The sequence below is a fragment of the Lissotriton helveticus genome, chromosome 3_1, assembly GCF_964261635.1.
Source record: "Lissotriton helveticus chromosome 3_1, aLisHel1.1, whole genome shotgun sequence".
NCBI lineage: Eukaryota > Metazoa > Chordata > Amphibia > Caudata > Salamandridae > Lissotriton > Lissotriton helveticus.
Window position 1 is genome coordinate 1,553,699,581 of NC_136061.1, and position 144,179 is coordinate 1,553,843,759.

Here is a 144,179-nt window from a genome sequence, read left to right on the forward strand (position 1 = left end):
TATTGCACAGAAATGGGGTGCAGTGGAAGTACCTTCACTGGCGAGTTGGTGCAGAGATATGGATCTGATTATGGTGACGGAACGAACAGTGTATACCAATCGGAAGAGCCCCCGTAAATGGACTAAAATCTGGTCCGCCTGGAATACATATAGAGGGACATCTGTGATCCAATACCAGATTCGGTCAAAGATAGTTCAGATGAGGAGTGAGGAGAAGGGAGGGGGGACAAGGCAGGGACTGTGTTACCGATGGAGAGAGTGCAAAGACTACGAATTGCTGTTGAGGTCAAAATGGCAAAGAATTTGAATATTTGTAACCTACCCAAGCTATATGATTTACTCTATGCTGTCACTATGATTAATATGTTGAATAACTACAATAAAAATATATTTGAGGAAAAAAAATAAAGAAAATACATTTAAAAAAAGAATTTGTTTTGAAAATTTCACGAAGATTCGTCAATCGGTGCCAAAGTTATTGGGAATAGCATGTTGCGATTTTACGATGGTAACTAGGTCCTAACTATAACTTTAACTACCTACTGGCGACCGTCAGTAGGTAATATATATGTATATATATGTATATTACCTACTGGCGGTCGCCAGTAGGTAGTTATAGTTAGGACCTAGTTTCCATAGGAAATCCGCAACATTCTATTGGGAATAACTTTGGCGTCGGTGGACGAATGTTTGCGAATTTCTCAAATTAGGTGGCCAGCTCCGTTCCGCTCCTTCCCCGAAAGTTTGGGGGGGATTCGTCAAGCGGGGGCTGAGATAAAAGGGGGGTCCCAAAACGTGTTTTCTACATGTTAATTTCCATAGGGCGGTTGGACTCACTTTTAGTCCGAACGGCTGAATGGATTCCCACCAAACTTAGCAAAATTGTAGGGACTGGTAGCCCGATGTGCCTTTGCTATGTCTCAAGATATGTGCTCCAGAGGAGCGCACCCGGCACGTAACGCGAGTGCGCGAGCGGAAAGCTGATTGGCTCTCGGGTGTCTGTCAACATTCCAAACAGTCCGGAGCAGCCGCCATCTTGTGTCTCGGTAGGATCGAGACACAAGAGGTGGCAAAAACAAAGGGGGAAATGACCAAAAGTGGGCAGGGTAGACCCCCCTGACCCCCTAGGTTTGATGTGGGGGCCATAAAAGGGCCTCGGGCAACAAAAAACATTTTTTTTTTCGATTTTTGCACGGGGAGCGCCTGGTACGCGCACCGGGGAGCGTACCATGGGGAAAACCCAGTGAAACAGTAAAATAATAATTTAAGCCACTGCTCTTTTCTTACCCTTCCACACCCCCGTTCCTTTACTACATTTTCTTCGCATATCCCCATGTTCACTCTCCTTCTCCTCACTCTCCTCCCCCACACTCACCTTCTTTGAGTCCCCCTAGTTCACTTCCATTCTCCTCTCGTCCCTTTCTGTGCTTTTCTCACTCATTTTCTTCTAGTTTATCAATGCACTCCACTTCACTTACTCTTTTTCATTTTTTTAAGAACACAGCTCTTTGATGAGAATTGGAGGTAGTTCTGAAAAGAACCTTTTTTTGCTTCTTTTTTTCTTTTTTTAGAACAAAAACAAAAACAGTGAATGGGAAACTGCTCAATAGGAGCAAAAAAACAAAACAAAATTAGGGCTGGGAATGGCAGCGATGGTTATCCAATGCTCGAACCATGAGCAGAACACTTTGTTCCCCATAGCAAAGTAACTTATCGCAATATCTGCATTTAATAACGCCTTTATTAAAAGCAGGCTGGATGTTGGGAATCTGTTCTTGTGATTGCTCCCTCCCTGATGCAGTTTGTCCTCCGGTTGAAGTAGAGGCCCCATCACTGGGAGCCTCTCGTGCCAGAGCCCTGACACTCTCCCGGGCAAAGTTCTAGGGGTGCCTCCTCTCGACATGTCGAATCATCATCGAGTTTCCAAATGAATATTTCTTTTTGGGGTCACCCCGTGACAGGACAGTTTTACAAATCCTGCACTCCACCTTTGGAGCATTTACTTTTTTCTGCTCAGGTGGAATGGAAAAAAACTTCCATATGAAGTGTTCTTTTATTTTCGGATGAGGAACCTCTTCATCCAGAAATTCCTCTAACTCATCTTCACTGCTGGATACTCTGGCAGCCATGGTAATGCAAGATATTAATTTAGCAAAGAGCCGACAGCAAAAAGAGAGGTCTTGCAGTCACAAAAGTGAAAGAAGAAGTGAAGGAAATGGGTGGGGATTTCATTCTTTCTAAAAAAAAATGTTAGCAACCAATGAAAAGTGTTATTTTCAGGTCACATGACCCGACGCGCTTACGCTACGCGCCCCGGGGCGCGCCCGGAGGCGCTTAGCGTAAGCGCGTTAGGACGCACCTGGCGGCGCTTACGTTGCACGACGGTATGCGTTCGGGCGCTTCCGGGTGCGCTTACGCCGTGCGTCATAAGACGCATCACGCGGCTACACGATACGTCACGATAATGTTTTCGTTCGCGCCAATAGCGCTAACGGGACGCTCACCGGTATGCGCACCGGGGCGCGCCGTAACACTGCGCTTACCCGTGCGTTCACCGGTACGCGCACCGGGAGCGCACCAAGGCAAAAAAATTAAAAAATTGTATTACATAAATATACAATATAGGATTCATTATAAAAAATATTATATTTCATAGCTATAGAAATTAGCTATTAAAAAACCTATGAAATTCACTGAAAAAAACATAGGTTTGAGGCCCTATATATAGTTAGGAATTAGCATTTACAAAACCTATGAAATTCAATGAAAAAACCATAGGTTTCACACCAGTTATAGTTAGGAATTAGCATTTAAAAAACCTATGAAATTCATTGAAAAAACTATAGGTTTCACACCAGTTATAGTTAGGAATTAGAATTTAAAAAACCTATTAAATTCACTGAAAAAACCATAGGTTTGACACCAGTTATAGTTAGCTGGAAATTTTACTCGCATAAAACCATTAAAATTCCCACGTTATAGTTAGTTGGACTCACTATAACTTGGGCGTGCAATGCACTGCTGATGACGTCACATATTACATCACTCATGACATGGTCAGTGACATCACTCATGACGTCACTGATGACACCGTCCTTGTGACAGAGTGACAGACCTCCTTTCACTGTAATGTAATCCTTGAAACACATATTCAAAAATAGAAACTAAAATTTTCAAAAAAATGGAGATACCCATACCAGTTACAACAACCAATTCAATAATTCCACCATCTATATACACATCCACTCATTGACCAACAGTTCTATATAGTCACTCATACATATACTCACTCATCATATGTAGTGATACACCTATACATCCTGTTACACACCAACAGTCATCCAAAAGATACTCTCACACATACTCACACATGCAAATAAACTATTGAACCTCCATTTATTTGCATATACAGCTATACACACACTACCACCTTACTTCTAAGGAAACTTACACATACTTATTCTCTTAAACAATCACTTATAGAAACACATACTTATTTAAACAGGAACTCTTATAATCTCTTACTCTCACATATACTCACTAATATACATCAATATTCACATATATTAGATTAAAACATATGTAGTTACTGATAAAGACACTAGTGAGACAGTCATTCACTCACTAACACACACATATACACACTCATCCACCCACACAGTCCTGCACATATGCTGTCTTCAAAACACATACAAACAGAGAGTCAGTCACTCATGCATCTATGTTCTAAGTAATACCCCCACCAAACATATAGACACTCATACTGATATTAAAAAAAACATCTAATAACCCATATACATACACATATAGCTACTCACCAACCCATGCAGCCACTTATACACAAAGTGAAACACTAATCCATATATTTAAATATTTAAACATTACTCACTAATATATGTATTCACTAAGATACACTTAATAAGCCAGTTAACCAATCAATTTGTTTTAAAAAAAACATCCATGTAAACACGTATTTAAACATTTATTCTTCCATCAACTTTTACATATACATATATAACACACGTTTATTTTTTTTAATACACACATTCACTGGATGGTGTCATCAGTGATGTCATGAGTGATGTCACTGACCATGTCATGAGTGATGTAAAATGTGTCGTCATCAGCAGTGCATTGCACGCGCAAGTTATAGTGAGTCCAACTAACTATAACGTGGGAATTTCAATGGTTTTATGCAAGTAAAATTTCCAGCTAACTATAACTGGTGTCAAACCTATGGTTTTTTCAGTGAATTTAATAGGTTTTTTAAATTCTAATTCCTAACTGTAACTGGTGTGAAACCTATGTTTTTTTCAGTGAATATATAGATAGATAGATAGATAGATAGATAGATAGATAGATAGATCGATAGATAGATAGATAGATAGATAGATAGATAGATAGACAGATAAATAGATAGATAGATTTATTATCACAAATTCAAGTAATGGAGTTTTCAGCTACCTGCAGCCTGCTGACACAACAAAAATCAATAATAGACCAATCAAACATTAAAGGAGGCCACGTCCTTGCCTTATTCAATTATGTAATGTCAAGAGATGGAAACAGTTGAGATCAAACACTCTCTACGCTATAATTATAGCAGGCGGCTTCATCTGATACTGATCCTATGCTTGGCACACATATTATTATTGTTCAATTGGCTGACACATGAGACTCCTACGTCTGGAGCCAAATTACTGGTGGTGACGCAGCTCATTTGAGGGAACGTGGAGTTACTTATCAAGCCTGCGAAGCGGGCATACAAATGTCTCCTAGAAGGTAACTCTCGGGAGGGCAGGCTGATGCCATATTGGTATATATTATAGGTAGCTGCCTTATGGTATTACCATAAGTGGACACATGAGGTGCAAAATGCCAGACGCTACCTTAAATCTGCCTTGTTGCTAGGTAAATGTGAGTGTCCAAATAGGAGATTTTTATTTTGCTTGGGGCTGTGAAAATTCTTGCAGTTGGCCTAGCCCTGTGTTGTGGAGATTCCAGGCTCTGTTGGAGGGCCAGGAGATATTTGCTCAGGCCTAGCACCTTTGTGTCAGTCTGTACCACATTCTTGTATTTTTCCTAGCTTCTTATATGCTTCTGTACAAACTATTTAACATGGGTGTTGTAATAATTATCGGAGTGTGTTTTAAAAGACATTTTTCGTGAGGATTGCATTTTATGCTCAGTGATTAAGTATAGGTAAGGAGGACAATTAGCAATATCTGGGTTATTGATTGTTCCCAAACTTTCAACAAGTTAATACAGTATTTCTGGAGCTTCTACCCCCGTCTGTATCCCTTAGCTCTCTCCACTCCAGCTATTCCCCCTCTGCTCATTGCCAGCCCCTTTTATTGTAAGAGAGAGTACCACTAGTGCTGGTGGTGCCCCTGGCTAAATTGGGGCACCACCATGCAGCCAAATGAATGCAAATTAGCCCATGAAAGGCATTATGGGGCTCTCCTTGCCAGGAGCCGTGAATAATAAACAAGCAGCTTTGAACGCTCATTTATTCTTCTTCTTTTTCTATTTATTTTTTTTGCAGGTCCCCCGGTCCCACCCTGGAAACCCACAGTTTTTATTTTCGTAGTGGACCATGGGAGAGCCCTTGGTGCCCCACAATCCTGCCAGCTCCCTGCAAGCTGCCCCATAAAATGTCCTGGCAGCGAAAAACTCCTAAATTCATTTTTTACTACTGCAAGACTTGCCTCTCCCATAGCGTAACATTGGCATGACCTTATTACATTTAATGTAATTTCCAAATGGGAACAGGTAACAAGTTCACGTTTGGTGTTTTTCGAATTGTAATGAGAAATCCTCTTTTATGGTAAAGGTGGGTTTTAAATTACAAATTTGAAAATTCCACTTTTAGGAAGTTGGAAGTTTAGGAGTCCTAACTTCACTACTACTAAATGCCTTCTGTGAATACCAAAAGTAGCACGTTTAGGATTTTATCTCATATTAGTTCTGTGAATCGAATAACCCATTGTCACTAAAATGGGTTATCACCCTTCATATATGATCCTTAATATGTTTTCTAAAAGAGGCTCACTACATTGTATTTCAATGGGACTATGACCGCAGGGTCCTGTAAGGGTTGCCAAAAAATGTTGTCCAGGTTGGTGTCACCCAATCAAAGGGGTGTTCCCTTGTGACGCACCAAACGGTCTGGGGGGTCATGGTGTCCTCAATCTGCCCCATACATATTGTTATTTCATTTTCATGATTTAGGGACTATGTACCTGAGTCCACTAATGGCTGCCACAATATATTGTTTGTGTTGCGGCGAGCCAATCAGGATTAACTAGTCCTCTTTAAATTGGCAATTCGGAGCATATCTGGACACCAACCATCCACATATATCTAACTTTCTAACCTCTTCATGACCAACCCGTACCCTTATTTAAACACTATGGGGCTGATTACGATGCCGGTCGGAAAGCCTCCGACCACTAGTCGAAAGCTTTGCGACCATGGTCGGACACTTTCTGATCAACTCGGTGGGTTTGCAGTCCAACCGACCGATTACTATGTCAGCGGAGAGAACGTAAACCGGCGGGTGATTCTGACTCCGTTATGACCGAATCTCGGAGTATTCCTGTCAGTCCGAACCGCACCGTAATCACCTATGGACGGCGTTTCCGCCGTCGGGATTGCGATGTCGGTTTCCAACAGCCTTTCCGTGCCAGCCTTCCCGACATGGAAAGCCTGTCGGAGAGCAATTTTTGTGGCCCCCTTGCCTCCGCAGCCTACGGTTGGTGATCTAGGTGGTACCTATTGTACCTCCATGGAAAACACCATACTGTGTGGCAGGCACCATGGGGTGCCTGCCACAGGGTGCATGGATTTACACACACACCCATTTCTCCAGTTTACGGCCGTAACATAATCTTCCAAAGAGAAGAATAGGAATCTGACCAAACAGTGTTCAGTCGCATCATAACCAGGCGGTTAGAATCGCCGACCTCAGCTCAGTCGGTCCCGAGTCCAAGACGGTGTCGGTCGGAGGCAACTCCAACCGACATCGTAATAAGCCCCTAATTTCTTGAAACCCCCTGAACGGATTTACACCAAATTACAAAAAGCTAAATTTCTGTGTAAAATTTAATTTTTTTGCCAAATATGGTGTAATTCCGTTCAGATATTTGTTCTATGTCCAAGAGTAAAGTTTCCTAAGGGGATTAACAAGGGAAATCTGACTTTTGGAACCCACTTCCTTTGTCATGGGCCTGTCTTAACCGATCAGTGCAACATTTTCCTTGAAGAAGTCGAGATCAAAGAAGTGTTTTTTTGGAATGTTTTGTGCAGATTCGTCATACGTCACCAATGTTGTTAGCAAAACAAAAATGCTCTTCCTATGGAAACTCTGAGCTAACGATAGCTACACAGTAGTGACTGCCACTGCGTCTTAGTTATTTAAGTGAGGATGCACACTGTGGCCCAATACTTTTCTTTAGCGCCCACACCAGAATTGCCAAGTGAAGGGGTTGCCAAATACAAAGTCTGGGTAGTTTTAAATACACCTCATGCTTCTTTCTTCAACCACACTAGCCTACTTGTCCCTTCATCTCACTCTGGCAGGCTCTTTTTCTTACCTTCTCTCACTCTCTCTCTCTCTTTGTCACTATTTTCCTATTTATTCCTTCGTTCTCACTTTTCTTCCTTTCTCTCCTTTCCTCTGGGTCAAAGTCTCTTGATGAAAAAATTCCCCCAAAATAAGTGCCATTTCTCTTCACCTGCACCAGCGGGACAAATTAGGCAAATAGTGTATTTGTATTTTATATTTTCCTTTAGTTTAGTTCCTTGTCATTCAAACAACACAAAATCAACTCCAGGAAGTAGCTCCTTTTTTAGTCATTGCGGTTTCTTATCTTACCTAAACAGAAACTGCTACCAGGTAACACTGGATTGTTTTCATTCACTGTGGTTTCATTACACTAACAAATTCAAATGTAACTGCATTTTTATCATAGTAGGCCCAATTCACAAGCTCTTTTGAAACCCTAAATGCCACTTCGGAAGACAGAAACGACATTTGAAAGGCAAGCAGACGTCATCAAACACCCACAAACTGGTACATTTGAACCAGGAAATTTTCCACTCAATGAAGACAGGTAAATATACTCTTAAAGTCCACATACGAGCTTTACTCAACTATTCCAGGGCGCTGTGAAGTGACATGAAAATTAATATGCTAGCGCTTTACAAAGCTAATGAAATAAATATAATATAGCATAATGACGTCTAAAATGCCACAACTAACAAAAGTTGTCAAAAGGCACTTACAGAGGCCAAGGGTTCATGTCATATTAAGATCACTTTAGGCAGCTACCTTGTGTTATCAAAACATACGACCATACGATGGTGCCAGATAGAAGCACGTGGCCTAAAACGCCTTAATCCCGTGAGAGAGGGAGCACCCAAATGGGAAAATTTAATTTTACCTGCCGCTCGGCAAATCATTGCATCAGAGCTGCTGAGGCCCAACTAGTTTAGTTGTCGATAAGGACGCAGCACAGAAGCAGCCTCTCTCAATAGGTGCTGGGAGTGGCTGTTTACAGTTATTTCCTTATTTCTATGCACCCGTTGATACAGTGAGCAAGAGGCTCTCACTGATATCTTGAGGGACTGGAGGGATTTTTCTGGAAGATTCTTGGGCTGGTTTTCTTTCTTCTTGACAGGAATGTCCACTGTAGATCCGGGGTGGGGGGGTGGAGGGGGCTGGGGAGCCCCAGGGGAAATTGAGTTGGCCTTCACAAACCCTATACACAAAGAAACTAGATTGAACTCTTCCTAGTCGCTGGTTGTCCTGAAAATCTGATGTGAGTACAACCCTCTGGTCCTTGACCCTTGACAACAACTTTGGAAAAACCCAAATGAGACTGTCTAATTACTCATTGTGTGTTTTCCTCTCTGGTACTCGTGAAGTGTCAGATGAGGAAAAATAAGGGCAAGTCCCCGAAAATAAGTGCCGGTCTCCACGAGGCAACCCCCGGCTCAAATTAAACACCGGGTGTTGCAGAAAGTGGTGGACCATTGCACATCTCCCTTATGAGTTTGCAAATGACGACCAATGGTATCGCCTATTGGAAGCTTTTCAAGACATCTGGAATATGTGCCCCTTAGACTCGAGAGAGCAGGTGGTGCAAGGGAAAGTACTACTCAGTCCGACAAAGACAGAATTGTTGATAAGCCACAGGGAAACTTCATTAGGAGACCACAGCCCGGGTGGTGCAGTCTAAGAACTTAGGGCCTAACTAAGACTTTTGTGGTGTGGGAGCGGGCCGCCACACCAGAGCCCCGCACCCACACTGCCACCGCCCGCCAGATTACGAGTTTCCTCGTATCTGGTTGGCGGTGCTTAGGCGGTTCCACGGTGGTGCCCATTAAAAAGGCACCATAATGGGAGCGCCAAAAGCCATTCCTGTATGAACTGTGCAGTCCATGCCGTGCAGGAAAGGGGGTGAATGCACCCTGGGGGGCACAACATGTACCCTTTTGCAGGCACCCACGGACTTGCTGAAACAGGGGGCCTTTTAGATCCCCTTGGTTTCCTCACTGCCACAGTTTTCATGTCGACCTCACCACCATGAAAACTGTGGCGGTGAGTAAACTACTAATATGCTCGGAGATGCCACAGCGGTACCGCCAACATATTAGAGCCTCTCACTGATGCGCCACCGCCACAGGATCCATGATCTCCAGCGGTTGCGGTGGACCTAAGGTGGTCGCACTGCCATAATAGTAATACAATAAAGATGGCAACAAGGGAATTTTTTTACAAGATTAAATCACAGGTGATTGATTGCATAGACTTTCATACTTCTGATCATCTAAATTAAATTAATACCTGCTATTGTTGTAATTTGTCCCACTAATTTGGACACAGTAATCAAAATACTCAAGAAGAAGAAAAGCTACACGGGTATTATGTTTGTTAAACAATATCTCTTTATATATATTTGTTTTGGAAGGGTACTGTTACGAATTACGATAAATAAGAAAATTCATCAAAAACAAATGGATTAGAAATAAATGAATTGTTCTTCACATCCACTTGTGTTGTACTCCACTCTTAATCAATAAATAACAATGAAACTTGCACAACCTAAAACAATGATTCGATTGTCTGAATTGTTTTAACTTGAAAGATATGGACAAATAATTAGTCTATGCGATCAATCACCTGTGATTTAATCTTGTAAAAAAAATTCCCTTGTTGGCATCTTTATTGTATCAAACTTCAGCCCAAGCTCGCAAGGGTTTATTTGGTCACCCACCCCTTATAAAATTATAATAGTAATACAGCTGGTGGACCGCCAGTCTGGCGGTCCAGGGACTGCCGCCATGGGTTCGTCAGTCCACTGGACCGCCAAACTCATAATCAACCCCTAAAAGTCTTTAACCGGGACCCTGGAATGAAGTTAGAAGCATTATTAATCTTTTATTAATCAAATATCGCAGAGATGGGAGAAAGTAACCAACATTCTAAGTCATTCCTGTCCTAAATATTAATAATTTGTGTTTTATACAATGCTTGATGTCGCATTTCTGCTATTTCCAAGAGCAGTAAAGAACCTGTACAAAATGTTATGGTGTTCAGTTTAGAACCCTGGGAAAGACTGAATATTGAGTTGGCCTTCTCAGAATCTGAACTCGTAACTTGCAGAAAACAGCTAATTTAGCAGTGAGTTTAACTCGCTGAGCCTTCCTGGCGGCCTCAAAGGGCAAGAATGTTATATCAAGCACCCCCATGCATATGTGTACATTTTACGTTTTTGTGTGTTGAGCAGAGGAGCAGATGAGTGATGAGTGGTTAGGCGGGAGAAAGACGCATGCCACCATTCGAGCATAAGGAACTAACATGTAAATGATTCCCATTGGAATTAATTGTTCCTGATCCATGCAACTTTTTAAAGTCAGTATATCTGGAGAATTCAAGAGTCATACCGACCTTAAGAGTTAGACACAGCTACTCAGAAAAAAAAACATCCTGAATATATAAAGAATAAGGCAAGGCTACATTTGCATTTCGGTGAATTCATATTCTTTACTGTACATTGATTTCCTATTCTCCCAGTCGTTAGAAATGATTGCTCTATTTTTTCTTACTTCATGGATTTTATGTAGCTGACATTTCGCTGTGTATATTTGGGTTAGAAGGTCAAACTCGTAGGGTGCCCGTTTTGCCTACAAACCATTAATGCAATGCTAACACCCACCAACAGCCTTGTCTTCTAAAAAAAAACATTCACAGATACAGATGGGCAATTTAAGAATCTTAGTATGAAAATGTATCTTGCGTGGGTATATGACAAATCCGGCATGGGTAGGCCCTTCTGGGCCTAGTTTGGTCACCCTTGGTGTGAGGGCTGTGATTTTGCTGTGTGTGGGCATGCACACAGACACCCCGTCTACTTTGCACGCAATTTGTACAAAACTACTGACTAGCCTGGTAGCCCAAGAGAGGCGTGTGGTATCCGAGCCAAGAAGGACAGCGGCCAAGTTATGTTATGCTGGGGATTGTTTTTATAATAACACCGCGGTTGCTGGTCAGCACTGCCCCCGCTTTTTTTGTCAATCGTGAAGTAGCCGCGTACAGTTGTGTCCCCAGACGCCCAGCCCCGTGACACCCCCCGCCCAGAATCAATCTTTGCCGGTTGAATGAAACGAGACAGTGCCCGAGATAATGAAAACCCTGACCCCACAGTTCCAGAAGGTTCGGGCGGCGGGCGCGCGCCTATAAAAAGGCCCCGCCGTGTTTGCTCCGGCCACTTGTCATCTTTTCCTCTCTGGGCTGGTGGCACCTTTGAGTGACGGGCCATGGACATCTCCATCCAGCACCCTTGGGCCCGGCGCCCCTTCTACTCCTTCTATAGGCCCAGCCGGATCTTTGACCAGAGCTTCGGCGACCACCTGCCCGAGATGGACCTCCTGCCCTCCGCAGCGGTGGGCAGCCCCCTTTACTTCAAGTTCCCGGTCTTCAAGGCGCCGAGCTGGGTGGAAGGCGGACTCTCCGAGGTAACGGTCCTCAGTGTTTGTTTAGCTCAGCTGCTAGGAAGGCATGTACTGGAGTTTATTAAAGATCCGGCCTGGAACGGAAGCACAGTATAACCTGAGGGCCTTGTGAATATTCGAGAAAAAAAGGGGGCACTTTATAGTTCAGACCTTGGGCCGGGGAAGCCCTTATGTGCCTTATCAATGGTGCGACAGGTGAATTCAATTAAGTGATGAGCAACCAAGGCGCATAAAGTTATATGACATATATTATATACATATATTACATATGTATATTACATATATTATATTACATATATACAAATAAATATTTATATATACACACACACACACACATATATATTACATATATTACATATTGTTACTGGCACAATAGAGATTATAATACGCAGCTCAAGACTGCAAGGAAAGGCAGCCTAACCAGACCAGTGCTAGCAGTGTGTGGTTGTGTATGCTTCTTCAAAACGTGTCATGACATAGTGTACCATAGCATAACTAGGAGGCAATATTATGTTATCATTGTTCTGTCTAGTGCCCACTTCAAATTGAAATGCTTCCAAGCACTTGTGGGTATGTTATGGAACACACCGAACACCTGTGAAAGGTGCAGTATTGAGAGCAATAGAGAAGACGACCAGGCCAGTCAGAAGCTGTTTTGGGGTCCAGAATAAAAACTAGTTGTAGGGTCCTTGCCCAGAGAAGCAGGTTTCTGTCTCAGCTGGGCCATTACTTTCTTCACAGCGCCTCCTTTCCCACGATCACCTTATTTGAGAGCACCTTGAAGTATCTCAGTTCAGGATGCGCACTGTACACAAATCTCTCTCATATGTGGTTTAAAAGACCGTAATGTTTCACCATCTATAATAATAAATGCTCTATATAGGAGACATAGAAAACGGACTTGCCGCTTGGATCACTAAAAAAAATTGTCTCCAGGGTAGGTGGGAAAGATTACGAGACCCATCTTTCGCGTGATTTTGACAATGTTTACTTAGAAAACATGGTTCAAGCCGGACCCTCAGCAGGGGCATAGGGAACACCCCACCCCAACCCCCCGTTTAGCAGCTTAAGAATGGGCTTCCACTGGGCCTGATCAGTTGGGGAGCTGAGTTCTCATACACATTATTTAATTGTTTATGGGCCTCTTATGTCTGCAGACAAAATGCCATTAAATAGCACCGCAAATACAACGAGAGAGGGCTGTGAGCTATCAGATGGCATGCACATAAAGAAAAAAAGTTGAATAGTAGAAAATGCAGAGATGAACATATTGAAAAGCAATGAGCATGACAGAGAAAGATATGAAAGGAAAAGTGAGGATTAGAGAAAAAAGATTGGTAGATACAAAGGGAAAAAAGAACAGAAGGCGAAAGGAAGGGTGACAGGAAGGAAGCAAACGTGAAGGGAAATATGGAGGAAAGGTGAAAGGAAGGATGAAAGGGTAAATGAATGACTGGATAGAGTGAGAGGATTAACAGGCGAAAGTGTGCACGGATGAGAATGCACAGATGAAGAGTGAATGAATGGATGGTTAAAAGATAGGTGGATACATGAACATATTGATGAGTGGATGGGTGAAAAGCTGGATGGGCCAATGGGTGTGAATATGTAAAGGTGAAAGTATGGACAGATGATTGCATGAATAGATAGAAAGGTAAATGGATGGATAGATGGAAGGCGAGTAAAAGGAACTCTTCTTAGGAAGCTTGCATTGGCTCGCTTCGCACGCGACGTCTGATTTGAGATATGTTTCAAATGGGTTGGTACTTAAATTTTCTGGCTACTTCCTTGCTTTCCAGCTTCATTAAACTGTGTAATTCTAGACAATTCCTTTTCTTCACTGTTATTCCTTTGTCATTGTCATCACGTTTGAGAGCACCATTGAAGCATTTCTATTAGTGATGCACACTGTACAAGAATTCCTCTTGTATATGGTTATAAGGCCATAATGTTGCTCCAGCTATAAAAAAAATATAGGCCTGTGCAGGGTGCACAATGCAACTGACTTGCCTCTTGAGGTATTAATAAAATCGCCAGGGCAGAGGAGTGTGATTCACTAATTCTAATAAACGCCCATGAGTCCTGTAATATAATCTAATGCGCTAAAGTGAAACAATCCAAAATACATTTTTATTATCTTAAAAGTTCTCACCCAGCTGTAAGTATAGTGATAATCAGCAACACTTGTAGCAGGGTGGGATGCTATGACTGAGCTAACAGCTGTTCTCAGCCTACTGGCGCTTCTCTGACAGACAGGCTGGCTGCAACTCAGATGGAGCAGTGGAGAACTATGGGACCCGGCTGTCACCACTTCAGTAGCCCTGCCCCATTGGCACTAGTAGCCAGGCGGGAGACTTTTGGGTGCAGGGCGCACAGCATGTGCTCTCAAGACCTAGATGTGCCCGTCACTCACATCTAGTCAGCTGCAAGAGTGGCTTGTCAGTGTGGGTATGGCCTGTTTCATAGCATGGCCTAGGATTAAAAGAAATGCACTGTGAAACATGTAGTGCTTAATTTGTGCTGGTGTTTTCTGGTGCTCAGCACCAGCGCTTAATTGCCAACACCTGCACTTACGTCCGCTGCCAAATGGTGGCACGGTTTGTATAATTTACAGATAAACAGAACATCAGTTAGTTTATTAATTCAATATACATTAAAAACAACTAATACCTGTGTCCCAAGCCATTCTTATAACTTTGGGAGCCTCAAACAGTCTGAATTGTCACACTTGTCGCAGTGTGATGATTAACCCTGGGTGCCCGATTCGGCTACGCCCACGGAGTAGGCGTAGTGTTGCCTTCTACGCATTTTGCGTAGACAGCGTAGCCGGCAACACTACGCCCACTCCGTGTGCGTAGCCGAGTCGGCCGCCACTCGCCTCCCTCCCGCCCTCCCCTAGATACATTATTTGAGCAATTAGCCTTATTAAAACAATATTAAAGCACTTACCTTGTCCGGGGCTCGTCCGGGGCTCCCTCTTGAATAGCGTCCTTTTCCTGTATACCAATGCGCATGCGCGGCCGCCCGCGCATGCGCATTGGTATCCAGGAAAAGGACGCTATTCAAGAGGGAGCCCCGGACGAGCCCCGGACAAGGTAGGTGCTTTAATATTGTTTTAATAAGGCTAATTGCTTAAATAATGTATGCGGGGGAAAGCGGGAGGGAGGTGCGTAGTGGGGCTACGCGGAGTGCGGGAGTGGGCGTAGCTTCTCGCCCTCTCCGCGTAGCTCCGCGGAGCCCCACTACGCCCACTACGCCCACCCTTAGTGATGATTAGAAGCTATGTGAGTATTGTTATGGCTGTGCTGATAGGGGCAATAGGTGGTGCAAGCTTCGGTGGCTTCCTGACGAGGGGCATGGCACTTATTGTTTTACAAATTAAGTACTGGCCAAACATGCTGTGCATGCCTACAGCCTTGCCCATAGTGTGTAGCGAGGCATGAGGAAAATTGCCCCTCCTTCGAACGGTGTGAAGCAGGTGAGTACAGCACCACAATTACTCTACAGGATGTAGCCTTACAGCTAGAGTGGTCGACATCGAAGCTGGGGAACTGGGTTTGAGTCTCGGCAACGACGCTCAACATCCTGTGATTCTGGGCAAATCACTTAATCTCCCTGTGCCTAACAAAAATGAATGTGTCCTCACGTAACAAAACTGGTGCTATGTAAAGCGCTCTGATACCCGACATCTTCGGGTCTAGTTCGCGCTATATAAAACTCTAGACAAAGTTAAAAAAGTACAAAAATAGTTTAACCCAAGTGGCTTTATTGTGAGACTGTATAAATGGTGTAAACGGATGCAAAGTGACAGGCACACATAGAGATGTGAACACCTGGTTGCATGATTGGATAAGATTAACAAAGTAATAGGTGATGATAAACATATATCATTATCTATGTGCTACTTTGAACTAGTGATAGACAATGAACCAGTCTTCCAATCTCTTGCACCATTCAAACAACTTTGATTTCCTTATCTCTGCTATGTATACGTTTGATTTGAATTCGCTTGGATTTCAGCACATATACCATATAATAGAGCCATAATGCCATTGCTCCAGGACAGCCTATAACTACTAATATTTTTTAGACAGCAACTTACATAGATCCAGAGCAACATTTACCTTATGTCTCTACACTCTCAGTTTTAGCAGTTACTGGTATTATGCAATCGTGAATAAAGCGGTTCTTCCATCTTCACAGGCCTTTCAAATGCAGCAGGCCTTTTCCTTCTCGGCACCCAGAATCGGAACAACATCCATGTATCCATCAGGGCCCCCAGTGCTGCTCCAGTTTAGGAAAGAGTTGAAGATGCACCTCTTTAAAGAGCACTACACCATGATGCAGTAACAGTCCAATAACCAGCTACCACTCCTATTTCTCTTTGACTGTATGCTTGCCTTTGACCCGGTATAGTGCTTTGCTGCAGTAGGTTAAGTTTACCCTTTACCAGTTCCACATTCATACATCGTAGGAAAGTGTCCCTTTTTGTATGGTCACCGCCCACTTTTTTCTCCAAATGCTGATGGCTATGACTCTGATAAAGCACTGGTATCTGCTGCCCAGACCCCATTGCCTGTGCTCTCTCCCAAAACTGTTATGTTTGACTTGGAAAATTGGCAAAGACTTTACCCCGTTATAAATCCCTAGCGTATGGTACCAGAGGTACCCAGGGCCTAGATGGTAAAGGGGTCCCCAGGGCTGAAGCACTGTTTTGTGCCACCCTGGGTGACCCAAGCATGCTGCTGACAGCAGGCCTGCCATTTCTGATTGCAGGAGCAGTGCAAACTGCTCAAACTCGACGGTGCCCTCACTGTACTCCGACCTGGAACTTCCTTTTCAGATGTTCTTAATGGAACTTATGCTGTTTACACTATATCGAAGTTATTTCCGATACAATGACACCTGGTATCAACAGTTCGTGGGAACAGCCATGGGCAATTCTGCGGCACTGGCATATGCGAACATCTTTATGCAAGAGTACGAAGAGACCAATATCTTTGGTAAACCGGAATAGCAAGACAACCTAAAACTACTAATAAGATACATTGATGACATATTCATCATTTGGAAAAATTCCAAAGAAAATTTACATACCACACTCACCAGCTTTAACAATGTAGATGAACAAATACAACTGACCTGGGACATTTCAGAAATATCAGTTACGTTTTTAGATGTTAAAGTATCTATCACAGACAATGGATTTGAAACAGATCTATACACAAAAAGTACCGACAGAAACAATATGTTGCACTTTTCAAGTTTTCATGAACCCAGCCTGAAAAGACATCTCCCCACCTCACAGATGATTAGGGTGAAAAGAATAACTTCTATAAAAAATCAAATGACATTAAGAATGGAAGAGATGGCCACTAAGTTAAAAAAAGAGGTTACCCTGATCACATTATCAATGAAGCGAAGAACAAAGTCAATTCCATGGAAAGAAGTGAACTATTAAAAACCTCGAATAAGAAGGAACAAACCAGAATGGTAGTAGTTTCTAAGTTCTCTACATCAAGTGCAAAGTTTAGGAAAATCATCACAAAACATTGGACAATACTGAATCTGGAACCAGACCAGACTTTAATAAATCATTTGAGAATCTACCCCTGTTTGCCTACACAAGAGCACACAACATAGGAGAGATATTGAAACACAAACCACCCAAGACGGAGACATTCAAAGGTACCAGAGCCTGCTTGAACTGTGGCAATTGCAACAGCATAATCAAAGGAAACACAATCGATCATCCAATGAGAGGACATACAATTAAACTAAGGGTGAATGCCACATGTGATACAGCCAACGTAATATATGCATTGAAATGTCCCTGCGGGAAACTCTACATTGGTAAAACTGAAAGACGTATGAAAATAAGACTTACTGAACACAAATCAAACATACGGTTGAATAACATGAAATCATCAGTTTCCGTCCACTTCATGGAGAAGAAACATAACATATCACAGCTTAAATTCACGATACTCGAGACTGTTGATAAAGTGGAAGGGAGGGATAATACCAAATACCTCCTACAAAGAGAGAACGTTTGGATTCAAAAACTATCAACACAGAAGCCTCATGGTCTTAATGACCGAATTGAACTGTCATGTTACCTTTGAAGAATTATGATTGTTTCTTGACTGACATTTGTAGGACCTGAGGGTATTACCATTGTGATGTTCCATTTGCTAATATGATTTTATGATTTTATAATGTTATTATTTTCGATATATATTCACTTGGCACACCAGATATCACACTCATGTGTTAGTCACAGGGACCAGTACAGACTGACATTACATTTTTTCGTCATTTCATAAGTTCTAATCCAGGCTTTTACTTTATTTGAACCCACAAAAAAATATTTTTTGACGAACACAATCCATTTGCTTTCATTTCCCAATAGAGATTTTTTATACGAAATTGTTACCACGTTGAAACGAAGTAATGGATGGATACATAGTCTTTTTTCCAACTTCATTATACCACGTGATCGGAACTTTGTTTGAACTAAATGGCGGATATGAGAGCAAGGGTAGAGACGCGGTTTAGCCGTACTGAAGATCGGATATATGCCGAGGATCAGATTTAATAAGGTTAGTTCTGGAGCAACGGGTACAGACTAGCGTATAATTGTGGTATAGTTGGAGGTTTTGAACAGTTGGGATAGTAACGCGTGGTTACTTGTATTCTCATCCATAGCTTGCTGCATCGACCATAGATCGAGAATTGGTTTAACAGGCATGTAAGTGAGACGCCAACAACAATATGTTTTCTCCGTCACGGGGCATAAGGTTGAAAGAGGTGTCTCCTAACCCTCCACGTTTCTTGATCCGTTACTCCACCTTTGTCGTATATGTGGTATACACACTATCCCTGTCATCACGATCATTAGAAACAGTCAACACCTTGTATATAGCGATTCAAAACAACATAATGGAACCCACACATATATTCTCTTATTGTTTTTTCTATTATCGTTTTTAGTGTTATTCCCTGATGGGGGGCAGAAATTAAATGCCCGAAATGCATTGGATTCGACTATAATAATGCCTCATGTACAAAAATCATGAAAAAACTGATGAACTTACAATGAATAATAATTGTGGAAATTTCATGAAATAAAGATTCAAAGAACCAAGATCAGAAAACTGTGTGGAAACCCTCATTTTGCGCTGAGGGGAAATTGAGTGTCCACGGCGATGGGTCTAGTGACTCACAAGGAACACATTCATCGTCTCACCATGTGTGGCACAGTCAAATGCATTACAGTTACTATAGTTCAGCCCCCCTAAGGTAGATTGCCCCAACCCAGGAGGCAGGGTGCAGAATAATAAAAGTGAGGGCATATAAGTGCAAGCCTATATGTCCCTATGGTGGTGTTCCCCATTGGAATCTACTATAAGTGTCAGCGGTCCATAGGATAACATGGACTGCCAACCGGGCGCTCTTGAGATTGGCAGCTCTATTATGTTTCCACTAAAACATGCCATGTTTGGTATCAAACAGCGTCCCTTCTCACCCCTGACATGATTTGCATGCCCTGGGTGATGGGGCATGCACCCAGGTGGCACATTAGAGGCCGCCCACCTCGTTGTCCCAGCTTCTCTGTACACTGGCTGACCAGCCTGATCTTTCCCACATCTGATGCTGTCAAGACAGGATTGTGACCTCCTGTCAGGTAGTGTGATCACTTCCAGGAGCTGGGAACAAAGGCTTGGGCAAGAAGGAGACCATACCTCCCTCCTCCCAAGCAGGCTAGTGATGTAGCACATCAATGCGGTGACCATCAAAGGCTGCACACTTCTAATATGCATCAGGGCTGACTCCCAGTGCAGACTCCCAGTGCAGAAAAGATCCCTCTCCCGACCCCAAGTACATTTGCACCCGAGCGGGTGGGAAATTAACTATACAGGTAGGTGTATACCCCCAGAAGGCAAGCCATATCTCCAGGGTGGGCAACCTGGTATTTACACTACAATTTGATTGATGCCATCTTTATAAATGACAGACTAGACAGTTCTGGGTAGAAAAGGTGACCTACACCCTCAGATGTAGTCACCTCAGGGGCAGACTAGCTGCAGGGACTAGCTGCCCATTGGCTACTAGCTTCCAACCCCCTGCCTCCCCTAAGTCCAGGATTTAAGGCCTCCCCATGACACCAGAACCTCAGATCTGAACAACTTGCATCAAGGAAGGACCAAGAGGAGACCCATGTTGCCAACAACAGGGCTAGGCCCGCAGTACCAAAGCAAAAGAAGGATACTTTGTCTGTGTTACAACAGACCTGGAACTGAGAGAAGGACCCTCATCCTTGGCTAAAACTTGGCACTCCCAAAAAGATGAAACCTTGTGGAAGCCAGAATCACCCTCAACTCTCCTGGGCTATTGGCACTAGCTCCCTGCAAACTGAAGGTAAAACACTTGCCTGATCCAAAGAATCGCTGGGCATCAGGCGCTCAGTAGGATCTACCAAATACAGGTGGTCCAGGGCCTCATGGAAGTTGTAGTCTTGCCTGTCGTAAAGTTTCCGGCTGCTACCTCACTCACCTGGACCCAGTGAAGTTCCAGTACTTTTTCACTGTGCTTATGGCTGCCAAGGCTTGTTGGCCACCAATCTAGTAACCAACACTGCATCTACAGAGAACACAGTGCAACCATCATCCAATGTCAGCAGCTGTGTATCTGTTGTGTTTTTGCATTCTGTTTCTTGTAGTGCTGTGTAAGCGGTAAAATCAGCACCACTGCAGCTTCCATACAGCACCAAGCCAGGACAACTCTGCACCCGGACTCCACAGGTTAGGTGAAAATGATCTAACAGTTGTAGCCTGGTACTAGGGCCCGCATAGCCATATCCCTGTAAAGGTTCCACATAAATCAACCTGCAAGTGATCGATTGTCACTAGTGGTTTCTCCCATGGACCGCAATGTCATCTTTTCTATGTATTTTCCCAGCACTTATTTAATATTGCTTTAAAAATCTATAACTCCAGTTATATGTATGCTATTAAGTTTGTTTTGGTGTCTAAATCAAGATAAAAATACACTCCATTTTCATAAATTGGTGACAGATTTCTCTCAAGTCGTGCCAATCACTTATCATCCATGTTGTTACTCTGAAATGCTTAACACATGTTCTTCTAGTAAAGCCTGACTGCTCTTTGCCACTCTGCCAGGACTGAGCTAAGGATTTCTTTTTTTTATTTCAAATTTTTATTTGATTTGATGTATTTTTCCTCCCACCCTTCTTCCCCGCCCCCTACCCTAAAGTTGGATCCATAAAAAAAGAGAATACAATAAAAAAAGAAATACATTACATTACATATGTAGAGACAGGAAGAGATAGTGTATCCCGAGAAGCTGGCACAGGTCCAGTTGTTAGAGCATCCGATGTATCTGCAGTTACTATAACCTTACTCTGCCTGAGCTAAGGATTTCTTAGTGTTAATCCAAGGACCATCTATGGGGTATTGCGATAATATTACAGAGTAAGGCTACCCAGCCATACCACATAATGTTCCACTTTCCTACATCATGCATATATCCATCATACAATACCTCTAAATCTGTGAGGTTGAAATTAACATTCACATCTCCTGATTCCAAATTGACAACTTAAAACTTAGACCGCGCTCTTGTCCTCTACTTCCGTTCTGTATGAAACTAGTATAATCAAATGTGTGAGTGCGTCACTGACAACATTTTACAGTCATATCCCTCTTACCATCACTGACACATGGTGTTACTAAGAGCATGGAATTCTGCTGCGGCACAACTCAGTCTATTTGTCGGGAATTTGAAATTAAAAAGAAAAAAGTAAGAACTCTCACCAAATGCCAAAAATTGAGACTATGAGGAGCTTGGCTTGGAGTTCCAAGACATTCTTAAAGAAACAGCTCTTAGAACCAGTAATTATAGATTCTGAAAATCTCTTTTTGGTTTTGTTCCATATTAGTGGTTTGCAGGCAGTGGTAGCTCCTTCGCATTGGTGGAGGAGCATCGCCCCACTGCCTGGCACAGAACGAGCATACAAAAATAATTTTGTTTTCCGGCTCTGAGCCAATTTGGAGGAGAAGTGCTTGTGCACTCCATAAGTACGCATATATGTCAGGCCGGCTGTCTAAGGCCAACCAAAAAACGCATGGGCACTTTAGTTTCTCCAGCTCGGCTGCATTGAACAGCCAGGCAGGAGAAACCCCACAGACTCAAAGACCTGATCAGAGCGTCTTTCGTGCCCCTTCAGCCTATCCCCGCGCTGCTCTGCAGCACGGGGATTGGATGGAAGTCTGTGTCCCAGGGGCTGCTGGGACCAGGTAGAGGCCAGCAGGAGCGACGCGACGTGAGAGGCAGCCAGCGGCGTCAGGTACATTTAAAAAAAAATGTATTAGTAAGGCGCCCCCACACCCTGCACTACCCTCACTCGCCTCGCCAACCTTTATTATTGGCACATGCCACTTTTTGCAGGTGTGAGCTATTTGCTTAGTGCAACAATTTACCAATTCTTTTATGACAAGTGAGTTTGATTTGTAGGTCCACTTCGGCTATAAATTCTTATTTCTCATTCGAGAATGTTCTATATCTGAAAATAATTTTTGTGAAGATGCCTGATTTTGTTCATGTTCATAAGGCAAATTTTAATACTTGTGAAAAGGTGGCAGGTCTAAAGCTCTGAAAATTATAGTCTTCAGATTTATGAATAGCTTCTGCACAGGACAGGCAAGAAAAGTTCATTTAACACAATGGTACAACAATATTCAAGCCTGCAAACAGTAGATATCTCCAGGGCCGGCTTTAGGGCAGTGCGACCGGTGCGCCAGCACTGGGCGCTGACCTGTGGAGGAGGCGCTGACCTCGGGGAGGGGGGCTGTTTTTAGCAATAACTTATGGCTAGAGAGATGAGGAGCACTTTCGCCTGGTGGAAGTGAGAGAACCTGAGAAGGCGGTCACAGGGTGTGGGGACACCAAAAATTATTGTCATACCGGGTGCCACCAGCGCTAAAGCCGTCCAGGATATCTCAGTGGTTTGTGCGCAGTTGATTAATTTTATTGCACCCTTCCACCTCCAGTTTTGCCCGCCATTGTAGGAGTGACTGCTTAACATTCCCAGTCTTAGCAGCCCCATCTGTCTTAAAAATGGCTTACTTTAATTTGCTGTAAGATCCATATCAAAGTGTTTGGACCTCGTTGCACAAGTTCAGACACAACTCTGACATGCTTTTGTACACTTTCCAAATGAGAGAGAGGGTTGCATAGGTCTCTCGGTCCAGTCATTCTCTCATATCCAGTGTTTTTTTGTGAATGTATTCTTCTTCTGTACCCCAGGAACCCAACCGAGGTGCTCAGATGCACCCAAAGAGAATGACAGAGTGAGGAAACATTGAAACCTATAGCTTTAGCTATAGACTTCCATCTTCAACCTCCTGGATTCTGGAAGATCTACTCAAATCTGTTAATTTGACCAGCAGGCAATAAGACTATCTGCCATCTGTTTCGGCATCCTCAGAGTCATCAGAAAGATCCTCCCTCTACTCCCCTTCGAAGCAAGAAAGACCGTAGTTCTGGGCCTGATCCAATCACGGTTGGATTTCGGGAATGCTTTATACCTGGGAGCCCCTGACTACACTCTGCGCAAATTGCAGTTGATACAAAATTGCGCCGCACAGAATCTTTTACAAATCCCCCGCAGATCATCAGTAAAGTCTGGCCTAAGGAGACTGCACTGGCTCCCCGTTAGGGAAAGAGTCAACTTTAAATCCCTCTGTATTGCACATCAGGCCTTTTGGTCTTTAGGCCCAGTAATCAATCTACCTCTCATTACACCCTATCATCCTGCCAGACAGCTGCGCTCGACCGATGCCAACTCGGCCATTGTTCCTAAAATAAAGAAATCAAGATCGGGAGGCCGCTCTTTTTCCTATAATGTGGCTAAGTTGTGGAATGCTCTTCCCCAGCATCTAAGGTCCAACCCCGATCTCATCTCATTCCGCAAACAGCTGAAAACGCTCCTGTTCATCAATCAGTAGTTGGGTAGATATCCTTCTCTCAAGCAACCTACGCCTCAGTGGTAATCTTAGCGCCCTGGCGCCTCAGGGCAGCTATGTGCGCTCTGTAAAACTCATTTCATTCATTCATTCAATTCAGGTGGTGGGCACCAACATTCATTTTTGGCGACCAAGACTTATTTTCAGCTTGAGACTTTAACCCATCAGGAGAGAGCAAGGCAGAAAACGAAGGAAGGTGGAGTAAGACAAAGATACAAAAACAGTGGAAAAGGGAGATAGTGGAGATGACAAAGAAAGTGCATGGTGACAGGGGAGCCCTATCACATAAAGTGAGCATTAGAATTGCTAATATAAGGCATGGTCTCTAACATTGTTTTGGGTGAATGATGTCTTAAGAAGCTGAAGAGTTGGATCAGCAATATATTACCACATTGGAGAGTGGTAAATGCTGTGTCTCGGTAAAAATGGAAATTAATGTGTTTTTGCTTCAAATATAGAAGCATTTGTTGAAATAGCCAAATTAACATCAGATCATAGTGCAATGACATAGCACAGAGCAAAATACCACAACAAAAACAACACAACACAGCACAAAAAGCAACTAAAACAGAATGCAACCACAGTGCAATACAACAACACAATGGAATAATAAAACATAAAAACTCAACAGTAGGAAAAAATATATCACCACCTAATAAAATAGAGCACCAACAAAAACACACCACCACATAACGTTTAACAAATCACAACATGAACCAAAAATGCAACACAAAAGAACAAACATAATAAATGGTAATTATGCCACAGGACACGATTACAAGACCACAACAATATTCCACAAAGTAACACAACAAAACGAAACAAAACTACAATATTAACACAGCACCATAACACAATAACACCACACCACACTTACATAACACAAAAAGCGCAAAACGACCTATCCCAACACAATTGAAAATATGTGCTAGTGTGTTGTTGTGTATTGGTGTGTCATTGTGTTAGTGTTGTACAGTATGCTGCGTTGGATTAGTGTGTTGTCTTGTTACATTATGTTGTCATGTTATTATGTATTCTTGTTTTATTGCCTTTTTCTGGTTTTTGCAGTTTGGTGCTGTATTGTATATTGGTTGTTGGGTTATTGTTGCATTTTTTTGTTGTTTCTTTTTTAGTGTGTTGTTGCATTGCTTATTGGTGTGTATAATTATAATACATTGTTGTGGTGTTACTGCACATCAACTGTAGTCTGTCTTGAATATACATACATATTATTGTCACACATCACCACCTACATAACTACTCTTTCAAGGGCAGGCAGCAGCATCAGTCAAAATGGTTTGTGAACCAGTCCAGGAAGTGTAGGGTGGAGAGAGAGAAAGAATTGTGAAGTGGGATAAAAAATAGGCATACTTGGCATTTGGTAACGTCATCATTTGGCAGTACATTCTCCTAAGACATAACTTTGGGCCACTGCAATTCTTTTTTTTTAAGTTAGGCATTGTGGGCCAAGACCCAACAAAGGTGTGTAGAATCACCCCAAGAAAATTTAAGGCAAAGGACAAATTTAGACCTAAGTCTCTAAACTTGACTGCCTTCTTCAACCCCCTGGAACATGACAGGTCTAATCAAATACATATCTAAAGAAATGTTATTGATTTATTGGCTAAATCTGGCTTTTTTATTTTAAAAAGATTGCTTAATTTAATTTACTTCATTCTGGGCTTACATATGGTGCAGACTGATATGGAGTCCTTTACATTGGTCAGATATTTGCACACCGAGAGCTTGAGGTGACAGTTTGCAAGACAGAAGGATAATTACATAAGAAAGAACGCACATTTTACATAATTATGTTTAGAGTATCTACAATGGAGGGGACAGCTACAGGGGCCCAGCGGGTCAACCCTCGTATAGTCTAAGGGTCACTCAAGAGAGCATTCTAAGAGTATGATACTTGGAAGGCCTTATACGCTTGGAAATGAAATTGAACAAGTGCTACATGCTTGATAAGGATAAGCCTCTTAGAGACTCACAAACCACTCGCCAACCAACTCGATAAGGGACCTATGTGATATCTTAGTGTGATCAATTTTTCTTAATATTTTCATTCCATGCTCAACCCTAACCATTGGCCGTCAATGACACATTCATCTTGCCACGAAGCAAATTACTGTTTGGAAACCCTTGCTGTGAGGAGAGTGTAATCCTCGTTATTCTGTGCCTTAGACCGCACGCCTCCCGCCGCCAGACCCCAGCTCCATCACCGGGTCCGGCCGCCGAGCGGAGCGCGGCGCCGGTTGCTGCTTACAAACTACAACTCCCAGCATTCCCGGAGACGCTTCCCGCGTCAATCACGCGCCAGGCGGCGCTTAAAGCTGCTGTCACCCCGGTCGAGGGGGGGAATAGCCACGAAGCAAATTACTGTTTGGAAACCCTTGCTGTGAGGAGAGTGTAATCCTCGTTATTCTGTGCCTTAGACCGCCCGCCTCCCGCCGCCAGACCCCAGCTCCATCACCGGGTCCGGCCGCCGAGCGGAGCGCGGCGCCGGTTGCTGCTTACAAACTACAACTCCCAGCATTCCCGGAGACGCTTCCCGCGTCAATCACGCGCCAGGCGGCGCTTAAAGCTGCTGTCACCCCCGTCTCGCGGGACGCCGGGCGAAGCCCGGGCCAAGGGCGGGCCCGTTTCAGCCCGTTCCAGACCGAACCAGGCTGGGCTGGGCCACCCCCCTTGCCCCTTTTTCCGGGCTTTGCCTTAAAGGTACTGTTTTCCACCTATTGACTTTGGACATTTGATTATCCAACTGTGAGATCATAAACTGTTAAAATCATGACTAGGGGTTTAAGAAGTAAAACTGCTCTTAAAGCTGCCTCATTTACTGGTCCTATTGATTTATTTATCTCTAAAACAACTGAGGCCATTAATCAGAATATTGCTGTCTTAGAACGTAGGGTCACTCAGGACCTTGCGATTGCCCGGAGATCTTCTTTGGGCCCCATAGCAACTGCCTTAACCCCATTGCCATCAGTCACCCCAATTCCCATTCTAATACAATCTGGCACCACAGCACAAGTTCATTCCATCCCTAGTGCCGTGGATTTATCAGCCACTAATCTGTCACTGGAATTGGATTTAACGGAGAACCTTGAGACAACCCCTGACCTTGAGCATATTCAGATTTGACTGTCTGGAGATGGTCGACTGACACAGTGCCCCATTACCCTCTAGCCAGCCTGCCACCAAGCAGCTTGGGTCACCTTATGCTCGCAAGGTATCTGCCTATGATAGAGTTATGGCATCCCGTATGTCGGACTGTGTACCCACCGTTGATCTGGCGGGCAGACGATATGATACGGTAAAAGAGGGAAGCCCCACAGAACCTTCCCCATTTTATACTATTACCAGTATTAATCCAACTACCCATTCTTGTAAAGGTGCCCATTGTATCAGTTCTGATGTGAGTATATTCTTTGATGCCCCTAGACCAGGCTTAGTTGCGAGTACCCTGGAAGTCAGTTCAACCATATCTTGCGTTACCCAGCCGGTGACGGCCATTCTTGATACCATCAAGTCTGCCGGTCTTACCCTTATCTCCTGGAACATCGCTGGTATTGCAGGAAAATTAGACTCACCCTTTTGGTCCAGGTTTATTGGGGAAGGATTTGATTTAATCCTCCTCCAGGAAACCTGGTGCCAGGAACATATTAATATCGAAGGTTATTCATCGCATTGCCTTAAAGCTACCAAATCCAGTTCAGGTAGGGCTAAGGGGGGTCTTCTGTTGCTCCTGTCTAACAAGTTGAGTAACTGTGTAGTTAGAAGCAGTTCGACAGTGGGAACCCACAGCCAGGTAGTGAAAGTTGAGTGCAGAAAGGGAATCGATTTGGTTATAGTAAATTTCTATAACAATATCTTTGATGCCTCCAGAGGGAACATTTTATTCCCCCTTGAAAAAGAAATTGTAAGGGTTATGGGCATTTCGAACAGAAAGGCAGAGGTTATATGGGCAGGGGACTTTAACCTACAGCCATGCTATTTGTCCAATGGGAATCCCTGTGGTCTTGGAACAGTAATGTATAACCAATGGGGGGGACTGGGAGAGAGGGAGGATTTCCTCCACTTCCCACACTGTAATTATGGTTCAATACTTAACAAAATGTTAACTAAGCTAGATCTGTACCTGTTAAACTGTAACAAAAACATCCAGGCAGTTACGTGTCCTACCTTTACAGGAAGGGATGCTGGGTCATTTATAGATCATATCTTGCTGTCTAGTACCGGAGACTTCTCCAACCTATATATTAAAGAAGAAAGTCTCAGTGACCACAACAGTATTTGTATTACCCTCCTGGGTCATGGTACATCACCTGTCTCAGGAGAAAAGTGCTCTACTGACTTAGTACCCATCAGACCAAATGGTCTAAGGATCAGATGGTCTGGAACTAATTCCAAGGCCAAACAGAAGGAGGTTATAACTAGCTGTAAAACCCAAATCAGTTATTGTTTAAACAATGTAATTAACCCTGCTTCCCTACTGTCACATTTTATCACTATCAATACCACTATCGAAGGTATTTTTACTAGGGCTCTGACATCCAATAGAGGTATGAAGCAGGGTTGGTTTGACAAACCTTGCATGCTTGCCCTCCGGGAACTAAAGAAGGCATTAGGCACCAAACCACGTGACAGCGAGGGAATAAAACACCTTAGGGCCAACTATAAAATGGCAATCACCAACAGAAAAAAGCTTTTACAGAGCGAGGCATGGGATAAGCTAAAGGAAGCAGCAGAGACCAAAAACTGCAAACTATATTGGGAAACAATTAACAGCCCTTTTCTCAATAAAGACGGCATTCCGGAATTAACTTCTTATGTTGCATGTAATGATTGGATTACACACTTTACCAACATCTTCAACCCGGAAGGGATACCCCTTGAGGCATCGACTATTGAGGCTACATCTTGGATACCCCTACCCATGGGAGTAACACTGGAAGAAGGCTATGAAGGGCTTTCCAATAGTAAAGGAGGAAAAGCTCCAGGCCCGGATGGGGTTCCGCTTGACCTGCTAAAAGCCGAATCGCATTTGTGGGTCCCCATCTTGGTGAGGATCTTTAATTGCGCGGCAGAAGATAACTTCCCTCCTTCCTGGGGCCAATCAGTTATAATTCCCTTATACAAGAAAGGCGGTAAATCTGAGGCCACCAACTACCGCCCAATTTCTCTGCTGGATGCCTCAGTAAAGGTTATGAGTAGGATTCTGCTTAAAAGGTTAGAAACCTGGGCAACTGCTTCGAATATTTTAACTAAAGTCCAATATGGTTTACGGAAAGGTATGGGCACTCTGGAACAATGTGTAAATTTGGACCTTATAATTAACAAATATACTGTGGCCAAAAATGGCAACCTTTTTTTATGTTTTGCTGACTTGAGCAGCGCGTTTGATTTAGTTAATCATGTTATTCTTTGGGAGGTTTTGCTAGAGTCTGGGGCACCGAAGGAAATTGTCCACTTTTTAGCCAGGCTTTACGAAAAACTCTCCTGTAAGGTCCGTTATGGCACCCTAGACGAATGTACCCCATTTTTCAAAGTTTCACGGGGAATTCGCCAGGGATGTGTTTTGGCCCCTCTTTTATTTTCCCTTTTTATTAATGGCGTTGACCGTACCCTGGTTGATATTCCCGCGGATGCCCCTTTGATTGGAGGAAAACCTGTCCCACTTTTACTTTATGCGGACGACGCTGTTCTTTTATCCCGCACACAGATTGGCCTCCAGCGCCTAATTGATAGTTTCATGTTGTTCATCCAAAATAGGAGGCTCTGTGTGAACAAATCCAAGACGTATGTTATGTCATGCGGGCAGGCTGCAAACAAGATGAAGCATAGTTTCTTCCTGGACAAAGACAAAATGACACACGTTAAAACTTTTTGTTATTTGGGAATCACTTATAACAACAGTGGGTCTTGGACTTCTGAATTTGATAACATTAGACTGAAAATGCTGCGGACCACTAGCAGCATATTCCGATTTGCCACTAAACTTGGATCGAGAAGCATCCCAGATATGATCAACATATGTAATGTTCGCTGTGTCTCTTCTGCACTGTATGGGGCAGGTGTATGGGGCCATAGCGAAGGCCCATCCCTCCAAACTGACGAAAATAAGTTTTTAAAGAGACTGTTATGTGTTCCTTCTTCCGCCTCTGTTCAATTGATCCATGACGAGGTAGGGATCGAGTTTATATCTGACTTAGCAGCCGTTCGGCCACTCTTATTGTGGCGTTCTATTTGGGCTAAGCCAGAGACTCGATTCACTCAAGAAATAATTCTTGATTGTATAGGTTTGGACCACTCATCACGTATACAGTGGATGAGATACATTCATTTCTGGTATAACCTTTTATTTAATATCGATGTGTTTTTTGATCCAGAGCAGGCAGTCGCCATCCCCAAAAAAGAAATTAAGTCAACGTTCTTAAACTTTAAAAAGGCAGAGCGAGACAAAGTACACGGTAAGCTAGCCACCGTGAAGTTCTATAAGGACCTGAAATTAACTCCGGGGCTCCAATCTTACCTTGTGAACGTGACTCGTCCATCTCACCAATTTGTATTAACTCATGTCAGATTGGGTATCGTACACCACCTTGTTGCGTTCCCAAACCAGAAAGTCAGATCCGAGACACCCTGCCCGTGCGACAGTACTTCACGCCAGAGCTGTTGCCACTTTTTACTTTTTTGTAAATTTTTTCACTTCCTTAGGGTAAAATACCTTAAGCCCATTTTTATAAAGTATAACACCCGATCCACAAAGACCGCATTGATATTACTATCCTCATTGGAGAATGAGGATATTTGCTTTTTTGTGGCTACCTATATCCTGAAATGTACAGCTGCCAGGAAAAGTATAGTGCTGTAACCCCCTTATACTTACCTGTCTGTACCTGAGACGTACAGCTGCCAGGAAATGTATAGTGCTGCTATTATTTTATACATTCCTGTCTGTACATAAAAGTTTTATAACAGTTTTGTAAATATGGAATAATCATTCATGTTTGATGTCCACAGTATGTATTGTATGGTCCCTTTTTATACTCCAAATTTATCCTTTTATGCCCATTTGAGTGGTCCGGATTTTGTTTTGTTTCAACGTACAGCTGCCAGGAAACTCCACTTGTTGTGATAAATTTATTGATTTCTTGTCTGTACACATATGAACCTTTTGTATATACCTTCGTATTGCTTATATTTTATAAACTATTAACTGTTGCCCACTAGCTTTTGTACATGTCTCCTATTCCCCTTTTTCGTACTACTCTTGTGAATATTGTGTATTATTTTGTATATATAAGGCTTTGTATTTCAATGTGCTTGTATGATTTGTATTTTCAAATCGAATAAAAGCTTATGAATTGAATTGACACATTCATCTTCTGTTTCCAGTCTAGATCACAATAGTTTTGGATTTGGACAATTGATCACCATTTGAGCCTCCCGTACTCATCCAAAGAGAATGTTTCTAGAAATAGTGGGGAACCCAAGAATTTGGCATTTCACATTTTAATGCAGAATTTGCTGTTTCTTGTCTTTATTCAACAACTCACTTCGGGAAAATTAAGACAGGTCTCATGAGACCTTCTTGAATCCTCTCCTAGCACTGCATGTGTGTGACACCCATCCTTGAATGGTGCAGAAGTTCAGGGAGATACCTGACGTAAATACTGAATAATACCAGTGGCCAAAGCATTGGGACAAATGTGAGTTGTGAAAAATGTTTGAAACCTAGCTTGAAAAGAGTATTTGCATTTCTTGCTTGGTAAATTATCATAGGGTCTATGAACCAGAAATTTTTCATTTAGCCCCATATTCTGTTCAGAATTTTGTCTCCCTTTGGAGCTATCGTGATGTTAGCAGACATCATTACGGTGTACCTCAGAGCAGGATTCGCTTCCTTGAGAACCAGCAGTAAACATTAAGACAATTATAATTGCTGTCACCTAACATAACCCAATTCTGAGGTTTGTGATAAATATCAACAGGTCAAACCTGTCAATATTTATCTGGGGGAAAATTACTGTATTTTCCAGAATAGTAAGCATCAAAATCTTCAAGTTATTCCCCAAAAACTCGAATTGGGTAGTATTTATCACACCGGAAAAAAACAATCAAACTCAATAGAGTAGGATTTTGTCAGGTGCAATAAACACCATACCATTGCCGGACCATTCGTAATCAGTGCCTACAGTCTTCAGCAAGATTTGTGCTGCCCTGGATGTTAAGTCAGGGCTGTAATTATTATTGACTTAGATTTATTCCTCAATAGTTTGTGGGTTTTTTTACTATAAAACGAAGGCTACAGGGTTTGCATGTACTACATACCAAATATATCTCATATTTCTCACTTATAGTCATCAATGATAGTCTTGCTCATGATCATTTGGTATTTTTTTATGATCATTGAGTAGGCAGCTGCTACGAAATTATTCCACACTGGTGGTTACTGCTAGCTAAACTGGTTTCAAACAAAAGAACCAACTTTGAAAAAATGCAAAAAGCAAAAAGACTGTGAAAAAGTAAATGAAAACATGGGGGCAGAAGTAGGATCTAGTGAAGGTTAAAGCCACATCCTTTCTCTCCAAGATTTGCAAAATTCCATGGGAAAGTTATGAGTTGCATTTAAATTATATGATTGTTCTTTTACCAGGTGAAAGTTTTTGAAACCCTACTTATAGCAATATCCGGTCCTGGTGTTTGTGGTGTCTTAGAGAATGCAGGAGCAAATCAAACGAGTTGTGGTAATATTGCAAGCAGCTGGAAGAAAGGCACCAACCTTTCATAGGAGTCCACCTACAATTTCCATGTAAACATTCCAAAACATTGTGGGCATTGGTGGGAATTAGTAGGGTCTGGGGGGGTGAAAACTAAATAGGGGCTATTTAGCACAGCCAGCCACCCACCTCCCTTTTATACCTTTCAGAATAGACTCAAGACTCATGAAAGTTTGAAGGCAATTTCACTTTCCACATAATTATGAGTTTATTCCACTTACCAAACAATTCACCATCAGCTGCACAATTTGAAAGTTTAACTTAAAAAAAATGATGGTTGCTCAAATGGATCAAACATTACAAAAAAGAAGCACCACACTTAGGCCCTCATTTACAAGAGGCCTGCGCCACCGGAGCATCACTTTTTTGACATCAATGAGGTGTTCCATGGGCATTGCAGTGGAATTTGACACTGTCCCAAATTGACACCATCATGTAAACCTGATGTAAGTATAACGAGAAGAAATGTTTACATTTCTCATAGTTTTTTCCTCTTTCCACATGTGCTGCATTCTGAAGCACACATAGAACGAGGAAAATGCCCCAAGGATTGTTTTTGTGCAGGAAGGTGTTCCTTCCTGAACAAAAACAATCATGCCAACAACACGGACACCCTTGGACCATGAAGCAAGAGTACTAGCTTGGGTGCTCTGCTGCAAATTGTGTGCCAACTGAAAGGACAGGAATGACAGGAATGTTGTAAATACGGTGCATTCCTTACCTTTTTCAATTGGCGTAGGGCAACGCAGCAGAATAGCTTGCGGCGCTGCCCTTCACCAATAATTTGTAAATACGGCCCTTAGTGTAAAATAATTGCAGACCCATTGCGAAATATAACTAGTATTCGCTTTCAGTTGCTGATTGACGTTTGTGTGTCTTAAACTAGTACTTATGGGTTGAGACTTTTGCCTAAACATTATTCATTTGAATTAAAATGTCAAAATAGGAAAATAATGCACATGTGCGGGGTTCTGCCTCATAATTTACCTTTTATTGCTGTATAATTTAGTCAACCCTGCCGCATAATTTGGTTGTGATGTCCAAAGCCAATTTATGATTCCAAACCCTCCAGGTTTCAAAATTACAGGGTTTGCAGCTATGAAACAGCTTTTTATGTAGAAAAGACTTATGAGTTAGAAAATTTTGAAAGGCTTTTGCAATTATGTCCGAATTGCAGTTTGGCTAATTGAAGGAGGTTCAGCAGTGGGAATTAATCTGTGCATTTTTTTTATCTAAGTGAAGTTAATAAAACATGCCCCACCCCCTTTCTTTTCCTAAAACTTCGCTGAAGCAGTGTTTTGTGGAAAGGCAATACGCAAATGCGGGGCACTTTTTTTGGGGTGTTCCCAGGGCCGATTTTTTTTTTTTATTCAAATCTTTTTTATTGAAAAAAGAACAGAAGAAAAAGAAGAAAGAAAGAAAGAAAACGTAATAAAAGACATCAAATCTCCAATACATTAAGTAAATTGCATACAAAATCATGACAAAATCATAGCAAAATAAGGCAGGGTTATACACAGTTACATGACGTTACATAAAAGCTCATACCATGAGGTCCGAATGTAGAGTCCAACTTTAGACAAATGTCACAGAGACAATGCTGCATATACAATGTGCCACACCAATTTACATACAAACATATAATACGCAAATACCACTTTACTGCTAAATAATACACGTTACTGCTAAATATTACACGTTGCCATAACACATCACGGAGGATCAAATGAAAACGATGATTCATTAAGAGATTTCCAAAGCTTCCTATTGGATGCGCGCCATGGGGAAGAGTGCAGTGCTGGGTTACCGGCTCCTCTGAGAGAGGATAGCCATTCCAGCCATGTCTTGAAGGACACCTCCGAGGCGCTCTTCCATTTACATAAGACTACTTTACAGGCCAGAATGAGCAGTAAATCAAGCAGTTGGCGGTCACGTGAATTTACTAGGTTCGGGTCTAGAACACCCAGTAGGACATAAACGAATTCCGTTGCAGGTTTGAACCTGAAAATATGCAGTCAAAGATTTTCTACCAGTATGTTTCCAGGGATGGACAGTTAAAAAGCATATGGGCCAGATCTCCCACAGCCGAATCACAATTCCAGCACTTCTAGGTAGAGGAAGAAGAAGTTTATATGTTTTCGAGACAAAATGACCTGCCGCCATGATGCTTGTTATATGGGTCTTAAGCCATGGATCATAGGGTTTAAGAGAGCGTGTGGATAAGAGGGCTTTTAGTTTCAAAAAGTCATAAAAATCTATTGGTGCAAGGTTATGTATGGACTGGAGTGAGGAAAATGGTAAAGGTTGTATTCCATCATATAGGTCACTCACCAAATTGACTTCATCAATCTTGAGTGAAGGGTTCCGCCACAAGGCTATCAGAGTAGTTTTTTTTTAATTTTAAAGCCGTTTTTGTGAGTTTGATCAAGCCTCAAAAGAGCCCGTCTTATGTTTAATAAAATGTATTTAGAGTGTGGAAGGTGGGAGAGATCCATAGTGAGTAGGGCAGGAAGGGGAACATTATCAATGAGGGATTTCTCAACATCTACCCACAGCGTGGTATAGGCTGAGTCTTCAGTCAGCCATTGTGCGCCCTGTTTGCATAGGAATGCAGTTTGATAATTTCTGAAGCTGGGGAGACCCAGGCCGCCTTTTTCCTTAGATAGCTGCAGCTTTTTCATTGATATCCTGGGTTTCTTCCCCTGCCACAGGAAGATACGAAAGAGCTTGTCAACCCTGGTTAAAAAGTCATCTGAAAAAGTCATGGGCAACATACTTGCCAGATAATTTACCAGTGGAGTCACCATCATTATCAGGGTTTCGGCCTTACCCCACCATGATAGGTACTTAGGAGACCACCCATCTAGGAGTTTGGATATTTTCTTGAGGGTCAGGGTTTCGTTAATGCGTAAAGTAGAGATTAAGTCCTTATCAAAATCCAACCCCAAATACTTGAAGCAGCCTGGCTGCCAGGTTAGACCAGTCCCCCAGTATTTCTTTATTTCCCAGATTATTTAACAATTTAACCTCTGTTTTGTCTTTGTTTAATTTATATCCCGATACCTTCGAGAACTCGTTAATAGTAGACATGAGGGCCGGTATAGCCTCCTCCGCTTTTTGTGAGACAACCAGAACATCATCTGCATAGGCAGTTAGTTTTATTATACACTCTTTGAAGGGGATACCCGAGATTCTCTCACTATTCCGTATGTGGTGAAGGAAAGGTTTGATTGCCAATAAAAATAATGAAGGGGAGAGGGGACATCCCTGTCTGGTTCCTTGCTGTAATTGAAATGATGTGGAGAACGAGCCCCCCGCTCTAACTCTGACCGAGGGGCAGGAGTAAAGGGACATCACCATCCTTATGAAGGACGTTCCTAGATTAAATTTATTTAGCACTGCCTACAAATATTCCCAGACCACTTTGTCGAAAGCCATTTCGGCATCAAGCGTGATTGCTACAGTGGGGGTGGTAAGGAGCTTTGCCTTTTTGAGTACATGTGCTAATGTCCTGGTATTATCACTAGATAACCTATATTTCAAGAAACCTGCCTGAGCGGGGTGGATAAGTTTAGGAAGAACTTTCTGGAGGCGGTTGGCCAAGATCATGGCTAAGAGCTTACAGTCGAGGTTGATAAGAGAGATAGGTCTATAGTTTTTAGGAAGTGTTGGGTCCTTCCTATCTTTTGGTAAGACGGCAATGATAGCTTCAGACAGTGTACCTTTCACTTCCCCTGTAGTGTTGAGTTCCTGAAACAGGTGTAGGAGTGGATGTGATAAGAGAGGAGAAAAACACTTATAGAATCTAGCACTGAACCCATCTGGTCCGGGGGCCTTCCCGCATTTTAATGATTTGATGGCTTTTTCAATCTCCAGGATCGAGATTGGATTATTAAGGTCGATTTGGTCAGTAAGGGAGAGAGTTGGTAGGTCGCATTCCTTCAAATATTCCTGTATGTTGGTTTCCTCCACCTCCTTATTCTATGTATAAAGACGTTCATAAAAGTCTTTAAATATATCTGCGATCTTGACAGGGTATGAGTGGACCACTCCAGCTTGATCTTGGATGGAGTTGATCCTGTTTTTCTGTACCTTAAATTTGAGATAAGCAGCCAGGCTCTTCCCCGCCTTGTTTGATTCACACAGTTTAAATTGTTTTCTCCTATTCAACCAGACTCCTGCTCTTTCGCTTACTATTTTATTGTATTCATATTTCTTATTGGCCATCTTATTCAGTGTGTTCTCACTCCTTTCAAGTAGATGTCTATTCTCAAGGCAGATATGTCTCTTTCTAATTTTTCTAGGGCTTTGTTATGATCTTTATTCATGGCTGATCTAATTTTAATAATAACCCCTCTGACAGTGCTTTTTAGGGCTTCCCAACGGGTCAGGTCAGTGGTTTCCCCCCTTTTGTTATGCTCCAGGTATTCACTAATAGCCGATTCAATGGCAGACCGATGCTGTTCCTTTTCGAGTATCTTCTCATTGAGTCGCCACATAGATTGGCGGGTAGACGGTTTCACATTAGAGATGGAGAGTGATATACACGAATGATCAGATAGCACCCTTGGTTCTATTGTTGTCGCTTCTATTCTGGGAACACCATTTTTTGTGATAAATAGGTAATCAATTCGGGAAAACGAATCCAACCCTGTCCAAGAGACTCCCTCTCCTCACTTTTGTTTTCCCAAACACGTTTTTTTTGTTAGAAAAAAGCTTAACTGTCCCCTTTAATTGGCACGCACTGCTTTTAAAAAACAAGTTTTCTGTTTGAGCATACAAATGCAGCCAGTGTCGGCTGTCCCTTGAAGGCCTCCATCCCTACATTTGGAGCCAAACACAGGGGTCGCATAATGCGACTTGTTTAATCAATATTCATTAAGCTCATGGTGTTGTGACCCCCTGCAAATCTATAATTTGAGATTCGGCCTATTAGTTTCTAGGGCCCATCGCAAACTGCATTACCATTCGCAATACAGTTGGTGTGCAAATTGCACATCTCGGGTTTGCAAATGGAAATTGCACAGTAGGCCCGATTACGGACCCTGCATATAGGTGCAAACCCTATAAATATCCCAAGGGTTCCAGGAAGATATAACACTGTCCCCTCTCCTGCCAGCATATTGTGCTGCCAGGCCATCCACCACAAAGACAGATGAAGTGATGCCTTTACCTTGATTCCAGACACCCCAAAAATGGGTTGCATTAACCTCAGTCAATCTGGGGTGTGCACTGTCTCAATCAAGGGATCTGGATTCCCCTTTACATGTGGAAGTCTGCCTCTGAAATTTCCCACTTCATCCCATTTAATCGATAGCATCCTATTTTAGCTTGACCGCAAATACCGCTATATGTATCAAGCTATTTAGCATTCGCAAAGGCCGAAATTCTGCGAATTTCGGCCTTTGCGAATGCTAAATAGACAAATGGAATGTATCAAACAAGTTTGATGCAAAATAAGGATTAGCAAAATTTGCTAATCCTTATTTTGCGATTGCACTTAAGGAATTGCAAATTTAGCGATTCCTTAAATGCAATGTATCAAACAAATAAAATGCAAAAAATGCCATTAAGGAGTAGCAAATTACCACCAACTTCTAGTTGGTGGTAATTTGCGAATTCTTATCAAAAATCTTTTTTGATAAAAACCAAAGGTGCCATATGACGCCCATACATATGTGCGCCATATGCCCCCAAATGTCTTTTTCAGGGGTGCAGCAGGGTGTTCTTGAGACACCCCTGCACCCTTGGAAACATCCCTAATTTGCGATCAGCAAAGTGCTAATTGCAAATTGCACTTTCATTCCTATGGGCCTCCTGGCCCATGGAAATGAAGGGGTAATTTGCGATTGACAATTTGCTAATCTCAAATTAAGGAATGCTAAGGAATCGCTATTGGAAAGCGATTTTGTACATACATACCGTTTTGCATTTCCTAAATAGCGATTCCTTAAAATTCGCTATTTAGGAAATGCAAAATGGTTTGTTGATACATATAGCGGATAGTCCTTAAGGGGGTAAGATTGCGAATTGGAATAATGAATCTAACTCAGAGATCAGAGTGTACTTAAAAAACAAAGAACCTTTTAAGCCCATCATCATTTTAAGGTTGAATAAATGAGCACCCACCATGGGTTCGGCTAATTTGACCATTCAATCCATTAAGTGCACTAAAGTTTAAGTTACAATGTCGGAGGTTCCTCGCACGAAACTTGCTTGTCCAACAGTGCCATCTAGTGAGTAATTTTATAAATGCGAATGCATATCCTGCATCAGAATACTCTGTCACTTCTAAGTCTTGTGATGCTATAGGTGTGGGTCCAGACTCCAGATCGCATAAGGCCGCATAAAGCCATGTTTGACTGAAAAGAAAGACTGTAACAAGTGTGGTCTGGTCGGACAATTTGCACAGATGTGTAAGCCAGCAGAAAACATCCCAGGGAATGTTGTTTCGGATTAAAGTGATTTGAGAGTATGAGGGGTGTTGTGAAAATGACTAGGACGAATGAAATTCCGGAACATAAGGACCCTGACACCAGTTCTGAGGCGGATGGTGTGAGAATTCCTCTGTTGATATATTCCAGTTACATAATATCCATTATTGCTGGGGATACCCTTGAACAAAAGGTAAATTCATGAATAGAACAAAAGGTAAATTCATGAATATATTACCTCTGGATGTTATCCCCTGGTGTGTAGGGGGGAACTAAATAGAACTTTAGACTTCTGTGAAGGGCAGATTAACTTTAAAGAATGCCGTATTGAGGAAAGATCGAAGTTTTCAGGCTGGGCCCATACTTTCCAGGTTGGCATCATAAAGGCAGGCGCGTCCCACACAGGTAAGAGTGGTGGGAGGAGGGGGGATGGGCGGTAGTCGACAGACGACGGGATAGGTAAAATTAACTAAAAATTTAATAAAAACCACTTTGGCGATGTGGTGAGCGCAAGGTAAGTGGTTTCATTTATTTATTTAATTTTACCTATTCCGTCGTCTATCTATACCCCTCTCTGCCCGCTTCACCGCTCTTAACTGTCTTGCCATCTTGCTGAGACCCGGTGGTAAACATTAGATTTTCCTATTGTCTGAATGTGGAAACTTGGATGAAATTGTACGCATGCAAGAAATCACTTTCACACATGGGGAGAGTTTTGAAGAGAAGTTGGGAAAGTTGAGCAAGTTTGAATTGAAGATCAAGTGAAGTCTAATGTTTTACTGTGGAAGGATAAAGTGCCCTTAAGTGTTTGGGCATAACTGGCCACAATGCTTAATAAGCTGTGTGAGCAAGTGATTATCGAACCCAGTGACAGTTTATTGTGGTTGTCACCAATTGTTGTAGTTTTGTAGAATGCTGTTCGATCTTGCATCGACCACTGCAGTTTTTCTGAGGTTGATGGAAGAAATCCTCAAAGGAATCGAAGGAGTTCAGGTCCTCGAGGACCTGCGTATCTATGGGAAAGGTGAACAGTAGTCTGCAGAGAGAAGAATGAAAGATGAAGGTTTGCGTTTCAGAAAGAAAATGTGCCCTAAAGGTGAAGGAGGAAGAATACATTGAGTGCATAATTATGAGTGAGGGAGCTGCTTCAAGGCTGGGTTTGCTGAAGGTTTTTGAGGAAGTCGCAGGTCCAGTCAACAGATAGCACTTAATGTCATGCAAGTGGCCGGCAGAACTTTATGGCAAGTTTTTGCAGAGCTTTGCAAACTATTTGACCCTTTACTAAAGCTTTTAAGAAAGGAAGACAATATGTGTAGGTTCTTCAGCAACAAGTGGTGTATGAAAATGAAAGTGCCTCATTATTAGCACCAGTGTTCAGTCTTTTTGTGCCTAGGCATGGAGTGATAATCACGGTATATGCAAGTGAATGTTGACTAAGTGCATTTTTTGACACAAAAAGTGATTAAGAAGGAATGCACTATAGTGTTTTCTTTTTGCACTCTGTGACTTTCACAATCCTTGTCCTGTCGCTTAAGGGATAGCAAAGCAGTCCTACTTAAAAGTGGTCACGATCACTGTATCAGGATCCAGTGGGGCAGGGAACACCTGTTAGAACTTAGGGGAAGAAGCGGTACAGTCTGAGAGAGAGAGAGCGAGTGAGGTGAGATGGTAATACCCTTGTTACCAGCATGAAACAGGTGCGAAATGGGATGATTATTTATGAGAGCCCTCGTCACTTTTGCAGCACGTAAAGTGGTACATGAATGACGCAGGGCTCTCATAAAGATTTATGAAGCCACCCCGCATGGCTATGAGTGGCCTCGTAAATTATGGTCAAGGCGACAGCACAAATCGCTGGGTCGCCTTACCCAGCATCCGGCATTTTATGGGCATTGCGGTGGGTTTTCCCACACGAAACCCATGGAATGTGACGCAGCACCACATTTACAAAGTGATGTAAACCTGGGGAAGTGCCAGATCTGTACGCCTCTGGAGGTGATGCGTAACGAGGAAAAATATGTTTATTTCTCCTTATTTTTTCCTCTTTCCATGTGTGCTACATTCTGCAGCACACGCAGAAAGAGGTAAACTCCTCTTTGGATGTTTTGTGCAGGAAGGTGTCCCTTCCTGCACAAAAACAATCCTGCCGGCAACGGATGCACCCTAGCACCATGGCACAAGGGTGTCTACATTGGCGCTGGGCTGCCGAAATGGCACAGGCAAAAAGGACAGTAATACGCTGTATTGCTTAAATACTGTGCATTCCTGCCCTTTCACTTTGGCGTAGGTCAGTGGAGCAAGGTGTCTTGCTGCGCTGCCCTACGCCAAGATGCCATAAATTAGGCTCTAAATCGTCAAGTGTAAAGGTTGAAACAACCAATGTTGCTAGAGAGAGCTGTTAGCATCCATTGATTATTCAGAGAGCTCCGCCCTCTCTGACCTGAAAGTCAAGCCATGGGCTCAGTAGACGCGGCAGCGTGTATCGAACCCGACCTTGGAAGTTGTATTCCACGATTGCCGTCGCCACTGCAACATTCTCCATCTCCTCCTTGTGGGACATTTCCTGACCAACTGATGTGGCATCTCATGAAGTCTGACAGGGACCCATAGAAATGCCCTACTTGGTCATTAACAAGGAAATGGTTGCTTGCACCTTTGCCATGAATACGTTTCGGATGTATGTACAGAGAAAAGAGTTTCAGATTCAGACCAATCACAAGCCTGTGGTGCCAATAATTAACGGCCCAAGCATCAGTTCAATGAATTCTAAGGCCAGGTTGTTTAGACTAAAATCAAAGTTGTTGGAGTATCATTTTGAAGTGGAACACGGTCTAGGTGCCAAGAACAGATAATCGAATTGCTTGTCAAGGCTGCTAGTATGTGAGGATGAAGTACTGGACAAGGAAGACGTTGACGATTGTGATTGTCTTCTGGCGAGTGTAGTTTTGCCAGGGGGTAGCTGGGCTTTAAAGAAGAGTGAAGAGAAGCTATGGGGAAATGGGGAAGGATCCAGAACATTAGGAAGTGGTGTTATGTGTCAAAAAGAGTCAGTGAAGAGAGACTTGCTTCCCAGGCACATTATAGTCTTTCAGCATGGTGGAATGGGAACTTTCCATAAAAGCAGGGTTGCAGTTCTTTAAAAAAAATTGTTATGGTTGCTATTTAGGCAGGTCAAGTTAAGGCCTGTTGGAGAGGTTAAAAGCAGGCTACCAGATTTGATCACAAAGGGCACCTAGGCGTGGTACAAAACAAGAAATTCTTGAAGGGAGATATTTGCGATGATGGAGGATGGGTGTTGAGTTGTGTAGGAGTTCCCTAAAAGTGTACTTTCCCATACAAAATTCCATCTGGAGAATGCAAGCCAAAATATCTCCCCCCCCAAAAAAAAACACACATTTTGAGAATCCCCCCTCTCTGAAATATTTTACTATAAGATTCCCTAGCAAAGATTTTTTTTTTTACAAAAAATATTTTCCACAAGTGGTGTTGGGCAAAGTTATGGATGAGGCAAGAATGAATTATGCCAATCTCACCCAAATTCAAGGGTAAAGTTTGAACTGTGTTCCATCATAATTACCTATATGTTATCCATATATAAGTGCAAGTTAATGGAGGGTGAACTGAACGACATTGCTATGGGAGGGTAAGCATGAATATTACTCGTGAATTGAGGCATCAATGTATATGAGACTTGTATCACCGCAACGAGGAAGATATTGATATGATTCCCTGGTGCAATTGGTTTAGACCTCATTAAGGTGCCCCTCAACTGCTTGTTATGATATAAACATCAAATAAAAGTGGAGAAAAAAAGTAATAAAGACACTGAGCTAATTAGAGAAAAGGGTAATGTGTTCCTATATGTGAATGGCCCTATCATGCTTGCTGTTTTAGTCATTCATGACGCATACATAGTCTTACTGTCACCATCCCATGTTCTTTGTAATGCGCAAGCGTTGCATTACATGCATTTCAGTGTGCACGTCTCTTTTTTAGATGCGGTTTGACAAGGACAAGTTCTCCATTAACCTGGATGTGAAGCATTTCTCCCCCGAAGAGCTACAGGTGAAAGTGTTTGGCGACTTCATTGAGATTCATGGGAACCACGAAGAACGCCAGGTATGTAGGAACCTCTGTCGGTCACTAATTCGGTATTAGATAACAGACGGTGACAGCATCCACTTCACATTCCTCAGAGGTGGGAGCAAATCGCAGAACAGAGCCACAATTCTACGCGTCCAGGCCCTTACATATGACCTTCCTCAGGAGAACGGGAACATAGGGCCTGATTACAATGTTGGTTGAACAGCCACTGACAGGCCGTCTGTGGTTGCCCGACCAACCGACAGCCCTTCGGTCTGACCGCAATTATGGTGCAGTCGGACCCTATACAGTAGAAGTCCACACTGCCGCCACTACCAGTATCTCAGATCCCGACAGGGCGGCGGTTGGAGTCACAGCCCTTAATGGTGGTGGTGCCCAGCCAGGCACTGCAGTTGGGATTTGGATATCCCTTTCATGGTGGGAACACCACCGTGTACAGGCTGGTGGAAAGGGATATTGGGGGCCCCAAACAAGGCCCCTGTCCCTCGTGGGCCACTGAAAAGGGGCCCTGAGTGCACATGGATTGCCCCCACTCACCTCCATGCACCATGTGCCATGCACCATGTGGTGCATGGCACATGGTCCATGGATTTGCAAGAAGTGCTCCTTTTCACGGTGGCTTGTGCTGTGGCCCTTTTCCTGCTTATCAGGTGGTCTCCTGACCTCCTGACATCTGATCACCCGACATTGTACGGTATTATCAATCCAAACTATTAAACAATTGAAAGTCTATGATTTAAAAACAGGATGTTGTATAAAGCAAGACCATACATCAATGTGTCATCCAATATCCGACATCTTCGGTTATTTTGAATAGGTAATTGAATTCTCTGACATGTTTAATAACTTTATATTTTGGTTTTCTGTAATTCAGCTCATGGATATATGTCACTATCCTGAATATTCCGCAAACAAGTGAAAGGATTTTGAAACTTGGATGAAGTGACATATTTGTGTATATAGAATCATAGACAGGCAAAATGTACTTGTATTGAATAAATCATGTAATTAAATAACTACATTGCAGTAATTGAATATACTAGAAATTAAGAGACACATTTCTGCATATTGCTGTCTTCACCTCTTTCCTATTTTTTAGGTTAACTTACACACGAAGTGAGCTAACTTCTAATTTGTGAAACTGAGAAGCTATAACCTTCCTAAATTATATACTTAATCTAAAGCTATTTGGGGCTTTCGGCCTGAACTTAGAAAACTATCTGCGAAAATCTCTATAAAATGCCAAAATACTTTAACAAGACCAAAACAAGACAATAGACTTAATTCCACGCTATATTGCTCCAACAATCAGCCCACTGCTGCAGAAAGTATAGAATGCAATGACTTGCCTTCTCCACGACCTAACTAAAATAGATCACAGGTCAATTGCCAACAGATCCCTTCATAAGACTCAGGGCCAGATGTACAACCGTTTTTTGCAGCCGCAAAAGGGTATTCAACCCTTTTGCAACCGCAAAAAAACGGTGGTGGTATGTACCAATACTATTTTGTGAGTCACAGACTCACAAAATAGCGTTTGCGACTCGCTTTTAGGAAGGGGCGTGCCAAGGACGTCCCTTCCTAATAGCTAGTCCACATGGTAAGTGCCATTGTTTTGCAACCGCATTTGCGGTCGCAAAACACTTTCAGTTTACCACCTACTACAAGTAGGTGGTAAACCATTCGCAAATGGGAAGGGGTCCCCAGGTGAAGGAAGTGGCGCGATTCGGGTCACCTGGGTCACTAATGACCGCCTCTCAGCCTTCCATATCAAATGAAGAGTCGGTCAGACAGTAGAGAATACAAACCAATATCTGTTTATTCAGGTACACTCAGAGTGAAGCCAGTTTGCCCAGTCTCTAGGGGTGCTGCAAAGGGACTGAAATCGACAAGCATAAAGATACATTATTTACAGTTCGTAACTGGGCTAGGACACGCCCATAATGGAATTTTCCAGGCAGGTGCTGCAAAGCAATGGAATACGAGAGAAAAACAATCTCAGTGCTCATATCTTACAAAGTTACAAAGTCCAAGGTTACTCCAGTGTCCAGTCGGTCCCGTCACCAGACAAGTGGGAGGAGGCCTGTATCTAGTGAGAAAGGTATGCGCTAATAAGAACAGTCTATTCATTAGTGAAGCAAAACCCAACCTTGGAGAAAAGAAACCTAGCAGAAACCTTTTCTCAGAAATAGCAAAGAAATACTTTCGATCAGGATTCAAAATGGCATCTTAACAGAAAATGGTGCAGCGAATGCTAACCTACATAAGGTAATGCACAAGGAGAAACCTTTCTATTTTAACACAGGGGACCCCTTCCCCTTTGAAATGGGTGTGAACATATTTTCTAAGAGAAGACAGTGCTCCCAGGGACCGGTTCCTGCCCTTAAAACTTTAAACTGAAAAGTTTCATTTTTCTGTTTTAAATGCATCCCTTTTCCTTTATGGAAAATGGGCTACATCACAAAAAGAAAACTGCTTTATTGAAAAGCAGTAACAGACATGGTGGTCTACTGACTCCAGCAGGTGTCCTTCCCTGTGAGTGCTACCCATTACCAATGGGGTCACAAATTGCATTGATGAGACATGCAATCTGCGACCCCATTGGGAATCGCAAACAGTGTCTTAGACACCGTTGTACATTGCATTTTGCGAGTCACAAAGCAGCACAATTTGCGAGGCACAAAATGCACGCGTCGTACCTCTGGCCCTCGGTGAACAGAAGTGATACATTTCTATGGCCGATGCATTAGCCCACCACCTGAAATTTCCAACATATTTTGCGAATTAGTTACTCTGTACTCCAGGCAAGGCTCTTTTAGTTCCCTTCATGTAATTTTAATCTCGCACTCGTAGAGCGATGTCATAGGTATTCACTATCTGGTGCAGGATGTCCCAGGAATTAAGGTTGGACAAATATTCTTACAAGAAACTAAAATTGGGAATCTGCTGAAGTCCTCTGCATGTGGCATGGAATAAAATCCACAGAATAACAATCCTGGCAACCAGGTGCAGGAATTCCATACTAAGCCACCCTGCATGGAACATCATACGCAGGAAAGTTGGTCTAAGATGGCTGTGGGCCTTTCTGACCATTTTACTGCCTACACCTTCCCAGCCAGACAGAACCCCATTAGATAAAATGAAACAGTGTACGGTAGATAAGCTGCCCATCAATTCTGCTTCTTAGAAAAGTAGTTGGTCACTTTCTTAAAATAACCATTACTTAATTTGAGCCGGTGGTTGCCGGTGGAGGCCATTGATTTTTATGCATCAGACATTAACCGAAACATTCAAATCGGAAAACCAGAGGAACTGGAACAAAGGGAGAAAAGCTATTAGAGTGAGTTAAATGGGCTGGCAGTGTCTGGCAGAGGATAAAGGAGGCATGAGGTGGACTTAAGACTACCAGCCTTGGGATTCGACACACCGACGTTTAATTGCACTCCTCGCATGCTTCTGAGGAGAACTGTGGGCACCAGCCCTCACTCTTTTACAAATAAAGCACTGCAACTCCTTCAAACTCAAGAATAATGCATATCCTGGTCCTTCATGCAGATCTTTAAGATTTCCACTCTTTGGTGAAGACTCCTTCTTGGTTTCCCACTGGTGGAACCAGCACCATTTCATATGCTATCACTCAACGACTCATAAGTTTGCTTTTTCACTAAATATATACACATTATCAGTGGCGTAGCTAGGCCTTATGCCGCTAGTGGCGGTCCCAGCCTTTACCGCGGTGGTCATAAGAGCAGGGGGTTGCTGGCAAACAAATCCTGCATTTGTTGTCCCATGCGGCCGCCTGGGGCGGACATCCCCCCTTGCCATGCTACTGCACATTATGGAAATAGGGAAGAATTTGCTAAAGTGATCTGTTAATAATATTTTGCACCATGAAGCAAGAACAGTGTCTAAAAGGCGCAGCTTCAAAGTAACACCTATGTGACACAAAAACAGTATATGTTTTATGTATACACAAAGTGTCAATAGTCAAATACATGGCTCAAGGACCAAAACAAATCTCATTTCTTTGTAGACATCACAAGAGCCATGAGCCAACAAGATCTATGTAGTTTATGTCCTACTGCCTAGCAACTGGTTTGCTGGAGAAAGGCTAGGTTTGAAAGAGAGAGGCAGAGAAAGAGTGAGAGTGAGAGTGAGAGAAAGCAAAGGAGAGAAACAGAGGGAAAGAGAGAGAGAGAGAGAGACAAGGTGAGAGAGACACAGAAAAAGAAAGAGAGTGAGTGATAGGATTAGACCGAGTGAGAGAGAAAAAAAATGGGAGAGGGAAAATGAGAGTCAATCAATCAATCAATCAGGGGTTTGTTAAAGCGCGACTACTCACCCGTAAGGGTCTCAAGGCGCTAGGGGTCGGGGGGTGCAGGTTCCATTCCATCAAGGAGGGGGTCTGTCGAAGAGCCAGGTTTTGAGGTTTCTTGCGAAGATGGGGAGCGATGTTGTCTGTCTGAGGTGGAGCGGAAGGGCGTTCCATGCTTTGGCTGCGAGGAAGGAGAAGGAGCGGCCTCCCGATCTGGTCTTTCTGGTGTGGGGGCCCACGGCGTAGGAGAGCTGGGCTGATCATAGGGTTCTTTGGGGTGCGTGGAATTTGAGTCGGCTGTTCAGGTATGCTGGTCCGGTGCCGTGGAGGGCCTTGTGTGCGTGGGTGAGCATCTTAAAGGTGATTCTCACCTCGACAGGGAGCCAGTGGAGTGTGCGCAGGTGCTGGGAGATGTGGCAGTGTTTTGGCAGGTTGAGGACCAGTCTTGCAGCAGCGTTCTGGATGTTCTGTAGCTTGCGGATGAGGTTTTTGTTTATTCCGGCGTAGAGTGCGTTGCCGTAGTCGAGTCTGCTGGTGACCAGGGCGTGAGTGACTGTCTTTCGGTGTTCAAGGGGGATCCATTTGAAGGTCTTACGTAGGAGGCGGAGGGTGTGGAAGCAGGAAGATGAGACAGAGTTGATCTGGCGGTCCATTTTGAGCTCAGAGTCCAGGATGATTCCCAGGTTGCGTGCGTGATCTGTGGGGGTTGGCGGGTTTCCGAGGGCGGTGGGCCACCAGGTGTCGCTCCAGGCGTCGGGGTTTGGGCCCATGATGAGTACTTCTGTTTTGTTGGTTTTTAGTTGTAGGCAGCTGTTTTTCATCCATTTGGCAACGGCTTCCATGCCTTCTCGAAAGTTGCGTCTGGTGGTGTTGGGCTCATTGGATAGGGAGAGGATGAGCTGGGTGTCGTCTTCGTATGACACAATGTTGAGTCCGTAGGTTCTGACGATGGGGGTGAGTGGAGCCATGTAGACGTTGAAGAGCGTCGGGCTGAGGGAAGAGCCCTGGGGGACTCTGCAGGTGGTAGGTGTGGGGTCCGAGAGGAAAGGGGGGAGTCTGACCCGCTGCGTCCTGCCAGAGAGGAAGGAGCAGATCCAGTCGAGGGCCTTGTCCTGGGTTCCTACGTCGTAGAGTCTGCGTATTAGGGTGCGTGGGAGACTGTGCCGAACGCCGCTGATAGGTCGAGGAGGATCAGGGCTACTGTTTCTCCTTTGTCCAGTAGGGTGCGGATGTCGTCTGTTGCGGCGAGGAGGGCGGTTTCCGTACTGTGTTTTTTTCTGAAGCCGGATTGGGAGGAGTCGAGGATGTTGTGTTCTTCAATGAATGTGGCGAGTTGGCTGTTGATGGCTTTCTCGATGACTTTCGCTGGGAACGGGAGCAGGGAGATGGGTCTGTAGTTTTTGAGGTCGGTGGGGTCCGCTGAGGGTTTCTTTAGGAGGGGGTTCACCTCGGCGTGTTTCCAGTCGTCGGGGAACGAGGCGGTCGCCAGGGAGCGGTTGATGGTGTGGCGGAGCATGATCGCGATGGTGTCGGCGGCTCTGTTGAAGATGTGGTGGGGGCAGGGGTCCGTGGGGGGCCCTGAGTGGATTGACTTCATTGTCTTCAGTGCCTCTTCGGTGGTGAGGGCTGTCCAGTCATCAATCGCTGGTTTCCGGATGTCGGGAGTGGTTGGTGAGGGTTCAGTGTGTTGGTTATCTTCTTCGAAGTTGTCGTAGATGCTCTTGATTTTGTGGTGGAAAAAGGTGCTGAGTTTGTCGCAGAGGTCTTGTGAGGGAGGGATGTCGGTAGACTCGCTGGTGGGTTGGGCGAACTCCTTGATGATGCTGAAGAGTTCCTTGCTGTTGTGTGCGTGGGTGGAGATTCTGTCTTCAATCGCTTTTTTCCTCGTTTCACTGATGAGTTGATGGTGGGCGTTGGTGGCGGCTCTGAAGTTGTTGTGGGCTTCTGTGGATTTGGTGTTTCTCCAGGCCTTTTCGAGGCGGCGGCATGTGCGCCTGGATTCTCGAAGTTCGGTGGTAAACCATCTGGCTTTCTTGGCACGGGTATTGTTGTTTTTCTTGAGGGGGGGCATGGTGTTGGTGCTGTCCGAGATCCATCTATGCAGGGTTCGGGCTGCGGTGTTGGGGTCGTCGTTTTCCGCGATGGTTGGGGTGGAGTTGTTGAGTGAGGAGGTAAGCTGGTCGTCGGTGATTTTGGTCCAGTTTCTTTGTGGAAGCAGGTGCTGGTGTCTGTGGATGGTGGGTGTTCTGAAGATGAAGTGGACGCAACGATGGTCGGTGGTGTGGCTGAAGGTGATGGAGTTTCCTGTAGTGAAGAGGGGGTCGAGCGTGTGTCCTGCTGAGTGCGTGGGCTCGGTCACGATCTGGCGGAGTCCAATGTTGTGGAGGTTGTCCAGGAGGCATGTGGTGTTGGGGTCCAGTTGATTGTCGAGGTGGAATTTGAGGTCTCCCAGCAGGGTGTAGTTGGTGGATGCGATGGCCTGCGGGGAGATAATGTCCGTGATGGAGTTGGCGAAGGGTCCGCGGGGTCCAGGGGGTCGGTAGATGAGGGTTCCTCGGAGGGCAGCGGTGGGGCTGGCCAGTATCTTGAAGTGAAGGTGTTCCATCAGTTCTGTGGACTCGTCAGGGAGTGTGCTCAGGCGGAGGCTGGATTTGTGGACGATGGCGATTCCTCCTCCTGGGTGGGTGGGGCGGTCTTTCCTGGAGATCTTGTATCCTTGGGGGATGGCGATGGCGATGTCCCGTCCCGAGGTGGTGTTGGTCCAGGTTTCGGTGAAGAATGCTACGTCCGGGGTGGTGCTGTCGAGGAGGTCCCAGATTTCTGTGGCGTGTTTGTGGAGGGATCAGACGTTGAGGAGGATGCATTGCAGGGTCTTCGGTTCGGTTGTGTTCTAGTGGGCGGGTTGTGCTGGATCCGTGTTATTGGCGGTGCTGCAGGTGTGCAAGCAGCGGTGACAGCTGAAGGGTCCATGGGTGTTGGCTGGTGATGCTAGCTTGCAGTTGTTGCAGCCTGGGTTGAGTGCGTGGAGTGCTGTTGGGTCGTAGCGTTGGTGGGGCGGAGGTCCAGGGTTCCTGGTGCTGGTCGCGGACGGGTCGCAGACGGGCGCAGACTTTGACGCGCCTTCGGTGCACCAGCGGCGCGGCCGTGCAGTGGACAGCTGGGAGGCGGGAGCGGGGAGGGGAGCTGGATTGGGCCGGTCGCGCTGGGGGGGAGGGGCCGCGGGGTCAGCAGCGGCGGGGAAAGGTAAAGGGAGGAAAGAAGGGATAAAGAAAAAAGGGAAAATAAGCAGAAATAAGGCACAAAAGGGCAGAGATGCAGAAAAGAGCAGAAAGGTGAAAGATAGAAAGGGTAGAAAAACGAGTGAAAACGAGTGAAGGAGCAGAGGGAGAGAAAGGGAAAATGGGCAGAAATAAGGCACATAAGAGCAGAGGTGCAGAAAGGTGAAAGATAGAAAGCGTAGAAAAACGAATGAAAACGAGTGAAGGAGCAGAGGGAGAGAAAGGGAAAATGGGCAGAAATAAGGCACAAAAGAGCAGAGATGCAGAACGGTGCAGAAAGGTGAAAGATAGAAAGGGTAGAAAAACGAGTGAAGGAGCAGAGTAAGAGAAAGGAGACAGAGGTCCACTGGACCACCAGGGATGAGGCGCAGGGAAACCTGCGGGTGGAGGAGGGCCTCGATCACCAACACTCAAGAGTGCTGGGGCAGGGGCACCTCACTTAATGGTGGAGCTGCGAGGGTGGGAGAACAATTTCACTGACAATGAGTCAGTGGTCTTGCTCGCCTGTCCCCGCAGTGGCCGCCATTAAGTAGGGGTCGGGGAGGGCTGGACAGCTGGGAGGCGGGAGCGGGGAGGGGAGCTGGATTGGGCCGGTCGCGCTGGGGGGGAGGGGCCGCGGGGGCAGCAGCGGCGGGGAAAGGTAAAGGGAGGAAAGAAGGGATAAAGAAAAAAGGGAAAATAAGCAGAAATAAGGCACAAAAGAGCAGAGATGCAGAAAAGAGCAGAAAGGTGAAAGATAGAAAGGGTAGAAAAACGAGTGAAAACGAGTGAAGGAGCAGAGGGAGAGAAAGGGAAAATGGGCAGAAATAAGGCACATAAGAGCAGAGGTGCAGAAAGGTGAAAGATAGAAAGGGTAGAAAAACGAATGAAAACGAGTGAAGAAGCAGAGGGAGAGAAAGGGAAAATGGGCAGAAATAAGGCACAAAAGAGCAGAGATGCAGAAAGGTGCAGAAAGGTGAAAGATAGAAAGGGTAGAAAAACGAGTGAAGGAGCAGAGTGAGAGAAAGGAGACAGAGGTCCACTGGACCACCAGGGATGAGGCGCAGGGAAACCTGCGGGTGGAGGAGGGCCTCGATCACCAACACTCATGAGTGCTGGGGCAGGGGCACCTCACTTAATGGTGGAGCTGCGAGGGTGGGAGAACAATTTCACTGACAATGAGTCAGTGGTCTTGCTCGCCTGTCCACGCAGTGGCCGCCATTAAGTAGGGGTCGGGGAGGGCTGGACAGCTGGGAGGCGGGAGCGGGGAGGGGAGCTGGATTGGGCCGGTCGCGCTGGTGGGGGAGGGGCCGCAGGGGCAGCAGCGGCGGGGAAAGGTAAAGGGAGGAAAGAAGGGATAAAGAAAAAAGGGAAAATAAGCAGAAATAAGGCACAAAAGAGCAGAGATGCAGAAAAGAGCAGAAAGGTGAAAGATAGAAAGGGTAGAAAAACGAGTGAAAAAACGAGTGAAGGAGCAGAGGGAGAGAAAGGGAAAATGGGCAGAAATAAGGCACAAAAGAGCAGAGGTGCAGAAAGGTGAAAGATAGAAAGGGTAGAAAAACGAGTGAAAACGAGTGAAGGAACAGAGGGAGAGAAAGGGAAAATGGGCAGAAATAAGGCACAAAAGAGCAGAGATGCAGAAAGGTGCAGAAAGGTGAAAGATAGAAAGGGTAGAAAAACGAGTGAAGGAGCAGAGTGAGAGAAAGGAGACAGATGTCCACTGGACCACCAGGGATGAGGCGCAGGGAAACCTGCGGGTGGAGGAGGGCCTCGATCACCAACACTCAAGAGTGCTGGGGCAGGGGCACCTCACTTAATGGTGGAGCTGCGAGGGTGGGAGATCAGTTTCACTGACAATGAGCAAATAGAAAGTAAGAGACATAGGGCCTGATTTAGAGTTTGGCAGATGGGTTACTCCATCACAAATGTGACAGATACCCCATCTGACCTATTACAAACACATTACATATAATAGTAGTTCCAAGAAGGTGTCTTTATAGTCTTTATCTGGGCCTGCCCACTTTTTTGACTCAGAGGCTGCAGATTGTGCAGCATTCTGCAACAATATTGATTCTGAGAATACCGCCTAGTTAATCAATCTTGACTCACTTGAAACGCCACCATTGGCTGTCAACAGCCAATCGTATCAAACTCAAGGCGCTTACTTTTGTATTCAGAGCCTTGACTGGTCAGGGCTCCCTGAACATAAGGGCAAGGCTCCGGCCTTACCAGCAGCTTAGACCCCTATGAACGAATAATTTCATACATTTGCAAGTCCCCAGGATCCTTAATATTTCTTACTGGCATACTCTGTAATTCACTTTCCATCAACTTACACGTGAATCCTTCTGAGCCCATCTTTGAAAGAGGTTAAGAAACTCTACTTTTTGAGGAGGCCTAAGATCATCCTGCTCTTAACCTTCGCAGTTCATCTTCGCTGCTAGCGCCGGTGCGCTTACTCTGAAGCAGCTATGCACTGTAGAAATGCAATTGAATGATTGAAGCAGGTGGACAGGATATCCGTCACATTTGTGATGGAGTACTTTTCCCCCAAACTGTAAATCAGGCCCAGAGTGAGGACAGCAAGAGAAACTGCGATGGATCACTATCCGTCACATTTGTGATGGAGTACTTGTCCCCCAAACTGTAAATTAGGCCCAGAGTGAGGACAGAAAGAGAAACTGCGATGGATCAAATATTGGGGGAGATTGAAAGAAATAGGAAGCAAGAAAGACAGGGAGAAGAAAGAAAGAGGGATTGAAATAAGATAGAAAAAGACAGTCAGATAGACTGCCAAGTTTCCAGTATGCTTGTGTGTGACACTTGCATGTTGCAGTGGGATTATGTGTGACACTTTGAGTGACACTTAGAAACAAATGTAAGCATTGACCCAAGCAGAAACATTTCATCCACCAGTAGCAAAAATGTCCCCAAGAGGTAAAGTCAGTCCCCTGTAACATGGGTCTTTCCCTAACAGAATCAGGAATTATCTATCACAGCACACAAAATAACTGCACTGCTGCCTCTCATAGCATCAGGAGCAATCACTGCCAGAAATATATCCCTGAAGGCCACCAGCCACCATCATCTGACTTGTAAAACGGAAGGCACAGCTTTCCAAAGGCTCCTAGACCTCGAATTGCTCTACGGTCATTAGCGACCTCCTTAGGGGTCCTTCCTACACAGAAAGGGAATATGTGATGTTACATCGCAAGCGCTACAACGCATGCGATTACAATGACTGTGTTGTTACAACGCAAGCCATTACATTGCAAGTTGATTCTGCGAATTGCTGTAGGGGGCTCACTGGACTTAGGAATAGTATAATTTACTATTCCAACTCCAGTGTGTGCAACAATAGGGAAGGTGTTGGAATAATAAATTATACTATTCCTTAGTTTAACGCGCCCCCTACAGCAAGTCGTAGAAATGACTTGCTATGTAATGGCTTGCGTTGTAACAACGCTGTTGTTGTAATGACCGCGTTGTAATCGCATGCGTTGTAGCGCATGCAATGTAAACTCCGTTCCCCTATGAGGCCATACAAAGCCATGCATAGTGGCTTTATGTGGCCGCATAGATATGACTTTGTGATTAGTGCCACTGGAGTGTCACAAAAAGTAACTCTCTAGCGGCCCAAGGGGCTCGTAAATATGGCCCCCAATGTGCAAAGTGATGTTGACTAGAAGCCATGTTTGGTGCTGGCTGAATGTGCAAAACATGCTCAACCTCACTCACTTGATACTATTGAGAAGTTTGCTGACCTCCTTACCATCACCTGCTGTTAAGGTGCTTCTACACTGCGCAGTCACCCATGGCCTTCCTGTTCGATCAGCTGAGTTTCACATCTCAGGACTCTGGCTATCTTTCCATTATAGAGTGCTGGCTTGGTGAGAGAGGGGGTCAGACAGAGGCATCTTCAAGCAGCAAAGTAGGCATTCTGCAGTTTTGCCTGAGCACAGAGTAGGTCTATGTCATGGAAAAGCTATCAGAAAGGGACTTTGGGGCCCGAGCAGGGCCCCTGTCCCCTGAGAGCCTCCACTATGTGGTATGGGGAGCACCCCCCAAACATCCATGCACCGTGTGCCATTCATCACATGGTGCCAAGCCCACGGTGCATTGATGTTTGCAAACTTGCCTTTTACTACTGCAACTTGTGCTGTGGCCCTTTTCCAGGCCACAGTACAAGCTGCAATAGTAAAAGGCATGTTTCCAACCGCATACACATTGGTCTAATCATGATATGGAACCACCGACTACTTGTCGGCCAGTCTCCATCCTGCTACAATGACGGTCGGACTCGCGTCCTACCGCCATTGTAATGAAGCCCTTTATGTGACACTTGGATTTTCACAATCCCAATGACTTTGGTGATGGTAGCAGCATTCCCACTCTGAAAATTGTTCAACTGCATTGTGCAGTTGAGGCTCTAAGGCACCAAACACAACTAGTGGAGTAACAAAACTTGATGGGTCCCCCTGCAAAGTACACGGAGGGGGCCCCCCATGCTCCAGACCCTGTCAGGAGCTCTGAGACAAAGGACCTGCCATCCATGCACAGTGCTGGAGGGGGGCCCTGGAGCTAGGGACAACATTTGCACAGCAGGGGCTAACGTTACGCGACTGCACACAACCCAGTGTGAGCAGTCGCTCTACTATTGCACAGAGGAGGCTCATTAAAAGATCAACCCGCAAATCAGTGCCAGGAGGAATTCGGAAGCTAAGGAGAAAAGACATGTGCCAAGAAACAGAAAGTGGCTAGAATTTTGTTTACAGCAGCAGAGGGTGGGGACATTATTCCAAGTGAAAGAGAGATTAAAAAGAACAGCTGTGATGTGGGTTCAAAATTTACATCCAGTCCTTTTCACTCTGGCAGCGGGGCAGTAGAGTAGCAGCCCTTCTTGCAGAGCTGCACAGCTGCCCTTTTGAGTCTCCCACAGGTCCAGAGGTGTACTGAAGAGTTGGGTCTGAGGGTCCATTATTTAAACGTTGTGCCCACGTTGAAGTAGGAGAAGGTTCTGGCGGTTTACACCCTAGAGGTGCCTGGAAATTCATGCCTCACTGCCCTAGCCCCATCTTTTCTGGAGTCACAAAAGACTAGCGCCAAACCCTTTGTGAGTGTGCCCAGGCAGTTCCTTTGTGATGTGCAAGTGTGGTAGGTGGCAGCTCCTTCACCTCTTCAAGTCAGATATGGCCCATCTTGCCAACACCTATTTTCCTTTGGTTCGCTGTTAAGGAGCAACACACGAAGACCAACTGCCAGCTACATCTAGTCATGTGACTCAGAATACAGGCTGTAGGCACCAAATGGTTAGGTCAAAAAAATGCCAACTTTCTAAAAGTAGATAAACAGGGGGGGATAGGCCCAATAGACCGGAACCAGGTAGGGCCTTCTTAAACAGTATCAACAGTAATAACCTGGTATCCTTGTCACTTATATTTCAATTATTTGAGAAAAAACCACGCTATATTCTGTTCGTGATTGGGTTATTTAATCACCCAGTTTTTTAAAAAAATGAATTTTTTTTAAAGATAAAAGGAATCTGATCTCCCCAGAACTACACATACAGTTTACACACATTTATCACATACATTAATACTTTGCAATACTCACATTCATATATGCAAACAACTGAATTCATATCAATTAATGAGATTTTAACAATACTATACACAGTACATTTTAACAATACTATGCACAGTACAACCACATTAAGGAACAAAAACCAATGTGGAGCAAAGATTATGCTCTTTATAATTCAATCCAATTGAGCAACAAGTTCATTTTAAATTTTTCAGTGTTACGTCTTTCTAAAGTGTCATTCATATATTATTTATATAGGCGCTTTAGTTTGACTCAGCGGAACTCTCGCTGTACCGACGCGTTTCAAGCCGCACTGTTGCCTTTGTGGGCTCTCATCAGGGCATCTTAATTTCCAACATTGTGCTTATCTGCCAATGCGGTAAAGCTTTTTTTAGGATATTAGGGCTCCTTGACAGCTTTCTCAACTTGTTTGAAGGTGGACCTGCACTTCCGATTGTTGTGCGACTTATTGGCTTCCTCTCGTTGTTACCAGGACATTCTTTCGGCGTGTTGCTAGATCACCGCCTACTTGCGTGTACCGGCCGGTCTTAACTGTCACGTTTCCTTACAGTGTTTCCTGGCCCCCTTCACTGTTTGCTCGCTCGACACGTTTCCTCAATGTGCAAGTAGGCGGTGATCTAGCAACACGCCGAAAGAATGTCCTGGTAACAACGAGAGGAAGCCAATGAGTCGCACAACAATCGGAAGTGCAGGTCCACCTTCAAACAAGTTGAGAAAGCTGTCATGGAGCCCTAATATCCAAAAAAAAGCTTTACCGCATTGGCATATAAGCACAATGTTGGAAAGAAGGGAAATAGGCCGGAGGTTGTCCAGCCTGTCCCAACTGAGGTTAGGTTTTTTTTTGAGCGGGAGCACAATCGCTTGCTTCCACTTTTTGGGTACGGTACCGGTCCTGAAAGAAAGATCCAGAACATCTCTGATGAAAGGCTCAAGAATTTCCATACTCCCTCCAAGAAGTTTCGGTGAGGCCGGATCACGGGGGGACCCTGACTTGATAGAGCGGCAGATCTGCTGAAGCTCATTAGAGGGTGGAGTGATAAAGTTGCCTAACCTATTTGCGCCCTCATCAAATGGTGAGTTTTCACTAAACTCTGTTGCCTTCTCCTTTCCCCCTGTGAAGGCGGAATAGATAGTGGCCACTTTGTCAGAGAAGTAGGTGGCAATGCGGTTACAGGACTCCACTGAAGCCAAGGAAGGATCAACAGATGAGCTGCATAGAGAAATTTCTTTATAGATTTTAAATAGCTCCTTAGTGGAGTTATGAGCTTCTCCAATCCTATCGGATAAATAGTTAGTTTTGGCGCGCCTGATTAGATTATGATATTCCCTGCGTTTGCCCATATATCTCAATTTAGCTTGATCAAGATAGACCACCCTCCATTGCCTTTCTAATTGCTTACATTCAGTTTTAGCTAGGCGAAGTTCTGCACTAAACCAAGGGGCAGATTTGTGAGGTCTGCTCCAAGGTTTCTTATGGCAGAGAGGGGTTATGTTGTCCAAGGCATTAGTAATGCGATCATCAAGTCTATCGGATGCTGTGACAGCATCCTCCCCTCCTGGTCTGCCACCGTTGGTGAGGGCAGAGTCGAACTTAGCTTTGGAGAACGCAGTCCATTTGCTACTCAGGTATTTAGTGTTGGAAGACTTTTGGGCAGTATTGGCAGGGATAGCTATTATAAAAGGTACTAAAAAGTGGTCTGACCAGGGGACAGGAACTGGAGACTGAACTTCTACACCTGCCCAGTTGGAAAAAATGGGATCCAACAAGTGGCCCTTAAGCTGGGTAGGGGCTTTTGATCCAATGGATAATTGGAAGGATTGAAGTTGCTGGTAGAAGTCAGTAATTCCTTCGTCTGCTAGATTGTCCAAATGGATGTTAAGATCACCCAAAAGCAGAAACTTATCCCTACGCAGGGCCGTCTCCGTAATGCCTTCAGTCAAGCTGGTGATGAACTGGGTAGAGGGGCCAGGTGGGCAATATATCAATAGGCCATTCACCGTATTCCCCCTATTAACCTTAATGGAGAAAGCTCCTATCTCGCTGTCAGCGATAGCTAGAGGTTCGAGTTGGCAGCTCAATGGCTGTTTAGATATTATCCCTATCCCCCCACCTCTACCTACAGATCTGTTCAGATGAACCAGAGTGTAGTCAGCAGGAAGAGAGGCAACTATGTCCGGCTCTGAATTGGAATCAAGCCAGGTCTCCGTGAGAAACAGTGGATCGAGTTTCATGTCTGAAAGCAGGTCATAAATATCAAGACTATGTTTCCTCATGGATCTGGTATTGAGTAGCCCACACGTAAGCCTAGTATGCTCAGCCCTGGCAGGAGGTCTAATCTTCCAGTTGTACTGACACACCTTACAGCTGATGGTGTCTTCCACGTTCAAACTGTGGAGACAGGCTTTGGCATAATCGGGACATAGGTCATGGAGTTGTTGAGCACTCCAGCATATCATAGTCCCATTTTGGCCAGGGGTCGTAGCCCCTGTCCCCGGCCGGCCGCGGACGGGCGCAGACGGACTTCCCTTTGGCGCGCCCGCTGCGCCCGTCCGCTGCGCCCCTGGTGTAAAAGCTCCATTTTGTACTGGCGAGGGCGTGAGGTGGGGAGGGCTTAGAACTAATCTGCTATCCCTCACCTTGCTCCTCACCCAAGATGGCGGGACCCTATCCAGCGCTTACTCGGCTGCAAGGGGGAGGTCCTGGCAAGACTCACGAGCAAAGTGGGCGGACCTGAGTCTGCAGCAAGGGAGGAGACACGCTGTGTCTAGCGATAGGCAACAAGTGAGTTTAAAAGGTTTAAAAGCAATTTCGGCGCTACCTAAAGATACAATTTTCGTAAGGTTTAAAAAAAAAATACACAGTTCCAACAAAAGGTCTCGCACAGCAAGTCCCGGCTTTTCGCCTCAGGACGTGAACAATCACATACCTCTCACAATAGTACTCATTGGGGGGGCATGGGCTGTGGGGCTTTTGTACTGGCAGGGCGTGAGGTGGGGAGGGGCTTAGCACTAATCTGCTATCCCTCACCTTGCTCCTCACCCAAGATGGCGGGACCCTATCCAGCGCTTACTCGGCTGCAAGGGGGAGGTCCTGGCAAGACTCACGAGCAAAGTGGGCCGACCTGAGTCTGCAGCAAGGGAGGAGACACGCTGTGTCTAGCGATAGGCAACAAGTGAGTTTAATAGGTTTAAATACAATTTCGGCGCTACATAAAGATACAATTTTCGTAAGGTTTAAATCAAAAATACACAGTTCCAACAAAAGGTCTCGCACAGCAAGTCCCGGCTTTTCGCCTCAGGACGTGAACAATCACAATAGTACTCATTGGGGGGGCATGGGCTGTGGGGCTTTTGTACTGGCCAGGGCGTGAGGTGGGGAGGGGCTTAGCACTAATCTGCTATCCCTCACCTTGCTCCTCACCCAAGATGGCGGGACCCTATCCAGCGCTTACTCGGCTGCAAGGGGGAGGTCCTGGCAAGACTCACGAGCAAAGTTGGCGGACCTGAGTCTGCAGCAAGGGAGGAGACACGCTGTGTCTAGCGATAGGCAACAAGTCAGTTTAAAAGGCTTAAAAGCAATTTCGGCGCTACATAAAGATACAATTTTCGTAAGGTTTAAATCAAAATACACAGTTCCAACCAAAGGTCTCGCACAGCAAGTCCTGGCTTTTCGCCTCAGGACGTGAACAATCACATACCTCTCACAATAGTACTCTAAAACTACGTGTACTTCCTGAAAGGAGGAGAGAAGAAACAAAGAGAACAAACTCTACAATATAATTGTTGGACTCTTTTATGTGTTTTTTCTGTTTTAATCTTTTTTGACAAGTGTTGCATTGAGTGTGCATTATTTTTAGTAGAGCCTTTTAAATGCTCTGTGTTGTATTTCTCATGAGAGTTTTACTGTCTGTAAATAATGTAGTACCGAGTAAACTCTCTCCACAGAGTAAACACTGTTTACAATACCCACTTTCCTTCTTATATCAACTTCATTTCTAAATTTCTCAGTGACTGTGAGAGGGGTTTGATACAGATAAAAGCTGTCCATAGTATGGCATTCATTATGGAACAGACATTGAGTATCTTCAGGAACTTGGCTTTCTCAGAACAATTTTATTCAGATTTAACACCATGTGCAATACAGGAATTCCATATATGTATGGTTGATTGTTACTGTGAACTAGGCTACCTATGAAGTGTATGGCATAGTGTCAATGTTGCACGTAACACATGCTTTCTACACGCAAGGGAGTTGTATCTGTGATGGCATTAATGATGCTTCATATTTTTCTGAGCTATTTTGTACTTTCTTTCAGCCCTCTAATGCCATACAAGTTTATAAAGCAATATGTGCAAAAGAAGCTTGGAGGATATCATCAAGGATGTCATTTGAGATGTCATGAGTGATATCACAAATTATGTCATAGAACATGTCATAAGTGATGTAATATGTGATGTCATAAGCAGTGCATGGCGAGAGTGCTAGTTATAGATAGCTCTGCTAACTATAACTTATGAATTTGTGTTGGTTTTTTTCATTCAAGATTTTAATGTCGCCCCATATTGAAAGCAGCACTGGGAGTGGGTTCCCCAGGGTCTATAATGGCTTAGGGAGGGGGGCTTCTCACTCTCTCCCCTTAAATAAACAATACTGTCCGGGGGGAGCTCTGAGGATTAAGGCCCTGGTTGCTTTTTTCTTTTGTGTGCCAGCAGGAATCCTGCTGGATTTCTGCAAAAATTACAGATTTGTTTTAACTTTGGCCCCAGGGGGTGTCTCTATGCCCTCCCCCCACAGGGCCTATGCGGGGCAGCATATCCTTACCCTGGCCCTTTTTATAATTTTTTTATTTACATTAGGATTGGGGACTAAGACCCTGAGTCCTGTCGGCAGCATTTTTCTCATGTTGCTGGCAGCCAATCACAGCGCTCGCACCCGCAGCAGCAAGATGGCACAAGGGGAAAAAGGCTCCCTGGGTCAATCAGAGTGCTCTATTTTTTAAATGGTTCTCCGGCAAAACTTCTTTGAGCCACTTGCGAACCCAACCATCCAGAAACCTATTTATTTTTTTAACCATAATTTCTCAAAAATTACTTTACGGATTTACACAAAATCACAAAAAGCACAATCTGAGTACCAAGATCTAGCTTCCAGCTAAATTTGGTGTAATTCCGTTCAGCAGTTTTTGCTGTAGCCCTGTCTAAAGAAGTCTTTGGAAAATGTATGGGGGGTTTGTGTTTTAGAACTCCCCTTTTTTCTGGCCCCACTTGACGAATGTCCCCAAAACTTACCATGTACAAACAAGTCAGAAAGTAACATCTTTTTGGAAAGTATCATGGGGATTTGTCTAACAGTGCCAAAGTTATTAGCAACACAAATAAGGCTTTTCCTATGGAAGAGCTGACCAAACTATACATAATAGACAGATAGACAGATAGATAGACAGACAGACAGACAGACAGACAGACAGACAGACAGACAGACAGACAGACAGACCGACAGACAGACAGACAGACAGATAGATAGATAGATAGATAGATAGATAGATAGATAGATAGATAGATAGATAGATAGATAGATAGATAGATAGATAGATAGATAGATAGATAGATAGATAGATAGATAGATAGATAGATAGATAGATAGATAGATAGATAGATAGATAGATAGATAGATAGATAGATAGATAGATAGATAGATAGATAGATAGATGGCAGGTTTGATATAGAAGTAAGGCTAAAGGTTTTAGTCATGCCTTTATGTCTGACCTGTTCCGATTTTTGCTTCTCAAAATCTGGTCATCCTACTATCAGGACAATTTAAAGTTTAAAGTACATGTCCAAAATTTGAATACACTGCACCCTGCCCTGTGGGCTGTTAAGGGCCTACCCTTGGGGTGTCTTATATGTATTAAAAAGGAAGGTTTAGCCATGGCAAAAGCTTATTTTGCCAGATCAAAATGGCCGCTTAAAAATGCACACAAAGGCTGCACTGGCAGGCCAGAGACATGTTTAAAAAGGCTACTTAAGTGGGTGACACAATAAGTGCTGCAGGCTCACAAGTAGCATTTAATTTGTCAGGCCCTGGGAACATGTAGTATCACTTTACTAGGGACTTTAAAGTAAAGTAAATATGCCAATTGGCAGAAGCAGTTTCACCATAGTTAAAAGAGAGAGCACAAGCACTTTAGAACTGACTGGCTGTGGTAAAGAGCACTGAGTCCTAAAGCCAGCAAACACGAATTCGGATAAAACAAGGGGGTGGAAGACAAAAACTGGGGGGAACCACACCAAGGATGTCAGGTCCAACATTTCCTTTTGATAAAATGAACGCTACATGACTTCCAGGTGATGCTGGTTAATATGCTCTAAATTTTGACTCACTAGAGTTCTTTGATGAAAGATACACTCTGTGCTGTAAATACAAACCCACTATTTTAGTTAATTTAGTATGGGTTGATGATGTTAATCTTTCTCTGAATACTAAACTTGATAGATCTCAATTGCCTGATACACAGTCCTGTGGAGTGACGCACACCTTAATGCAAATGACAGATATGTTGGATCTTGTGGACATGTGGAGGATCCATATTGAAACGCAGAGGACCTATGTATTCTATTTAGCAGCACATGATCTTTACTCCTGTATCAACTATTGGCTTTTCAGTGGCCCAGTAGCATTCCTGACTACTAGTGTTGATTATTTTTAGAGAACCCTTTCTCATCACTTCCCTATGTCTTTGAACCTCGACATCCCAACTCGAAGTTCTCCTCCAGGACTATCCCTGATGCAGTGTTTAGGGAAGATCTACATTTCAAATTGAACAATACTTCAAAATAAACAGTGATTTGGTCCCAAGTCTACTCACGGTCTGTAAGGCCTTTAAATCCTACATAAGAGGTATGACCATATCTAATCACTCAGGGGTCCTCATATCCTTCAGAACTACACTGCAACAGCTAGATGCTAAGATATCATCCCTAGCGGGCATGCATGTTGACACAATTAACACCAGTACATTGGCTGAAATCAACAAACTATTAATGGCTCATGAATATTTGCAGACAAGAGCAAATACACACTAGCCAAGTGCTATGGTGAGGGAGAAAGACCTGATTGGTCAAGTCATCCCCCTCAAGAAAGAGCTATATACATCCCCACTACCTGCTCACCCTTAGACACTAAATCACACAAATATGGGGAAATCCTAGCAACCTTTGTAATGATCTATTCTGAATGATATGTCTCTAAATTATCCATACCATTAAACTCATTGAATATTACTTAGATGAGGTGGCCCTGGCCTGGGTTGATGAGGACATTAGACTCCTTATAGTAGAGGGATTGACAATAAATCAACGATGGACATTATTTTCTGTGGTAAAGCCTCGGGGGCTGCAGGCCCAACAGCCGAGTTTTACAAGGCTTAGAAAAGGCAATTTTGCTCTACAACTGCTAGATATGTGCCCCAAAGCTCTTGAGGGAGGATTCTCCCCCACTGATGTTATGCTAAAGCCTCAGAAAGATGAGGAACAATGTTAACCTTAACATCCACTCTCTCTTCTTAATTTGGATGATAAAATACCAGCTAAAATAACAGTAAACAGGTTGATGGGACTGATGAATAAACTAGTCTTGTCGGACCAGTCTGGATTGGCACACAGCATGTCTATACCCAAAATCTTAATGTTTTCTTCTCACTGATCATCTAGAAACACCCAGATGTCCACGCCACTTCTGTGTCTCTTGCTGCCAAAAAGGCCAGTGATTCACTCAAATGGCCTTTCCTGTTAATGATACTAGCAGTCAGTGTATCAGAAGATGCCTAACTTCCATTATCAAACTTTTTTTATGTCAATTTGACTTGTCGGATCTAAGTTAATGGATACCTTTCTCGTCCTGTCCCGATCTACTGGTGAACCAGACAGGGATGAGCTCTTTCACTTATACTTATCGCTTTACGGGAGAAACATTGCGATAGCATTCGCCATATTGGGCATGTATGTGGCCATATGTGCACACATGCACATTTCATGGGTGCAACAGGGTGTCCTTTTGACACCCTCGCACCCTTGAAATTGCATTCTCAATTTGCAATTCTCTAATTGAGAATCGCAAATTGAGAAAAGTCTTCCCATTCATTCCTATGGGCCGCTAGGCCCATAGGAATGAATGGGGAGGTATTCCTTAATTGCAATTCGCAATTTGCAATTCGCAATTAAGGAATATGTAGGATTTGCAAAATTATTTGCAAATCCTACATACATAGAGTTTTGCGATTCTCAAATAACGATTCACAAAAAAATGCAATTTGAGAATCGCAAAATAAGAGTTTGATACATATGGCCAAATTTACTTCTTGTGCCTAACAAAAAAAATGATCGTGTCCATCTGTAACAAAACTGGTGCTCACTATTGTGGTGATTCCTAAATCTCAGCCCCCCTCTGCTCACTGCTCTGATTACCGCCCTATTCCCTTATCAACCTGGGGCTCAAAATATTTGCTTTAGTTTTAGCACAGCGCATACGCCCTCACCTGAGTACATTGGTCCAGATGGATCAATGCAGCTTTACTCCCGCCAGGCTCTACCTTGCTCTAGCACACCGACAACGACTGACTCCCTATCTCTCTTTGCTCCTTGTGGATTTCGAGAAAGCATTTGATTCCGTGGACTGGCGGAATCTGGAGTCAATGTTGTCAGAGATGGGCTTTAGGGCCCCCTTTCGTAATCTGGTCAAGGCTCTTGACTGTAAGCCGCGGGCCCAGGTGATGGTTAATTGAGCCCTCTCACGCCCCTTCCCCATTGGGAGAGGCATGAGGCAAGGTTGCCCCCTCTCGCCCCTCCTTTTCGCGTTAGCGATGGAGCCCTTTGCCTCTCTCATTCGCGCGGACCCGCTACTCACGGGGTGGCAATGGCCTGGTATGGCGGAAGACAAGATTGCTCTCTACGCCGATGATGTCCTGATTTTTCTATCGGACCCAGCCCGCTAGTGGCCTCGATGTCTCTGAGCCCTACAACTCTTTGAGCGTGTTTCTGGTCTCAGATTGAACGCGGCCAAGTTTGTCCTGGTCCCCCTTCATCTGTCAAGAGAGGGTTTTGACTGGCAGTCCTCGATCCCTCGTCGGCAGCAGTCATTCAAGTACTTGGGGATCTGGGTGACGCTCCTTCCTGATCTCGCCTGGTCTCTCAACGTCAGCCCTTTGGTGAAACGTGTTCGCGCTGATCTCCTTTGACGGCAAACATTGCCACTGAATCTTATGGGCAGGATCGCTCTTTTTGAGTAGATGGTCCTGCCCCGTTTCCTCTATATGCTCCAAAACACGCCCTTGCCTTCTCACGGTCCTAGTTCCGAGAAATAGATGGCTTGGCCACCAAATTCCTGTGGGGGGGTCGGAGGCCGAGACTGGCCCTCAATCAGTGCAGGATTCTGCCCTTTGAAGGGGGGCTGGGAATAACAAACCTACATCTCTATTATCTGGCGACCAGGCTTCTTACGGTTCATGATTGGTTCAATGGTGGCTGGGCGGATCCGGCCTACCATCTGGAGTTGCACGCCCTGGGTTTCTCCGGTATTCAAGGAATGCTCTACGGGACTGCTATCTCCTGCACTCTGCCGGAAGGGGTGTTTTTGGCCTGGTGTGACGCCCTGCGCCACACCTACTAGTCAGGCAGATTAACCCAATAGACCCCCCTGTGGTGCAGAACACAGCTCAAAGACGTTGCCACTTTCTCTGGCTTTAGAGCCTGGGACCTCATTGGAATTTCTCAGCAGGTGGATGTCTGGAGCGGGAGTCACATTCGCGAATTCTCAGACCTGCAGACCCAGTTCTCCCTCCACGCCTCTCAGTTCTACCGCTTTCTTCAGCTGCGCCATGGACTCCACATGCACATCTCAGAGCGGACCTCCGTGCCCAAATATAGCCCACCCGAAGCACAGGTTATGACTGGCAATTTGGGGAAAGGGGGGATTTCCCGCATTTATCGTTCCCTCACAAATAACACCCCCAATTCCCTCTCCTCTGTCCAGGATAAGTGGGAGGGTTGGATTGGTCCTTTAGATGACGCTGATTGGAGGGATGCGCTGATGGCCCCTAAAATAGTTACAGCTTCAGCGCGGCTCCGATTAGTTCAAATATACTATTTACACGCGGCCTACCTCACGCCATTGCGGCTTCATCGCTCTGGGCTCTGACCTGATGCTTCTTTTCCCCGCTGTCACTGCCCCCAAGCAGATTTTTATCACATGGTATGGCTCTGTCCCGCTATTACGCATTACTGGGAGCTAGTGACTGCGGAACTTACTGAGGTCCTGGGCTGGGACGTCCCGCTGAACCCGATGACCATACTGTTGGGTGTTACTGATGGTTTGGACGGGAACAGGGCAGAGAAGTTTTGTCTCACCATGGCTCTGATGGTATCTAAACGAGGTATCGCAGCCCTTTGGTTGGATCCGTTGGCCCCTGCCATAACAAGGTGGCGCAGAGGGGTGGACCGGTGCGCAGTGCAGGAGCACCCAATGTATGCTGTCTGCGGCTGCCCTAAAATTTTTAGATTGTGGGGTAAATGGGTTGGGGTGTTAGAAGACTGAACATCCGTAGCTTCCCTATGGACATGGTATGGACATTGTCGCTTGATATTACTAGTCGGACACATGTCTGTGGGGGCATTACTCCCCCCGGTTTTATCTGTCACTGTTTTGTACTGCTCACTGTGCGAAAAGCTGGCTGTGTGTTATTGCTGCATATGTGTTCATTTAAAATCAATAAAAATTGATTATCAAAAAAACAAAACTGGTGCTCATGTAAAGCACCCTGATATCTTCGGGTCTAGTTCGCATTATATAAAACTCTATTTATATATTTTTTTAAAGTGAAATACAGAGCAGTTTTGAAGCAGCAACTCTGTATTTCACTGTGCGAGCATCAACCTGCCTGCAATTTTAAGAGGGGTGAGAGATCCTCTTGCGGGCAGGTGCAGTGAGTGACTTCCCCTGCTTGCAATGAGATATCTAGGCGATCCAAAGGACCCCCTTCATCTCCTCCATAGGGCTGCCATCAGGGGGCGCGCTCAAAGTGCACCACCTTTTAGGTGGCGCACTGTCAGCGTGGGTCATGACAGCTTCTTTACGTTTGCACCGTCTTTAAGACAACATACAGGCGCAGACGCAAAGAGACTCCCTCTTTTGCGTGAGCCACGCCCCCATGCAAATGAGAGAATGCCCTCTGATGATAGCTCTGGCGATATATATGCGCCAGCGCTATTTGTATTACAGAAGGGGCTGCACAAGCGTCTGCCTCCCCTTCTGTAATACCAATGTGCTCCAGGGGCGCACAATACAGGCCAACGCCCATTGCGCTCCCGGGGCAATTTGTATTATGCAGCCCCTGGTATGGACCTGGTATTCCTGGCACTATACTAGGCCCATCTGACATTAACAAATAGAAGACAATACAAATATCAAAAGTTGACATTTACTGAACAAGGGATCTATTGGCATTTGAAGACACAGTGGCTTCTTGTCAGATATGTATCCACTATTTGGGGCAATGCAACATTCCAAGAGATTTGATTAGACAATTTTTCCCTATGTTATCAATTGTGTACTAATAAGTTTACTGTTCTTTATTATTACAGTGCTTATAAGAAATAATAAGCTATACATGTGCACAAATGTACCTACAGTAATGCTAATAATCATGTTTTTCTGTTCAAGGACGAACATGGCTATGTTTCCAGACACTTTCACCGGAAGTACAAGGTTCCATTGGACGTGGATTCGCTGTTGATCACCTCTGCGCTGTCGTCAGATGGCGTGCTGACCGTGACGGGACCAAGGAAACTAGCCGATGTGCCTGAGCGCGTCATCCCAGTAACCCGCGAAGAGAAGCCGGCAGTGACTGGCTTCCCAAAGAAGTAGGGCAACGTTTCCATTCCGAGTCTTTTCAAGCTGGGGAGCACCTATCTGTGGAAAGGAGTGCTTGCACCACTAATGCCAGGCTGCATGTGTTCATGCACCATGTGCCCCTGCACAGGTTTTGAGTCCTGTTTACTAAACTCAATAAAGTATCAAATAAAACATTATCGTTTCTGACTGTGATTGTCTTACATTTGATGATGTACAGGCACTTGTAAAGCCCTCAATAAAACGACAACAGTCCAGAAAAGGAAATCATTTTTTTAAAAACAAATCATTTCAAAAGCGATTAAAAACCCGTGAGGAAATGCCACAATAGAGATATGTGTCCTAAAAAACCTGTGGAAATACTGGGGCATATTATCAAGGGGGTTTATCTCCGCTTTTTTGGCTTTAAAAGCCAAGAAAGCGGAGATAAAATTATCTCCCTATTACCTAGCTGTCGCTAACACCAGTTAGCGACAGCTAGTAGGAGATAGCGACCATCTTGGGCCCCGCTTTGCATGTCAGTGAAATTTATCAATGATTACATGCAAAGTGGGCGTGCCAAGATGCTAGCGACTGGAAACAGTCGCTAACATCGCTATCTCCTATTACCAACTTTTGGAGATATTCGCGCTAAATATCTCCAAAAGCTAACACCTGCCCCTGAGCAGTTCTTAGCCATGTTATCCAATGGTAGGTGGATAACATGGCTAAGAGCATTAGCTCAGTTATGCATGAATATCGCTGACTTTTCAGCGATATTAATGCATTTCGGCCGATTTTTATCGCTTAGGAGATAAACCTTGATAATAGCAAGGTTCCTAAGCAATAAAAATCGCCGCAGCTCGTCGATAAAAATATTGCCGCTAAGTCAACATAGCGATAATTATTGCTAGTTGTTGGTAATATGCCCCACTGTCTTTATGTGACTGAGGCAGATAGGTAAAACAGTGCCTTTGAAAAGACAGCAGACTTTTATATAAGGTGGGCTTCAAATTATCATATTGTAGTGTGTAATGGGCAAACATTTTCCATAGAGTATGGGGCTTATTTATGAGTGCCCTGCGTCACTTTTGCGCCACGTTACGCGGTGTATGCGTGACCCAGGGCTCTTATAAAGAATTATGAAGCCTCGCAAAGTGACCCTACTTGGTTTGAATGGCCTCATAAATCATGAGTAGGGCGACACAGTGCAAATTGCTACATCATCTTACTCTGCGCCCAAGAGGCGTTCCATGGGTGTCCCCACACATCACCCATGGAATTTGTAACCGCCCCAGATTTACAAAGTGATGTTAACTTGGGGAAGCGCCAAATCCCTATGCCCGAGGTGAGGTGTAACGAGAACAAATCATTGCATTTCTCCTCGTTTTAACATCTTTCCATGAGTGCTTTCATTCTGCTGCCCACACAGAAAGAGGTAAGCTCCTCTTTGGATTGTTTTTGTCCAGGAAGGCGCCCCTTTCTGCACAAAATCAATCCTGCCTGCAATCGAGGCATCCTTGCACTATTGTGTAAGGGTGCCTACATTGGCTCTTGGCTGCCGAAACAGCGCCAGTGCAGGCGGAAAGGACAGGAATGCACTGTATTGCTTAAATACGGTGCATTCCTGCCCTTTCACTATGGAGTTGGGCAGTGCAATAAGGTGCCTTGTTTAGCTGCCCTACGCCAAAATGCCATAAATGAGGCCTTAAATGTCTAATTTGGTGTTTTTTGGTGTTAGCTGGATGCAGCAGTTCAATAGCATGTTGTATATGTTTTGAAGGTTGTAAAGCACACAATCCATTTATCAATATGCCTTGAGTGGGCAAGCTCCATATTATTAAAAGACGTGGGGCATATTATCAAGACAGGCGATAATGGGCTTGATAATATGCTCTATGGAATTCCAATTGAAGCCCATGTTAGATATCCTTCACATTTAACATGGGCTTCAATTGGAATTCCATAGAGAATATATTCAAGGCCATTATCGCCGCTTTAGCAGCAGTTTTCTGCCGCTAAAGCGGCGATAATTGTATCGCCTGTCTTGATAATATGCCCCATGCTTTCTATGTTGATTGATTAGTCTAGTTTAAAATTACACACAAGACATATTATTTGAGGGAGAGCATGGCAGCCATTTTATGATTTTTTTGCTGCGAGGGCATTCCTTCTGTTAATCACCCTTTCCTGACTGGTGTAAAGTACGTCTAGGAAAAAAACATTCCAGGCACTGGTTTTCAGGTGTAGTGTTGAACCTGTCATGTGACTTTTGAAGGCTTCTTATTCTACCTGGGTGGAATTTTACTCAGTGCACAGTTCCTCTCTGTGGGAAGGGCAGTTGAATAGGCAAAAGTAAATGTTTTCTTTTTTGCTCTGCATTGAAAACATTTTACATTTTTATCTGGAAAAAACCTTGCATCTACACTCACTCTGAATCTGGGCGTGCTCTGTACCCTCCTCCAGCCCAAAGCTGGAGTAAATATCCAACAATTGTGAACATTCACTATCTTACATGTCTAACCACATTTTGGGGCTTATTTATAAGCTCCTTACGCCGCTGGTGCGTCACTTTTTGTGATGCTCCAGTGGCGCAGGAGCCTGCTTCATATTTTTTTGGCTTAGTGCTGCCTGGTAAATATTATTCCCTTTCACACAGTTTTTTGCATTAAAGGGGCATGAAATGGGTGTTGCGGCAAAATCCTTGGCTTTTTAACACTGCTGCAAATTTACAAGAAGTTGTAACTGTGAGGCAGCGCCAACAACTCACAACTCCCCAGGGGAGGCACAACGAAGATACATTATCCCCGCAACGCAGACAACCTTGCACCATGGTGCAAAGGTGCCTGTGTTGGTGCACAGCAGCCCATGTGCGGCAGAGCAGGGGAAAAGGGCAGGAATGAGCCGTATCTGATAGAAACGGCTCATTCCTGCCCTTTTGTTTTGCTGTACGGCTGAGCAGCAGGAAGGGCAGCTCCCACAAATCAAGATAAGGATACCAACTCAGGGTCTTATTTACAAGCCTGTTGCACCGGCGGTGAGTCACTTTTAACAGGGGAAAAGTGACTTACCGGCAGCGCAAGGGGCTTGTAAATAAGCCTCTCAGTTTTGGCCTCCCACTGCAAATTTCTAACATTTGCAGAGCAGTTAAAAGTTTCAATGTAGCATTTTTGCTTTTTTCTATGCATACTTTATTAATTTGCTAATGTTTATTCATTTTGTAAACGGATTTTTTTTTAGAATTTTAAAAGTAGGTTCTTGAACAGTAACTGACACTACTGTAAAAGAAGGAGGCAGTTTTCTTCTACCATCAACACTTAAAATAATTCTCAATAGAAGAAGAAAAGACAATCATAAACATATTTTATTCGTTATTGAAAAGGCAACCTGGGATCACAAGAAAAATGTAAGCAAAATATTTGAAAGTTTCTATCCCAAACATAGAGCAACCAGGACAGTATCTGAAACCATTTCGAAATTTATTTCACGATTTTTGTCACATTCGGCACTAAGCACAGGTAAAATACAGTCGAACCATGTTCCTGATCCAAAATGGAAGAGGGGCACTACTGTATTTTTTGTTTTATACAAATACAACAGAAATTTACTGATGCAACATGTATTGTTTGAAATCAACGCATAATGTAACATAAACCAGAAGGCCTTCAACAGAAACGCCTCCTGGTGCTGGACACCACCTCAGACTTCTCAATTCAATTAATTCACCAGCATACTCCTTACGTCACGTCTCTCCCTCAGACATCTTATCAAATGTGCAAATGTCATAGGAATCGTGTTCACTCGCTTATTTTTTTGTAAGCACGGTCCGGAAAGTTTTTAAACAGACAGAACTTAAAATATTTTGAGGTGTAGCAGGCACTGTCTCAGCCAACCCAGCTTGATAGTTTAAGTGCTCCTCGAGATTTGTTCTTTAAAATATATATAAAATGGGTACGCCTCCCCCTTCATCCATTAGTTTATTTGGGTCCGGCCATTTCAGCCATTGCTTTCAGACTTTGCCAATCACATCGTAGCTCAGCCCAGAGGAGTATTTCTCTCTGTCATGCTATTGGCCATAGTGTATCCCTGCGTCCCCTGGGGTCTGCTACCAATGGAATGTAAGGGATGCATTGTTTAAGGTAGCGGGGGCTATTTGCTTCGATGTGGAAGTTATCTTCAAAAGTAAGCTCCTCAAATAAAATCAATACATTCTTAAAGAAAGGCGAATTATATGTGGTAGGTATCATCAAGAAAATCATATTTTTCAGCATTAAAGAAAACGAAATAAAATATATGAAACATGATCATATTAAACAGGAAGACCTGACAATTAAAGGTGCATTTCTATCAGTAGCACCTGAAATCTTTGAACCAGCAGCTGCAACCACTTCCTGCTGAAGAAGGCTACTCGTTTTTACAGTGGCGGAAGACTGTTCCTTAAATATTAATCGCTTAACCGCGGCGGCAATTCCGTCGCAGTGCGGCGGTTCAGCGGAGTGGGCGGGCCGCGTTGGCCAACGAACGTGCGCAGCACTACGAAGGTAGGGCGCCCGACGATCGTTGTCCGACAGAAGCACGCAAGGGGTTAATAGTCTATGATATTTATTTGCATCATTCTCGTTTACAAGCTTAAGCCAATCTTGAAAGTTGGTGAATAAGCTTTGTTTTAGTGAATGTGTTGCGAAAGTGAGAGGAACAGATATGCAGTGGTCGCTCTTGTGTACCGCCTTAGTGGTGAATTGTATTTAAGAAGGCCATGCTTAAGCTGTGTTTAGATTGACTTGAAGTCTTATAATGAGTTAAATTCCACAACCATATTCTGCTGATCCTTCAAACTTGACATGGTGCATTAGAGGACTAGGTACTGATAATTCCCTGCCGTAGCACATAATTCAGAGATTGCCATTGACTTCCCATAGGTACCTACTGCACTTCCCTCATGACCGCTGGTTCAGAGGCTGCAGGGCAGTGCAACGTACAGAAAGCAAATAATGCTTTTTAAGAGTGACATTTACTTATAGCACTGCTTCTCATTGTCTCTCCTCTAGCCTGTCATGGCAAATAGCAAAATGTCCACAGCTGGCTGGGAACTCACACTCTTTTCCCCTGGCTTGGCCCCTCAGGAGTCTCCTATTTGCTGTTGACGGTCTGCTGAAAAAGGGTTCAGGCAGATCAGGTCGTTTACCCCTTTTCTAGGTTTGCCCGGCGTTAGCCGCTTCTCACCCAACTCACGATTACCCAAATAAAGAGGCAGGCGCTGGAGACTGGAAGGCAGGAAACAGGAGTTTATTTCCGACGGAACAGAACACGTCAAATCAGACAACAGGGTATCTTCTCGAGGTGCTCTAACAAGTCTCTCTACGGCTCCGTCTTTTATACACAGGTTTATGATGCACAAACATTCCTCATTGCAATAAAGACACTTTGAAGTACAAAAAGGGCATGTTTGGGACCCCAGCTCCAGGCCCATTCCCATACTGACTGCTCTGATGTTGTTTTCCCCTCCCAAATGTGACATGTGATTGTAATCTGCAGCCAGACATTCCAACAGGGCACGAGGGCAGGAGGGGGTGGTCAGATCTAAGGTTGGGCAGGCGATGAGATCATGTTTCGCTATGCGGGGCCGGAGGGGTACATCCACGAGACCTAGTTTTATGATGTGGGACTGGGTCGAGAGGCCAGGTGTAGCCGGGCGGGGGGGGCATCAGAAGAGAGGAAGGGCGTTCCTGGGAGGGATGCGGGGGTGTCGGTCAGGTCTAGGGGTGTGAAGGCCTTGATTAATCACCGCTCCTCTGATGTGAGGCGAGGTCCTACTGTAGGAAGCAATAAACTGCATCTGTTGGGCTAGGTGATGGCCTGGGATCAGGCCGGGCAATCGGGCAGGGAGGAAGAGGTTACCAAAAGGGCCCGTTCTATGAGTAGAATGAAAGAGCGAGGGGGCGGGGGTCCAGAGTGGTGACAAGGTCGTGTTTAGCGGTGCGTTTATGGCCCGAACAGGAGAGACCGGGGGCTGTCGGGGCGCGGGGTGCTTGCGGGGCTGGAGAGAGAGATGATGGCTATCGGCAATGGGCAGGGAGGTCATGACACAAAGATGGCTACTATCTATGTTCGTGATGGGGCCTAAAAGGGAACAAGATGGCGGGGCCACCGTTTCGTGACTTTCTTTACCTTCAACAGTGGCGAGGGTGAACACAAATGAACGCCGCTTCTGTACATATACATTTGTCATTTTCCACAGTCGCCGCTTTTTACATAAGATAGATCATTTCCGTGTTTATCATACATATAGTCGTGTGTAGTCAATGAAATAGCGTTTGTCAATATTGGTAGATTTACATATAACCGTGTGTAGTTGATGCGACATACGAGGTGGAATACATATAAATTCACATTTGTCGTACTTAAAAGTGACCGATGAAACATTTTACAGGCAAAAAGTGATTGAGGGAGGAATTTAGTCCAATATAAGCAATTAGTCAAGGGGTGTAGAAAGTTCCGAAAAAGGGTGGGGGGGTCTTCACCACAGTGTCTTTATTAGTAGCGAGTCATCACTGGTAGGTTCTGGTAGTTCGTTTTCTTCCGTTGGCGCTGTTGAGCACCGGCGGTGGAGCTATAGGTCCAGCTCGGGTCCTTCTTTACACGTCGCAGGGTGTGATCTGTCCTTTGCCGTTAGGCCACAGTCCTGTTTCCTAGCTAATCTCTCTTAAGGGTGCCTTATGTTGGGCACCTGCATTTCTGTCTCGGAGTCAAAATCCACGTGGAAAGGATAGAAGGGGTTTTGTCGGATAATCGGGGGAGGAGAGGGCGGAGTGGGACTGGATCTTTGAGACGGACCAGGGGAGCAAAAGGGTGATGCGCAGGCAGGTCCATCAATCGGGCTCAAAGGGGCGGGGACTTCTGGCACGCGTGGGTCAACAAGTAGAGGGCTTCAAGGCAGCCCTCCATTCCTTCGTTTTCTGCGTTTGAGAGTGGTGCATCGTCCCGCGTCCCGTTGCTCTGCGGCTCCATCTTAGGTCGAGGTCACACGCGCCTCACGATCTGTGACCAGGCTGTGCGTCACGTCCAGCCCCTCTCCTCCGGTGGCTGTGTATCCTTGAATGGGTACAAAACAGGTTTTAGCGAACTGGCAAGAGAAGGTATTTATACATTTCAATTCCGTCCCAGATCTAGGTAGCTGGGGGTACGTTTCATCGGTCACGGTCAGAAGTTATCACTGTGGAGTATGTATACAGGCGTGTCTACTGAGTTTGAACTAGGTCTATTTGGCGTTCATTCATGTCGCATGTGGCTTTCTGACCCTAGCCCTGGCAGTCTTTTATCATCATGAGAGAGGGGTAGAGGCTAACACTCTTTTCTCGGGGAGCAACAGTTAAACAGGGTCATCAATTATACCTCGAGTTTACGGAGCTGGGGTCAAGCGGGAGGAACGGGGACGTTTTGGACATCCGCACTTGGGTGCGGAGGGGTGGGGCAGTCTGGGCCTAGGAGATTGTGTTTCTAACGAGCTGAGAGCAGAAGGCCACTGACGTATAGTCCTCCTATAAAAAGGGCCAGATTAGGGGGACATCAGTCGTCTTACCTGTCCTTTCCTTATAGCCAATTCGAGTTCTGTCATTTTTGCAGAAAAGGAGAGGTAGTAACATGGCAAATTACAATTGGTTTAGTTTCTGGCAATTTTGTCGATCACCTTTGTGTTCGAAAAACCAATTAGGCTCGTGCCGGCGGGGCACAACATTACCGCACAGAGGAAGAGGGGGCAGGGGTCGTTCGCATTTTAAATGAACTATTCGGTACACGTACAACATGAAGGGAAAGGACGAGAGAGAGAAACGTGTACAATAATAGGCCATTTTGATGCGCACAAAACACAAAACAGTAGGGCTCATATTATACAGGAACACAGACTGAGGGACAACGTAAATCCATATACCACGTACACATGAATTCAGGCGAGGGGGGGAGGGTATATGCATTTACATACAGAATTCAAGACAAAACATAGAACAGTACTTGGCCAAAGACATTTCCTCCTGCATGCTGCGCATCCTTAGTTTCCTATTTAATTCGCCTGGCTGTCCTTTGCTGTTCGTTTCTGTTGCAAATACTTATACTTTCGTCAACTGTTCGGGGAACTATCCTGGTCGGGCTAGTACTTACGGTGGGATCTTTGAATAATTTTTTTTTTTCTTAGTGGACGGGTATCCAGGCCAAGGCAACGGAGGGTGTTAGTTGGGGGGGGACAATGGGCAACTTCGAGTTTCATGGCGTAAGAATCTACTCGTAGGTGCACGTCATTCTTGGTCGCATTAGTAGAGAGATGGTCGTTTCTAAGTAAGGGTGCGTTATATCTATGTCCGTTCATCGTGTATAGGTGCTAGGTTCACACCCCCTTTTTCCCCATTCCATCGGCCGTCCAATCATCACTCAAGTCGTACAAAAACATCTCTCTTATCAGGTCAACGCGTGCAACGTATATCCAGTCGAGTTACACACATTCGGTCATACACACATGCATTCATATCACCCAAATCCGCGTTGCTTAGGTCTTCTCCACGCTTTAGTCAATGTTCTGATGCGACCTGCAGAAAGAAGGGGAAGAAGAAGGGGTGGGGGCGGCGTTTAAAGACACATTCGCGCGCATAAACCCAAAAGGCTTTTTACTTACTACGTATTTCGACCTATCTCCGCGGGGTGCAGTCCCTTCCATCTCGGCGTTTTAAGCCCCGAGGGACTGGTGGTGCGGGAGGCATAATCATTTATGGACTGCACATTGCATAGATCGCCCACGTGTGGTATTGCGGATCTTGTGTGGGGGGGGTCGAAACAAAAGGGCAATCAGGGTAAAGTGGGTGAACTCGTGTTCTTCTTCGAGGAGTCGGGGTGGTCTGCAGTGGTACCGGGTCTGGTTTAGGGGCATCTGAAACAATTTTCCCTGTGATATGTGGCATACAAAGTAAAACAGAACATCGGGACCTTTATCGATTGCCTTAGGTTGCACAAAAGTAAAAAAAAACACACGCAACAACTTGGATCGTTCACATTTTCACTATTTCTAGGTACTTTGCTTTTTAACCTTTCAGTAATCGACTTGCTTTATTTTGCCTATATTTTACGTAGATCGGAAACAAGGGCTATGTATTCGAACTTACCAATCCAAAAACTACGACTATTTGTCACAAAATCTTTATTTTAAAAAATGTTGACGTACAAATGCAGGCCTACAATCACGTGGGCCAGCCACGGAGCAGACTGGAACTGTACATGAGGGCATATTTATCTGCGGAAAACATAACTGAGTCGGTGGTTGTTTTATTTCATAAAGGTACGATAAGTGCAATAAAATCATATCGAAAATTCATTGTGGGTAAGTACCTTCAGTGTCAAAAAGATTCGAACTTTCAATAAAACTGTAATCAATGATGCGTCAGAACTTAATATCAAATTCATTGTTTGAATGTTCGAGCAATACTCATCCCCTCCCGCCATGTGCTTCAAAACTGCATACATATCTCACGATGTCAAGTCGGAGCATCCGGAACAAAACGGGGATTTATGAGTTTCGTTTTGTACCGGCGCCATTTTGGGTGGGGTCAGGGGGGTCCAAGTATAGTCAAACTGTCTCTACCAACTCGTGGTTGGGCCAGAACTTCTTTTCGGCAGTCCAGAAGTTTCGTTAAGGGCAACAGAAGGGACCGGTGACATGAACCATCAATCAAAGAAAAGGGAGGGGCAACAATCTTTCCTACCGGGTCGTACTGATGTTCCACCGGAACTGATCAAATCGGTAGTCTGCAGTATCTTGGGTCATTCAAAACTGGGGCTGGCGCCAGCATGAGGGCGCCGACGTCTCGTGGCTACGTCTTGGTCGTTCTGCGGGTGATCATGGCAGTCATTTCCCATCGGTGGCAGTTGGGGGCCCGCGGAGGTCGAGGGCCCTCCGCAACTCTCGTAGAATCTTCAAAGCTGAGGAGAACGTTTCTGAACGAAGGACTCGTTTTTCTAGCTGGCCAGCGACCAGGCCATCCTTGCACGTCAGGTTCGTTCCTGCAAGGTCGACCGCCATTTTTAGGAGTTCTGCAGCTACCGGCAGTCACTGGGTCAAATGAGCAGACGGACTCCAGCCTGTTGGGTGAGGCGTTGTAGCACCGCCACAGTGGACGAGACCCTGCTGGGTGTGTGGAGCGTCCCTATACTGCAAAAGTGGAGGAACCCTTTGCCGGGTGCGTGGAGCGTCCCTGCACCGCAAGAGTGGACGAACCCTTTGCCGGGTGCGTGGAGCGTTGGGGGCGCAGCTGAGGGGCCTCCACCTGGGGAGGCGGGAGAGGCTCGTCCGCGCCGCCTCTCCCTCCCAGTGCACCCCACGGCGTCTCGCTGACATTTGTTATGGCCGGGCCAGGCGATGAAGAAGAGGGGGGTGGTCGGAGGCATATGCAAGACATTCCCCCCCCCCCGTGGCCTGCAAGGCGCCGGGAGAAGAAGGGAATGGGAGGACCAGTTCATTCCGGGTTGGGCCGTTCTTTGCCACGGCCCCAGGAACGGGTCCCTTGGTTCATCCCGGGGACAGGCCTTGGCGCGTGGTGTCGCCTCCGGACTATTCGCGTAATGGTTCTCCACCCCAGGCCGCCGCCGACGGCTTTTGTAGACTTTCTGACGCCCAAAAACCTACTAGAAAGTAGCCCAAAGTAGCCCAACCTTGCTGCTTTGGGGAAGGAGGGACAGGAACGGCGTCAAGCACACGGCGAAATGCATTGTGCGTTTGTTGTTGCAGCCGTTTGCCGTGTAAATAGTTGTTTAATATATTTTTGTTCAAAATAAAAATGTTTTAACCTGTTACTTTGCTATAGTGTTGTATATTTCTAATATTTGCCTAGGGTTTGTCGTTAATTGGGCGGGGTGGTCGGTGGAGCCGAGCTGTCTCGCAGTCATCATGGCGTTGAGTTCGGCTTTCCTCACTAGTTTCATACTTCCTGAGGGGTTGTTCCTAATGTTTCCATTTCAGTAAAAAGAGATCTGATCAGTGGCCTACTGACTTTACACGATTCCTTTTGTTTTTCCTAATGATTCTTATGTTCTTTTATTTGCTAGCACGATACCGCGGCTAATCCGCATTTTCTTTATATATGTCCTTTTTATTAGGGGTGTCCTCCGGTGGAGCCAGATGGTCTACCTTTAATAAATGGTCCGGGCTGAACCAACTACTGAGCAATGGGGGGGAGATAGGCATGACGGGTTACAACGGGGACAAAAGTCAGCACTACCTATCCTTCACTACTTTGCGGAGACTAGGTAGAATATTTCCATTCTACAGTATTCGCAATACTCAAAGAGAGAACCAATTCCAAACAGTCAAGTTCGGACAAACAATCAATCAATCAAATGAGGAATAAAATAGGCACGACGGATTACAACGGGGGCAAAGGCCTGCGTTACCTATCCTTCACTATCTGCAAAGACTAAACAGAGTATGGCGGCCCTGTGCTTGTTTGCAAATAGAGAATGATCCAAAAAGAACCAATTCCAAAACAATAAATGCTTGGATAACAATCAATCAAATGGAGAGGGAAGTAGGCGCGACGGGTTACAACGGGGGCAAAAGCCTGCGCTACCCACCCTTCACTATCTGCAAAGGGAGAATACTCCTATCCTTCCCCGTTTGTAGACAGAGAATCTCTCAGGACAAAACAATCAAAATGCGTAATACTAGTATTTTCCAATGACAATCAAACAATCTATTCGCAATTTGTCGTGTTTCCACGACCTTACCCGGACCGTATGGACGGTTTCTCGTCTTCCGTTTCCAGCGCCCGATCGTCCTCTATTCTCCGTAATTGCTGTGGCACTCCTGATGGTTCCCAGTCAGGACCGTAGATCACTCGAGAGAGGTCTGTTCGGAACCGGTGAAGTTCGGATGATCGGCTGCCAGACAAGGGTCTATCGGGCAGGAGCCCTTCCCGATCGTTGCAGTCGTTCACTCCGTCGTCGGGACCTCTCCCACTGGAGCCACGTGTCGCTGATGGGCCCCACGTTTGGGACGCCAATTGCTGAAAAAGGGTTCAGGCAGATCAGGTCGTTTACCCCTTTTCTAGGTTTGCCCGGCGTTAGCCGCTTCTCACCCAACTCACGATTACCCAAATAAAGAGGCAGGCGCTGGAGACTGGAAGGCAGGAAACAGGAGTTTATTTCCGACGGAACAGAACACGTCAAATCAGACAACAGGGTATCTTCTCGAGGTGCTCTAACAAGTCTCTCTACGGCTCCGTCTTTTATACACAGGTTTATGATGCACAAACATTCCTTATTGCAATAAAGACACTTTGAAGTACAAAAAGGGCATGTTTGGGACCCCAGCTCCAGGCCCATTCCCATACTGACTGCTCTGATGTTGTTTTCCCCTCCAAAAATGTGACATGTGATTGTAATCTGCAGCCGGACATTCCAACAGGGCACGAGGGCAGGAGGGGGTGGTCAGATCTAAGGTTGGGCAGGCGATGAGATCATGTTTCGCTATGCGGGGCCGGAGGGGTACATCCACGAGACCTAGTTTTATGATGTGGGACTGGGTCGAGAGGCCAGGTGTAGCCGGGCGGGGGGGGGCATCAGAAGAGAGGAAGGGCGTTCCTGGGAGGGATGCGGGGGTGTCGGTCAGGTCTAGGGGTGTGAAGGCCTTGATTAATCACCGCTCCTCTGATGTGAGGCGAGGTCCTACGGTAGGAAGCAATAAACTGCATCTGTTGGGCTAGGTGATGGCCTGGGATCAGGCCGGGCAATCGGGCAGGGAGGAAGAGGTTACCAAAAGGGCCCGTTCTATGAGTAGAATGAAAGAGCAAGGGGGCGGGGGTCCAGAGTGGTGACAAGGTCGTGTTTAGCGGTGCGTTTATGGCCCGAACAGGAGAGACCGGGGGCTGTCGGGGCGCGGGGTGCTTGCGGGGCTGGAGAGAGAGATGATGGCTATCGGCAATGGGCAGGGAGGTCATGACACAAAGATGGCTACTATCTATGTTCGTGATGGGGCCTAAAAGGGAACAAGATGGCGGGGCCACCGTTTCGTGACTTTCTTTACCTTCAACAGTGGCGAGGGTGAACAGAAATGAACGCCGCTTATGTACATATACATTTGTCATTTTCCACAGGTCTAGGAGGGGGAGAGGTAAAGTAAACATTTTAGGTTTCACCTACACAGTGCGTGCACTGTGCTTGTGAAATATATTGTATTTAATATACCTTAAAAGGGACTTACATCCTGCCTTCCTTTCTTATTGGTGTGTTTGCTTGTCACTTTACTTTTCCTCCTTTTCATTGGTTGTAGGCGTTCTATTTCCTGATGTTCCATGTGTCATTCTCTTATCAGTCTCTTGTGGCCCAAGTACTCATTCTCATCCGCCGGTAACTTTGATGGGTAAAACTATTTTAATTTGCTTGCTGCACACACAGCATTTATTGTTTACCTTTCATTTTCTTACCCTGGCTGCACTCATTTAAAGCATTCTTTCAAACAGCATTTTCTTTGCTTTGTCGGACGACTGCACGCATTCAAAGTGTGCTTTGTTACAGCATTTTAGTGCTTTTCTATGACGACTACACGTATTTAAAGTATACTGTTTCTTGGCTTTCACAGACATCTTTTCAAAAATAAATAATTGTTCTCTTTCAGCAGCCCTCTTTAAACTAATGTTTGCTTGCTTTCTTTTGAAGATGACTCCTTTTAATTAATATTCGCATGGAGGCACACATTCAGGGCCGGCTTTAGGGTGGTGCAACTAGTGCCGCCGCACCGGGTGCTGACCTGGAAAGGGGGCACTGACCTCAAGGAGGCGGCGCTGTGTTTAGTAGTAATGTAGGATTTAAAAGCACCTGCTGCAGAGTTCCTTGTGCAGCCAGCTTTTAAGCAGCAATAAAAACGTCATGATTAATGTTCCTGCTAGAGAGAGAGATTGGAGTTTTGTCTAGTGGCAGTTTTGACTCACCATAAAGTAGCGCAGAGGGTTAATATGCCTGCTGCATAGAACAGATCTGTATTTTATGTGGATAGCTTTAGTGGGTTAGTAAAGCCAGCCTATTCCAGCGCTTTAAAACAATGAAATGTATTTGAGAGAGAGAGAGACTATGGAGACGTGAGGGGCACTTTTGCAGGGTGGTAGTGAGAGAATACAAAAAGGAGGTCATATGGGGGTGCCAAAAACGATTGTCACACTGGGCGCCACCAGCGCAAAAGCCATCCCTGAACCCATTTAAAGAATGCTATATTACACCTCCAATATAATAAAGTGCCAACAAGGGGATTTGTTTGATAGTACCTCAGCAACAGGCGATTGATCAATCTATATTTTTGTAACTTGATTGATCAATCGCCTGTTACTGAGGTACTATCAAACAAATGCCCTTGTTGGCACTTTATTATATTGAAGTCAAGCCCAAGCTCGCAAGGGTATATTGGGTCACCCACCTTAAAATAACTATATTACACCTCCAACTGTTATCAGTTAGGACACCACTTGGATAGAAAAGGAATTAGACATGAACTTATTTCCTCACCTCATGCATGCCTTCCTTCTAGTTCTGGTGCGTGTGGCTGCTGCACCCATTACATATAAAGAACAGTCTTCTTTAAAATATTTTTCTTGAGCTTTGTGACCGATCTCTAACCATGTTGCCGAACTTCTGATTTGGAGGAAAGCCTGATTAACCCAACTCTATTTCACTGTTCTTGAATACTGAGGAGCGGGCGGTGGGAACGTGTAAGTGCCAAACCTTTGCTCCATCCTTCCCTACCCTCAGTTGTCCCACGTAAGGCAGCATTGAGCATTCATAGATTAAAGAAACTAATCTCCTTCAGATAAATGTTTTGTGCAGCGGCAGGCCAACACATTCTGAAGACGGGCAACCTTTTATCAACAGGGCTGCTTGTCTGCGTGGGTTTTAGACCAGTCTATCGCCCTTGAGTTCCTTGCCCTGTGATGTCACCAGCCCTCATGCTGAGAGGAGTTCCATCCCTGCGTTCACGACTGCCCATCTCTTATTATATAGTTGTCTGCAGCTGGCCAACAAATAAAGAACGCTGGTTCCCATCTCCTCTAGAGAACTAACGTAAAGGTTTACTTTTCCCTTCATCTGCTCGAGGCTTCCCAAGCGTGCAGGGCAAAGAACGTGGGGGCATATTATCAAGAAACTGCGTTAACATTATCGATGCTTTAGCGGCAGAAAACTGCCACCAAAGTGGCGATAATGGGCTTGATAATACGCCCTTGTGAATTCCCATAGAGGCCCATGTTCTGGTGTGAACATGGGCTTCAATGGGCATTCTCTACGGCGTATTATGAAGCCCCTTATCGCCGCTTTAGTGGCATTTTTCTGCTGCTAAAGTGGCGATAATGTTAACGCCATGCTTGATAATATGCCCCGTCCTTTCTCCCCTGATTGCAGTAATTTTCCTGTGTCTAAACAGTCTGTACCAAAACTCGAACCTCTTGTTGGCACAAGCAACATGTTTCCAAAAAAGAAACAGTTTTTCTTTGAAAAAGGAAGGTCCGCTTTCCATAGCAAGCCATATGTACGTAGGCGCACGGCTTTAGATTAGCCATTGTACAGCATAAGTAGCACAATGCCAGTGTCCATACACCTGCTAATGTTAGAACTGGGATTTTCTGGTTGGCTAAGGCTGACACCAAAGCCAGGCAGAAACCACCTTTCTAGTCAGGGCAAGTCACACGCCAAGATAACCCCTGCTCACCCCCTTGGTAGCTTGGCACGAGCAGACAGGCTTATCCCAGAGGCAATGTGTAAAGCATTTGCACATGCACACAACAGCAACAACATCCTAGGCACACCACAAAAGGAACCGACAACGTGCCCCGACACCCCACCCCCCTAAACATCAAAGTATGGGCCCCCCTGGGCCCAAGGGAACACTTGGTCCAAACGTTGTAGCAGCCCTCTGTGGAAGCGGGCTGCTCTGGGTAGAGGCACCGGTAGGGTGCCTCGACATCCCTCCCTCCCAGCCAGCTTCTACTCACCGGCTCGTGGGAGGCACTTCTCTGCTCTTCGCCCAGTCCCTCCCCTAGGACCGGGACTTCGCCGTGGAGGCTGGAGGGTCCAGCACTCCTCTTTCCTGCGCGGATGGCGGCGGCATCTGAGGAGCTCCCGCTCCTCATGGACTTGGCCTCTAGCGGGGCTCGACTTCTCTTGGGCACCAGCAGGGCTCTCTCCAGGGCTCTCTCCAGACACGGGAGCCCTGCTGACACCGGCACCGCCAGGCTCCTTCTCTCCCCCATGGGAGTTCCGCCCGCACAGCTCGGGAAGCGGAAATGACGAAACCGGCCCCGCCCACAACTAAACGGCGGATCGGACTCCAGCTTCCGGTGTTCCTCCCGGGCGGCGATTCCTTCGGCAATGAGGGGTGGGCTCCCTCGATATCAAAAGTAAATGAAGTAGCGGCCATACTCGGGGTGGGCACCCGAACTATAAATATAAAAATGAGCTGGGTAGCACCCGCGATAATTTAAATACAAATACGGGCATAAGGCAGGGTGGGCTTCTGCCTGGAAATCATCCACAATGGCGAGGTGGGCACTCGCGCTGCTGCTAGCAAATGCAGCAATGAAGGCCCCAAAAGGGCAGAAGCGCTTCCCCCCCAGGGAACACGACAGCGCTCTGCCCAAATCTGAAAAGTAAAGCGCCCACCAGGCACTGGGGCATGGTAATCACAAACCCCCAAAGAAGGAATCCTCTAGAAAGGAAAGGATCCCAGCAGTCCTGGACACCAAAAATATGGAGCAAGCAGCTCCCAAAGAAAAAGGAAAGTCCTCCAGTATCCAAGGCCATCCAGGGGCTGGGCAGGCAAGCCTTCCCCTGGGCCCCAGCAGCAGCACGCCCCTGGTAGATTCTAGTTGGGAAAAACAAGAACATTTTGTAAGGGGACGCAGCCCCTTTTTATACAGTGAATTCCTTTGTCTAAAAGTGCAGGGTGGGGGAAAAACCAGGCGCAGCTGGTTTGGGAGCCCCCTTGATGAGCTCAGCCACCCCTCCCATTCACTAGTCAGGCTAGGGTCATCAGTCGCACCACAGGGGGCGGAGCCAGCATTGTGTGGGGAAAGCCGAGCCCTATTCAGGACCCAGTTGCACCCCTCCCCTCACATCAGCATGCTAATCTCAACACTCACCACTGGGCAGACCCATCCAGACTCCTGGAGCCAGGCTCCAGCCAATCACGTGCCAGCACATTCACTACACACGCACACCAATGTCTAGAAGTGGCACTTCCACACTAGACACATTCATGTCACATACATCATTACGCAGCATTCAATCTCACGAGTTCGCACATACCAAACTCGACCCTGCACTCCCCACACATCAGGAACTACCATGGTCACACATATTCGCCATGCATTCCTATGGGAGGGCAGGTCACTCACCACTCATACACAGAGAGCTCACGCACTTTACACTGTACCACAGTGAAAAAGTGCGCAGAGGCCTAAAATCACCAACACCAGGTCACAGAAACAGGCTAGGAGAAAGGAAAAAGTTTCGGGGTGAACCTGCCAAAAGGGCCAGGTCCAACACCTGCTCAATATTTTCTAATGAGTTTATGATCATGTTTAAGTTATTTCACACAAAAGATTTGTTAATAATAATGTGTGCAGTACAAAATAATCTGTAATAAAAAAACTATATATATATATATATATTCACTGAAAAAACCATAGGTTTTACACACATTATAGTTAGGAAGTAGCATTTAAAAAACCTATGAAATTCACTGAAAAAACCATAGGTTTTACACCAGTTATAGTTAGCTCTAAATTTTACACGCATAAAACCATTGAAATTCCCACATTATAGTTAGTTGGACTCACTATAACTTGCGCGTGCAATGCACTGCTGATGACGTCATATATTACATCACTCTTGACATGGTCAGTGACATCACTCATGACATCACTGATGACACCATCCAGTGAATGTGTGTCTTTCTGAAAAATAAATATTAGTGAGTAATGTTTAAATATTTAAATATATGTATTAATGTAACACTTTGTGTATAAGTGGCTGCATGGGTTGGTGTGTAGCTACATGTGTAGGTATATGGGTTATTAGATGTTTTTCTTAGTATCAGTATAAGTGTTTGTATGGTTTGGTGGGGGTATTACTTAGCACATAGATGCATGAATGACTGACTTTCTGTTTGTATGTGTTTTGAATACTGCACATGTGCAGGACTGTATGGGTGGATGAGTGTGTATATGTGTGTGTTAGTGAGTGAATGACTGTCTCACTAGTGTCTTTATCAGTAACTACATATGATTTAATCTAGTATATGTGAATATTGATGTATATAAGTGAGTATATGTGAGAGTGAGGGATTCTAAGAGTTCCTATTTAAATTACTATGTGTTTCTATAAGTGATTGTTTAAGAGAGTATGTGTAAGTTTCCTTAGAAGTAAAGTGGTAGTGTGTATATAGCTATATATGCAAATGAATAGATGTTCAATAGTTTATTTGCATGTGTGAGTATGTGTGTGAGTAACTTTTGGATGCCTGTCAGTGTGTAACAGGATGTATAGGTGTATCACTACATATGATGAGTGAGTATATGTATGAGTGACTATATAGAACTGTTGGTGAATGAGTGGATGTATATATAGATGGTGGAATTATTGAATTGGTTGTTGTAACTGGTATGGGTATCTCCATTTTGTTTGAAAATTTTAGTTTCTATTTTTGAATATGTGTTTCAAGGGTTACATTACAGTGAAAGGAGGTCTGTCACTCTGCCACAATGATGCTGTCATCAGTGATGTCATGAGTGATGTCACTGACCATGTCATGAGTGATGTAATATATGACGTCATCAGCAGTGCATTGCACGCGCAAGTTATAGTGAGTCCAACTAACTATAACGTGGGAATTTCAATGGTTTTATGCGTGTAAAAGTTAGAGCTAACTATAACTGGTGTAAAACCTATGGTTTTTTCAGTGAATTTCATAGGTTTTTTAAATGCTACTTCCTAACTATAACGTGTGTAAAATCTATGGTTTTTTCAGTGAATTTCATAGGTTTTTTAATTGCTACTTCCTAACTATAACGTGTGTAAAACCTATGGTTTTTTCAGTGAATTTCATAGGTTTTTTAAAGGCTACTTCCTGAGTATAAGCTGTTTATAACTTATTTTTTTCATTATATTTCATTGGTTTTTTTAATTGCGAAATATAAAATATTTTTTTAATGTATTCTATAGTTTCATCATAGATTTTCTAGAATTTTTTTCATAGTATTACAAACTTTTCTTCACTGTCAGAATTGCTTGGGGACTCCTTGTAAGTCTCAAAAGGTTTACAAAATCTTTACCTTACCTTCATTTTACCGTTTTCAGACTTGTCACAAAATGTTGAAAAACTTACTGAGGTGCGCGACCGAGTGCGCGCACCCCGGTATTTTGAAAGAATAAAAAAGGTTTGAAACTTTATCGGCATTGTTCTTGTGACCCCATATGAAGGTATTTAACATTTGAGAATGTATACCTTTCCTCCTTTTCACATTTTAAAACTTCATTAAATTAGACCGATACTTCTAATTGACGTAGGTGTCCGGAATACGTCACCGCATATACGTCCTAATACGCGCATGTCAAATCATGTGACTTGTAAAGAACACTTCCTATTGGTTCATAGTAGTTTCTATTCTGCAATTTTCCAGAAACCACCAACTTCCCTCTCTATCTATTTGGCGCTGAAGAGAGAAACAACCTTTATCATCTTTCCTGAGACTTTGCTAAAATGGCTGCCGCACGCAATTCTTCTTCGGAATCTGAAGAAAATGTTCATCTTCCTTTAAAAAAAAAGAAGGAATCTTTCATTTGGCAATTCTTTACCTTTCCTCCAGACCAAAAAAAAGTAAATGCTCCGAAAGTAACTTGCTCAATTTGTAGCTCAGTACTTTCAAGAGGAAATCCTTCCAAAAAATATTCCTTTTCAATTCATACCATGAAGAGACATATGAGCCAAGTCCACCCTGTGCAATATGCACAGGCAGCGACAAGAGCTATGGCAACAGAACTACCACCAGCTGAGGCCAGTACTTCATCGACCAGACGACCTACATCTCCATCTACTGCAGACATGGAGTTGAAACCATTTTTGTCGAAAGTGCATATAAAATGCAACAAGTGTAAAGGATTGATTGTGTACGGGGAGCAGAGCCTCATTCTTGTTGAAAGAAGATATAATGACCATGTAAGATTCGAATGCAGCTAATTTTTCAACAACTTCCTATGTTCCTGTTTTACAGTTCAAAAATGTGGTTCCAGTTTTACAAATTATAAAGAATAAAAAACTTTTTGAAAAAAAACAAACAAAAAAAACCCAGTTCTTTTCCGAACTACCTCATTATACCAAAAAGAGCTCTATTCATAAGCTAAAGTATTGCCGCATTTTCAGAACAATAATTAAAGAATGCGGCAATACTTGGGGCATATTATGAAGAAGACGTGATAATTTATCGTCGCTTTTATCGGCAGAACGCAGTAACAAAAGCGCCGATAATCGCCTTCATAATATGAGCCATATTATCAAGGACGGACGATACAATATCGCCGCTTCTATTGGCAGGAAACTACCGATAAAACAGCGATAATGGACTTGATAATATGCTGTATGGAATTCCTATCGAAGCCCATATTAGAAGTTTTCACATCTCACATGGGCTTCGATAAGATTTCCATACGGCATATTATCAAACCCATTATCGCCGCTTTATCGGCAATTTCCTATCGATAAAAGCGGCGAAAATGTATCGACCGTCCTTAATAATATGCCCCTATGTTCTAAAAAATTCAAATTGAAACGTATGTTATAAGCCTTTATATCTAACATAACGTTCGACTGCAATTTATAAAGCATATTATGGACGCCGTTTTCGCTCCTATATCGGGAACTTCCTGCCGTTCAAAGCAGCAATAAAGTCTTCCGTATCCTTGTAAATGTTCCTGAACACCTTTGTTAGACCGTCATAACACTGCCTGCGGTAAAAGCACTTTGCATGTGTGCAGCACAGACAGTTAATGACATGCATAGTAGGCGTATGTTAAACTACAAGCAAAATCTCTTTGAAGGCGAAAATACTATCACGTACACGGCTATTGTTAGGAAAACAGTTTAAATAAACTTGTTTATCGTACGAGTTGCACGGGCTGCTTTGATAAAGCATTTGGCAGCGTTAACATGGAGGTGTGGAAAATAAAACTAAATCAACCCCCTCTCCTAATTACAAAGCACACATTAGTGCATAAAAACAACGCTTGTTTTCACGCGGTAATGTTAACATGCACTATCATCACTAGAAGTAAAATCATAGTCATAGTCTATTTTTATTTAATGTCCCGTTTTTTGCGTTTAGAAATCTACTTACCGTAAACAACTAGCAATAATTATCACTATGTTGGCTTACTTCCAATAATTTTTCGTCAACCAACGGCGATTTTTAACGCTTAGGAGTGTTAAAATTATCAAACTTTATTTCTAAAACTACTGATTCCCAAACTGTGCACCGCGGCTCCACAGTCCGCCGTAATGAGGTGCCAAGGGCACGGCGCACACTAGGGTGACCAACCGTCCGTAAATTCCACAGACGTCACTACCCTGTTATGTGTAACTGTATCCATCTCAGAGAGCTGCGCGCTCCTCCCCTGTGATAAGGCTCACAGCCCATGCTAGAACGGCCTTGGATTTTACTGCACCAGAAGCACCCCTCCCGCACATTGGAATTCTCAAATGAGCTTCCTGCCTCAACGAACAGAAGGCATTGCCTTAGATTAAAAAAATTAAAACCACCAGCATGCCATATTAGGAAACACTAAGGCATATTACCAAACAAAAGCGATAATTATCGCTATTGCGTGGTTAGAGACAAAATTTTACCGCAGAGCTGCGGCGATTTTTATCGCAGATAAACATTGGTATTACCAAGGTTTATCGCAAATGCGATAAAAAACGGCCGCAATGCATGAATATCGCTGGAAAGTCAGCGATATTCATGCATTACCGAGCTAATGCTCTTAGCCATGTTATCCACCTCCCATTGGATAACATGGCTAAGAACTGCTCAGGGCAGGTGTTAGCTTTTGGAGATATTCGCGCTTAGCGCGAATATCTCCAAAAGTTGGTAAAAGGAGATAGCGATGTTAGCGACTGTTTCCAGTCGCTAACATCTTGGCACGCCCACTTTGCATTTCATTAGTGATAAATATCACTGACATGCAAAGTGGGGCCCAAGATGGCCACTATCTCCTACTAGCTGTCGCTAACTGGTGTTAGCGACAGCTAGGTAATAGGGAGATAATTTTATCTCTGCTATCTAGGCTTTTAAATTCAAAATTGCAGAATAAAACCCCATTGATAATATGCTGTAACGTTCTTTAACACATATCATTTACCTGTAATGTTTTGACACATCTGCATTTGTGAACTAACTCACTGAAATGTTGCTGATTTCTTAAATTAATTTTTAAGAGGCTCCTTGTGACCGTGTAGCCAATCCTCCATGGAAGTGCTCACATAAAACACAACACTAGTATGACCAGGATACTCAAAGAAATGACACAGTGTTGAAAAAGTATTTTTATTATTTATACTTACCTAAGAAATAGTAATAAAGAAAAACTTAAAATCTTTAAAAAACATGGTATCTGTGGAAGGAAAGTACAAATATGGTTATAGTGTTATTTTATAAAACAAAACAAAGTAGAAGTGAATGAAACAGAAAGTGAAAGAAAAGAAGACTGGGGGACAAAAAAAGATTGAGACAGAATAATTTGAAAGAAATAATAGCACTCAAAGAATGACTGTCTAAAGCAAAGTAAAGTGAGAGACAAAATGAGAGTATGATCACTGATAATACACGAAACAAACAGTCTGTGAACTACACAGACTAAGAGTACCTAAATGTCTCCAAGACATAGATAAAATAAAGAAACAACAGTAACAGAAAAAGAGTGAAAAAGATTGAGTAACAGAAGATGAATGGAATACAAACAGACATAGAGTGTAAGAGAGACAGATAAAGAGAAAAGAAGTAGGGTGAGAGAACTAAACTATAGATTTTAGCTTGGAAATTGAGTATAATTAAAGAAAGCAGAGTAAGGAAACAAATTGTAAGGTACACTAAGACAAAGAAGTTTAGATTCAGGAAACAAAGGTGATAAAGGATCAATAAAGGTGACTCTCTTTAAAGCAACATAAGTAACAAACTGAAGAGTAAGAAAGACTAAATAGAATACTAATAGAAAAGATGTAAGAGAAAAAGCATGAGTTAAAGGGAATAACCAAATGTAAACACCACTAACAAAGGAAGAGGATGAAAAAAATAAGGATAAGAGAGAGGTACACGAAACTCTCAGATATGATTAGTTGTTCTTACCTTAAAAATGTAATATCTGTGGAAGACAATAAAGAAATCTGTTATAATACATATTTCTAAATCCTATGTAACAAAATAACTTAGACAACATATTTACTGGTTTATTTTTGCTGTCCTCAGATAAATTGATTTTCACTATAAACAGTGATTTCAATAGTAATCATCATGTGACAGCGGGGAAAAAAAAACACAATCAAAATGATTGTATTTAAAAAAAAAACGTACAAGATCTCTATACATACCATAAATACCTAGAAAAAAACATGTCTTAAATGTTTTTCTCTAAATCGCAATTTCTTGAGTAAGCACAGCACATACTCCACAATTACAAACTAATTAAAGTATACCAGTTACTTTTAAATACCTCTCCACAAATAACCGTGCAACTATGTTCTTAAAACATTTATCTCAAGTCAACATTTTGATATCTCATTTTTTTCCGCATGGCCAAATACTATGAGTAAAGTCGTTATTTTTTGAGTACCTCTCAACAACCTTCCAAGTAAGTATACTCTAAAAACATTTATCTCAAATCCAGATTTAGATATCACATTGTTTTCCGCGTGGCCAAATAGTGTAAGTTAATTCCAACATGTCCTGTACCATCAACATTAAGGAAACCTTACCTTATGCTATCTCTTTGGCACATAAAAGTTTCATTTCTATATTTGAACACCCTTAAATACATGATATTTCTAAACAACACATTTTCATATCTTTACAGTATTACTCTGACTAGACCAAGTAATTTCACTGAAATTTTGGTTGCAAAAATATCAGATAAGAATTTCTTAACTCAGAAGGCAAACGATTCTTAAAACTTAATTGACTATCATTGCAGAGCGTCCAACCAGTTGGACACTTCAAATAAGCTATGTAATATCCTGATGATATTGATGGCCCTTCATGAAAAATAATTGCTACAGTTACAAATGTTCTTCTAGAAATAGATATTTGAGAAGCCACATAGTTTTTAATTAAAGTTGACAATTTACTTCCATCAGCTCTGCATCGTTGAAGCATTAAAATTACATACTGTCCATATCTATGGATAAATAAGGTTGATAACATTTCTGAATTACATTGAGAACAAACCATGTTCTGATACGCATCTTTAACTAGTTTATTAAAGGACACTGTTTTACAATCAGGTAATGTTAATTATATAAATCTTTCTGTGTGTATGTCAGTACTACTTGTAAATGAGCAATTATCGCAAATATGTTCCCATTTATAAGAAAGGCCAAAAAGACTATCAATACCTATACCTTCTTCTTCCAAAACTGTAAGCATATACATAATAAATTCCTGACAATCTTGCTGAATATTCTGAGAAAATTGATTTAGTCCTGCACATATGTCTAAAACATTCCTTACTTCTGAAACACTTCCTACTTCACTATTACCACTGGTACATTTTTCAAACACAGAATTTAAAGAACAACAAAATGTTTGCTCCTGGTTTTCTCTAATCTGTTGCTGTAAACTTTTTAGGAAAAAAACCACATTAACCACTACATTTGCATAGCAGTTGACACCAGACCTATTTTCAAATTTAAATCCAACAATCTCTGTAGTACTAACCTTTTTCTTACTCCTACCAATGACAGTCTCATCTTTTTTTCTTCGTTTCTCTACTACTTCAGTACATTGTTCCTCATTTCTCCTTTTCTGACCAACTATACTCTTTTTAATTAAAGGATATTGAGGTAAACTTGGAGCATATTCTCTTCTTAATCTATTATACTCCTTCACACATTTTAAATCTGCACTGATCTTTGTCTCATCAAAATCAATTAGATAAAGGCCAGATAAAGTTCTAACTCGTGATAAAGCAACATATCCCATACCCTCTTTAAATACACTATTTCCAATATTGACCAAAGCACAATCTACACTTAAACCTTGCGATTTGTGAATAGTCACTGCATATGCCAAACAAATTGGAAATTGTTTCCGACGGACATACAAGTCTTTCACAAGTAAAACACGACTTGAGCAGCGACGGATTGGTTGAACTTCCTCAATTCCATCAAATTTTATTCGTACAAATTCAATCTCATCTCTATTTGGGTAATTTACAAAACCAACAACATTACCCATTGCTCCATTCACCAGACCTCTTTCTACAAGTAAATGTCTGCGTAAAATAATCCGACAATTTAAACATACATACAGATTCTCCTCTAAACCAGCAGTTTTAGATATAGATTTCTGTAGACTATCCAATTTTAACTTTAATTTATCAGACAAAACAATAGTACTTCCTTCATACTCTATTTTATCTTTTGCTTCCAGTTTCTTAATTTCTTCATTTTCCAACTTCAATATTTTCTCATTGAAAACTGAGCATTCTTTTAGAGTTGGCATCAAGCATATGACTGACTTATCTTTTACCTCTTTAGTATATATTTTCTCAGGTACATTATCTTCATTGGGAAACAACTTACAAAGTAATCGAGTTTGTAGAGTTTCTTTTGCATCTTCAGTTAGTCTTCCAATCCTTAAATCTTGAAGAATATTTCCATATTTAGTATCCTTTGCCTGTCGCATATTTTGTATCAGTTCAGTATATTTGAAATGTGACCATATATTAACATTTCCAATACTGCCAAGGCACTTTCTGGTGTCTTCATGTGTAACAGTTTCAAATACAGATTGTCCTTTCACAGGAGTTAGTTGCAGTAGATCTCCAAAAATTATGACGTTTCCCTCCAAATAAAACATCATAGTCAGTTTTAAGTATCTGCTGCATTCTTAAATGTACAAAAGCAAGCATTAAATTGGATACCATGCTTACTTCATCAATAATAAGAAGTTTCATTTCTTTAAGAACTCTAGAAACTTCATAACAAGCGTCTCCAGATAGCTTGTGATATTGTAATTTATTTTCATGTTCAACTGGCAGCATCAGTAAACGATGTAAAGTAATACCTTTAATATTGTGTGCTGCCAATCCAGTTGGTGCTGTTACAACACAAGACAATGGTGACTGAGTTCTTTGCTGTAGATATGTACTAATTCCTTTTATAAGAAAACTTTTCCCTGTTCCAGCTTCTCCACTTACATATAGTCGAATAGGTTCAAATGACATACATGCGCATTCTTTTTTGTCATGACGAAAACCATGCTCAATATGCTCTGTCACTTCGTCATATATCTGTCTTTGCTCAAGATTAAATTCCTTCCCCAATTCTTCTAAATTTATTATATCCTCTTGAGCTTGCTGCATTGCTCTTTCCACCTCATCCATGGCAGTGGCTGCTTCATTTCGGATAATTGGTTCTCCCAGTGGATCCTGACTCAACAATGCTGAACTTTGAGTGTCTTGTGAACTTTCTCTAGCAATCTCTGCTGCAATTGTTGCTTCTTGCTCTATTTCGTCGTTCAACATTTTAAGATAATTACTAAAAACACGACATTCTATACTACTTTTAGATGCGTTAAAGGAATCTTCATAACTAACAAAGTCTCCAAGTAGTTCCTCTTCAGTACGCCATGGTTTAAAGAGTTGCAAAAGAGCTAAATAGTAAAATTCTCTTTTGTCTGGATTTTTGCAACTCAGTTTTCGGGGATTAATCAAATGTCCTTTTGTTTGTTTCACCAGACATCCTTCCTGTCCAATTACAGCGTATATACCTTTTTCAACATTCTCTCTAATATTCCTTTTAAAAGTGTATTTTTCAAGTACTTCATACAGACAAATATTTTCAAGCAGAGTACTTCTATTTGGATAGTATGTATCCAACATATTTGTTTTCAGAATGTCTGTACTATCTGGTTCTTTCTGTGCTAAATATTCAATTTCTTGCACAGTTTTCAAAACACGGTTTCGTGTTCCTGCTAGACCTAAACTCACCCACAGGATACTTCGAGATTTCGCATAAAGACTTGCTGATGATAATCGATCACAACATTCATATGCTCCAATTTCTCGATGTAATAACATCTTCAAACTGTATGTATACAATTTCTTGCTTAGGCTCTTTTCATGAGAAATATCTTCCCACATCTCCTTCAGTTCCGTCTTTTCAGATTTCGTGATGTAAGACGTTACATATCGAGCCACAGCAATAGAGTTGTCCGCAACATATTGTATATCCATGTTAGCATTCCACATGGTCAAAATGACAGGGTTGTAGTCATTTATATATTTGGACTCTTCTCCTCTTCTTAAATTGTATGTATTTTTGGGTGATCTTCTTGTGATATTATGTCGCAAAGATGACATCAAATTGTTGACTCTTCCTATTGAAAGCACCGGTCGTGCAAATCCAAAACGACATTTTGAATAGAACTTATCCTTTGATTTGAATTTTCGCAGACAATATTTTCCACAACGATGTCTTTGAAACCGTAACACTTTTCCTCTTAAGTCTTTATCAGTTGTACTGTTAGGTATGTCACAAGTGGCATATTGTTCAATAAAAGACAGTACAGTGTCATCGGAGTCTTTTCCAAGTTTGGGAGCATCCTTGATCCATAATAACATATGAATATGAGGAGCACCTCTTGCTTGGTATTCTTTTCTCCAGAAGAAATCCAAAACTTCACCAAGCGGTGGATTCTTCTTGTTTGTAATAAACGACATCATTGCTTCAAATCTATAATTAAAATATCTGCAAACATTAACCGGATCCAACGAACACAATTCTCCTGGTGTCTTGTAGTTTATATTTTCAATATTTACATTCGCCTCTCGAAGATATTCAAGTAAATCTTCCCAGGCATACTCTGCACAGCTTAGAGTTAAAAACCATGTTGGTGCTCCCAAGTTTCTTAGCATGCATTTTAAATCTCCATGACGACGGTACCAATATTCATTAGTACCACGCTGACATGCCATTAAATTAATTAGGTGAGGATCCAAAACACTATCTTTCTGTTGCACTTTATCCATAAAATCCTTTGCTGAAACATTTTGCAGATGCACTCCACTTTTTAAGATATGGTTTACTGCATAAGAAAGACCAGATAAGTCACTCTCAAACAGAAGATGAAACAAATATGGAATACATTGACGAAATATGGGATCTTCTGCATATAATCTTGTAGTCCGGTACTCAGATGCAGGAATCTGCATAGGTCGATCATCATATCGCGCACCTTCACCTGTTGGGAATAACTGTGGGAAACAACGACCTTCCAAACTTTCTTCCCACACACTAATAGGACTTCCTTCTGCTTTTTTCATCTGAAATAATTCAATAGCATTCCCCATTGCTTCTTTGGAATGCAGTGGATGAACACTGTAATGTCTAAAGAAAGTATAGGTGGCCCCCTAAGGTACGATCTGGGACCAGGGGAATGACAAGAAAACGTGTTACAGTGTCCCCAAGTTAGAGAGTGACAGTGGAAAGGGGTTCCTACAGATTTAGGTACCCACTCAGCAAATTCGATTACTGGACACAACCACTAGAAATCACAATAAGTACTACAAATGGTTACGTTTACACAACATCATCCTATCATATCAATTATGTTCATACTAACATCAAAGGTGATACCGATATCATATGTGACAAGAAGCAAGCAATATCAAAATCTTTTAAAAAAAAATAAACATAAGTTTATTACACATTTTCATACATTTAAAAACAAATTTCTTATACAAAGCAATACTACAAATACATTGTGATATGCAAAAGGATTTTTTTTTTAAATGTTCATGAGAACACAGGTCGACGCGGCGTTTCGGTTTAAAAAACCTTCATCAGGACAGTTTCTTCAATTGTACGTTGTGATAAGTATCTCAGCTATTCAATTCACGATTTTTTGTAATGACAAAAGTAGATGTGTCCTGGTTTGGGTCCACATACACAGATACTGAGGTCCCAAGTATTCGGGATACGATAGAGAGTACCTTTATCTCAGATATCAGGTTCGTTCAGTTTTCACTGTATCGGAGGGGCCACCAGAAGATGTGTGCACTAGTGGATACATGTGCACAATGACATTCCTTGTGTAATCGCTGCAGCCGCGTGCTAAATATGCTTCATTGGCTAATTTTTGATAGTCGCGATTGCTATTGCATCTGAATAAAAGAAGCTGGCCTCCCTGCTCCTCCGTATACAGCGTCTGGGGGTTCTGTTAGTTCTTTCACTGGAACTAACAGAACCCCCAGACGCTGTATACGTAGGAGTAATCGAATTTGCTGAGTGGGTACCTAATTCTGTAGGAACCCCTTTCCACTGTCACTCTCTAACTTGGGGACACTGTAACACGTTTTCTTGAACACTGTAATGTTCATAAATTTCTTCAGTTCTGGACATGTCGACTTTTTCAATTTGTCCAATAGACAAATCATTATCCTCTTCATCACTTACATCTTCTTCTTCTACATACACATTTTTATAGTATTTATTATTTTTGACTAAATACAACGTTGCCTTTTTCACTTTCCTAACATCCACTAAATCTTGCCAGATTTTCTTACTCTTTGTAGGTACACCATTAACTAGAATAACAAGAGGTTCCTCTTCTACATTTTCAATACCAATTGTCTCCATATTTTTTTTTAAATCAAGTGGCAAATATACAACTCTACCCTTTAATCTTCTTTGTAAATCTGTAGGATAGCCTGAAAAGGATGTACACATTGAATCAAAATAGTCTCATAAGTATTTAAATCCTTCAGTTCCGATGGAATATTTATCAACTCAAGATTATTATGAACAGCTCTAGCAGGCATTTTATTTTCATTTAATTTATTATAACAATATTTACAAATACGTTGCTCAAAACCCAAATCAAAATACTTTTCTACCAGCAAATAAGTTGCAAACTCTCTCCACTGAGTATTATCTTCATCTTCACTTTTTAAATATTAATCAACTAACCTAGTTTGACTTTTGTAATGAATGCGTCGACAACACACACAAGTTAAATTTGGTTTTTCACCTGCAATCACCTTAAATTTTGTTATTTCCTGTTCAAATTCTTCAGTATTAAAATGTCCAACATTTTCTAACACATTTCCTTCTATAACTATATCAGTTTCTATATTCTCTTCATTTCGACCAAAATAACTTACCTCAATTTCTGCACAAATATTCTTCACATCTAATGCACATCCATGCAAAAGAGCACTATTTAACTCTTTAAGTTTAAGTGCTGGACTTTTTGCATAATACATATTTCTGACTAATTTTCTCATTTTGGTATGATGCACTGCTAACATCCTAAAGTGATGAAAAACACTCTGGCATATTTTTTTTGACAGACAAGCCAGAGAATGGCCTTGCAAACCAGTTTTTTCTCTCACTCTGCAACGATCTAATTCTTGCAACATTACAATTTTTTTTTTTAGACTTTCCTTACTGTACTTACGTAAGAAATTGCGAAAGAAGTCAATTGAATCCTGTCGTACACTGCAAATACTGCTACAATTCCAACTATAAACATGAGCATGAACACGTCCCTGTAAAACTTCTCCACCTATTTCCTCTTCTGTATTTCTGACCTCAATTTTCTCTTTCTCAATAGGACAGCCATCCTTCACTTCATACGCTCGACCACTGGTGTCAACTGCATGCAACAAATCGTTACTTTGAAAGTAACTCTCTTCATTAAAAAATGGCTCAGAATTTGAAGTATGCATCCATTTACCAGAATTTGTTTTACAAAAATTAGTTCTATTTATGTGTCTCTTCCATTTACTCTTAGCTTTTAAAACTCTGATTGCCTTATTTAGTGTATTTATTCTTTTAAGCACTAAAATAAACCATTTTTTTTTGTCTCGAATGCATCATCCACAACTTCCTCTATATATTTCTTTTTCTTATAAAAAGCAGATTTCCTTTTAGAAACTTTTTCCTTTTGTAATAAATTTATAACAACTCTCTTATGAAACATACGTTTCCTTATTTCCGCAAACTGATTCGTACGTCTTTTACTGTACATACTTTCCTCACCACTGTTTTCAGACACCGTTTTCTTTTTTCTTCCATTTCTCCTTGTAGATACTGAAAACTGGTTTTCCTTTTCAACATTATCCAATTGACTTTTCCTTTGACACAATTTTTTTTAAAAATCCTTGCTGCTCTTACCAGGAGCACTCTTGTTTTTCTCCGTCCTTTGTTGATTAGGTAAATCTTGTGCCTCTTTTCTCTTCAAATGGTATGTCTTTTTATACAGCTTTCTTTTTTCATTTCTCGTTGGCATAGTGATTGATGTTTGTGATATAAATGACAATCTGTTTGGAAAGAAGTAAAAAAATATTATAGACTCCTACTACCATATAACATACAAATTATAACCACTGCTTGATTTTATAACTTGAATAAAGACAAAGAAACAGTCTCTGGTCAGAGTAGAAGATCCTATAGTGAATATTGTTTCTAAATTTATGATACTCCATATCTGTGTTATCATTACACATGTATTAAATGAATGTAATTTTTCAGGCATATAAGTACTATTCTAACTTTCAAGCATTGTAGTTGTTCCTAATGCTTTTTATTTCTATAACTTTAATCTTTTATGCACCTCATCACAACTTTTACTGTCATTCTCAAAAAAGAGAATACCGATTAATAGTACAACAATAATGTCTTGAAGGTTTGTTTTTTTAAACAAAATTAATTTTATTGATTTAATAATTCATATTCCAGAAGCACATGTAGCATCATTTCATCAGATACTTCATTATTGTTTTCCTCTTCCAAATTCTCTTCTTCTTCCACCATTTCTAAATGTGCACTATCAAAAGTGCAGTCCAAAAACTCCTTATTTTCTGTTGTATTTTCCTCTTCAAATACTCCTTCTATTAATTCTTCAATCAGTTCAGTTGCCATTTCAAAATGGACATTCATATTTTCTGAGTAATCTTCCATTTTATTTTTTATTTTCTATCTTCTGTCTCCTTTTAAAAAATATAAAGACTAAATGATATCTTTTTTATGATTAGTTAACCAAAAATTACCTTAACTAATCTTTGAACTACATACATTTTCATACTTTTTAAGACATTAACTACATTGATTAATATAGGACCTACCTCTTTATTTTAGAAAGAAACTGATACTATGATCCTACACATTAACACTATCCCTTTTAATTTCTTTAATTGAAATTATGCTGTAAAAACACATTTCAAAGTGAAATTTGTTTTCTGCATTTATGTGCTGTAGAACTATGTATACACTTTCTAATTTAATTGTAGAGATCTATTTTCTAACTTCACCACTACAAACTGTGATTCAAACTATATGCAAACTGAAGAAGTGACTCACAATATACCAATTAAACATTCACTGAACAGATTGCTACTTCCCACAGAGGCAGTTGCTTTTACCTTTAACAGCATACTGAACATGTAAATTTCATCTAATGGAAAACATTTCATCATAACCATATGAAACCATATTCAGCCGCAACTTGTGGAAGGAATTATGGTGGGGCAGGCAGACGAGGAGGGGGAGGTCTACGGTGGAGGGACCTAAAAACCAGGATATAGATAATTTGTAGTAAGTACATAATTTAATTATTTAAATGAATTTTGCAGTGTGCACTGCATTCCAAAATGCGATGCTGTGTACACTAAAACATTTATTTTATTAATTGAATTGTATACTTTCCTGAATTTATCTATAGGCCACATTTTAGATCTCTCCACCCTACACCTCCCCCTCCCTCCCTCCCTGCCCCACCATAAGTCCCTCCATGGCGTCCGACTGACCTCATCATAATACACCTGGGCAAATGCATATAATAGAGTGCAAATAGATAGTACAGTCACAAAAATGCATCCGAAATGCCCATCACGCCAACAGCCATGTTATAATACACCTCTATAATTTCAGAAAAATGACTGTACACAAATGATACAGCATAAGTTAGAGACATAATGATGACTTAGCAAGAATAAATCCACGTAAATAGCAAACTCTTACAGTCAAAGAATAGATGAACCAAAACTGCATAGAAAATAACACATGGACCCCACCCATAAAAAGGTAGTAGCAATAAACAATGGAACCGTATTTCAAAATACATATCTACTACAAGCATGTACAGACATGTTTATAATAGAAATTAAAATCCTCCTGCAAAAGAGAAGCAGTGTAAATTTTCTTTAAAAACATGCATATTATGGTAATCTGCTCAAAAATTAAATTATCATTTAAAAATTATCAACTCACCTGTAAAAAAGGATTTTCTGTTTGTATACTCTCACGTTCACCTCAGGTTGTTGCTTTTCAGCACCAAACACTCTTTAAAAAAAATAAACAACTGAATTTTACTTAACATAATACAGACATATGTATTAGACAACATACACCCATTCTACCAAATATCATGCCTAACAGATACATTCCCTAATTTTCTATCCAATATATATCGTAAAGCCTAAGTTTCAGATTTCTTTGTGAACCACATTTATTTACCAAATTTTTCACCCACATTTTTTTAAAATCAATCATCATTTACAATATAATCTACCATACATTGCCAGGATACTACATGCAATATTTTTGATATGCACTGCTACACAATCTTACTTTCTATATTTATTTCCTAAATACATGGGGCCTTATTTATGAAGGACTTGCGCCACCGGTGCGTCACTTTTTCCCATGTTAGAAGTGACGCACCGGCGGCGCAAGTCCTTCATAAATCTGCCCCGTAGATTATGTGCTGGGTGTTTTTTAACAAAATGGCGGTCAACACTTTCTGAATTCCCCCGAATTGCTATATTTACTGACGTTAAACAGCAAATCACAATGCCATTCACGCACACCCGCATAACTGACTAAAAAGGAAGAAAAAGTGTCTATGCATTGAATGTGCAAAACCGAGAAACAATCCTGTGTAATGAAAAGGAAACGTGGTTTATAATTAAAATTTAATGGTGCAAAAGGAGAGGAGACATGAAGATAGTTTTAGGTCTTAAAGTTTTATAATTTTGCCTTTTTTTCCAAATTTGCAAAAATTTACAGTTAGCGAAATTATAATTTGCTGCTCAACGTCTGTCAACATTCGATTCGGAGGAAATGAGGAAGTGTTGTCCGCCATTTTGTTAGTGCGAGTGCATATATTCTACCGAACAAAAGGTGAGAACATGGAAAGAGAAAAAGGTACAGATTATTTAACCGAGTACGTTTTCTCAGGGGGTGCAGTATAGACCCTGAACGCGAAAACAACATTTCTTTTTCTGAAAAAGTTACGGGATGCGCGCACTCGGTCGAGCATCCCTATTTACAAGACTGTGATTCACGTGGTTTAAAAATAAAATTTAATGGTGCAAAGGCAGACGACACTTGAAGATAGTTTCAGAACTTTAAGTTTAGTTATTTTGCCTATTGTTTAAAATTGCAAAAATATACAGTTTACAGAATTCTGATTTGCTGTTTAAAGTCTGTCAACATTAGAATCGGAGGAAATCAGAAAGTGTTGCCCGCCATTTTGTAACTGCGAGTGAATGTATTCTACTGAACAAAGGGTTAGAACATTGAAAGGAGAGAAGGTACAGATTATCTAACCGAGTAGGTTTTCTCAGGGGGTCCAGTATAGACCCTGAACGCGAAAGAAACATGTTTTTTCGCCGTAAAAAGTTACGGGGTGCGCGCACTGGGTCACGCACCCCTATTTACAAGACTGTAGACTATTGCCTTTTCTCACAGATTATTAGCTGCACATGTTAAATAAACCTTAATTTACTTATCTCACTAATGTTTATCAAACTTCAACTTACAGTCCCGCTGACACTATAGCAATATTCTCATACCTAAGTTTGTTAAAAAATAAAAAGTATTCCATACTAAATGTAACTCTCTTTAAAGGTTTTCCGTTCCGTAACCACACTACATTCACCTAACATCATTTCACTGCGTCACTTCTCCACTACTCATAAGTACACAGTGTCAAAAATATCAATGCTGCACATAATCGTTCACATCCAGGCACTACCAATTGCATGACTTAATTAACAGGAAGCGCTGTAATGTTGCATGTGTTTTCAAAGGTACACCGGTATCTCCTATAATGCCGAATTTTACCTTAACACTCAGCAGTAATTATTTATTTTCAAACAATGTCAATTACAATGACTTTTTAAACGACAAGCTTTAGTCTGTAATAATCACTCTGCATATGCCTCTCTGTAAAAATAAACTTCATCCACCCACGCATGGGAACCTTGATGTTTCCATCTGGCCGCAAAATACGGCCTTGAACTCAAAGTTCCATCCCAAGACTTGAACAACAGCCTTATTGTCCCTAAATGAAGCTACCCAAGCATCTGTTCACAAACAAATCTCATTCACTTAGCTAACACTCGCAGAAAACTGCATACCTTATTAAATAGTGACCTTCCTTTACAATTTTCTGAGGTGACTCTCATAATCTTTAACGCTCCTCCACTTCCCAGCTGCACTATTTTTTTTGCAACTACTAACCAATGGTTTGGTGATTTTTTTGCACCAAATCATTTAAAGGCATTCTTCTACTCTCACTCCATACTCTCAGATCTATGTTTCTGAACTTCCTCATCTACTACCAGCAGCTGCAACTTTTGTATTTCTATTTTCGTTTATACAAAATGGATGTCCGTCCTGCCTTCGCAAACGAGCTGGAACACTTAGAACTATTTCGGCACAGGATGCTTGACCAGTATGGCATTCTGCCACTCGCGACTTTGAGTGCATCATATGGATTATCGTTTCGATTTTCCTATTTCACCTGTGTGCAGCCTGTATTTCATTGCCTGAGCTGTGATTTCATGTGGGCCCTGGACTTATGTCTCTGCAACTCCGTACCTCCTGAAGTGAATTACAATCATCTCATGAATCCGTTACTTGATCATGAACAGCTTTGTTCCGACAGAGGGATTATGGCCTTTGCAGCGATACATGGAATTCTGGGTCATTGGAATATTTTCGCAGCGGCGCAAGATTTCTTGGCACACAGCTACATTGAAAATTCACCGAGTTCTCCTCTGATGCTACTAGAGGCCCCGGTAATTAATGACCATGTATGTTCATTTCCTCTTTTCAATTGGATGGCTGACTTGTTTTCGGACAATCACTTTCTTTTAGAAGCGGTTGCCACTTACTTTGCCTATTCAATGGAAGGATAACTGTTATGCAAGCCATTGATATCTTGACTGTTTTTTCCCTTCCTAATTTTTCTTATTATTTTTTTATTTTTATATTTTATATAAACAGACCTATTGGCTTTACTGACATTGGACATTGCAATTTCCTGCTGGTGAGATTTCTTGATTTTTTGTGGAGTTAATTTTTTTTTCCACACCTACTCGATTTTCTTCAAAACATTTCATGATGCTCTAATGTCAACAAATCACTACCTTATGTTATCTTATCTGATTTGAAATATTCTCGAAGCAAGGCTGCGTAAAATATGGTTAAATGTGCCCAGATAAATGTGTATAGTTACAATGACTTTTTAGATCGTTTATCACCATTTTCCCTTTCTACTCCAATTTTCGCCTTACACACTTATGTGCTGTTTTTGTTTTATGCCTATTGAAAGATTTTTGATTCATAACTGAAAAGTATATGATTACACTGATGTTACCCATGCTTATCAACCTGTATGTTACATCGAGTACTGAAACCTTTCAAAAAATTATCTCAATACAGTAGTTGTTCTGAGTACTAATTTTCAAACGTACCGGCAGATAACATACATGCACCTCCAGCCAAGTTCTCGCTTTTGGCGCATTTTTCATTTCCTTTCACAATACCATACAACAAGCTTGTTACTGCTTCGTATGCAGAAAAAATTGTTAATGAGGTGATGTTTAACCACTAGCATTTTCATATATGATTACTGAACTTAAAATCAAAAGACACCTTCTTGCATGCAATATAATTTAATATATTTGATTGCGGGGCTGTACAATATGTTTTTTAAACGTTATTCATTTTGCTTCATACTACATTTCCATCATTTGTGTTGTATGGACTAGTAACTATGCCCACTACTTTCTTTATAATATGTGTACTTGTATTACATCAAAAACTTCGCCTCAAAGCACTGCATCAGTGAATAAAAATTTGAAATATATACGTTCCCTCTTTTATCCAATATTCACAACTGAAATAATGTATACTAAAACTGTATTCATGTGTTTGACGTAATCTCAGCTGTACTCAATTCATGTTTTCTTTTGTCAACCTGAATTATTCATAGTTCAACCCGCTGGCCTGCGATGGTCACTCAAGCCTTTCTTTGCGGGTTATGAACCATAGCATCAATCGTACCTCCGGCAAAAAAATAATTTATTACTGTAACCAAGCACCGCCGCAGTTGTGGTTCACTCAGACTGTTAATCACTGCTCCCCCGCTTCCACAGAGCACACGCTATCTCGTATTTCAGTACTTATCACCCTTTCATCTCCACTATAACAAACACTTCTTTGCCAGCCATCAGACAACAAAGTGAGAAACCAAACGGACTAAGAAGAGAAACACAACAAATCCTCAGCTCTGTGGAGCCCACCGAGCGGTAATTCTGAAACTCGACATACACTGACTAACGCTTCCAAAAGCCATCTCAATTATATAAATAATATTTTCAAAACCTGCAAAGTACTTTGATGTGACTATCTGCCTGCAGAACAAACTTCCTCAGCCCAGACTGAACGCACACACACACACATACACACACTAAGATAACACAAAGCAACTGATACGGAAAGCAGGAGTGAGATGAAAATACAGTCACACGGCGGAACACAGAAACCTCTATATATATTTGGTCTTCTACATCAATTTATGAAGGCATATACTCCACGAACCTGTGTACAACCTCATGGTCACAATTTTTCATTTGATTGTACTGGGACACCTCTCCTTCTCACCCCACCCCCACCACTGCATCCCTCAGCCGCAAACCACACTGTCATTTGTTCCTCAAACTTAAAGTTTAAAATACCTAAAGCATTCCCACTTTTTGTCGACGATATCACATATAATCTACTATTTTTCTCTCTACCTGCATTATCAGTGTCTCTGCTAATTTCTTTTTTTTGATCTGTAACCAACTTTACAAATTATGTGCAAACGCTCCCAAATCTCAATTTATTTCTGTCTATTTTATTACATTTTATATTCCGTTTATTTAGTATACCATAAATACATTCAAAACTATAATTCACACTTGAAAGAAAGTGAAAAAACGGCGCACAACCCCCATTAACTTCACAGAAATTCAGCCCCCTTCCCCCCCCTCACGTCTGCTGTGGAAGCCCAAGATAACATACATCCCAGATACACACAGAGCCGGACCTGAACGTTTCACATCTGTATAAAGAACCATTTCAATATTAATTAGGCCTTGCACTTGTTTTACCCATTCTAAGAGCCCCTCCAGCTTTACTCTACCTACTGATTACACGTTCATGTCCCCCGACAAAAAATCTTTTTTTTTCGCCCCCCCCCCCAAAATTCATTGCAGATCCGTCTCTAACTGACATTTAATTCATAGACCTAACAGTAGTTGATAGCATAAGAACATGACTGAAGTCCACTAACCTTAATCAAATGTATTAATCGTAATTTTAAACTAATAATTACAAAGATACAATGTTTAAAAACGGTGATGTAATAAAATGGAACAGTAGTTGAAAACATATAAAACCGTAACAAAGTCAAAAATGTGTTTGCTTAGACACTGTAAGTCAAATAATCTAATATAGTGATCAAACCACATTTAACGATACATCATAAAACAAACATTTATACACTCACCTTTACCAATGCTTTATCAGATGTAGAACAATGATAGTAGCAAAACGATAGCCGTTTGACGGAGCTCTCAATAATACTTCTATCACTGCAACCAAAGAATAATGGCATAGATTTCCTGTCAATACACACTCATATATGTCTCTCCAACCAATCATATTTGTTCCCACACAATTTCATAATCAAAGTAACATTTCATTTGGTTATCCTTTCAATATTTTCAAAGTCACATAACGGTCACCCTTCACCCTCTGCCTTTTCTGCCTGTTACCATGGTAACAGCTCATTCTGCACCTGGCTGAAGGCACAGGTCAAAAGTTCATATCTCAACGTTCTAAATCAAAGCAAAAAGGCGCAATTCCCTGCAAACACACCTGCCTATCCACTGTTTTTTTACATTTCTTTTTTTCCACAACCAATAGAACATTTCGTTTTAAAAAAACAGTAACATACAACGTAGTCTTCAATCTTGAGGTATAACAATCAACCGATCATTTTCAGTTTTTCATCAACACGACACCTCATATACTTTTTTATCGTGACTTTCACCATCTACTTGCCATTCCACTTCCAGAACCCATCGGATTACTACTGCATCTGCCTTGAAAATGAATGTTTGGCTTGTAGGACACAGTTATATTCACTGGAGTGAAAAATATGCTGCAAACAGACGAATTTCTAACCTTGACTTACCAAATGTGCAAATTACGTGAATTGGCCAAAGAGGATTAAGATGTCACCAATTGATACCATTGGTGAAAACTTTTATGCATCTCCCTGAACCTAACCTGATAATTGTGCACTGTGGTGGGAATGATCTAGGCACATTAACAGGGGTAGGTCTGGAAATGCTTCTAAAAGACACCTTTCGTCAATTGATTTCACTTTTTCCTCGAACTGTCTTGGTGTTTTCAAATATATGCCAAAGACAAAAATGGAATTGGTTCAATCAACGTTGTCCACAAATTGAGAAAGCAAGGAAACATGTAAATAAATCTGTTTCTGCTTTCCTCAGAGAATATAACATGGGTTCTATATACAACAACAACCTGCGTTTCAACATGGAAGGCATCTATCGGAGAGATGGTGTTCATTTCACGGATGAGGGAAATAGAATTGTCCACTGTAACATGAGACTCTGCATCGGAACTTACTTATAAGTGCAGAAAAAACTCAATTAACACAAGGGCTCTTTTAAGAGCCACCTTAGATCTAAACACTCAAACTTGTAATTTATCTCCATCTTTCTTTATGTTTTTTGATCGCCGTGCGCGACCGGGTGCGCACACCACGTAACTTATTTGCAAAAAAAAGCTACTTTTAGACTTTTGTCATCCTTAATAAACCCCTAAAGAAACCTACGAAATCAAACACTCTCCACCCTGCTCCCTTTCCATTCTCACCACTATAGTATTTCACAGTCTTGTAAATAGGGGTGCGCGACCGAGTGCGTGCACCCCGCAACTTTTTTCTCCCCAAAAAAAATGCTCTTTTCGCGTTCAGGGTCCATACTGCACCCCCTTAGAAAACCTACCCAGCCAGACAATCTCTACCTTCTCCCCTTTCCATATACTAACCCTTTGTTCTGTACAATATATTCACTCGCACTAACAAAATGGAGGACAACACTTCCTGATTTCCTCCGAATCGAATGTTGACAGAAGTTAAACAGCAAATCACAATGCCGCTCGCGCACACCCGTATAGGTGCGTGCACCCGTGCGCGCTTACAGATATATAACTGATTTCAACTTCAATTTTCTCAGCAACTACTGAACGGATTTACACTATTTAAACAAAAGCGTGATCTGCGACCCACACTCTACCTTTCTACCAAATTTCTTATAAATCCATTCAGCCGTTCGAGCTGTAGCCGTGTCTAAACGTCCTATGGAAAATAATATGGGAAAAACACATTTTGGGACCCCCCTTTTATCTCAGCCCCCACTTCACCAATCCCCCCAAAACTTTCACAGAATGAGCGCAGCGGACCGAGCCATCTTTTTTGAGAAATTCGCAAACATTCGTCCACCAGGGCCAAAGTTATTCCCAATAGAATGTTACAGATTTCCTATGGAAACTAGGTCCTAACTATAACTACCTACTGGCGACCGCCAGTAGGTAATATACATATATATATGTGTGTGTGTGTTGCCTTTCTCAAATAAAATAAAAAACACTTTCAGTGTGTTTCTTTCACTTATATTACACAACTGATCAAATGTTCAGTCAAACATTTATTAGTTACTCTTCATTGGTTTATCTTATCAATGGGCAAAAACCAACGAACACCTTTTCATACATCTTTCTTCCTACAGTTTTTTGGGATTCCGAAAAACAGCGCTTACACTGACCTTGTTTGGTTTTTCATCCACCTTTTAACTATTCTCCCCATTGCTGCACCAATCTCAAGACTACCTATCAAATACATGTTTTATTTTATCATAGCCTTTTTAGGTAACAAGTCATAACACTTGAACAGACTTTCAGTAACTTCTATTGCTGACCAAGGTAGTGCAGCTAATTTAAAGTGCAAAAAGAGGCAGCAGCCCCTACTTCCTTTCTACAGTTGGACTTAAAACACGGAATAGCGTAAAAACAGGCTGCACTGCTGATGTAAAATGCAAACACAAGTAGAACTTTTTGGAGAAGAGCAGGACTAATAGACCGGCAGAATCAGCCGCGCTGGTGAGTGTGGACTAAAGAGAGTTTTGGAGCCACACAAATATTACATAAATTGCATCTGGTGCCACAGAAGTGTCTTATCTGCACTCAAGGATGTGCTGCTATTGCTTCCTATTGCACCATGTTACCAGTGTTTAATTTGAGCCGGTGGTTGCCGGTGAGTGCAGGGGCATAGCTTAGTCAAAGTCGCTAGTGAAGTGTGAGTCTGAGATTTTCCAACTAGCAACATGGTGGACCGAACTGAAAAGAGCAGTGGCGGTCTGTGGTCACTGAACAGGAATAACAGACAACCTTAGGGGCATTAGTTTTAAGTTATTTAGTAAAGCAAGGACATTATTGGTAGCAATAATATAGTCTTAAGCCACAACGCAAGTTAGCATAGAACTCAAAGCGACGACTATGTATTTGCAAACTGCAGTACACTATAATTATTGTTTTTTAGCATGTGCTTAAAAGGCGCAATAGAACATTTGTAATTGGAAACAAACAGCTTTTAGCTGAAGAATGAATTTGAGGTGTTTTAAGTTTAATCCTGCACCTAGGTCACTGCGTCACAAAAGGTCAAACAATTTACATTTAAAAAAAAAAAAGATTTAAAAGGAGCGATTCTCTTTTTTTGTTATTGTCTCTTGTTTATGCAACTTATTCTGAAGTCAGTGTTGGTAGAACCTGATGGCACAATCTTTTTCAGTGCCCCCTTCCCCCCAGTGGCCTCCTTCTCCATGCATTTCCTCACTGAACCCATCCAACAGTGCCCTTCATCTCTCCACAGTCCCTCTTGCAAATGCATTTCATTTGTTTTATAGCGCTATTCATACCAGTGTAGGGTGTCAAAGCACTATACATCACACATAAATTATGCAGTGGCAATGAATTATACGTATGTAAATCAGTCTGTAGGAAATGTTACATAAGACAATGAGGATTGCAAGGTGTAGTAATCACATATTATCCATACTAGTAGGCAGTATATTTTTAGAGTGATTGGTCTTAAGAATCACAAACTTAGGATTTAAAACATACCGTTGGGGTTGGCTGTACTAACGGGACTGTATTTCTATTCAAGCCAACCCTTATTTAGCAATATTAGATAATGAAAGACTGGGGGAAAACATACTGTTCTAACCTATATCATGCAGATCTTTGATGACAGTTCGTAGGTCTCTGAGGTAAATCACTTCAGATTGGAATTTATGAACAGCAATAACAAAAGGATCACTGTGACGAAAACAGACACCCACTGAGCTATCCACATAAATACAGTTCTGTGATCTGCATGATGCACATTCTTTGCAGTAACCGTCTGTGCTATAGTCAAAACTGTCCAGGAGCACAACTTTTAATTGCCAGAGTTATCTTGACATTGTAACTGTTGCCTGAATCCTGCTGAAACACACAAGGAACTCTGCAGCAGATGCTTCTAAACCAATTTATTTTATAACACTGTGCCCCCAACTCAGTGAGCCCGAACTCAGCACCAGGTGCTCTCCACCCTAAAAGCTGGTCCTGTTGGATGCCCAGCTGTTGGTCTCCCAAAATGACATGCCCAAGTTTTAAACTTCTAATGTATGTTCCCAGAATCATGTAAGAATTCAGTTTTTATTGTCTGACTTTCTTAAGGTGCCTCACAACACTTTCCACTTTCCAAACAAGTCACGTACATCATGGCAGGTGCACATGCAGCCTGTGTGAGACAAAAATGTAAACAATTACACACCTAAAGAGCATCAGTCCCCGCAAACTGCCACAGCACTCCCAGAACACACTTGAGTAGATTTCCAATTGTAGATAGATGGTACCACACCCTGACAAAGGCTTGAAAGAAGAAGTAATAGTAAGGTCACAGAGGGGTCAACCCAGCACCAGCAGCAAAGAGGAGAGAGTGATAGGCAGAGAGTGGCCCATTGCTCTGGTGCGATTGTGCCAAATTCATTTGGATTGTGTGCTTTGAAATCAGGGCCATTCCTGTGATCTCACGTTCTCCCTCCTCCTGGGCCCAGTAAACTAAAATAAACACATGAATACAGGCAGCAGAACTGATAACACTGCCTCATAACCGGCAGATCAATTATTTGGGGGGGTTTCCACCCCACACAGCCCCCCCTTAAACTACGAACCTAGGTGAGGGCCACCAGCACTTATTATTCCTCATTATATATTTACCGATCTCAAGAGGGGGAAAAACACAGAGGGGAAGATTTACAGGCCCCTTGCACTGTCAGTACCGCACTTTTTGTGACGCACTTGCAGCGCATTTCCCTGCCCCATATTTACAAGGACAGGAAAAGCCACCCTGCGTAGCTTTTGCTGTCCTTGTAAATAAGGCCCCTTTACATGCAGCACTAAGCGTGAAAGGGGCGTTCCTTGGGTGTTGCTGTGGGTGTTCCTACAGAGCACCCATGGAACCAGACACATTTCCAGATTTACGAGAAATCGTAAAGCTGGAAATATGTTTGTTTGCTACGCCACCCTCGGGATGGCGTAGCCAGGCACAACGAGCAGACATTTTTACATTTCTCCTCGCTTTTTCCTCCTTCAATGTGTGCTGCATTCTACAGCACGCATTGAAAGAGGAAAATGTCTGTAGTGATTCGTTTTGTGCAGGAAGGTGCCCCTTCCTGCACAAAAACAATTTCCCCATGGTGCAGGCATCCTTGCTCCTTGATGCAAGGGTGTCTGCACCGGCGCATGGCAGCTGTTTGTGCGCCAGGGCAGGGGAGAGCACAGGAATGTGACATATCATTGTAGGTATGTGGCACTCCTGTGCATTGAAAGTGCTGCAGCGTAGTTCAGCCAAAGAGCTTCCGTTGCCGCGCTGCGGCACTTTCTTGTAGATCTGCCCCTCAGAACGGAAAGATGCGAGGAAGAGTAAGACGGCAACACCGTCACGAAGAGAAGAAAACAGAGCCTGCGAGAGTGAATTAAAAGGACAGGGAGTGTGTGATAGTGGAATTAGGTAGATTCAAGTCTACACAGCCTTGGTATTGGGTGCGCCGGCACTCATTCTGTTATAAATTAAGCCCTGCATTTTACTAATGTACTAATTTTTGCCTCTCACAGTTTGTAAATGCAACAGCCCCCTTCATCTTCTTTGAATGTACTCTTTCATTAAGCTTCAAGAACACTGTTGCCTGCATTTCTTCACATTCCTGCTAATATGGAAAGTGAAGCGGATCAGAAGAAATCACTGACAACACTGCAGCTGCTTCAGTTTTTCGATTCCTTTTTTTCTGCTCTATATTTTTTATTGGAAAGGAAAGTACTTCATCTATTGTTGAATCTCTCCAACAGATCGCAAAGAATACTACCCACAGAGAAGTTTCTGCAGTGGTTTTAAAAGCACATTTGGTCTGCAGCAAATGTCTTTGGTTCTATGCAATACAGTAATATCACACTTCCCCTTTGCCATCTTTAAAATTTTGTTGAAAATGGCACAGCAGATGAAGTCCAGTCATCAGTGTCGCAAGCATCCCCCATAAAAAGGTAAAGTACAAACATCCGCAGTGCAAGCTGATTTAACACACAGGCCAAGAACACACTGGCATCCACTGCAAGATTCCCTCATACTCAAAGCAAGAAGGTACAACCATTGATAAAGCAAGCTTCCCTAACACACAGAGCAGGGGCACTACAGGCATCCGTTGATCAATCTGCCCTCACAAATAGACAGAAGTACAAACATCAAGTCTCCATTCTTCACTAAGGGCCCGATTCACAGAACTGATTTACGACAAAATCCTAAACTTACTACTTTTGGTATTCACAGAAGGCATTTAGTAGTATTAAGTTAGGATTTATCTTAAACTAGGATTTTGTCTTAAATTACGATTTTGTCCTAAATTAGGATTTTGTCTTAAGTTATGATTTTGTCTTAAATTAAACTTAAGTTTAACTTAAGACAAAATTCTAATTTAGGATAAAATCCTAATTTAAGATAAAATCCTAATTTTGGACAAAATCCTAATTTAAGACAAAATCCTAACTTAAGGCTACTATTCGATTCAATTCAATTTCATCTTTATTTCAGCACAAATTGAGCCATAAAAGATACATGAATCAATAATACATTTTAAAATTGTTTACATAAATCATTTCCAAAGAGGAAAAGGAAAGAAAAAAGGAAATATTCACAGTATGAAATACAATACAAGGTAGGGGTAGGTAAATCACATCTTTAAAAAACCAATATTATATACATTAACTAAAATAAGGGCTATAGGATACTGGTCATTTGTACTTTGATAGAACCATTTTATAGCTTGCAACTATTTCTTTTACGGATAAAATTTATTGAAAAAAGAAATCTACTGATGCTGAATACTATAGTTCTTCTTGTGTCAGTTTTGACAATTCTGGGAGCTTCCTTACAAGTTCTTATGCCAAGAAGGTTGCACAAGGGTTTGACCCACTTCCTCCTTGGTGACGCATAAGCAGGACAGAAGAAGATAATATGCTGGTCGTCACCCCTACAGTTATCCTGACACATAGTACACACATCGCTTAGCATTGCATCATTATGCTCCACGTTACCCTCCCTGGCCCATCTAGTCAGAGTTGAATTGTGCATAAGGTTTCCATACCTAAATTTCATAAATAAGCTTTTGGCTAAAGGTGGTTCGATCTCATCAAGAAAGTTCTCAAAACAAGGACTATCCTTAAAGACCAAAAAAATATTGGTTAATGTTCCACCTTTATGCTCATTCACCGAAGTATATACAATATATCCCCAGAAAGTGGTCTTAACTAATTTTTGGGCATTTTGGGGTAAATTTCCCGGTGAGTCCCAAAGTTGAGGCAGACCAATTTTCTCAAACCAGAAACAAACATGCTTTAGCCAGGGATTTGCGTTTGATACGTCCAAACTCATTATTTCGATTATGCCATTCCTATATTCTATGAGTTCTGGTGTAGACCAGAGTCTCACCCAAACAATTAAGGGCCGTAAAATGGCAAAGTTATCTGTACGTTTCACATTCAAATCCATCATTAATGGAACTAAAGGGGTGCCATTTGGCATCTTCACAAGATTTCTCAAGAATTTGTTTTCATTAATCGCAAATGCATTCTTGGACATTGGCCCCCAAATTTCTGCCCCATACAAAGCTGCAGGCTATGCCTTGAATTTAAATATCTCCAGCGCTGGTGTTATGGCTTTGCTGGTGCTTTCGCCATGCTTTTTTATGATAGGAATGGTATTCTGAGCAAACATCAGTTTACTCTTCTCTACTTGTGTCTTCCATGTAAGTTTAGAATCGATGGAGACCCCCAAATAAATAAAACTCTGGACTGATTCTAATTTTTGACTGTTAATAACCAAGTTCGTCATTTGAGATTTGTGGGGATTTAGGGCCAAGTATTTAGTTTTTTTAACATTTATCTCCAGCCCCTTATTGTCACAGTACTGCTTGAATGAGTGTAGAAGTGCCTGGAGACCTCTTGGAGTTTGTGAGATCAGTATCGTGTTGTCCGCGAATAACAACGCTGGAACCTTCTCATCATTCAGTTTGGGGGAATCATTGGTACAACCTAACAAATGTGTGGGGATATCATTCACATACAGTAAAAAGAGCGTTGGGGCCAACACACAACCCTGGCGGACCCCGCGCTCAATTGGTATACTCTGTGATAGTTCCCCGTTTGGCCCCCATCGTACCTTCGCAAAATTCTTTGCATGCAGCTTTATTATCTGATCAAGCAGGGAAGATGGTAACCCTTGTGCATGCAGAGAATCCCAGAGGAGATCTTGTGGAACCAGGTCGAATGCTGCTCTAAGATCTATAAATGCAACATAGAGATGGCCCTTCCTTATGTGCACGTATTTCCAGTAGAGACAGCAAAGTCTAAAAACTTGGTCCACGGTGCTTACACAATTTCTAAACCCGTCTTGGAACTTGGTAAGTATCAAATTGTCACCCATCCACATATTCACTCTAGCTAATATATGCCTAGAGTAAATTTTTTGTAGAATGTCCATTAGACTAATTGGGCGATAATTGGATGGATCAGACCTATCGCCCTTTTTGAAGATTAAAACAATTTACGCACCCCTCCAGCTATCTGGAAAATCAGCCCCAGATACCAATGTATTACATAAATAATTTATATAGGGTGCCCAAACGCTTAGCTCGTGTTTGTACAAATCGCCTGGGACTTTATCAAGACCTGGTGCTTTACCATTTTTACGCCGTTAATAGCTGTTTCTGTCTCCTCTAAACTGAATTCGAGTTCGGGTACCGGAGGAGTAAGCCATGGGGCATACTTCCTAGCGACAGTAGCCAAATCGGGTTTTTAAACAGCTCGGTAAAATGTGTAACCCAGGTATGTTCATCTAGATATACATCTTTTGCTACTTTTCCTACACAATTCCCATTCGCCACCATTCTCCAGAAACCAACGTTATCTTTTGTCTTGGCAGCTGCTAAGAGATCAGCCCAGCTAGCTTCCTCCCAGGCTCTTCTTTCAGTCTCCTGGATCTGCTTATAATCTTTCCGAGCCAACCTAATTTTAGCAGGGGTATTTGATTTTACTGCCGTTAAAAGGCTGGCTTTTGCTTGTCTACAGGTTTTGCCATACCATGTCTTACTATGCGATAAGTTGTTTAGCTTTTGGTGCGCTTTCTTGGGCATTTTTGTAAGTAACCTTTTTAGTATTGCAAAAAACGAATTGTGAACATCGATAAAATTAACAATGTTTTCGACCTCTGAGGGTACATTCACATAAGCAGAAAGCATGTTAGCAAAGAGTAAATACATTTCCGCCAAGGTTTCACCATGCTCCAGTATGTGGGACCATTTTAGAGCACGCCTATTGTTACTAACTAAGATTTCGTCAAGCCTTATAATTTGGTTATCCATGGCATTATCGATGTCGATCCCATTAAACATGCTCGAGTCAAATAATAGGTCTAGTGGATAGTGATCACTTTCAGGCCTTTCTTTGACCTCCAGATCAACCATATATTGCCAAATATCCAAGGAGACAATTACAAAATCAAGATTACTTTTTGAATTGTTCCTTTGAAAGGTTGGTCTTTTTTCTAAATCTGCTGGGAGGCGACCATTGCATGCCCTTAGGCCGTGTTCCGCAGACAACGTCATTATTTGGACAGCTAGAACTGTGCAATGTACGGGGTCTGCATTATCTAATAAGGGGATATTATTTGCTCTATCCTCCTCTTCAAATATATCCTCCAGGCCTAAAATTGGCTCAGAGCTACAGTTCAAATCCCCGGCTAGTATTATAGATTGTTTGTCCACCATTCTGTTAAGGAAGGTATCCAGCTCCCCCAGAGTCGATGATTCTTTTGAAGATGCAGAGGGTCGATTGTAAACATTAATTAAATATGCGACCCTCCCGTCATATGTACTGGCTTTTAATGCCAGAATATCCATAGAATTCGTTTTCAATACTTCAACCCTAAATTTCAAGGTGACACTTACCCAAATTAAAAGGCCACCTGAGGGTCTACCTCTTACGGATGGTACCGCGTTAATTCCAAATGTCTTATATCCCACTCTATGGGGGTTGCTAAGTGACCAGGTTTCTTGGAGAAAGCAAATTACACTTGTCTCTATGTAGTTAGACCATTCGGGATCGCTCAAATTTTTCCTGAGTCCAGCTATATTCCAGGAAATCAATCTAATGGCTTGTGCTTGACTGTTATGATTGTTAAATTGACCCTGGGTTTTTATAGCATCCCTCCCAGGCACAGCTTCTGTGCCTATATTACCGGGTGGGCCTTTGTCCACCTGAAAGTTTTTGCAAACACCTACGCTGTTGTCATATTGCACCAATGCTAGGCGTGGATCTAAAACCTCCAGGGACATTCTCTTCTCCTGCACGTCGGCGATATTAGGCACGATGTCTTCCTGGGCACAGTCTACCCATAACCTATCCCCACCAAAGTCTGCATATATGGGGAAGGTTCTCCCAGTTGACTACAGGAGTTAATAATGATGCCTTGGCCATAGTAACCCACTTTAACCCTACCGATTTTAGTGTCATAACTGGTCTTAATGTTTTTGATGTTTTGCGGGCATGAGGCCCTTTGAATGCCAGTATCACCCTCCTCGGTCTGCTGTAGTCAGTCTACTGCTTCTAGGCAGCTGAACCTATTGGCTGCTGGTGCCCCTCCCCAACTATTGGTGTACCTGTGTCCCTCGTATTCCATCACACCTCTTGAATGATGAGTAACCCTACTCCAATTCCCACCACAGTCATATTGCTCCTCCGGTGTATAGAAGTATGAGAGTGGTCTAGTTACTATAGCACTCCCATTGCTATGCGAACCCCAAGAGCAGATATAGTTCACCGTTCGTGGATCTTCAAAGTTCACAACCACACAATCCCCATGAGTTGACTTCCTATTGTGCCCCATCCAAGACACCCTATGTACCATTAGGATCTTGCTTGTTAAGTGTGGTGGTAACGGGTGGTTGGCGTTGAGCCAATGGGATACCTTATTTTTCAATGTCCAAAAAGGTTCCCTAATTGATTTACCCAACTCCGGAACCCCCATTAAAACCACTACAAAGGGGCAGGCTTCCGGAGGTAGAATAATAGAAAGTCCACCCCTTTCTATCCTCTCTGTCAAATCCCCATTAGAATGTGGGGTGTGAGTGTTCTGGCCGTCAATTTTTTGACTAATGTGTTCATTGGGTACTGGAGGTTTTTCTATCGGTTTCTTTCCAATTACCTTTGTGGGGTTAGTGCTTAATTTTTTTACAGAAGGCAAACACTTGTTCGTTGCTTGATTTTGGGATGGACTGGCCAGTATGCTTTCTAAAGGTGCTTTTTCCACACTAACATTTGTCAGATTTCTCATACCCTTTTCCAGGTTAAGGAGCTGGTTTTCAATGCATATTAGCCTAGTTTTTCCTCAAAGTATTTACTAGAGGGCCAGTCATTTCATCCATTAATCCCGGATGATTAGCTGCAGTATCTTCTGAATCTCTTACTGCAGGGGTCTCAGTCGATATATCCAACTGCACTACATCCTGCCCAGTCGTTAAATCATGACCTTGGTCCACCCCTTTAATATTACCACCATCACTATTACACCCAGATTTCGCTACCTTGGCTTTCCTAAAACATGTGGCTTTAGTATTTACTCGCTTTCGTTTTGGAATCGCTCCCTCCCTTCTCTCCCGTAATTGTCTCTTATTTGTTTCATCTTGCAACTCTACTTGGAGAGCTCCTACTATAAAATCAGAGGAGCATAACATAAGGGGGTCAGTAGGGGGCAATGATTGGAATTCTGCTGGAGCACTGGGTGTTTCATGCACTACCGCTTGAATCTGTATAGGATTTAATCTATTTATATGGTCGGGAGTACGTGCAGATGCAATATGGCCCAATGACGATCTTTTAGCTAGGGCAAGGTCCTGCGACACCCTGCATTCCATTAGATTAATACTCTGGTCTATTACAGAGTTGGCCCGTATAATAAAGTTGTCTAAAGTACCTATTAACTGGGGCCCTCCCAATGCGGTTTTACTCCTACTCTCACATGTGGACATTTTCTTAGGAACTCAGAGCAATATCACCAATTACAAATATGTTGCAATAACCTTCGAATATACATAGATACAATTAAGGGTTGGTAGATGAAAGAGGGTGGGCCCGGTCCGGTCTTATTTGGTCTTTAACGGGCTACAACGGGCCCGCCCTTGGCCCGGGCTTCGCCCGGCGCCCACCCACGCGCGTCCCGCGTATGCGGAAGGGGGCGTACCTAAATAGGAAGGAGGGCGGGAAGAGAACACCGGTGCAGCAGGTCACTTAGCCGCAGGGCGCACTGGTCCTCGCAGTCCCGCAATACAGCAGTTGCCCAAAATCAGCATTTGTCCCAGCAACCAAAGACGAAATGTGTCCAGGGAAGTAACGCAACCAAAGTTACAATCCGGCAAAAAGTCCCGACTGTGAGCGGCTCCCGCGAAGCGGGGGTCGCGATTCGTTTTGAGGCACCAGGTGAAAGAGGGCGGGAAGAGAGCACAGGTGCGGCAGGTCACTTAGCCGCAGGGCGCACTGGTCCTCGCAGTCCCGCAATACAGCAGTTGCCCAAAATCAGCGTTTGTCCCAGCAACCAAAGACGAAATGTGTCCAGGGAAGTAAAGCAACCAAAGTTACAAACCGGCAAAAAGTCCCGACTGCGAGCGGCTACTAAATGCCTTCTGTGAATACCAAAACTTGTAAGTTTAGGATTTTGTCATAAGTTAGTTCTGTAGGACTCAGCCCCTAAGAGAGCAGGTGCTACGCAGGCATCCTCAGTGTCACCTTCCCTCACATACACATCAGGTACAGATGAGGCATTTGCAGTGGACATTTACCTAACACATATATCGCATACAGAACACACATGCTTGTCCCTAAGACATGTCCCTACTGCCACATAGAACAGATACAGTAGGGCATGTTTTCAGCCTTCAGACGTGGTTGGAATTGGCAATACCAGTGTAAGCTTTCATCACACACAGGCACACACCAAGCAGGCACAGTGTACACATCTGCAGTCCAAGCCTCCTTCTTTTTACACACAGAGCAGGTACAATACAGGCATCAGCAGTGCAAGCATTCTCATAAAAATGCAGGACAATTACCCATAGTGCAAGCTTCTCATGCTCCGCATGATCTACAAGTGGATCCCTACCGAAACAAGAAGAACGGTGACACAGGCCCTTGTCAGCAGCAGGCTCGACTATAGCAACGCACTCTATGCAGGAATCCTGGCCAAACACCACCGATGACTGCAACGCATCCACAACACCTCCTCCTGACTGATGCTCAAAGTCCCTCGCCGCAGCCACGTCACCCCCCACCTGAGATACCTACACTGGCTCCCCGTCAATAAGAGGATCACCTTCAAGCTCCTCACCCAAGCACACAAAACACTCCTCAACACCGGACCAGCCTACCTCAACAGCAGAGTCAGTTTCTACACCCCCACCCGCCAGCTCCGCTCCGCCAGCCTCGCCCTCGCCGCTGTCCCCCGCATCCAAAGAACGACCTCCAGTGGCAGATCCTTCTCCTTCCTCGCTGCCAAAACCTGGAACACCCTCCCTACCCACCTTTGACAGACCCAATGCCTGCTCACCTTCAGAAGACTCCTCAAGACCTGGCTCTTCGAGCACTAGCAGCACCCCCTCCCTCAGCACCTTGAGACCCTCACGGGTAGGTAGTGCGCTCTACAAGTACAATGATTGATTGATTGATTCCCAAAGCACAGATGAGGTATGACATTCACCTGCAATGCAAGATTCCTTTTTATAGAGTAGAAGCAGAGCAGGCACTCACAGATCAAGTTTAATTCACACACAGTACAGAGACAAGATAGGGATACTCAGATTTACATCGCATGGCAAGCTTCAAGATTCCCTCGCACTCAGAGAAGAAACAGCACCAACATACACCCAGCAAGCTTCCTGTGGGAACTGGGGTCTCCAATCCCGCAGGGGGTAGCTTGGAGTGAGCAGGTAGGCACCCGTAAGCTTAGGTGTAAAGTGACCATACAGCACACACATCCACTGAGACAGTAAACTCACGCAATGACTGACACCACACCAGTTAGGTTGATTAAAATCAATAAGCTTTATCTAGAATCAGAATCAGGGCAATCAATATTCAAGGTATCAAGAACTCAATAGTGCATTTCATCAGGGGAGCAGAGGAAACATTTCAATCATCAATGCAGCATGTTTCAATACCCATTTCATTGCAGGAGTAAAGGGTGTGATTCCCTAATCAATACAGCAAATCTCCATAAACATTTCATCAAAGATCAGGCAACATCTCAGTATGCAAGAGAACTAACATCCGATCAGGAAAAAACAACATTTCATTAGGCCAGAGTAAAACATTTCATTAGCAGAGTGGACAGTTCATTAACCAGGCCTCAAGGGCAATTACTAATCAAGATAGCAAGGGAAACATTCCATTGTGTACTAAAAGCATTCAGGGAACACTGCATTAGGCAGGAGCATAAAACACTTCACTATGCAGGAGTAACACAGTTCACTGAAGATCAGGCAATATCTCATTAGGTAAAGCAGTCATGTCATTATAAAACTGTAGGCATTTAGTTAACCTTTCCCTATGCAGGAATAAGCAGTGCATTACCCTTACTAATCAAGCATAACCAGACCCCCAACGGGGTGTTAAATCTCTGATCGGCTCAGGCCCCCACAGTCATCTCTCAGGGCTCTGGCCCAGTTCCAGTACCTTAATAGGCCAATAAGGGCCAACGGGGCCCAACAACAGTCTTCCCCAGGGAAGGGGTGAACTCGGGCCTCCTCCGGCCTTCCGCCCTCCTCCCCGGTAGTTACCTTGGTCTTCGGGCCGCTCCGGGCCCCTTGCGAAGGCGTCTTGTGGTGGGGAGGGCTCTCGGTCTTCCTCGAGCCCTCTGGTGATGTGGTGTCCTGTTCCTGGTGTGAGGCGCGGAAGTGGGCTCGGCCACAGCGGCCAATTGGCGGGCAGTGCTGGTGGGCGTGGCATCTACAGCCAATAGCTGTGTGACGTCGGTTGGGGGCGTGGCTGGAGACGCCGCGTCCCCAGTCACGTGTTGCGGGCGAAGGCTTCGGCGGCCTAGCAAGGCCTAGTACAGCCTACCTTGGATTACGGCGGCCCTCTCCTGCCACTGGGGGCCGCCGCTGGGGTACAAGCAGCATCCTGGCCCACTCAGGGGGAAGCGCCAAGATCTCTACGGCGATGGCGAGGCCCCGGACCCCTCAAAGGCCCCAGGGATGAGAGCGGCACTCCTCTCCAGTGGCGCCGGGCCGCGACGGTAAGTTCTAGGCAGGGGGGCCCCACGGGGACAGCAGCGCTTCTCAGGCATAGTGCGCAGCTCCACACGATGGGGCCAGCGCCCAGTACAGCACCTCGGGGATCACAGCGCTCGATGGGCCGCAGTGCTACAGCGGGCACAGGGTGCAGGAACCCAGCGCTTCTCCAGGAGCACAGAGGGGAGCGCTGGGGAGGGGGCACAAATCGCTTGGGCAGGACAAGCAGCCCAAGTCGTCAGGCAGTCCAGAAGGCTAGCTCTGGAGACAATGAGAGCGCTTAGCCAGCAGTTCAGGCAAGGCAAGACAGCAAAGGGGGATTAGGCAGGACAAGGGGCGCAGATATGATATCGCCCAGTACCTGGTTGATCCCCAGTGGTCCTGGTGGCACAAGAAACTGGTCTTCTCGGCGCTTGGTGGTTCTTGCGCCCTTGGTAGGCAGTTGCTTGAAGAGGGGGGAGGTGAGTTGGAGGCTGGAGGCAGGATAGTCTCAGCAGGTCACGGCATGTGGTCCCTGGGTTCCCCTCCCGCCGGGCCAGATCAGTGGGTTAGTCCAGTGTTCCTCACTCAGCTTGGTGGGCAACGCCTAAGCCCTGTCACCCCAGTGGTATAGGTCTCTGTCTAGGCCCTACGGCCTAAGTCTCCTGCGTAGGTTCCCCCAGGTCAGTGATGCCCCAACTGACTAAAACGTTTCCCTCCTTTCCTTATATTTGCCCAGGTCAGGTGACCACACTCTAAGGCGGCAAAAAGCAGACCCTCCCCTGTTCTGGAAGGTTCCAGGAGCTTCCCTAGGCTAGCTATGGGAGAAAGATGCGGGCTGGTGTTGCAACAATGTTTAGGGTCCCAGACAGCTCATGGCAACTAGGGTGCTACTAAAAAGACCACTCCGCGGTAGCAGGGGCCTGTGGCAGCCATGTTGGAAGAAGAGAGCACCTGCACCTTAGCATTGAGTGGCAATGGGAAGGTGCTCGGAGACCTAAGGCCAACGAAAAAGAAGGTGGAACAAATAAGGCAAGGGCGAAAAAACAGGGAAAGACCACCCTAGGGCTGACAGGTCTAACACTTCCCTACCAAACATAGCCACAAATCCCACCGCTGCGTCCAGTCCCCCAGTATCGAAGTGTTAGTAGAGGCCGCTGTGCATCGCAGTGGGGGGAAGAAGTGATCTAATTCTGTGTCCAGGACACTATTAAAGTCTCCACCTATCAACCGTGGTAGGTTGCACCACTTAGAGAGTATCTGTGATAATGGGCGCAAGAGGGAGCCCTGCTCAATATTGAGGCTATATATGTTTCCCAACAGAAGGTGACGACCATCAAGTCTTCCCCTGAGAAAGACGTACCTGCCCTCAGCATCCATCACCACATCTTCTATCAAGAAAGGGGTGCTCAGGCAGATCCAAATAAACACGCCACGAGCATACGAAGAATAATTTGTGGCAAGTACTTACCCCCTACATCTACATTGCAGCTTGGATTCTTCTAAATGTTTTGGGTGTGATTCTTGCAGTAAGGCTATTTAAGCATTGTGTCTTTTGAGGTATGAGTACACTGCGTATTGGCGGGAGGAGGTATGCAGGCCCCGAACATTCCAGGTGGTAATACATTGAGTTGTCATGTTATGCCTGTACGGTAGAATGTGAAGTACCAGAGACCAAAAGCGTACATGAGACTATGTTGGAAGACAACGGCTAGAGTCCGCAAGGAGCACATACACCAGAACCTTATCAACCTAATCTTAAAACTGAGTGCCCAAGAAAAAGTTTGTCTTCACAGTAGGTCCTGAGAAGGTCCCTCTGACGTCCGTCTTCTCATATTGGAAGTTTTAGTGGTTGATCTCCTGAAGTGGTGGCCTCTCATTCAGAAAAGAAAGGTGAGCTCATGAGGGTAAATGCTGCTCTTTTCAACTTTGCGCCCAATTGCGGCCATGTTGAAAGTTTATCAGGCCAAAAGTATAGCAACAGCGTGCTATGGCAGTGAAATTTGGGGGTACACTGGCACAGATGCAATACAGGTGGTTGAGAATATATTTTAAAGCGTTTGCTGGGTATGCCAAGTGGTTTATCGACCCTGGTGGAGAAGTGTGGCTCAATGGTTAGAGCGGCAGACCCTGATGCAGAGTTCTAGCCCGGGACCAGGGTTCAATTCCCCGCCTCGGTGCGTCTTGGGCTCAAAATTCCACGGACCTGATAATTCTCGCCTCAGTGCCTATTCCAATCATGGAGTCCCACTCTGCAACTCTGGGCAATAGCTTGCTTAATCTCCACAACGGCCCCCACAACGCTAAGGATGCCTGGCCTCCACATTGGGGGTGCCCAGGAGTGGGCACCTCACAGGGAAAAGCCAGGATGGGTTCCACAGCGGTTTTCGTACAAGCGCCTTGAGACCCTTGCGGGTGAGTAGTGCGCTATACAAGTATCAATTTACGAGGAATTGGGGGTACCTTTTTTAGGTGACACTTTGGCTTTGCGCCCCTAGTGTTCTGGCTCAGGTGTTGGCTGAATAAGGATTAGGGGACATATGTAGGTAATACATGTTTTGCGATTCTCAAATTGCGATTTTTAGGGAATCGCAACTAGAGAATCGCCAAATGCAATGTAGGTATGATTAGCAAAATATCTTGCGAATCCCACCTATTCCTTATTTGCGAATCGCAAATTGAGATTTGCAAATAAGGAATACCTTCCCATTCATTCCTATGGGCTAGAAGGCCAATAGGAATTAATGGGAAGACATTCTCAATTTGCGATTCTCAATTAGAGAATCGAAAATTGAGAATGCAATTTCAAGGTTGCAAGGGTGTCAATAGGAAACCCTTTTGCACCTCTGAAATAAACATGTGTGCACATGTGGCGCACATATATGCGCTAAGGACCTGTATGTGCGCCACATGGCACTTTGAAAAATGCAAAAAAGTGAATTTTTCACAGAAATCGCAAATTACCACCAACCTGAATTGTGATTCCTTAAGCATAAAATCGCACAACTTGAGTGTTACCTACATTGCATTTAAGGAATCGCAATTTGGGATTCCTTAAATGCATTTGCAAAATATGGAATCTCAAATTTTGGGATTCCTTATTTTGCCTGTGGGTGTTTCTGTGCTACATAGCACACTGCCCAAATTGCGATCGCAAACGCAGAGATTCTGCGAATTTCTGCATTTGCGATCGCAATTGGGCTACCTACATATGGCCCTTAGTCCTCAGCCAGCAGATCGTAACTGATTGTTTGAGCCCCAATCACATGTCCTGAATACCATGGCTGAATATATTAGAGGTTGCCTAGAAGAGTTGGGGCTTCCAGAACTTTTCTCAAAGCCTGATCAGATTGTACAAAATGATGTGGAGTTTGTTAAGAAAGCTTTTAGCAGCTTAAGGAAGTTAAAAAGAGATGAGCTAGAGGTGCGAAAACCTAGTGTTCGCAAATTCCTGATGCTAAAAATAAACCTGTCAACAGAGCTTTATCTCCTGGGGTCATTGTCTACATATGAGCGGTTTTTACTGGTCAGGTTTCGTTTGGATCTGTTCCATTTGCCTCTCGCTGTCCCAAAAGGGTGCATTAGAGGTCAGATGTTAGCACACTGCGCAGGTGAGTCTCCGCAGGATTTGCTATACTTTATGCTATTTTGAAAATTTTAAGAGGTACCCCGGAGATATTTTTTAATCCCCCTTTTAAAGAAGTTGAATTTTAAACAAGTTCTCCCAGTGCTTTTATATCTGCAACTGTTGAAGACACACTGTATCTTTTTCATTGTGGGTTATTTGAAATCTACTGTGATAACAAGGGCATGTCTGGAAACTTAGTACCCCCATTTGGCGGCAGACACCACCGGTCCCGGATGCTGTGTAACATTTATGGTTTTTATGAATGAAATCGAATAAAGCTGTCTTTGATTTGATTTGATTTTGAGTGCCAACATGGGAGTATAGTAATACCAAAAGAGTGGTCCTTACAAAAGTAAGGGCTGCCCAAACCAAGACTCAAACTTTGTCAAACAAGATCAACCCCTAAATTATGCAGTTAAGAGGGTTTGTAACTCTACAGCGCACTCAGAGGCAATATCCCCCAACAGTAGTGAGTAAATGTGATGCCCCTAGAGACACTCCAGACATGGATCAAAAGACCAGATCCCCACCATCCCCTCTGCTCAGGGGGCCGGAAAGTCACACAATCACTCCCCCCAGAACCAGCCCGGCCCAAACGTAAAAACAGTATACCAATTCCAGGATGCATGCAGATAGGAAATTTGAAATGTAGCAGAAAGCAGATAATAGTTGAAGACAAGTAACATGTCAGATAATATCATCGGACATCTGCGGTGTGATGTGTGGCAAAATCAGCGAGTTTGTGATTGATGGGAAAGTCACTGAAGTATCCTCATCTCCGGACGATTGAGCTGATTCTTTATCGGAGCCATTAGAGGGATCAGATATCTGTTCCACCTCCCGGACAGCCTGCTGCAGCTCTCTGGTGATTTGCTCCAAGTTCGGAACTGCGATTAGTTTAGGTGAACGTATTTTTCCCTGCCACTGACGTGATTCAAACGTCACACAGATATTCAGCCTCTTATGGGCCTCTAGCTGTCACCACCAATTAACGGTTTAAACGAGAAAGGCAATTTTCCTCACGTGTAAGGGCATGATTTAGATTTTGGCAGTATTGCATTCGCCCCGCTGTGGCGGTGGATCCAAGTACTCCACCAAGCTGACGGCCGTCCGCTCACCATATTTAGATGTTGCAGCAATAGATAGTGTAAAGGGGTCAGACTGATTTGCATATGGCCATGTCTGAACTGGGGTGGCGGAGTGAGCTAAAGAACGGTGATGGATTAAACCCAGATCAGTTGACTGGGGGTGAGTGTTTGTATTGTCAACGCTCCGTCCATCATCACCTTTGGTTTTTCTTTGTTTGCCCTAAGTTGGCAGGGTATGCTCAGACGTGAGTCCCTTGCTCACTTTGCCACTGGAGTCAAGCAAGCCCGGCTGAAGACGGCTGTAATGCCAGAAACCGTTCCTGGGAAGCTTGATTCCGGTCCAGGGAAGACATGGCTTGGCAGTTCGGGCTGGACTGTTCCCATGAGGCACAGGGTCAGACTGATTTGCATATGGCCATGTCTGAACTGGGGTGGCGGAGTGAGCTAAAGAACGGTGATGGATTAAACCCAGATCAGTTGACTGGGGTGAGTGTTTGTATTGTCAACGCTCCGTCCATCATCACCTTTGGTTTTTCTTTGTTCGCCCTAAGTTGGCAGGGTATGCTTAGACGCGAGTCCCTTGCTCACTTTGCCACTGGAGTCAAGCAAGCTCGGCTGAAGACGGCTGTAATGCCAGAAACCGGTCCTGGGAAGCTTGATTCCGGTCCAGGGAAGACATGGCTTGGCAGTTCGGGCTGGACCGTTCCTATGAGGCACAGGGTCAGACTGATTTGCATATGGCCATGTCTGAACTGGGGTGGCGGAGTAAGCTAAAGAACGGTGATGGATTAAACCCAGATCAGTTGACTGGGGGTGAATGTTTGTATTGTCAACGCTCCGTCCATCATCACCTTTGGTTTTTCTTAGCAATAGAAAGTGTCCCACTGCAGTTTTCTCTGCTCGCTAACAGTTCTCCAGTGCAGTCAGGACGGCGGACTTGCACTGAGCCGATTTAGATGGAGTTTTGATGTGGTGAGGCCATGGTGGTATGGAGACAGGTAAGTACTACTTATCATCACCTCACTACACATATATGTTGTGAATCTGTCAATATGCATATGTTGGTAATGGGTACTGCCCTTATTTTTACATATAGCATAGCACACCAACACCATACACACACTACTGAATGTACACCCATCACAAAAACCTACCTCAGATCATTGTGACAACATTGTGGCTGAGGGTCGTGGTCAAGTAGCAGCAGCACAGGATGGACCTGAACAATGGCATGCAAGATAGAATCTGTCATGGGACCCTTAAAAAAGGTCAGTTTTCACTTCTTTTTTTTCCATTCTGCCAACTCCAGCTTGGAGGTTTCCTCTCCACAGTTGCCTTGATGGGAAGGCACATCGTAATCTGGACAGAAAGAATATTGGCAGACCTCCTAGTGACAGCAGCTGCTGCCTCTGACGCCGTCGACACAGGAGAACGATTCTGGCAGAGGTGACGATCTTCCCTCCAATGACCAGCCAACATTTAAATTGAGCGGGCAGTCCGCCAAGGTGGCGGGTCGGAAGACCGCCAAAAAATCAATAAGGGGACCAATCCCACCAAGTTCCAAATCAGGCCCTAAGTGTTTCTGTAGAATGCTCAGACTTAAAGACAGTCCATCCTCAGCTCCACAATATATGTATATCTCTGGGGGGAAATTCTATCACATGATAAGGTTACATGTCCTCTACCACTTAGTTTGTGCTAGCTGAATTTTATCTCCGACACCCTCATTGCTGCACATGAAGAAAACAAAAAATGGACTTCTAAATGATTCCTATTATCTTTCATTCAGAGGCAGCGCCTTGATTTGAGCGGAGGAGCGAAGCCCCACAAGTCACAGAGCTGAAAAATAAAAGAGTCATAACGCTTATTTATTAGCAGTTTATTTTTCAGCAACCTGTCCTGAATTAAGGGTGGGGATGGGGCCAGCACTGCTGAGTGGCAGTAGCAGGGAGCTGTGTGCTTTAAAATGAGCATGTCTCTATGGCCGGCCAAATTGGGCCGCTAGCCAGACATGCGCATTTTAAAGTTCTCTAACCTAGCTGTCTTAGACAGCTGGATTAGAGAAGGCGCAGACCACCAGTGCTCTTATTGGCGCTGGGAGAGCCTGCTCTATCCAATCCTGGCACTGCTTTCATACTGTGAAAGCAGCGCCAGAATTGGGCAGTGCAGTTTCCTGCATCAGGAGCTTCCTGAAGGTACTCGAGGGAGGAGGTGCTAAGGCAAGTGAATTTTCTTTTTCAGCCTCACCACCCTGGGTATAAGCCAACCACCACTGCAAAGCCAACCATACTGACAGGTTTTAGGTGTACCTCTGTTGGTGTGTTATATATCTTGATGCAATTTCATCTAAGAGAGAAACCAAAATACTGGTCGGGTGGCTCACTATGATAATCAGAAATGTTTTTTACACGTTCTCTTTTAGAGATCCCCCAATATTTTCATCCCACTTAAAGACCTGTCTCCACATGTTTCTATATGAATGATTGCTGCTAGCAGCTGTGGGTGCTTCCACAAGCCTTTTTAGAGCATTTTCTTCCAAAGTTGATGCTGCATGCAGTGCAAGACACAGGGCAAGCACACACTTTAACGGGCCTGAATTTGCACATTACAGTAACTGTTGAACACATTAATGCAGTAAGAAATCCGGCAGTTTTTAATGTGTTTAATATTTTAAGACTATATGTTCCCACTGATTTATAAGCCATGCTTTATCACTAATTTAATTGGCTTTAAAATGCACAATTTGCCAATCTCTTTTCAATTTTTTCTCAGGAGGAAAACCCACTCTGGACCTCAAGTTTGACCATTATGCTTGCTCGCATCGCTTGCCACATAAAAGTCATACACAACTTTTACACCTCACCACTGCCACTGCATGTGGGCAATCACTTTAATTGCTGAATGCTTGTTATCTGTGCAGTTAATTTACCGTGTGATTGCCTTCTTCTACTTTATTGTTTGAGAGTTTGTTGGACATGGCCCATTTTCCCAATTTTGTCTCGCTTTTCACCCCCCTGTTTTAGGACGTCTCCCCCATGGTAGAAAACTGTATAGGCCATGTTTGGTGTGAGACGCCATGTTAAATGTAATGCAATGGTGTGCACTTGTTAACCACACATTGTAAAAATGTACCCTGGTAACATGTTGCGTTTAAAATGGATGCCATGGCTGTGTGTTGTGCCACCTGACTGCAGTGGGTTAGCAGTCTAGATGTTTGGTTCCCAGCCATCCCAGCTTTTGGAGGGAAAGCCTGGCACCCAGGGTGCTCTACTCCTTCCCCTGAGCCAGTTAGAACCAGTTTCCCCAGAGGCTTCTAGAAGCTTCTGGCACTGCCTGGTAGGTGGGGTGAGGGGCGTATAAGTACGGGGGCTGTGCCACCATGTGCTCAGTCAGAGCAGGGATATGAACGTGAGGGGACCTGCTCCCAGGGGGAACCGCCACTTGGGCCTGTGAGCTGGACCCTGCACCTAACTGAAACCCCTCTGCTGTCCACAGGGCTAGTGAAAGCCCCACTGCAGGAGTAAAGGCTGCTGTACAGGAGGAGTGCCACGCTACAGTAGAGGATGATTTGTCAAGCCTACCGCCCTGTCTTGATGAGTGCCCACTGACTGCTGACCTTGCCCAGTAGTGCCTGCTGCTCTGCTCCCTGGCCCCTGAAGAGAGAAGGAGCGCTACCCCTGGGCCCTGACTGCTGGCAAGGGCCTAGAAGAGAAGAGCGCGTTATCTGCCTGCTGACTAGCGCTTGGAGAGTGCAGCGCTATATTCCCATCCCCAGAGGTGAGGAGCTGATTTCCGCAGTGCTTTATGTTAATTTGGTCCAAGAAGAAGCGTGGACCCAACAGCGCTGTGTGTCCAGGACATATGGTGTGATTTAAAAGCGCAGCGGGTGTCCACCCCGCGTAATAGCGGCGATTTGCGTGCCCCAGAAGAAGCGGGTGCCTACCCGCATTGGTATGTTTATTTAAACCAGCGGGAGCCTACCCCGTGGTTTTTACACTGATTTGGAGGGAGCCTACGCCTCGTTGTGGGGCCGAGTAACTCCCCGCATTCACCGCCACAGCCCGGGAGAACTGCCTCTGCATGTGGGGAAACGCCACGGGAGCCTACCCCGCGTTGGCACCTTAATTAACTCAGCGGGTGCCCATCCCGCATAATTGGCACCTAGAATCACCGACACAACCCGGGATCAACTAAGGGCCGCCGCGCTGCCTGCGGTGACCCGGAAGACCTGCGATCTGCCTGGCATGGGCGGAGCCAAAGCAGGAAGCAAAAGCGTTGCCGAGCGGGACTCCTGTGAGCCTGGGGGAGCCCCGCGGCAGCGAGAGGAAGAGCCCCGAGCAGAGGGAAGCCCCATGTCAGAGGAGACCTCGCTCCGTAACATGGGGCAGGGGAGAGCCCCGTGTGCAGGCTATGAAGTCCTGGGCCCCTAGGAGAGGGACCCGGGTGAAGAGGAATACCACTGTACCTGCCGGGAGAGAGCCCCGGGTTAGCAGAGACGACGGGCGGGAGCATGGCCCGCATCGCCCACACCCCGATGACATCCGGAGCCTCACGGGCCCCCAGCAGTCACAGGAGGGGGAGCCCGGGTGAAACTGATGGCCGGAGTGAGCAGGGAGGTCGAGGCACATATCGGTGCCTGTCCCCTGCTGGAAGGTCCGCGAGAGATCCGCGGGAAGAGGCTGGAGACCGGCGAGCCCCAGAAGAAGCCCGGTGAGTGAGGGCTCTGCTTTTACCTGGTTGGGGGGGCTGGAGTCAGGGCACACTGCCGGTGCCCGCCCCCTGTGACTGACATGTAGGGGTGGGAAATGTACAGTGCTCCCATCACCGAGTCCCGGGAGGGGACTCCAACACTCGGGCCATTGTGTATTTAGAGAGCCCCAGAAGAGGGACTCCCTCATGCCACCCGCACAGGACTGACTTCACACCACTGCCCTGCTGGACAGTGGGCAGTGGCAATGGTTGGGGCTCATAGAGTTTATGCCTGCGGGGCCCCCTATGACCTGCAGCTTTGGGCCTATGTGAAGTGAGCCCTGGGGTGGGGCTCCAGTGTCCCTTTAACTTTTGTAAAGGGGGGCACTATTTTTCCCAGGCGCAGTGGCGCCAGAGGTCACTCTGCGAGTTTGGGTCAGTACTTCAGGTGGGACTGCGTGTGTACCCCTGGTTATGTTTTATGCCGCAGGCCCACAGGATTGAACCTAGTGCAGGAGGAGGCCTATGGTCATGTGAGTGCCTCATGTCAGGTTATGGTGTTCTAGGTGCCCCAGATTTGGCCCTGCTTATTTTGTGGTTATACCCTAATGAGCCTTCTACCAATATCACGCCTCATGATCCATGCCTAGTACAGGATATGCTGTTTGCCTCTACTGCTTACATTGCAGGCGAATGTGATTTATACAAAAGTTGTTATGCAGTGGGCCGGTGGTTCATAATGTGTTCCTTTCGGGCTTGTGTATATTGTGTTCATGGGCTGGCCTGACATCTTATGTGAAGCTCATGGTTAATGCCTTACACCCAGAGAAGTTATATGCCTAGGGGAGGCCAAATACCATACCAGGATATATCTGCACCTTATGCCGAAACGCGCGTCGGATATAGAATTGAGATTTATCTGCCACTCTTTTTATGGTCATATTATATGGTTATACACAAATAGAATATTGTACTGTAATGGATTGTGTAGTTTGATTTTAAGTAATTTTTTAATAAAATTTGGATACAATTGCACATTTGGGTATTTTATTGTTGTGTTTTCTCCATATTTTGCATATTTTTCTTTTATTGTACCATCTATGTTTAGTTCAATAATGTTGATTGCCTAGGATTGTTACTTGTCATAAAAAAACATTGATTGATTCACACAAACAAAGAATGTTGAAAACGTTTAGGCAATGCATGCCAGCGATTTAGTTCCTGTCTTATTTCATGTTTTACTTAATCTTGCATTTCCCAAGAGTGTTATCTAGCTTATCATGTTGTGTTTCTGTATTATTTGGGCATCTCATTACTCTTGTATAGTTCATACTTTGAGTCGTGCAATGTGTTTATGTGGGGCTTTGATTGAGAGCTCTGGCTGAGGCTGAAGGCAAAGCAAAGTGCCTGTCAGCTGTTGGCCCCCTCTGCAGAGAACACAGAGCAATCGTCATGTATTCCAGTTGAAAATTGAAATTCTATGAAAATGTGTGTGAAGAGGGTACACAAATGTCAAAATATTTTCATGCACAAAAACAAAAGGAAATAAAGTGCTTAAATATGAGTGAGTGCAGTATATGTTTTGAAGTGGTGATGGCAGGGAGTTGAGAGGAAGTGCATTGATGGAAGGGTGAAAAGAGGGTACTGAAGAGGAAAGAGAGGTGGTTGAAGATGTACAGATGGACAGGATGTGCAGAGAAACAGGGCATGCATATCTAACATAAAGAGCACATAACTGAATGCTGAAATTCCTTCCACAGGCCTCAATACAATTTAATTCACAGACTCACAATTTCAAAAGTGAAACATTTCAATGTTAATTATTCATAATAAATCATTGTTGTTACTCATTTATTTTAAACAGCTAATAAAATTGACAAAGCCAATTGTACTGACAGGTTTTAGGAGTATCTCAGTTGTTGTGTTATATATCTGGATGCAATTACATCACAGAGAGAAACCAAAATGCTAGTTAGCAGGCACAGTATGGGAATCAGAAATGTATTTTCATCTCACTTAAAGACCTGTCTGCACATATTTCTATATGACTGATTGCAGCCAGAAGCTGTGGGTGCTTCCCGAATCATTATTAGAGCAGTTTCTTCAAAGTTGGTGCTGCATGCAGTGCAAAACACTGGGCAAGCACACACTTTAATGGGCCTGAAGTTGTCACGCTGTACAATTTGCACATTACAGTAACTGTTGAACACATGAATGCAGTAAGAACTGGGGCAGTGTTTAATGTGTTTAATAGTTCCCACTGCATTATAAGCCATGCTATATCACTAAATTCATTTGCTTTAAAATCCACCATTCGGCAACATTTATTCTATTGTTTTCCCGGGAGGAGAAACCACTGTGGACCCCCCGTTTGTCCATCAAGCTAGCTCACATCGCCCACTACATAAAAGTTAAATCCGTTTATGCCTCACCATTTTTAAATGTCACCAGCCGCCACTTGATTGATTACATACACAAATATATACATTTATGGGCGTACTCAAACTTATAAGGTTAATCACACCTTATACCATCACCTTGGATGGGTTTTACTAGTGCAATTTAGCTGCACTCTTGGTACCACAATTTGTATTAGTAAAACTACCTGCTACAGTTCCTTTTCTGGCTGGTATAAACATTTAGATTTTTAGTCGTAAACAAAATTTAACTGCCGAAAATGGCTTTTCTGTATTGGGACCAATATGCATGTATATAACACCATAAATGGCAAACCTAAAAAGGATCATCCTGAGACCAGAAGTGTATCACAAACTGACAAACATTTAAAATGTACTTGCTTGCATTAGATTTTGCCACGCATGAAAGTTACCATTAACATAGCACTCAAGTCTATAGTACTCTGACCGGTTAGGACATGTTCGATAATATCACTTGACTTGAAAAACTGCTGCTCCAGACATTTTGCGCTCAACAAATAAAGGAGTTTTCAAAAGTTCTACAAAGAGAAAGCTTGGCTCCACCGAACATGCCAGTGGATGTGGGAACACCTTTTCATGGGGTGAATGTTTTGCCATTGAGCAACATTCCGTCCATCATCTTGTGTGTTTTGCTGTTCACCCTATGTGGGAAGGGTATGCCCAGAAGTGGGTCCCGTGCTCACTAAGCCACTTGAGTCAAGCTATCCTGGCTGAAGACGGCTGATAGCCTGAAACCTGTCCTAGGATGCTTGATTCCGGTCCAGGGAAGACATGGCTTGGCAGTTCGGGCTGGACTGTGCCCATGAGGCACAGGGTCAAGACTGATTTGCATATGGCCATGTCTGAACTGGGGTGGCTTGGTGAGCAAAATAACGATGGATTAAACCCAGATCTGTGACTGGGGTGAATGTTTTGCCATTGAGCAACATTCCGTCCATCATCTTGTGTGTTTTGCTGTTCACCCTACGTGGGAAGGGTATGCCCAGATGTGGGACCCTTGCTCACTAAGCCACTGGAGTCAAGCTATCCTGGCTGAAGACGGCTGATAGCCAGAAACCGGCCCTAGGATGCTTGATTCTGGTCCAGGGAAGACACGGCTTGGCAGTTCGGGCTGGACTGCGCCCATGAGGCACAGGGTCAAGACTGATTTGCATATGGCCATGTCTGAACTGGGGTGGCTTGGTGAGCAAAATAACGATGGATTAAACCCACATCTGTGACTGGGGGTGAATGTTTTGCCATTGAGCAACATTCCGTCCATCATCTTGTGTGTTTTGCTGTTCACCCTATGTGGGAAGGGTATGCCCAGACGTGGGTCCCGTGCTCACTAAGCCACTGGAGTCAAGCTATCCTGGCTGAAGACGGCTGATAGCCAGAAACCGGTCCTAGGATGCTTGATTCCGGTCCAGGGAAGACATGGCTTGGCAGTTCGGGCTGGACTGTGCCCATGAGGCACAGGGTCAAGACTGATTTGCATATGGCCATGTCTGAACTGGGGTGGCTTGGTGAGCAAAATAACGATGGATTAAACCCAGATCTGTGACTGGGGATGAATGTTTTGCCATTGAGCAACATTACGTCTATCATCTTGTGTGTTTTGAACGCCTTTTGATTGGCCAGAACTTTTTCACTTCTACCAAAAAACTGCTTTTACTGCACTTGAACTGGCTGTAGGGTGGCTGCCCTAACCTATTATGGCAGTCGTGTTACAACGTGATGACGCAGTAGCGGGAAACACTTGATGGTGCAGCAACACATTTGTCTCGCAAAGTTACCGTAGTCTTTGTTCAATCAATTCACTCCCTGTAGTCACGCAATTGAGGTGGGTGTGCGGCATGGCCTGTGCAGCTACTCCCTGTTGTCCACAGTTAGAGGAGAGAAGCACACATTTTCTCTTCAGTCATGCCAGAGGAGGAGTGGGTAGGGTGACCAACCATCCGTAAATTTCCCAGACCGTCCGTAATTTGGACCTCACGTCTGTTGTCCGTGATACGGATGCCTTTGGTCCGTAATTTTGGGCCTTGCAGGGAGCAGAGCTGTTTGCCTGTGAGAGGCCTCCACTTTCTGATGGGGCCCCCTTGCACTCATCCTGGGAGCACAAGAGCAGCCGCACCCTGCCCATTGTCAATCTGTATACTGGCTGATTGGCAAATACAGAATGACAATGAGCCAGTTTGGGGTGTTACAGCATGTGGTGGGCCTCCTCCTGCCAAGGAATAGGGCAGGGCATTCTGTTAGGGCTAGATGGAAGAATTGTACAAAACAAATGTACAAAGGTAAAAAGAAGAGGTTATAGTTCTTACACAATCTGATCACTTCAGAGTAGAATCATTTTTATTATTATATAAAATGAAGCCATAGTTGTTGTTCTTTCCATTTATTCTACGCAAGTAACATCCATTGACAAAGCCATTAGTCATGGCTTGTTGTAGGTCTAATGTTTCTGGATGCAATGATAGAAACAGCAAAATACCAGTTGAGCGGCACTTTATGCTTAGCACATATTTTTGGCTGAGGTGCTTGAAGCCACGCCCTTAATTACGTCAGACACGTCCTGGAAACAACACCATGTCAGAGTCACCTCACACCCTGGCACTGTGCATCATGCATGACTCACAACTTCCACGTTTTCAGATTGCCTATGTGCAGGGGCATAGTGACCCCTTCCCCACCCCACCTCTTGCTTTAGGAACTACAGCTAGGGTGAAATTCTTGATGGGTCTCTTCTATCCGCAGCTGGATGGGTGGGTGGATGGGTGAAGGGGAGATGGTATGATGGTAGGATGGGTGGCTAAGTGAAATGGGCAGGGAGAGAGTTAGGGAGGATGGGTGGTTGGATGAATGAAATCATGGATGAATGCTTGAGAGAATGGATGGGCAAATGGGTGCATGGATGAGTGAAAAGAGGAATGTAAAGATGGATGAGGGAAAGAATGCTACATGAGTAAAAGGGAGGGTGGAGAGCTGGAAGAAAGGATGGATGGGTGAGTGGACGGATGAGTGACTGGGTGGATGGATGAGTAAGTGAAAGGATTGCTGGATGGGTAAAAGGGTAAATGGTTGGATGGATGAGTGAATGGATGGATGAGTGAAAGAATGGCTTGGGTGAAATTGTAAATGGTTGGCTGGATGAGTGAATGGATGGATGCTTGGAAGAGTGGATGGATGAGTGAAAGGATGGATTGGGTGAAAGGGTGGATGGGTGGATGAGTGAAAGGGTGAATGAAGGGATGGATGAGTGAAATGATGGATGGAAGGATAGATGGAGTATAGGTTTGCAAATGGTTGAAAAGGTTTGGAGAAGGAAGGGCACACAGATGGAAGGTCAGAATGAATGGTGAAAGACTGAATGATGGATGAAAGAATAATAGATGACAGAATGTAAATTTGAAATGGTGGATAGCAGGGGTTTGATGGAAGGACGACGGCTAGATCCTTGGATTAGAGAGCTCTTCTGGGGAGAGTAGTGATGGAGCAAGGATTCGCACGTGAAGCGACTTGCTTGTATTCATGAACCTCGAATAACATTAAAAACACTAATCAACATGTTTGTCTTACTAAAATCGCATTTTTCAGAAACACTGGGTGTCCGAGAGAAGCTTGCTTATGTGTTTTGCTAACCATAATACGCTTGCATCTAAAATGGCTGCTGCTATGCGAGGGTTTCTATTGCGCATGCGTTTGTCATACTCTCGTGACATGACGTACTCTATGCTTTGGAGGGAATCTTTTCACTTCTGCGCACTAGTATTAATATGGCTGCTCTATGTCTTCACATGCAAGAAGCTTGCACTGCTGCTCTTGCCAAGCTGTTTGTTCTGACTAATCCTAATGCTATAGTTAAATATTAAATAATGGGTATAGAGTAGAGATACATGGTATACAGTGTATTAATTTATTCTGTGTTCTAATATTGTTTCTTTTCTACTTTTCATATATCGTAATCTTTGGGCCCGAGAGATTCTATTAATCCATCTTGAAAAGCCAAACTGCGCATGTCAAAACTCCAAAAGGAGCCATGTCATTTGTCATTGAAATTCGGCCAAGGCACGACTTGCTAGAAGATGTTCATGGGAAAGTCAATTTCTGACCTCTGTGAAGGAAACTGAACTGAAATATAGACTACATTGTAATCATTATTGATACATTCACTGCCGGGTGGAATAAAACATACGTGAGAAAAATAAAATGATGGGCGGGAACGTTATTAGAATATTCAAGGTAAAAGTTTCAAATTTGGTGCAGTGTAATGACCTCTCCTCACTCTTTGTCCAATCAAAATTGGGGATTCTTACACTTGCAACATTTGGGGGGTGGTACACTGACCTGGAAAATAGTATAAATAGCGTAGGTTTAGCTAGAGAAAATGTCCGACTTGTCCGAATAGCTGACCTGTCACTGACCCAACGCACTCAATAGGTGATCGAGAGCAGAGGTGCTGCGGAGCACTCTGCCAGAAGATTCGCTGACCCAATCGGGTTCTGGAAAGCTAAGGTGCTGGCGAAGCACTTTGTGGGTGAAATCGTTAATCCAATCGGTGTTCTGACTATTAGCTGCAGAGAGGGAGTAGCGCAGGCATTGCAACTGAACTGCGGGTGCTGGTCTAAACCTTTGGTGGTCCTGTTCTGATCCAAATCTTGTTCTACCTGTCCTGATTCTGATCTGCACCTACAAGCCTACTGGCGGCTGCAACTTTCAGGATTCTGTCCTTTAAACTGACCTGTGGCCAGGGTTAGTTCTTCACACCCCTCCTAGGTAAATATAAATTTGTGTGGGTTCGTCATAGTTTGTTTCCTTCTCTTTCCCCACCCTAAATGTTACATATTTGATAATAGTGCTTGCATATTATGTGCCTTCTCTTTACCCTTGTTATTGCTAAAGTTTGACATGTTCCTTTTTCCCCTCCTTTTTGTTCAATGCTTAAACGTTTCACCCCGTATTTTATGTTCCTTTTCTTTACTTTCCCTATTAATAAAAGATTGAAATTAGTTTATTACATTATCTGCATAGTTACATTTTAATTCTGCTCTTCATTATTGAGAGTCTAATCGTGTTTAATTTGAGGATCATGACCACTTAAGAAACTTAGATAAAGAGTTTAAAACTTCCTGAGTCTGTGGTTATTATATGAGTGCATGCAAGGTATTTTTCCTATTGTGCTAACACCCTGATCCAATAGGTTTACAGGTACCAGTGACAAGGATTGGTAAGTCAATGGTGTAGGAGAGTAGGGTCTGCTATCCTATGGTCACCCCAAATTTTTGCTTTTTGCTTCACTGGTTTATGACTTAATGTGGCTGTGGGCCTGCTAATCAGACCCAAAGCCTGCTGTTCTCTCTCTAAATTGTTACCCATGTACTTTAGGTGCATAACGAAATTGGAACTGGTTCACCTTATTGGCCCCTGTAACAGTGTACCCAGGTACCCAGGGCATAGGTGCTTCCAAGGCCTACCAGGGGCTGCAACATGTCTTGTGCCACCCCTGGCCTGGCCTCCATATTTGACACAACTGGCTGATCCCTCAGCTGGGGTAAGTCAGTGTAACCACCCCTTACTTAGGTGTAGTATGCCTATACCTAACCTAAAATGGACACATATGTTCCTATCAGTCACTCCTATGGAAGGCCTCATCAATCCTGGAGGCAGAGTGCTTGGAAATATGTGAGATGGTGCTCTGGCATGAGCTGAGCCTGTATGCAGCTTTCGGAACCATGTCCTTTAGCTGTTTCATGATATTGCCATACCATATACTCTTAAGTGCATTATGAACCTCGCGGTTAAATGCTATCTTGGGTTTGGCTTTATCAAAACATGTCGAGTAAGGTGTCATACGAATTGGAATACTACCCCCTCACCAGTTCTGGCGACGGGGGTAGCATTCCACCCTTCTAGAGGGACACGACATGTACCTAGCCTGAACCCCGGTTAAAGTTAAACAGAGCCTTAGCATCACAAAATGGATGCTGCCACCACAGACACAAGTCTGACCTCCTGCTGCTGGGAGTCCTTCCAGCGAGGGCAGCTTGGACAAAGGGTTTCCTGCCTGGGGAGGTGCTAGCACCACTCCAGACAGGATTTTGTGTCTTGGGTAGGACAGGGCTGAATAGAATCAGACATGCCTGGGGCACACAAGGTGTCCCTGTGCATAGGCCAGTTCAAACCGGTGCTGGGGCTTTCCAGCCCCAGTCCTGGCGCGAAACTGGACAAAGGAAAGGGGGTGTAACCACCCCCCTTCCTGGTTCCACCCAGTGGAGGGACCTAGTAGGTGATCCGGCCCCCCAGATTCGAATAAGAGTGGGAGCTGTGTCCTGAGACTTCAGATCATCCTGAATCAACTTGAAATACAGAAGAAGACTGGACTTCGACATTCTGCTGCACAGAAGACGGAAGAGAATCTCCCTTGTGGCCAAGGAGTGACCACGCTGTGAACACAGGCACCAACCAGCAACTCAACATCTGCTTTGCCGCCGCCTCCCGCCGGAGCCCGAGCCCAGAGCCTGACAAGACCCAGACTCCCAGACTTCTCATCGCCCGATCCACAGTCCCTGCAAAGAAGGGACCCGTGGAGGCACCGAGAGACGTGGGACCGGACCTCTTGGAAGACCCCCAAAACGCTGACTGCGCAGCATCAGAGGCACCCTCGATGCTGTACTTTGGGGTTTGAGAAGCCCCAACCTCGAGCAGCCCTTGCATCGAAGATCAGCCCCCCAGCATCTCCACGATCTGCGTGGAGCCCTTTTGCACTGTGCCACTCGACGTGTCATCCCGTCCACTTGCCACGTGGCTAGCGGCCATCTTGGCAATGAAACCTTCAACTTACACTGCGCGTCTGGTTGCTCCAGACTTGCCCTCGCTCCTGTAAAAAGAAGCACTTGCTCTGACCTTGCTGGTCCGAGTAACAAGCCTTTTTTGATTCCTGCGTGGCTTGCATTAGCCAAGGCATGTTTGCTCCAATCAAGTTGCCGACACCGCCAACAGCGAGAAGCCTGCGTGGGACAGCTTGTAACCGACTCCTGGACATCTTCGTCCCCTCGTGTCCACGTGGCTGCAGAGAGAAGCTACACCTCGATGCCTGTTTGCACCCGACATCGCCTGGTTCCACTCTGGTTCCACGGTAGTCACTGGCTAGTGACTTTGAACATTGTCCCCTCTGCTTTCAGGTCTTCACCTCTTCAGATCCACCCTTGGATCCACCGGAACTCTTCACATCGAGCCGCCTGCAGCATCTTCAGCTCCAAGCACCATCGACCTGCGTGACGAAACCCGACACTACTTCGACCCTGTGCACCCGCTTCCTGTGGGTAAGGTAACTCAGCAATGCCGGTGTTCCCACACTGGTACACACCTCTAGTGTCTGTGTCTAAAGTTTCATCCTTCTAGGTCACTCGGAATGTTCCTTAATAACTAACTGTGTAACTTTTACGCACCATTGACATTGCATTGGTAAAGCGTGCACTTTCCGCACTGCACCCGAGTCCCGGGGGCCTTTCCCGACTTCTTCACTGCTAGTCCCGAACAGCTCCAGCGATTCCCCAGGCCCTAGGCCTCTTCACTTTCCCCATAGTGGTTCTTATACCACTATTTTAGTATATGGTTTAGGTGGCCCCTAGGGCTCATCCAAAATTGTGCAACTTTTGTGTATTTAAACTGTGTTTTGTTTTAACGCATTTGCTTCTATGCTCATAAAGAGTATCAGGGATAATTGTAGAAATAAATCCATATATATTTTCAATATATATCTGTGTGGTGTCCTTTCATTTGGCATTCAAGGGATTGTGTATGGTAAAACAGCTTGCTTCACATGCCTTTACAGAGTTTAGCCTAAGACTGCTTAGTCCATGCTACCCCTAGGATAGCTTGTCTATAAGGTTGACTTTACAACCTGCACCATAAGGGTTGCTTGGCATGGTACGAGGTGATCACTAGAACTAGTGAGCATCATATACCAGGCCAACTTCTCACATTGGTGAGCAGCGGATTGGGATTTGAGCTTGCTGTTGTTTTACCATTACAATCTTTGAAAATATCATTTGAAAGATCATACAGGTACCTGATAGGTACACTAAAACAAGACTAGATATACTTAAGTTCTACTGAGCTTAGTTGTTGTAGAGGATAGGGAGTAGCACACCCTGACTACAACTACTAGATAGGTTTTGTAGGAAAACACAAGTGTAGGTAGATTGCAACACATCCACCACACTAGAGCAATGTCTGGAGCAGAGGGATCCACTGGAACCACCTCTGTTGAGAGTGACCCTCCAAGGGCACCATCCAAATTTGCTATCTTTCCATTTAAGGAACTGAGGCAACTGTGTTCCATGAGAGGAATCAAAACAGGTCCTACTCCTACAGCAGGACACCTCAGAGAGCTGTTAGACCAGTCTGAAGCTCTAAAGAACTCCAAACCAGGCCCCTCAGGGACTGGAGATGGAGGATCTCCCACTGAAGATGATAACCCTGATGCCCCTGCCCCTGTCATCCAGATAGATGAGGAAGACCAGACCCCTGGGAATTCTCAGCCTGAGGAAGAAGAAGAGGGGGAGGAGGTAGAAGAAAGTGATTCTGATGATGGTAGAGATAGCCAGGTGTTAGTCAGCAGGCTTAACCAGGCTAACCTAAGCTTATTTGGGACCATACCCATTCAGACCCCCAAATGGACTTAACCAGGAGCATAGGAGGAGGAGGAATCCCTCAGGTGAGTCCAATACTTCCCATGTTTCTAGAGGTTCTCATGGCAACTCCAGAAGGGAGTTCACTAGCCCTCAGAGAAGGGAACATGAGGCCAAAATAAGAGAGGCTGAACTTAGGATCCAGAGACAAGAATTAGAAGTTGCCCTGGCCAAAGAGAAACGTGCTAGAGCAAGGCAGCCTAGAGAGAGTGGATTAGAATCCACTGGTGGCAGCACTATCCCTAAGGATAAAGACAGGTCCTATGACAATAGAAACCTGAGTAAGATTGTGCCCCCCTACAAAGTTGGGGATGATATCCACAAGTGGATGACTGCACTTGAGAGAACTTGCAAAGTACAGCAGGTCCCTCAGGAGCAGTGGGCAGCAATCTTGTGGCTCTCCTTTGAAGGTAGAGGCCGAGACAGACTCCTCACAGTTAGTGATGGGGAGTCTAGAAACTACCTGGTCCTGAAGAGTGCTCTGATTGATGGTCTAGGCTTAACCACTGAACAGTACAGGTTAATGTTCAGAGACACCCAGAAGACACAGACTCAGGACTGGTCTGAATTTGTTGAATGTGCCACTAAGGCTCTGGAGGGCTGATTGCTGGGAAGTAAGGTTACAGACTATGAAGGATTGTACAATTTGCTTATGAG

The 144,179-nt window shown here is 43.7% G+C and overlaps 1 protein-coding gene across 1 annotated transcript; it reads left to right on the top strand.

The window, feature by feature from the left end:
* Window positions 1–11,696: 11,696 nt before the first annotated feature.
* Window positions 11,697–68,644, top strand: CRYAB (crystallin alpha B). Its single transcript, XM_078683950.1, has 3 exons — window positions 11,697–12,021; window positions 43,282–43,404; window positions 68,279–68,644. Exons 1-3 carry the CDS (start codon window positions 11,824–11,826, stop codon window positions 68,480–68,482), a joined length of 525 nt encoding a protein of 174 aa, XP_078540076.1. The 5' UTR covers window positions 11,697–11,823; the 3' UTR covers window positions 68,483–68,644.
* The last annotated feature ends 75,535 nt before the right edge of the window (window positions 68,645–144,179 follow it).

Bases quoted from the DNA above. Each gene is read 5' to 3' on its own strand.
- CRYAB (XM_078683950.1), top strand. From the start codon at position 11,824: ATGGACATCTCCATCCAGCACCCTTGGGCCCGGCGCCCCTTCTACTCC. The intron at 12,022-43,281 runs GTAACGGTCCTC...TCTCTTTTTTAG, and splicing joins TGGAAGGCGGACTCTCCGAG to ATGCGGTTTGACAAGGACAA. The intron at 43,405-68,278 runs GTATGTAGGAAC...TTTCTGTTCAAG, and splicing joins GGAACCACGAAGAACGCCAG to GACGAACATGGCTATGTTTC.